The sequence below is a fragment of the Drosophila albomicans genome, chromosome 2R (genome assembly GCF_009650485.2).
Source record: "Drosophila albomicans strain 15112-1751.03 chromosome 2R, ASM965048v2, whole genome shotgun sequence".
Taxonomy (NCBI): Eukaryota; Metazoa; Arthropoda; class Insecta; order Diptera; family Drosophilidae; genus Drosophila; species Drosophila albomicans.
Window position 1 is genome coordinate 23,258,008 of NC_047631.2, and position 144,179 is coordinate 23,402,186.

Sequence of the window (144,179 nt, forward strand, 5' to 3'; positions counted from 1 at the left end):
TAAATAACATTTTTTTTTTTGAGCAAACACAATCACAGACCATGCATTTCAATGGCAATTGTAGCACGATTGCACACATATTTTTTGTATGTTTATTGAACTGTTGAGGACTCATACAAATTGTGTGTACTTGTATCCAATATCTGTGATGCTATTGCATTTGTTAGTCCGTGTTGGATGCATAGTTTAGTTTGCCAATTAACATGTGCAAAATGCATGTAAATATTGAAAAGTGCTAACATAATGAGCAGAACTTTGGAGGTTATTCTAACGATTTTCGAACTATGAATGCTTGTATTTATTCCATGCTTAAACCTTATAATGATGTCACTTGACTGAAAGCAATTGAGAACTTTAGACCCAGTCGCTATCTTCAGCCTCTTTGTAAATAGGTAAATTGAATTGAAATTCATTGTTTATTTAAATAAATCTTAAAATTCTCATCCTCTCAAATCGACTTGACATTGCCATCGTTTGAGTCATCCAAACACATTTCCTAGTTTTCTTGAATAAACTAGTCAAAGTCATTTTTTCCTGGTAGTCTTACAAGTTTTACTACATTTGTTTTGAACTTTATTTAAATTAAATAAAATTAGTCTTTTTTTTCAGATAAAATGGTGCTTTAGTTTGTCATTTATCATTTATTTTAATTTAGTTTTTGTGAAACGCCGCCCCTTCTTTTATTATATTTATTTTTGAAATTTGTATTCCGTTGCTATTTTTGTCTCGTGTTCACAAGTGTCAAATCGCAAAATGCTTAATCATCGCCTGTTATGAGTATATTATTGAGTAGACTATCACTTTTTTCAGACATTATCGAATGATCGGTGATCAGAAACATTCGTTTTTAATTGTTTAGCGCTTTTGAAATGAAATTAGCAACGTTTTGTCTCAGCTCTTTTGGAACTTTTATCAATTAGGACTATGAACTATGATCACTCAAGTTGTGAGCTTGAAAACGAGTATGTGCACTCGTTTCAAATCCAAACATCAGCCAATTTGACAGTTGCCAAGTCATGCGAAATGAATATGCATAAAATCTGTGCAAATACCAGTTATGGAAGTCTAAACAAAGGCAGAGCAGCCAGCAGTGGAGGCAAAATGCAATTTGTTTGGATTTTTAGCAATAAATCCCATAGGAAAACGAGCAACACAAAAAGAAGCAGAGATCGAAAATAAAATTTAACAAAATGTTGCGGCGCCGGTACTGAAGGTCGAATGCGCCAAAATGGTGATTATGAAAGTGGCAACAAAAACAGCTTAAAATTCGAAATCAAATGAAGAGTATCTTTACTGCTGCTGCTGCTGTTGTTGTTGTTGCTGTTGTTTTATGGCTCTCTATGTGGCCATTTATGAATTGGGCCTTAATGTGGTTCGTATGCAAATTATAACGTCAGAGCTACAAAATTTGTAATCGTTGTAACATGAAGTCATCATTAAGCGCCTAGATACAAGCAATCAGATAAAAGATACGCAGCGACACTAAGTATCTTTGAGATTGATGTAAAGCGCAGCGTTGCATGACATTGAACTTGAACAATCATCGACAACAAGATAAATATAAATAATCGTACAATGCATGGCGGAAGCAACCAGAGATCATAGTTTTATTTGTTCGCATCTATTTGTTAATCGAACAGCACTAAATTTTGGATTAACACATGCTTGACATATCAGCAACATTATGGTGGACATAAAACGGGTGCTAATTAAATTTCCAATGAAAATATGTATGCAAAAATTTTCGATTGTGACTAAACCCAGCACACTTTGCCGCCTGGCGAATCGGGGCAAAATCAAGATGCCGAAAATAGTTTTACACAAAAAAATGTAAATAAACTCGCATGAAATTTGCAAGTTCAGATGATGAACTTGAAATGAGACAATCGCGCTTCGCGCCAAAGCCTGCTCAACTGTTTATCTGTTTCGTATCTCTGGACCAAGGTCCGTCGTCTGCTTGGGGCTGCGTGTTGTCCCAAACGTAGCGCCAAAAGCTGACCGACTTAACCGGCAGCTACCTGTCTTGACTTGTCCGGCATAGGCTTCAACGTTGCATGCGTCGCCAGCCGCGTTTCATTTGGCGAGTGGACAGCAACGTGCGCGCATGCGCAGTAGCAAAATCGAGTTTCGAATAAAAACTGCAAAGTATCTCACACATATAAGTAGATACATAAATATCAATCGAAGGAGAGCAACACGTAACTTGCGTAAGTGCATTCTAACTGCAGGCGGATAAACGTGTTTGGAATATCCAAAACCTATTTAAACTGCTCTACATTTATGGGACGTATCTTGTGTATTTGTGTGGCATTTGACGTAATTTGTGATCGTCGCAAAAGTAATTATTCAAAGAAAAAAATAAAAGACTTTAGAACTGTGTACAAAAAAGTCAACAAGATGTGTTAATTGGTTTGCTGTGAGAAATGGCGATGATTTAATTGGATAATTGTGAAATAAGTGATACCTGTGGCTTTTAAAAATAAATTATGGCCAAATATAACAATATAAAATAGTAGTAAAGTAAAAGCTTTCTACAGATTTGAATCTTCAATTTATTAAATAATAATTCTTGCAAGATCTGATAACATGGCCCCAAGCAATTTAAACTTTACTTTCAATCGCTGATAACTCTAAACCCTTTAGACATTCGTCGCGCCAGCTATTAAAACTTTGCTAATTGGACACAGTTAATAAACTTAAATGTCTGCCGTGGCATAAACTCAATTAGGGCAACTGGCAAGTGGCTGCTATCGCTGATTGAAAAATGTTCGTTATAAATAACAATAAATAACAAATTTTACTAAAAATTATATTTTTTATGTCAGCCACTTGCTACAAATGTCAGCCACTTGCTACAAATGACGAATTAACGAGCACATTGCCCTTCGGTCGCTAATAACCCTTGAAACCCTTGACGTAGGTCAGTTCTGTGCGGGAGACCGTTGACCGGTTATTGATGTGCTTCTCAGCAAATTGTTGTGACAAAAGAAGTTAACCTGGCCCAGAGACAATTTCGATGTGTATCACTCGGTCTCGGTTATGTATGTGCGTGTCGAAAGCATATTGAAGGCTGTACACGTAAAAGAACTTAAGTACAGACAAAGGCTGAAGATGTATCTGTATCTTTATATTGTTACTTGTCGTATCTGTAACTCGAAGCGAGTTGCCTTGTTGTCTGCCAACGTATTGGGGTTAATTGAAAACCTTCTTTTTTCTCTTTGTTTTGCTATTTATTGTTCGTGCAATTTTTTTTTGCCTCTAATGGACTTAAATGTTAAAAATCCCCAAAAACCAAACAAAAATTCGAACATTTAATTTGCATATAAAGCAATTTATTTTTTTTTTTTTGGAAACGCAGCACACCCACCACTTTGAGCAATTTCATTTAGTTTATGGCACAACAATTGTGTCGATAGGTTAGTCAATTTATTTGAGAAGTTGAAATTGGAGCTGTTAATTTATATGAAATTTTAACTACCATAAAATTTCCATTTACTTACATTTTCAAATGAATTCCAATAAATTTGTAATTTTTAATTACAACTTCAAGATTATAAATTAGTCGCTTCATGTTTATATTGCGCCTTTTATCGGCTTTTATGTATTTTGTTTATATTTCTTATATTGGTTTTGACTGTGTTTGTGCGTCTTTTATGAACATCCGCGTGCGTTTTATGGGTCAACGTCAACGGGTAAATATTTTTGCTTCGATTGCGCTCGAATTATTTTTGCGAATTTTGCTTTGGTAACTTCTTCAATGTTTCTGTTTTGATCACGAACCGGTTAACGATCTTTCGTCTGCACAAATGTTTTGTTATTGTTTTTCTTTCTTTTTCGCCTCTGCAAATATATTATTATTTTTATTGGCGGTATTGACGATGTAACCTGAAACTTGTTGAACTTGAGCTAAAAAAGAAAATCAATAACATGATATCACTTGTGATAGCCAACGGGGTGTGAAATGTGCTTTGGTCAGAACTAAACTGCAACAAACAAAAAAGTGAAATCCAAGGTCAATGCAATTAACAAGTCATTGTTAATATGCAACCAGAACGTTTCAGAAATTAACATTCGTTTGCGTATACTTAATATATCTATGCTTCTTACAGATACAACTAATAAAGATGCGATTAGCGTACATTTTGATATTCTGGATGTGCTGTGGGAGCAGTCACAGCCAGCTGTTGGTGGATCTAGTGAGGGATTTCGAGACTACATTGTTGAACACTCGCATACCCGACACCAACGACTTTCTGCCCGAGTATGACTTCATCATTGTGGGCGCCGGTTCGGCGGGTTGTGTGCTGGCCAATCGATTGAGTGAGATTAAAACGGCACGAGTGCTGCTGCTGGAGGCGGGCGATCAGGAGACGTTCATCAGTGATGTGCCCCTAACGGCCGCATTGACGCAAACGACACGCTACAATTGGGGCTATAAGGCGGAGGCAACGCCCAATGCCTGCCAAGGGCTGCGTAATGGCGTCTGCAATTGGCCCAAGGGACGTGGCGTTGGTGGCACAAGTCTCATCAATTTTATGCTCTACACACGTGGACATCGTCAGGACTACGATGGCTGGGCGGCTGCGAACAACACGGGTTGGTCTTATGCCGAGGTGCTGCCATATTTCAAGAAATCGGAACGCATTGGCATCAGCGATCTGTACAAGTCACCGTATCATGGCCGCAATGGGCCACTCGATGTTCAGTACACGGATTACAAGTCGCGACAGCTGAAGGCTTTCCTCAAGGCCAGTCGAGAGATGGGCTACGACATAACCGACACCAATGGCGAACAGTTGATGGGCTTTTCACGTGCTCAGGCCACCATTCGCCAAGGAAGACGTTGCAGCACTAGCAAAGCATTCATACAGCCGGTGTTGCATCGCCGCAATTTGCACATATCCATGAAGAGTTGGGTCACCAAGCTGCTCATCGATCCCAACACCAAAGTGGCCATTGGCGTTGAGTTCACCAAGCAGCGCCAACGCTTTGTGGTGCGAGCCAGCAAGGAGGTTATTCTCTCTGCCGGTTCTATAGCCAGTCCACAGCTGCTGATGTTGTCGGGTGTGGGACCAAGTGCCCATCTGGCGGAGCATAATATTCCCGTGGTACAGGATCTGCAAGTTGGCTACAATTTGCAGGATCACATTACCCTTAACGGTCTCGTATTTATGGTCAATGATTCTACGGTGAATGACGCACGTCTGCTCAATCCCCAGGACATCATACGCTACTTATTCGCTGGCCAAGGACCCTACACGATTCCTGGCGGTGCTGAGGCATTCGCCTTTGTGCGCACGCCTAGTTCAAGTTTTGGTGAGTCTGTGTATCAACATAGTTTCTAGCCAATTATATTGACAACAGCTTTTCAATTACTTAGCCTCGGACTACGCAGACATGGAGCTCGTCATGGGAGCTGGCTCCCTGAGCGGAGATCGCTTTGGCACGCTGCGCGATTTGCTTGGCATCACAGATGAGTTTTATCAGAAAATGTATGGCGACTTGCAGCAGGAAGAAACGTTTGGCATGGTGCCAGTGCTACTGCGACCCAAGAGCACTGGACGTATCTCATTGCGCAGTCGTAATCCCTTCCACTGGCCACGGATGGAGCCCAATTTTATGCAGCATCCCGACGATGTGCGTGCTATGATTGAGGGCATAGAAATGGTAAGAAATTTGATTGAATTTTTTAAATAGTTCTTAGCATTGGTTGCTTACAGATCTTGAGGTTGGCACGCACCAAGTCCATGCAGAAGATTGGCACACGCTTTCATGCTCGACCCTTTCCGGGGTGTGATCATTTGAAATTCGCCAGCCAAGACTATTGGCGCTGTTGCCTGCGCCTTTATGGCTCCAGTTTGCAACATCAGTCGGGCACTTGCAAAATGGGGCCATCTACAGATGCCGCAGCTGTGGTAGATCCTGAGCTTAGGGTCCATGGCATACAGCATCTGCGTGTAGTTGATGCTTCGATTATGCCACATGTGCCGGCTGGGCATACGAATGCAATCACCATCATGATTGCGGAGAAGGCTGCTGATATGATCAAGAATGCGTGGCGCATGAAGATTGCTCCACTGGACAAGTAGGCTTGGTCAGTTATTCTTTAGTAATTTATATTTATTGTATACGAGTCATTAGATTAAGTGGTTCAAAGTTTTTATATTGTGATAGGCCCTTAATATGCTATTATAGTCGGCTACAATTGTTCAGCCGTATTGCTTATTATCAGATAAGTATATTATCATTTTACATCTTATTTTAAGCTTGCCCCAAAAAGTATTTTGCATCTAAAATAATAAAATATTCCCATAAGTATAAAATCAATGAATTTCAAATATTTGAATTGGTCCGCCAAGCTTCAATGGTAGCCCTGCGTACAGTGTTGCGTATATAGTTGTCACTTTCGCTCTGCTTACTGCGCAAGGCTGTGCGATTGTGAGCTAGTTCCGAGTGTCATAGCACTGAGCTTGTAGTTGTGCACATTTCGCAGTTCGAATTGCGTACAATAGATGGCGGTTTATTTCAAAATGGGCGATTCAAATAAAACGGCGTAACGGAAATAAAATTTGTTTTGCCCTGCAACAGAAGATTTATATCAGACGAATACAAATAAGTAACAGGATTTATATCGCACAGAAAACCTGCACGTGCTACCATTAGACCGAACCGTGCGAAATATTTCCAATTTTCAATTGAAGTTTGAATTTGATGTTTAATAGAAGCTATAAAATTGCTTGAGATTTCAGCAAATAAATTGAACAACTTATCTGTTAAATAGTTACCACCGAAGTGTTAAATTTGTTTTCGTTTTTACGGCGCGTTCTTTGCGCAGACGCCCCAACTGTCAATTGCGGCTGCTGTTGCGTCGCTGCCGATGTCTCTGCCGACGCAGACGTGGCGTCAAGCAAAAAGTACCGTTAGTTGAATTCAGTATATTGGCGGCTTTCAAATGCGTCGCTTCGTTACGCCAACGGAAAGTTGAAAACGGAACGTAAGAAGACGTTAAAGCGGCGTAAACTACGTGAAAGACGCAAGGAATAAAAACGAAAACAACAAAAAGTTGAAGTATGTGAATTATAGCAAAAATTAACGAATATCGAAGTGAAGTGAATGCCGGTTAAAACAAAGGTGAATTCAAATGAATAATAAATAATATAATAACATAAGTACAAGCACAACTAATGCCGACACGTATCGTCAAAGTGTGTGTTTGTGTGTGCATTAGTGCTAGTGAGTTGTGTGCGTGTGTCAAGAAATAGAACAACACAAAAAACTTTATTACATTTGTCGCCCGCCTCCACCTCCACCTCCAACACCCAACACCCAACTCCACCTCCTCCCCCACCCCTTTAGAGTGGGCGTTTGAACCAAGTAAAAGTAAAAGCAATTTTGTTTCAGACTGTAACGTTATTGTTTTTGTTTTAGTGAAATTAACTATTTTTATGAAGCCATACACACAAAATACACACACTAAGGAGCACATTGCATGGCATATATAGTGTATACTGTACATTGGAACACATCCAGACGGCTTTGCGTGCTTTTGTTGAGGATTTTTTTTATAGCTCTTGCTTGGTTGTAATTGCCGCTCAGGAAATGGCCAGCCCAAGGCCTTGTCTGGCAGCAGTCGCGCTTTTACAGGTTTTTTAACCCAGAATAACGTATGAGAATAAATGTAACCTACTTTGCCTCTCGGCCACGTGGCGTATGAGCAATATTTTAATTAAATGTTAAAACAACTGACATAGAAACAGCCGCAGTCACATTCACACACACACACACACAACTTATAGTTATGTTCAACTCAAGGAATTGGATTTCTTTTTTTGCATGAAATCCTCAAGTTTGTTTTTTTTTTGTGGCATCGTCAGCAAAACTTTGTATTCGTGCAGCAGAGACTCGGATTTGAATCGTTAAGTGCTCTTTGTACGCACCAGTAAGCGACGTCAAGTGGCTAAGATTAAAACGTGGCACATCAATTATTTGATTTAATCGCCATTAACAAAAACGGAGACAAGTAAGTATCTTTTGTGTTGAAGACTATAAATCAAAGAGGGCTTTGAATAATGGGCTTAGTTTTCGTATTTCTCAATTATGCGTAAGCAAGGAAATCGTCTTAAATTTAGTAAAAGGAAAATGAAAATTTAATGAAGATGTTCTTCGAGTATTTCTAATCGTTAAATAAATGCATAATTTCTAGCAATTAACTTAACAATCCATTGTTGACTCAAGTATTCAATATCGATTTATTCTCAATAATAATTTAGTAGAATTTTCTTCAAAGAGTTTTGCTATGATTGCAAAGTGTTGCAAATTTCCATTGAAATCAACTCATTTGCAAGCAATTGGCGTTTAAATCTAAATGCTAATTTCGCATTCGCATATTTAAGCTTCATTTTGGGGCTGTCTGTTAAGCTGTCATGCTGTCTTGCTGTCATTCTGTCAACCTGTCCTGCTCTCCCTGCTCTCCCGTTCACTTTTTGTGCAACAGCCACAGAGCCACGTACATTTGGCATATTTAATTATTTGGCAATTCATCAGCGAGTTTTGTGTGTGTGCGAGCGTGTTTTGTCTTTAATTTGCAGCTCCCAGAGCTGAAATAATGGCACCCGCATAAAGGCTGGGTGAAAAGCAAACAAAAACGCACAGTTGCGATAATAATAAAAGAGTAATAAACAATAAAAAAACCAAGAGAGAGAGAGAGAGGGAGGGAGAGAGAGAATGGCAACAGTGAACTGAAAGGCACGAAGCATTACCAAGTGAGGCGGCAGTCGCATAAATGGAATGACAATGAAAGCAGACACAGTTGTTGCCTTTTGCCACACACATGTGAGCAAGGTGAAGCAAACACACACACACACACACGCGCACACAGCCTGCGGCTGCTTCTGCAGCACCCCGAAAACCAAAAACAAAAACAGTGAACACAAAAAAATAAAAAAGGCCAAGGCAACTGAGGCGGTCACAAATGTCAGGCGCTCGCATTGCAACTACGCTAAGTAGTGGCTGAGTTTTGAAGCACGTCACATTACGTATACGCCCCATATTATGTTAACCCCATGCCGCCTCGCATACACACATTGCGTATACGCAAAGTTGCCACAAGAATATTACCGACAGTCACGTAGCAAAGCAAATTCAGACTCGCTGTTTTAGTGTGTGTGCGTGACTTGCCGTGTGTGTATATGTGTGTGTGTGTGTATTGTTGTGTATGTGAGCGAGTCCCTTATCAGCCATCATAATAATTGTTGGGGCAATTCTCTGGCACTAAACTCACGCTATCCGCATGTAACATAAAAGTACGCACACACACACATGCACATTCACGTACACACACACATACATAGATGCATGTATGCGGACCAGTAAACACGCAACCATTTGGTCAGCCAGTCTCATTCATTGTGGCCGGTTGGAATGTTGCCCAAGGCGCTCGGTTCGGGGCATAATTACACACGCATTTGGTGGTCATAAAAAGAACATTTGTGCAGATGTATAATGCATAACTGTGAACACACAGTGCAAAAAGAACCGAAAACAAAAAGAAAAACCCAATGAAAAAGGCAAAAGACATGCGGGCTAATGAAAGCTCAACAGTTATACAACCATCAAACGCATTTAATGTGTACGCTCAGTATCTTTAAATTACATTACCGGACATGGCCAGGGCACATGCTTTTGCCTGGCTGTTGCTTTTAGCATTTATTTATTATTAAAAGCAATTTTTAAAGCAGCTACTTCGAAAAATGGGCACTGAAATAAATATTGATCAAATCGTTGCGAAACCATTTTGAGTTCGTTGTTGCTTATCCTGTTGTGCAAATTATGACAAATGAATGTTACTTAAGCTCTGCAGCTTACATAACATTGAGCACATCGTTTATGAGGTTCAGAGACCAAAGCAGACTCTTATGAGAATTGAGAGATCTGCTTTGCAACAACCATGTGGTAATCAATAATGATTTATGTTGAAAAACATTTTCGTTAGTCATTTTGCATTTTACGCATAGCTTAGCTTTAAAATGAAATTATTTGCATGCCTTTTCCCAAAATGCCAATGCCGATGTCGCTGTTGCTGTCTAGAAGTGAAGCTTGCCCAATGTAGTCCAGAGAGAAAGTGGAAATCCCTTTTGGCAAATGTCGCCATTGCGTTATTTGCTGCTTCCCTTTTTATGCACACACAAAACCGGAGAACGGTTACGTTTTATGCCAAAACCGAGCAAAGGCAACATCCTTTGACAGTCGACTGTCGGCATGATTCTTGGCTTTCGCTTCTGCTTGGCTATTTGAGCAGGCAACGAGCCCCCTGGCGACCAAGCAATATCAGAATGAACGCGAAATCATCAGAGAATTTCAGTTTAAATGTGGACAGGCCTTGAGGCCATTTGCTGGCAACTGGTTTAAAGCGTTGTAAAATCGTATGGCGAAAAGTCTTAAATTACATCAGACAACACAATATGGATTGAAAGATGAGAATAACTTTGCAAAAGGCACTGAAAAATGATTATTACTTTTCATCCGGACAATAAACAATTCCATTAAACGAGAATGTCTGACTGCCAGAGAGAAAGAGAGCGACAGCCCACGCATTGCTCAAACTTGCCAATCAAATTGCAACGCCTGCCATGATATATGACAAGTAAACACGATCCATGTCACTGTGATACCCACGAAGCCTGCGTAGGTTATGGTGAGGCAGGAGCGGAGGCGGGGGAGGGGGTTATGAAAACAAACGGCACAGCAGTAGCTATAACATTTGCAAAGGGCAAAATCAAATATGTATAAAGCAAACACGCTGCAGGCCTTGAGCGAACCATTGACCATATGGAAGCTTATAGTTGGGGTCACTCAGTCATTTTACTCATGAATATGTTTTCATGACGATTGCCATAACTTTAATACCTCAACTGATTTCAATTTTACTGTCAATAATGCCTGCAAACTCTCTGCATAGCTCACCATCGCTCCTACTATATACCATATTTATATTCATTATTCATTGGCAAATTGAATGCCCAATGCAATTTGAAACATGCAAATCACTCGGCATATTGGTCGTATGCTTGATATTTTGCCACATTGGCCACAATTGCTTGCATTAATTATACGCCTTGTGATTCTGACCATATTGTCTAGTTGGTTTTGTTTCACCATGCGATGTTATGCAGGCGTGCTTGAGGATGTGTGGTAAACAAGCAAAACCTCTTCAATAAACTCAATGTATATATGTTGACCTCTTGGCATTTTGCCATCTCTACTATAATTGAGGTAAATGCCACTCACAGGTTATTTCACTTAGATGCCATTAGACGGATCGAATGTTCTCCCAATGTTTTCACCTTCGCAAGCAGAAGGAAAGGCAACAAATTGTAATTAAATTGCAAAAGCTTGTCCCCTCTTTAGCATGTTGGTCCCTTCTCGATTCTATTTGCAAATTAGCCACAAAGCAGACTAACGGGCTGACCGCCGTTTGGCAGGAAGCAGCATTCAACGCCAGTGTTGACGGAAACGGAAGTCAGCCATTCCACACCTTCTCTTTGTCTCGTTTTCTCCGTTCGCTTTCACTCTTACTGTTGCTATTGCTTTTTCTTCATTCTTTCATTCTTTGACCAAATGACGTTACCTTTTCTGCATTGTATTGTATTGTTGTATTCCTGTCTGTGGCTCATAAATATATAAAACGTTGTGCGGTGATGTTGCTGTGTTGTGGCTGTCCCTCGCATCCTGGCAACAGTCAACTCAGCAGACGTCCATTGTCATTGTCCTCTTTTAACGACTGTCAATGTGCTTGTTAGTTGCAGCCTCAGTGGAGCCTTGTCCTCATTGTGTATGGAGCAGGACTTATTTAATTTCGAGGCTACCTTTATGGTCAACAACTGGGCTGTCGAGTCAACGCTTATGACTAGGCAAAATGAGAGTTTGCCTCATTTCCTGCACAATCTCAAAGCCATGCTGAAGAAGGCAACTCAATTAGATGCTTTCTTCGACTTTTGTTCGTCGCAACATCTGAAATCTTTAATGCTTTTAGATTTCCTTTTCTTCTTTTGCTTTGTTTGGGCGTGGCTAATCTGGTTTATGTGGGTGGCTCTTTGACTGCCCCGTGGCGCGCATTAAAAATGAAAAATGACAAAGCGCTCGAAACCAAAAGTCAGCCAAAGAAACCTCTTCCCGAATTTCCTTAACAACGAAGCTGATTCAATGGTAGGCCATTAATTTCTTAATCTGCTTGTAAATGATGGCAGATGGAGGGAGAGATTCTGGATTTAATGCCAGGCACGAGGCTATATATTTCATGCGGATTCTAATTGCGGGTGCTCATTAGGTTTAGGGTCAGCGTAGGTAAGGAGGCTTTTACTTTCCTACAAGGAAAAGTGTGTCAGGTTGTTAGGCCACGAAAGGGAAATGCCATTAAATGGATTTGTAAGTTGCCAAAGGATTTCAAGTGCACGTTCCTTTAAAACTCGTGCAGACGACAAGGAATTTTGCTTGTCTGCTGAGCAAGCCAAATGATTTATTATGATTTCAGCTTTGACAATGATAATCTGCACATAAGAAGGCCTGGGCAAGAATTCGTTCTAGCTGTCCTCTGCAGTCGGTAAGGCTTTGGCCTCTGTTTGAGTCCCATGATTAAGCACACTGCAAATTCAATATTATCGGCCAACTCATCACTAACACCGCCCCAATCCCTCCCTCGATGAGCTGACAAGGGTTCAGAGAAGTGTCAGAGGCGACAAAAAAGCCAATCCAAGGGCAGGCAAGCAAACTCAGGCCCAAAGTTTAGACAAAGGTCTTCTTCCTCTAACTCCTAACTTATCTCTCCCGCCCTTTTCTCATCCCATTTTAACAGCCGCGTGTGTCATTGTGCCTTAATGGCCTGGAAGTAAATGCCACAGAGCGTCATCCATTTTGTTGCTCAGCTTTGAATTTCAATCAAAGTTAACAAAGTTTTTGTCTTCTCTTTTTTTGTTTACACTTTTTATATTGTACTTGGCCATTCGACTGGCTGAATTTCAATTTCTGTCAAATTAACTTTATATAAATTAGAGCTAAACATAACCGAAAAGAACAGCTATTCATTGCTTAATGGAAACTGCTTTTGGAAATGACCGATTATTAAATTAGCTTTTTCTTTTGTCTAGAAAAGTTTCGGGTCCTCTTTGAAACTGTCGCCAAATTGGCAAATGACATTGTTATTTAATTTCCATCAGTTTTCGTTTTCCAATTTGCGGAGCATGCTTTTCAGCTCCCTCTTTTATTTGCCGTTCAGGTTATATCTCCCCAGTGAGGGGAAATTCGCTTCGCACATGTGTGTGAAATGCATTTGCATAACTGCAACGTACGGAATAACTTTTATTGTCGCTTTTGCATATGTATGAGTTGATGTGTCAGTGTGTTAGACATGAGTTAAAAGCTGCTCAGTCAGTTATTTAGTTATTCACTCGCATAATTTCATTAAAAATAGTGCAACGCTTGTTTAATTATTTTTCATATTCATTTTATCACAAAGTCAACAAAAAAAAAAACCAATAAATATGCAAACGAAATTCAGTTGCATGAATTTAATTTTATTATGACTACAACATTACTACATATAATATTGAATCTAGAAAATCCCTCTTAAAATTCGATTAGTTCCATATCTACTAATCGACTGCTCCCAAATTTCATTTCCTACTCGTAAATAGGTTCTTCTTGTGCTCGCTGTGAAAGCCAATTAACTGCGTCCTGTTTACTACTTACTCCCAATCTGTTCGGTTCTCTGTTGTCTCCACTATTTATGGGCCATGCTCTGTGGGCTTTTAACGGAAAACGTTTAATGGACGCACACTCCAAAAATGTTAGCAGCTCACGCAAGCAACATCTTCGTGGGAATCGTTCACCCAACTGGCATGAGACTTATGTCAGGGTCAAGTTGGAGTAGGAATGGGAAAGGGGGGATGTTTGTGGATCGGCTTATTGCCATGCTTACCATTAGTTAAGCACTTAAGCCAATTTTTTCAATGATTGTGGCCTTCGCAATTGGCTCTCGAACTGTCAGCTGACAGTTTGAATGTTCCATTATAGTATGATTGTGGAGCTGAAGCGAAGCCCTTAAAAGAGCATTTAATCCCCATTTATTGCGATATTTCTGCGGGTGTTAAATCGAATGCAGGTGACAGACAGACCCATACAAAACAACATCCAAAAACCACAAATGCACCACTGCAGAACACATGGGTTGTATTTGTGGTTGTCCTGAGGCACGCACTTGCCAATGGTCAGACTATCTGTCTGTCTCTATGGGGGTCTACTGTGGCCATAAATCAACAATGCGACATGTGGATTGTTGGCAATTTCACGCTGCAACCTCAAAACATTCCAATTACGAACAATCCGCGCACACTGCGATAATCAAATTTTGTTGCCGGTTGCGCTAATTGCTGTGGCAAATGATGGAGGCGCAGTTCCAATATTCCATTACACGACAGTTATTTGGGAGAGAACTTACACGTGTTTTTTAATGGAATGTATTATCAGTCGTCGTAAAACTTTATTTAATTCCATATAATGCTCTTCCTCAGCTTAAGCTGTAATGCAAATGGATGGAAAATGCATTGAACCTTGGCCATCTTACGGCTTAAGCAGAGCAACGGTCATTTGCACTTGAGAGACGCTTAAGAGTCCTGCTCTGATCCTGATCCAGTGCCACTCAAATGGAAGGAGACAAGATAAGAAAGGCTAAGACTGCACTCAATAGTTGCTGGGTGGAAAAGCAGCTTAAGAAATTTCCCTGCTGCTGTTTCAACTGCATGCAAAGCAGCTTTTCTCTTGACGCCTTTTCCCCCCTTTTCCATCATGCTAAGTGCACTCCAAAAATGGCAGCTGCTGGCTGAGCTAATTAAGAACTTAATGATGTGGCAAACTGGCTGCAAAAGGCTTCACGTTCTGCCACCTAATCTTCCTCTATTGACACCAATAGCATTGTGAGTGTATTAGTGCCAGCTGTGTGTGTGTGTGAGTCAGCTGTCCGTCTGGTTGTTGGGATGTGCCCGATGACACTCGACCGCAATTGGACAACCACAAAAGCAAGACCCTCCTCTTCTCTGCCTGATAGCTGAGTGCTGAATGTGTTTGCCACTCAATAAGTGGCACTCGGTGCCATCTAGTGGATGGCTCGACTAGAATTCTCGTTTCTTTTCGCTCATTCTCCCTGCTCACACGGTTCAGTGGCCAAACGAGGTTGTTCACTTGCTGTTGGCTGAACTACAAAGAGACTTCTTCTGATGATGTCAATTCCATGACAGCAAAGCAAAACAAAGGTGATTCAGTCAGCAAAGCAAATGAAAAGTTGACCAATGTTTGGATATTCTTTTCGTTTGAGAATTCATCTAATTGTGTGGTTATCCTGTTGCTTCAGTTCGTTGGCTGTGTAAATTAATGAATTGGCTTCACTTTACAGTTTTATCGCGTTGCTAACGCCGAAAGTAGGCGAAGTGGGGAGAAAGAGAGAGGAGGACGTGACTGGCACGCAAAAGATGTCCTAAATGAATTTCTCTACTTCAGGTTTCATTTACAAAGTCCCAGCTGCGGTTCTTAACTAATTGACATAATACACAATAAGATATAGGGAGGGACTAAGGAAAGGATGGGGCTTCTTTCGAATTAATTAAATTATGCTTGCAAATACTTTTGTTGTTCTTTTGTTCATTTTTACGTGGAATTTTAAGAGGCTTTTTTCATTAACTTGAAGTGTGTGAGTGCCGTAGAAGAAGAGGAAAGGAATCCTTACTTACACTATCTAATGGCTTAAGGAATTGATATCGAATTAAATATTAAAGAACCTCGAGGAAAACACAAATAAAAAACTAGAATATTAATTAAACTAATAGATAGCATATTAAGTTCTTAAATTAGGTTTACATTATGGAGTTTTTAATATGAAATTAACTGAAATGGGATGATTAAGTGACAGTCTCTTTAATCTTTAATCTGATTTCTTCGACAAGGAGCGTGCCACTTGATAAAACAACAAGGACAATAGGGGCAAATGTCATTTGCAAGTTTCTTAGCAATCTAAATTTTTAAACAATTCCATGAATAACAAAACAGCAATCAGCCCATTCATACAGGGTGCCATGCCCAGAAGGAAAGTTATCTATTACATTGTATAGTCAGCTCACAGCTCACTCACAGCTTCGAAAGTTCTCCAAGGAAAACTCAATTTAAAGTTGAGTTCCTGAGACTCCAGTCACATGACTCAATGACAGATTGAGGAACTAAGCAGCTGCAGCTACAATATGAAGTTCGAGTTGCTTATACATATATGTGAGTGTGTGTGTGTGTGTGTGTGACTAAGGGTCGTATAAAGGTGAGAAACGAAGTGGGCGTGTGGCCCATGGGGAAGGTGTCTCCTCTTATTTGTTGCCTTGGGCAAAGCTGAAACTCAAATGAAAATGAAAAGTTTTCCCTGGCAGAGCCGCTAAGGTGAATTCCAAGACGGGATAATACATGTTTATACAAGACACACACACACATACATATATACAGTATATTGTATGCACACAAAAGAAGAGGCTAACCGAGAAGGCAATTAATTTGATGTAGTCACCTCATCAGGGACCACACAAGGACTCACAGGGAATGCGAAATGGCGACATGAAAACTTAAGCTAATTAAAGCGCTTATCAAAAATGTTTCCATTGTGTGTGTGTGTGTTTGCGTGAGAAAATTAAAATTTCACACAGAATTTTAGGAAATTATGTTCAAGCACTTAAGTGTGTGTTAAAGACTCAACAAAAGGTGTTCCTCGATAAGGATTCGTTTATGTAAGCGGGTTCTTGTTGATGATTATCCTTCTGTCTCCTGTTTTTACCACACTTACCAAACAAATATTTAAGCATTATGCGAATCTCAGCTTCATCTTCATCTTCCCTTCTTGATTCTGTCGCTTATCTGTCATGCTTAGAAGGAGCTTTGTCTTTGGCCTGTCGAGTGTTGGATTTGCTCATCTAATTAAGTTAATCGTCTCACGTACACTTCACAGCATGCGTGTTAAACTTTAAAATTACTGCGAGGCATTTGAAGTGGAAGTGTGATAATTTGATATTTGATAGTCAGTCTCAAAAGCGAGGAAAATAAATGAAAGATAGAAATGGAACACAATACCTTTAAAGGGTTTATTCGACATTCATTCTACATGACCTAGTTGAATGAAGGATTCTTGCATCAATATTCTCATTGCACAACATGAATTTCAATATGAGAACCGAGTTTTGCATTGTGCTGCCAGAGACTTTAAGCTGCATAAATTCCCATAAGTCACACAGGCTAGCACATATTTTCAATTTATGTTCAGGCTGTAAATTTAAGCAGCTCTTTTCAGTATGCTTCAGCCACAATGTTGCACAAGCTCGATGAACTGGAAAGCGGCTGCTCACATCGAGATTTTGTTGCTCATACCAACAGAGTTTGGTATTGAGGGTAATAAATAAGGAACTCTACATTCTTCTCTCATCTACTCTTTTTTAGAAATATAAGAAATATGCAAATATCCAGCAATATATTCTTAATGTGCAGTTTATAGAATCTTAATTGAATGTCTGAGTGAAATAAAGCATCTCCTGTAAAATGCTTTAAGTGAAGAGTCAATTAAATTCTTAATTCGATTCAACAACCTGTCGTTGCAAACGTGACATATACTTAATATCGTCTGTCCACAATCAATCATTTCATTCAAGATGTTGCAACGAAGAACTACTACGACAGTCGTTCGTCTCGAGGCGCACTGCGCCAATAATTTCTCATTATTTTTTCAGGATTTACAGCATTTGGAGAAGTGGCAAAAGGAAATGAATGAAATGCTGGCTGTCAGTTGGCATTATCCCTGTCTGTGGCCCGCTTTAAAGCTGTCTGCTTCGGGCTCTGTTTATATCTGTTTGCACGTTCTTATTGGCACATGCTAGCGCCAGTTGGCCAAGGGTTTCTCAGTGCTGCTCATCAAACAAAGTGCATTTTGTCGTTATGCAGCAAACAAGCTGCAACTAACTGAAAACAAGAACAACAAGAGCGAAGGGAAAGCAAACTTCAATAGTTCATTTTTCTAGTTGGAAGTTGCTTTACTCATAGTTTATTTTGTGTGCTGCAACTTTTTGCTGAACTCAATGCTTCTTTTAATTTCAAGCAGCAAAGCAGCGCACACCAATTCTTACTCATTTCTCTCCAAATTCTTTTACTTGCGAGTATCCACAAAGTGTGCGAAGCGCCGCAATGTATGCAATGCAGAAATAAACTGTTAAGAGTTGTAAACTCCATGCTGAACTTTAAGTTCTCTAGGGAAAATAGAAGTGAGAAGAAGTGAGTAGAGGCAATACAACAGAGAACAACTAAATGGAAAGCGTCTTTTGCCTAGCCAATACTTGTAGTGGAAACTTTTCCCTTTTCTTTTGCTTATTTGGCACATACAAGCAACAACGTTTACTCCTATTTTTGTACAACTTTGTTGAGAGAAAGAGAAACACGAGGACGGACAAAGTTTCTGTGCCTTTGTGCAAATATTTTGCACGGAAATTGCATTTGCGGTGCTGCTTGCAACAATTACAAAACAATGATGAGGTTGATGACGATGGCGTGATAATTAAAATTGTGCAAAATGTCAGAGTAGAGAGAAGGGTGAAGGGAGTGAAGGGTAAGTTGTACGTATAATAGAGACGCGAATGCAATGCGGCGTGTTAAATGTGGCAAGCACAACAGGGAGCTGTGCCAAATTGCAATGAATGAGTAATGAAAGGCAACTAGTAAAGAGAACAAAGGGGCGGAGAGGGAGGAGGAAAGTATTCAACAAACATGCCAGAAATTTGTATAAACTCGAGTGGATTGATTAATGATGGAATAGTCGAAATCATTGGAGTGAACTCGTATTCCAATTGCAATGTTCATTTGGCAAAATAAATCCAAATTTACTCCGCAAAGTAAATCAAGTTGAAAGGAATCCAACCCACAATCCCGAATGCAGTCTTTGCAGAGCTCTTAATATCCTGTCATTTGCATAAAACTTAACAAAATGAAAGTGAATTCCAAGCAGAACGAGTAAAGTCTCCCGCTTAAGTAATTCAGAATAACAAACAAAACAACTGCGAGAACACTAAAAGGACAATTCAATTTGTCTTAGTGGCAAATGCAGAAATAATTAAGGCGCACTTGGCACGAATAATGAACTCGATAAAGTTTTACCAGCTAAATAAAATATGGAAGCAATGCCATGAAATTATAAAATGCTGCAAGAATAAGGAAAAGTTGTTGCAGGTTTAACTGAAAGTTTTACTCAAGAAGATGAAGAAGGAATCCAAGTCAAAGTTTTTCAATAAGCGGCAATGCCAAAAACAAGGCTCAACATGTGTTCCAGCTCCATCAGGAGGGGAAAACTACACAACTGTGAAAATGCTTTGAGGCAAGTGAAAGTTAAATGGAATATAGAGAAAAGTGGCAAGCGAGAAAAGTGGCAGGCACGAAAAATATGGAACCCAAGGCCAGAGGGCATTATAATTTATGATAAGCCAATAAAAATAATTGAAATACATTAAAGGCAGGCAGCATAACAGCACAGCAGCGAGGCAGCCACACATCAGCTTCTCAATGTGTTCAACGAACTCACAACTTGCCATTCGTAGCTGCTTCATCGATTGCTTTTAACGGAGGGAGAAATGTATCGAAATGGAGGCACGAGAATACTAAAGTAATGGCACGCAATAAAAGGCGAGGAATAAAAAATGACACGGGAATGTCAAAGTTGATTCGCAGACGGAGGCCTCAAGGCATTGTGATTGTGATTGCGGCTGCTGTTGTGTGTCGTGTGAAAGGTTTGTAATAAATAAAACATTGCGGAATGTAAAAACAGTCGAGTTCGACTGTTGCAAGGGGTTAATACGAGTGTTTTTGAAAGTGAAGAATCAACTAAGTGATTGCTGGTTTATGATTTGTTCACTTTCTTTTGTTTGCCGCAGATGCTAAGCTGAAATGACAAAAGACTTTGATTTGCGTTTGATTTCTCATATGGTTTACCTTTACTGTGTGTTGGAGCTGATGCTGCGTATACGTGATGTGCGAACATGGCAATAAAATGACACACGTAATTCACATTACTTTTCGTTGTTTGTGACACGCACAAATTACGAATATAATAACGTTTTTAATGTGTCGATTTGGAGTTGATGTTCCTTAAAAGGATACTTTTAAATGAGTACAACTTATTTGAAGAGAATTTTATCTTTAACAACGATATAACCCTTATCTAAGCTCTGAAGAAAACTAAGTTTTGTTAAACATCTTGAGCTTCCTCATAAACTTTTCTTCAGCGACTTGTCGGGTATTTATCTTCTATGTAGTTTGAGGCAGCAACAACTCAACCACTTAAGCATCATCCTCCTGGCCACAAAAAGTTTTACGCGTTAAATTTCACAGCTTTGGCTTTATCTTTGGCTTGTTAGGTTTCCTTTTCGGTTTAACTCGGTTATCTTGGCGACTCGCCGTTGATGCTTAGCGCTTGAGAACGCTTCTTAATTTTATTTAACACGCATTTGAACTTAAAATTCTCAAATATTTAATTACAAATTAATGCCGTGAAATGTTTATAAAACCTTTACAAATTTATGTGAATTTGCTATTGATTTTTTAACAAAAGCCACGCATAATGTAATCCGCTATGCGATCAATTTGAAGCCGAATACAAAATATTTCTGCCACATCATCAAAAATGCATGAAATTAATAAATTTCATTAAATTTCAATTTGCTGCTCTTTTGTGGTTTTCAACGCATGACAACAACAACAACGACAACAATAGCAACCACAACAAAAAACGACAACAAAACCTGTCGAGTTATTTTCATTATTATTTTTATTATGTGCCTGCTTTACATAACAACAGCAAAAACATTAACAAGTAAGAAAGCTACAGTCGAGTGTACTCGACTGTGAGATACCCGCAACCCATTTTGAATAAAAGAAATATATTTTGCGGTATTTTCTCAAAATATACCAAATATACTGCAAAAAATACTAAAAATATACCGAATGGTATATTTGGTATATCGACATAGTACCGTATTCAAAATATACCATGGACGGCACAATGTACCAGATTGTCGGCCAAAGTAACTAAGAGCCCTAGTAAGTAGGCGTTTTTGCCATACAAAAGTATTTCTTTAATAACTTTGACAATTTTTATCTGATCGCAACCAAATTTTCAGAAATCATAAATACTATAGTTATTATTGTATATACCAAAATTCGTAACTCTAGCTTGAAAATTACGCTTGTTATTCGATTTTTTTGATTTGCGGGGGCGGAAGTGGGCGTGGTAAAAATTTGAAACAAACTTGATCTGCGTGCAAACATAACAAATGCTGTCGAAAAAAAATTATAGCTCTATCTCTTATAGTCTCTGAGATCCAGTGTTTCATACGGACAGACGGACAGACGGACAGACACACAGACGGACAGACGGACAGACACACAGACGGACAGACGGACATGGCTATATCGTCTCGGCTGTTGACGCTGATCAAGAATATATATACTTTATATGGTCGGAGATGCCTCCTTCTACCTGTTACATACATTTCCTGTCGGCACAAAGTTATAATACCCTTCTACCCTATGGGTAGCGGGTTTAAAAATGCCAGCGACAGCAACAACAAATGTAACAACATGGCAATATTTTCTTTTCATTATGTTAGATGGTAAGAGGAAAATGCGAAAAGCGTTAGCAAAGGGACAACAATAACGATAATCATAATGACACCAACAATGGCTCGCAACATCGTTAGCTGACACTTTGTCTGAAACCACGGGACGTATGATTGACACTCTTTCACGCGACTTCGCTGGTCAGTATCCTAGGGCAGAAATTACATACGTTTGAACAGCTCGTTTGCTCTGGACGAGTAGTTTGCATATTTCACCAAAACCACAACTTTTGATGGCTTTGCCAATCTGTTGGGTCATCACTGTGACTGCAGTTCAACTCACTAGCTCCTGTCATAAAGGGGCAGCTGTTCTACCTCATTCCATCCCTAAAGGCAGAGGTGAGTCAGGAGTCACCTGGACAGAAGCTGCAATAAGAGCCTGACATTTTTAGCTGACTCTGCGCTGTGGAGCGTGTCTCGTGGGCATCCCGGAGGGAGAAAAACAACAACTAGTACGACAGCAGGATGCGGTTTTATTTGCCAGCCAAAACAGCAGTTGGAAAATGTGAAGCGAGAGAAAGAGGATAAGAGAGTGCGACCGAATGAGGAGGACCCAATTGCAAGCATGTGTTGTGTGGCAAAAAGTTTGCGCCCGAGTTGGACTAAGTTTGATTAAAAGGCCATTCTACAGACTTGGTTCGTCTGAAATCGGAAATCGAATGAAATTCTTGGCAATGGAGCACATGTGATGTCAAAACATGAACCTTGAAAATGACATTCAGATGGATTTAGAGTTGGAGTGCAATTATCTTAAAAGAAATATACATCCACAAACTTTGTGTAGAGTGCTTGAACAGTGAATTTCACAATTCACAATTTAAAGTTATCTTGTTACTTTTAAAAGCAATGTTGCTTGAGTAAAAATATATAGAAAGTTGAGAACCTAATGAAAAATTTCTCGACCACAAGCCAACGAAAGCAAACCAGCAGAGAACCCCAAAGCCATTTGCTGATTAAAATATAATAAAAAGGCAAACAAACTGTGGCTAATTTATTTATTACGCTCTCATAAATGCAATGCAAAATAATCCTTTTATTTTGTACTTCGTTTGTTTGCTGCTAGCTGGTGGCTGTTGCTTGTTTGGATGTTGCTGATTCGCTTAATGCGCCTCCCCAGCAAACACACCCAAATTGGCTTTTAAAATATCACGTATACGCACCACATGCTGATAGCGGCATCTGAGGCTGACACATAAATCAAAACGCATAAATTTTATTATCCTCCTTTTTTATTATGCTTGTCGGAGGGGCGTTTAAGAGGAGAGTAGAGCAATGAACTCTCCAGCTGGGAAATGATTCCCCAGCGAGGATGAGAGATGAGAAAAATCGCATACTTGAAATGCTTTTAACAGCGCATTTTATTAACTCTGTTGAATTATGTGATTAGGCTCTGTATCCTGCAACGCTGTGAGTTGGAATTTTGAAATATTAATATGTGGGAATGCTCAAAATTATTAGGTGGAAATCAACAGATGCTAAGAATAATGTCAGTTTGGGAATTGCAGATCCCAGAATAAATTTGGCACAGGAAGCCTCTCTCACCCAGCCAATTAGCAGCAACATCAGCCAAGTGAGCAATTTAATGAATTGATGGTCGAGTTCGCCTGCGGGACGAAACTTGCATTGACCAGGACACCATCGACCCCTGCGGATATGCAACACTTTTTGGGGGACGCAGAGGAAATGTTGCGGCTGTTGGCTTTCGGCTGCTTGTTTGTTGCCTGCTGTTGCATGTTGTCGGTTTTCCTTTTCCCGTTGGCAGTTTTTGCTGCTAGTGTAAATTTAATGCAATTTAAATTGAAAATTCCTGCTTTCATTTATTGAATACGCACTCCACTAGTTACAGACAGAATACAGTTGGGAAATTTCATATTTGTCTGACAAGACATTCATCTGCCAGCATCAGCAGCAGATGTTTCGAATTGTATCAAAGTTTAATTGAATAATGTGGAAGGGATGCAAGTATTGCTGAGTTGATAGTTTCCAAAGGACATCCTCCACTTGCTGTGCCAAAGTTATGAATGCATCCTGTTGTTGACAGGCTGAAATGTGTATACCAAACAAGCATATCGTAAGTCTCTGTCCTCTGCTACACTTGACTCTTTACATCGTTGTCATCACCACAACAGACACCTCCACACATTGGTAAATAACATTATGGATAATTCATTCGCTGTGCTCTGTTTGCTGTTTGCAATGTTTACCCTCCACAGATAAGCACTTCTTACATCCCCGTTAATAATTTGCCAAATTATATTTACCAAGTCCTTCGCCTTGCTCGTCTAATGCATTATCCCAGAGGTGCCTGCAAAGAGAAAGCAAAGGAAAGGAAAGTCAAATACTTGTACAGCAAGGAGAATACGAGCCTCTCTTTTCGGGAAATCGAGGTTGCCAGAATGTTTAAGAGGAAAAACTGATTGTCGTGTGGTTTTTTGTTTGTATACTAAAAAATATTTTATGGAGGGTTCATAAACATCACACCAAGTGGGTCACAGGGTGGCCACAGGAGAAACACAAACTGATGGCAGGTCACATTGGTTTCTGCTCTTTGTTTGCTAGTAATAAGAAGATACGCAAATTGCTTTGGGAAAGAGGGAGAAATGGGTCACTCTTCGAATGTAATTAAAATGTTGATAAAAAAAAACTTCCTCCACCTATCACAAAAGCTATTTTCACGCCATTTTCTTTGCTTTATTTTATCTTCTTACTGAAATTAAAATTTTCCCCTGCTATTTGGGTTGTTGCTTGTTTTGTTGCTAAATAAATATTTACCTGGCGAGTTTTTAATTTAGGACTTTTTTGTGTGTGAACTGGGACCACATCAAACGCACACTCCACCGCCTCCCTTGGTAAATAAAACTAAGTAATGGCGAACCCCTGTTCAGGGTTAAGGTTTCCTAAACCACTTCAGAGTCTGGTTTCACAGTTTAGTGTTTACTTTTCGCCTTTTATTAATTTTCACGTGACAGACGCAGACAAAAAAGTGTTTACATTAAATCCTTTCATTACCCACAAAGATCTGTTGGAAAGAAAGATTTGCGGATTCAACAAATTCACCTTTAATATAAAAATGCATTTGAGCAGATTTTTAAAAAGTCTTTCCACTCAGGTATTCGTTTGCTTAAGAGCATTGTGGAAATCGGATTATGTGTTAATGGCTACAATGGCTGCTGATATTGCTGTTGACACTGTGCTCCAATTGCATTCATATATACAACGCATCCTACTCCGAGTGAAAGGCAGGTCAGAGAGGTTCGTCAATGTGAATTCATTGCCACGTAAACAGACTGAAAAGAAATTTCCAATAGCGCGGAAATTTGATTTCCTCAAGCTGAGGCACTCAACTGCGTCAAAGTTGGGCAGCTTCCATTACCTAATGCCCCCGTTACGCCCCCATTACCTCTCAGTTGGCGTAAACAATCTGAAACAGCTACAATTTAATTGAGAATTAATGCCACATTTTCGCCAGCTGCTTTTCGTATTAAGTGAAGAACTTTGCGGCCTCTCGTAAAGTAAATAATTAGTTGGCCATTGACTGAGTCAAGTTGAGGAAGCTTATTGCTCACATAGAACTCTGCAAAGAACTCTCAGCATGAGGGACCAAATACTTAAAATATTAATTATAAATGAGTTTTCTTATAGTCACGGCATGTTATTTAAATGAAACTTAGTCACAATGTATAGATACGTACATATGTATATCTTTAATTTACTTTATTTGTTTACAAAGTTCAGCAGAAAATATTCAGAATCTAAACAAAAATATAAACAGAAGGCGAGTCAAATTTAAAATATATGCCGTCGCAGGAAATCAACAATTACACGTGCTGCCAAATAAAACAAAGAATGGCAAAAACAATGGAAGCATTGGCGCAGTAATAAAACACACAAAATATAAATAATTATTCAGTCCAAAAATTCATTTACTGAGTTCTAGGTCCGATGGTCCGACACTTATTTTGAATGGCAATGCGGAGAATGTTTAATAAATTGTATTATTAGAATTTCTCTCAGTGTATATTCCCTTGCCTTTTCTTGGCATAATTCAAGATTCACCTCATCTCCTTTGCTTGGCTGGAAAAACATGAAACAACAACGGAAGCAATTCACACAATGCAAATTTGTGAGTCAAGTTGAGCACTTCCTGCAGCTGCTATCCCTTTCAGACTTCCTTTCATCTACAGACAACAGAGAATATGAGGAGGCATTTGGTAATTTCTCATCTGGCCTCACTCTACCCCTTCAAACTTTGCATACACAGAAGCAAAGTCTATTAAATATGATTTATATGGGGCATACATACGAATACCTTGCGCTTCTCAGGATAAACTTTTGCAAAGGCAACAAATAAATTCGAAGAAACAGAATACAAATCACCGCAAACTTTTCAAGCAGCCAACAAATTCATTTAATCAAAACCTCAAGGAATTTCACTTGTTTTTTTGTTTTTCTTTTCACGACTTTATAATATCATTTGAACTGTTTTACATAGTATTCCATTCTCAGCAGGGATTCAACACCTGTGCTAAGTGGTTCATCCAGCTAAGTCCGCCTCCTCCATGAGATCTTCATTTGTCCATTTCTCGTTCTAATTTTTCACTTTTAATGAGCTCGTTCCAAGCTAACTTCCTCTTTTCATCTCTGTGTGTCTCTTTCTACTCACAACAGGCTGTTGGGTGATTATCCTTATCATTGCCATCCGCTTCTCAGTGGCACGTAGTCAATGTCAAACAGTTTATCAAAATGGAACAGGGCTTTAAACTGGCCAACACTGTTTGTCGCCTTATTAATGACCGTAATTTAGGTGCACATTATTCTTTGTGCCCCTCAAAGCATTTCACACTGTGGCACCTCCTCTTTCAATTCCTTTACCACGCCCGCAGGAAATGATGTTGTCACCAAGTCAAATCGTTTTATATCCGCTGCGGGGGAAATGATTCGGACATGGACTCACCTTTCAGTTAACTGCTTTGCTTTGCCCTCCGCTTTGCTATAGTTTTGTTCTTCTATTCTCTCTACCCTTTTCCTATTCACCTTCATCCTGCTCTGCTCTTGGCAAGTTTCAATTATAAACACTCTGAAATTGGCTTAGTGCGCTGCGCTTTATGACCAGAACGTGCGTGGGATTGCCAACAAAAACGGAAGTGGCTGCAATCAACCAGAACAGAGTTGAAACGGGAGGGGAGCAACGGATAACTGAAGAAGGATGCTGGCTTGCATGGGGTGTTGAATGTTGTAAACCCTTTTCATTGCAGTATGTGAAATTCTATGTACAATTTATATAAGTGCATATATTAATAATAAGCAATAGCAAAATTATGCTACGATTCCTTAAATTTGACAATATTTTTTCAGTGATATAATAAAGAAGCAACCACATCATTGAAATAGTTGTTTTACGCCTAATTAAGTTTCCTCTCTTGGCTTAGGGGCAAATTGAAGGCATAAAAGTTTATTGAAAACTAACTTGGGTCACTTTATGAGCTTGAAACAAAAAGTGAAGACAGGTCATGCTGCAAATGATAGACGAAACTTTAATAAAATGAAAATTGAGCACGTGAGGAAATGAGGAGAAAAGAGAATCTACGAATTTGAATGGCAAGATGCAGACTCATATCCCTAGTTGACCGTAAAAAGTTTAAATGGGCTAAAGCAGCAGAAAAGTGAAACACAAAAAAACAAAGCAATAAAGAAAAAGAAAAAACAATGTTAAATGCAGCAAGGGGCATAAACAAACAATACCGAAACTGTAGCACAACAAATTGTTAAAAGGCAGCAAACTTTTGCAATTGGCCAGTGTGAGAAAACTAAAAACAAACAGTGAGTAACAAGGGGAGGATGTAAAAAATAGTTGCAGTTTGTTTGTTTTTGGTTTCATGCAACATGAGCGGGAAAAAATATTTGTGCTTAGTAGCTACAACAGCAATGAAAAAGAAACAGTAGACACATAAAATAGCTAGACAAATAAATAGTTAGACAAAATCCTTTCAAAATTGCACTTTCAGCTTGTTGCAGTTTTAAATGTTGATTTTTGGCTTCATCTCAAACGAATTTAATGCTTACTTGTGGGTTTATATTTCTACTTTCTCTCCAACTTTCTTTCTGCCTCTCGGGTTACCATATCATCAGTCATCTCTTCCTGAGTACAATTAATGAGCTCGTCTGGGACAGAGCAAACTGGTCTTGTGGTCTGTTTGAAGTGGTCTGGCAAATGAACTTGTTAGTAAAAGAACTGTTCGTTCACTATGCAAACGTAAACTAGGACAACTAGAACGTAGATAGAACGTAGAGAGATTCATTTGGAATTGGAAGTTGGAATTCTGAGGAAAAATATGCTAAGGAAATAAGAGATGGGAAAGAAAACACTCCTAGATATAACAAACAATCAATGGCAGCTAAACAGAGTGAGAATGACTCGTCCATTTGTGTTGCCCTCTTTCCGAGTGCACAACAAGGATATAAAAGGGTCAATTGGGTCGCACTTGTTTTCAATGATTGTGTGAAAATCGATAAACAGAAATGAAATTGGGTCACAAATGAACCACAAACAGAAGCAAGTGGGAATCGGTTTGCTTAAAGAAGACTTTGAGTTAAAACATTTTAATAGAAGACGTGGGAATGGTTTTCAATTATATCCACAAAACAAAATCCTGTCTGCATTTTTTTCAAAAAGCGGAATTCAATCAGAGAGGCTTTTAGAGAGCTCTTAAATGTAAAGCCTACACGATTGAAATTCAACGTGCCATACCAGGAACAGAAAATGTTTGGCAATTGCAATGCAATTGTATGAAATGCATGCATAGCTAGAAAAAAGAACTCAGTGCGTGAAGTGTGTAGAGTGAAGTGCACGTAACTGAAGTGCCTGAAGAGCAACGGATCAGTTGTGGGTTCCACTGTTCTTTTGACTGACGGTTTTGATTGCTATGCGGGAGGAGGGTTAAAAGGGTTGCTGTGTTGTCGCTAGCACGCACAATTAGGCGCCTGAAAAACACAGTAAACAAAGCGAGGAACTCTGCTCGAAAACGGAAAATTGCAATAGACCAGCGAATGAGTACGTATACGTAATTTTCGATGTGTGCTTTAGCTTGCAGCCCTTCAGCTGTATCTCCCGCATATACGACAGAGAGTACACGTCTTTTTGAATTACTGGTACGTGAAAAAGTATTTGTGTGGGTGAATAGAAATCAAAAATGAACAGCGCTTTTCTGCAGGTCGTCGAATAATCCACAGCGTGGCTTTTGCCTCCACTTAAGCCACAGTAAAGATTGAATTCATATTCACTCGGTGTTGGGGAAAACCCACATTTGATGAAGTGCATCACATGCCAATCCTTCTTCTGTCATGTTGTATATGAGCATTCACTGAGTGTAGAGTGAGTACACTCACTCACACTCACACTTCAAAATAAAAACCCACATTGTGGAGCACCCCCAAATTAGATTCACTTGCAGCAAGCACATCCAAGCAAGCCATTTCGCACGCCATCTACTTTTTATGGCGAGACACGAGATGGGGGAAAGGAGAGCGGAAGAGGGGGAAACAACACATTTGGAGGAGCTGTCTAATGCGCGAGTAGCAGCTGCTTATCGGGACACATCATGCACACGTTATGTTCTTCCTTCCTTCCTCTTTCCCGCTTCTTTTTCATTCTACTCTTTTTTACTTTATTCGTGTACCAGCAGAAAAGAGTCTTCCATTTGTTTGAGTCGCTTTTCCCCTTTGTTTGTTCTGCAGCTTTGCTTGTTGACATTGCAACAGATACAGCAACAACAAGACGACAACTGAAACACAACATCTCGAGCATTTCCCCATGTTGTTTCACTCTGCTTTCCAAGTGAAAAGCTAACATCTCTTGTTGTTCCAAATTGCAATAGCTCTGTCACCATTGCCATTTACTCAAAAGAGTAATACAAAAATTTGTGAAGTGTTAAGCAAGCTCTTCTCATTCTCAATTAAAATGAATTCAAATATTTTGTCATTGCAACTAAAAATTTCAAATTCTGAATATTACTCAATCTCTTGTAATACTTTATTTACATTTTTTTGCTTTCCCTGATTTTCTCATTTTTAAAATCTTAGACTTTAGCAACTTAACTCCTTTGACAATTTAATAAAATTCCCTTGATGCAAATATCTAATTATTTTATACTTTACTTTTAAACTGAAGCTCAACATACTGTGTCCTATGAAAAGATTAATTTTATACAGTAATCTGTACTTTATCTGAGCAAGATTTTATTCAATTAGTATATGCAAGAAAAATAAAATGCCTTTTCATTCTATTAATTGGCTCTCTTAGTACAGTTACTGTTATTTTATTGGAAATTTCTTTAGTGTATCTATCAGGTCAATATATTATATAACTCACTTAATTAGATGAGAACAAGAATATTTGTAGACTTGTTGACTTGAAACCATTGCCAAATAAAATCTACATCAACTATGAGAAAGCGAACGCAAAGACGTCGATTAACTTAAGCAACACGTACTAAATTTTTATTGAATTGGTCGCGGGGGAACAAAGTCAATGGAAGAGTAGGACAAGAGCTAAAGACAGCAGAGAAGAAAAAACTATTAACAAAGCAAGCGAAACAAACAAAGTAAAACAAAAGTCTACAGAAATTGTGGCATGCCAACAGGCGCAGCACACACATAGAGACAGACACTTGACTGCGAGTGGAGACAATGTAAGAAGACAAGAGAATGCATAAACAAAAAAAATTGTTGAAAACAACGACAAGTGAAAATAGAAGGCAACAGTTGAGAATACTCGAATAACAGACGCCCTGCTATCTAAACAAATTTGGAGGTCATCTCCTTTAAGTCACATCTGAACTTAATCAAAGCTTTAGAATTCCTTGTAGGGAATAACAACAGCAACTGAAATACGCCCACGTACAAGAGACTGCAAATCTGCTACATTATGTTGAAATCTTGTTGAGTCGTTGCTCCTTCCCATTTCCATTTCCATTCCCATCTCTATCTGCGGCAGCCTCAATCTAATGCCATATTTCTTCTTATGCTGCCTGCGACTCCACTCTGAGCATGTCATTTGCATCATTAATAATGGCATTGGGCATTTGCCAGGGGCAAAACAGCTGCCAGGCCATACATTAGGATACGTGCCCAAGTATGTATCCTGGCCGTTGACTAATGGCTCGCACATACGCCGAGAGGTTTACAGACAATGAACTCCAAACAGCCACAGCCAAGGAATCGACTAAGCACAACTCGAACAAAGCAGTCCGAATGAAGCAACTTTGCTTCCCTACTCCGATGCGCAAAAGTGAGAACGTGATCTGCATTTAAAATCAGCTACACAACTTGCATTTCTCTTCAAGTTATACTTTAAGTACTTGGCCCTCATACCACACTGCGTATACGCAATTTTTCAATTAACTCAAGTTTAATTGATTTACCAGATTTGCTGCCGCATCATAAACACTTCTCATTTTTAATGCACAATTTAACAAATTAGCAAGTCCACATTGACTACTGAAAGTATTCCCCTGCTGTCTGCTTTACTTTTCAGGGAACAACAAGAATAAGATTTATGTCTCGACACTCGAGCGTACTATATCCTGCCGTTAATAACAGAAAAAATTACGCATTATGCTGCCAGAACCACATGTCTCCTCCTCTCTCTCTCCCCTTCACTACCATGCTGCCCACACCTCGAGTGCCTCAGTTAGGGATCCTGTTCGGAACAAGCAAGGGCCATAAATATGTTGATGTTTGTTACGGTTAAGAGCCGCCCATAGCTGATAGGTGTGTGTTGTGTACGCGTTTATATGTGTGTGTGTGAGAGTTACACAGCCTAATTACATTTTAATGCCATGGCATTTGGCACTTTTTATGTCTGGCATTAAAGATGTGCTCCAACAGCTTTATCGATAATGCCTTAACTCATATGCGTGCATATGCTTTCAACAGCATATTAAGTTAAGTTGCTATATTGCAATTGGATAAAAATATTAAATAACGTGCAGCGGAATCTTGATGTGAATAGTTAAATACTGCATAAATTATTGTACATTAGCTTAAGCATTGAATGAACTGGACTAAAATATTCTGAAAGTTTGAATAAGTTTAAATAATTAAGTTTATCTCCTTAGACTCAAGGGCTTATCTTGACACTTTTAACAATATAATTGAACATCTTATTCACAAATAAGTTGAATAATCCACAGAATATGCAAAGGAACCATAATAATGAACTGTCTCAATCAACAGTTGAGGAAAGTCCTCGTTATAGCGTATATTCTATTTGGGAATTGATTTAAATCTCTACACCGCACGACTTGCTCCCAAATTGCGTCTAGTGAGCGCAAGTGCCAGGGGCAAGAAAAGATGCGAAAACGGCAACAACAGCCACAGACAGCAACAGGAACAACAACGATGATCAAAGCAGCAGGCTGTAAAATTAGAAAACTTCTCCTTGGCATACAAATGAAGCGTTTAAATTGTTCCCCTTGCCTTCCCTTTCCTTCTTCTTCTTCTTCTCTAGACTCATCTGTGGCACAACCAGTTGTGAGGCAACAATTGTCCTCTTAGCAGCCAATAAGCCGCACCCGAAATCATTGTGAGAAAGTGTGCACCAAGGATCTGATGCTCCAATTGAATGACAGTCTGGCCCAGACTTTTATTGTGGCCCGAGATTGCCGCAACAGCCGGTGAGGAGCAATGGGAACAATGGGAACGTAATTGTAGCGGAAATAGTTGGACTGGAATCAAGAAATGCGATGGCTCTTGGCGCCTTTCCAAATGGGCTCCACAGCTGGTGCACGCTACTGTAATAGTTGTAGAGGAGTTCCCTGTCCTCTGTACTCTATTCTCGCTGTCTCCATTAACGTCGAACCATTTTAATATTTAAAATATCATTCAGAAAGCGAAAATAGCGCAGCCCAGAATTTTACGGCAAGCTAAATAATTCAGCAGGCGACAATAATAATAGTTTGGATATGTCTTATGCCTTCGCCTGAACTAGCAGCGGAGCCATATCAGGCCACAGACCCGTTGGCTTAAGTGCTGTGTGCTTTGCATGTGAAAATCCCTTGAAAACACACACACAAGCACACGCGCACATACATTGTGACAAGCGGAGTCGACATGATACTCGTCTTGGATTGAGCCTTGTAGGGATTTCGTTGAGGCGGCAGCTCAAAGTCTAGTCGGGAAGAAGGGATCGCTGCAAGGCGGCATTAAATATGCAAATTAAAGTGCAGCCAGGTGAGCAGTTGGCATCGGACTGAGACAGAGACTGAGACAGAGACTAAAAGAGATAGAGAATCGGAGAGAGAGAGAGACAGAAACAGAGACTAAGCTGAGCAGCCCACGAATGTTAATGTTGTACCCTAAGTTTAAGGCGAGCTGAGGAATTCAAATGCTTTTATCAAGCCGAAACTTTAATTCACCTCGACGTTGCGCATACGCCACGTGCGCCCAAGGACAACATAAGCCGTATTTTGTCGTGTGAGTGTGTGTAAACGAAAGTCATAAATTTTCCTGGCTGAAGCACGTCGAAATTCAAATTTTGTTTGTTGGCATAGAAATCATTCGTATGACTTTCGCCAGCTGGCAAAGGATATACGAGTATAGTAGAAACAGAAGAGACCACAAACAGTCCCCGTCCGGCTGTTGCTATTGCGGTTGTTATTGTTACTGAATTTCTTTAGATGAAATGCAAAAAAATATACTGAATGAGCAAAACAGAAACTTGGAAACATTATAATAAATATGACAAAAGCCATTGGGAGAAAGAACAAATGATATGCATGAGTTTTTTAAGAGATATTTTCTAAAAATGGAGAAAAGTTAACCCATATTCGATTGGTGAACATCAACATGAATTTAATTTTTAGCACAGACTGAAAACTCAATTTTATCTGAATAGTTTCAAATTTATATTGTTCCTGTAGTTTCTATTTAGTAGTCCTTTAATATTTAACGGCTTATCTGAGTATTGAGCTTTTCTTTAAAAAAGCAAAAAAACACAAAGTAACAAACTCGTGAATGTGCCAGACTAACTTGGGTCTTTGACCCGAGGGACAAACAACAAGCCTGTTAGTGAGGATGTTTACAATCTCCGAGGGGAATGAAATCTGATGACAATGGGTCTGGCGAACAATGTTATAAAAACCAAATTCAACGTTCTTAGACAGCTCTAAATTTACTTTCATTATTGCAATAAAAATGGTAATGTGTTTGCTTTCTAAAATTACGAAAGTTAAAGCAAAGCTTATTAATTATGATTAATCCTCAAACTTTGAGATAGCAACAAGCCTTGGAAAAAGTATTCAACAATAATATGCGAATCTGTTGTGCCTCTTTACCAATAATCTGGCAAATCCGTTTATTGTGAGCTCCTCTCAATCCAATTGTCAGAGCCCATGTCAATTCTCAGCAGGAAAGAATAAATTGAATAAAAGACTTCCCCACAATGAGCATTATAGCAATACAATCTGTTATGTGAATGAGAAGTATAAGCGAAAGCGAAAGATTTTCATATTCAATCTGACACTGAACGACGATGTCAATTTTTCGCTTATCTTCTTTACCTCTATTTCTCTTCTTTTTCTCCCGTGACTTCCTCTCCTTCCTACAATTTTTACGCAGAAAACATGAAATTTTAATTGATGCTGAACTGACTCACAGAATGATTCAAGAAAATGAAAACTCAGGCGACGACTTCAGCATGAAAATCCTTTTCACAGCCTTCACATTTCCCTCTCTCATTCCATTATTTCCCAGTCTCTGATGCTTACCTGCCAGTCACCTTTCGAGTGGGATAGGTCGAGGGATTCTTTTCCTTCGGCCTTCAGCCATCTGCCTTGCACGTTTTTCATTTTTCGTCAGCTACTGAGAGAGAATTCTATTTTTCGTTTCAAATTCACATCAATTCCCAAATCTGGTTTTTCGTTTCCTCTGCTGTTGCTGTTGCTTTTGCGGAGGCTCTCTTGGGGTGGCGCAAGTGCTGACTGTTGAATGACTGACTGAAGTGAGGCAATGGAAATAACATGTTTGGCTACTGTTTTTCGTGAAAGAATGTGGAAGGTGGCCAGCAAATTGTTTTGCAGTTTAAATCGCTTGCAATCAATCTCTAAATTGCCGGCTGTTAAAATGATAAACGCTCCGTTGGGCCAATGGACTTTCAGTCTATTCAGGCAGCAACACCTGCGAGGTTGCAGAGGGCAAAAGGCTTGGAAGTTGGAAACCAATGCAATGCTTTTGCGGTTGTCAGAGCATTTTAGGATCACATTCTCTTGTAATGGCTTCTCGGACTTGCTGCAGATGATTTTTTAATTAAATTGTGGTTTCCGCTTAAAATCGGAGACTTTATATTTTATTGCATTTCCATTTAGTTATATCGAACTGGCACAAAACAAAGAACAGACTAACTGCGAAGTAAGCGAAATTGGAAAAGTAAAAATACTAAAATAGTTTATTTAATAAAATCATGTGCATTTTTGTTTATCTCTGATTCCATGTTCCATGTGAATAAAACTGAATGCGATTCAGGCGAAATTAAAATCAAATGTTTATACAAAATTCGATTGTTTATATTTCTTGTCGAACATATAGGTGGAAGATGGGGGAATGTTATTTTTGGAATGCAATTGAGTACACAGAGTACAGCACAGTATTCACTTAGGGAGATTATTTGCTTAATTTACTTTGATACGACTCAACAAATATTTCAATGTCACTTTGCAGATGTGAATTTGTGTTTGCATCAACAAATTGATTATACGCCCTGTTGACCCTATTCACATTCGCTCTCTCTTTCCCTCAATCTCTTTCTCATTTTCTTTGGTCTCTCGTTTTGTTTGTTTGGCAATTTGTGTTGCCAGCAGCAACAAAGCGAGTCAAAATGTCATTCATGTAAATGTTTATCATCAACTTCTGCGGGCTATTTACTCTAATGTAAACTTGTTTCGGGAATTTGTTCAACATCAACGACTACGACAATGACAACAGCAGCTAATGGCTAATTGATGTGTGCATTTGTGTGGCTGCAACAATTTCCTTCACAATGCTGAGCCTTAAGTCAAGTATTGCTAAGGCATCTTCTAGATTTCAAAGCATGTCCCACATAAAATGGCACTCACTGACACAATGACAGAATGACAAACTGAAGCTATGACAGTGGCAGAAGAAACAAATGTTCCATTCTTTCAACTTCTGCAGCTCCATCCCGAGGCTGACACTGAGCAATGTGCGCAAGTGTCGGCCCAACTTGACTTCTCTCCTCTGTTCTCTATCTTTTGTCTACTCCTCTGTTCTACTGCTCTGTATTCATGCTTGGGGTATGCAATATGAATGTGTCGCATGTGCTGTCTCCCTCTTTTGTGGTACAAACGGCGACATCATCATTACGCAGCAACTCCAGACACTTGGTATGCAGCACCCGCAACAAAAGTTGAAATACTACTAGAAGGAGGAGAAGCAACAGCAGCTGCGCTTGAGGCGCCCCCATTTGTTTCTTTTTCATCTGGCGGAAGCGATTGAACCGCAAAATGGCAAAACGACAGCCAACTATCAGCCAAATCACATTTAGCCAGGTTTCTTGTTAATGATGATGACAGCAAAAGGTGTTGCCACTTCTGCATCGGCTTCTGCTTGTTGGTATATGTGTTTCTGTTTGTGTTGTTGTTGATGTCTTCCACTTGACATTATCTGCACCCTGCTGCTGCCATATCAACATAGCATGTCTTTCCGAGCAACTCTTCTCTTGCCTGTCATACTCGTGAACTCGTCTGGCTGTCTGCGAATTTGCACCACATGTGGGAGCAACACGATTCAGATAACCATAGAATGTGACATGTGTTGTCATCATGTCAAGCGGTCGAGTTCACATCAGGAGTGCAAAATATATACGTAATATCTTATGTAGAATACGCTGAACATATAAGAGTATGAATTGAAATGTGTTACGAAATTGTCACAGACACGTTAGTTTGTGTCTTCATGTAAGACAGGCGCCTTACAATGCAACATATGTTGCAACATCTGATATAGTTTGAATAAATTATAAGATAAGATTAGGATGAACATGAGTGAGATTGATTTGCCGCATATGAATAATACAACAGACTCATAAATATTTTGAGTGTCAGTTCATGCGGTGAATGTTTTTGGCAGAATGATTGATATTACATGGAAACAAAAAAATCGAAAAAAAAGATTTGCACAACTAACTGACGCATCAAATCATTTTATTTCCGCATGAAATTCTAAAATGTTCAACTGTCATATTTTGACGTTTATTCCATATATTAGAAATGATTGTTTTTTTTTCCTAAGTCAGTTGAGTATTTATACATGTATGTTGTATTCAGTACAACAAAAAATGTGCAATAAAAAGCCATTCAAGTGCGAATGACCGCAAATGAATATAAGCGCAATGTGAGTGGCAACGAAATGTCGCAACAATTGTTGTGATGATGGAAAATATGACATATACATACACAAGTACACGATATGGGAATAGTCACGCAATAACACTGAAACAGAAAGTCAGAAAACGTGACTGTCCCGCTACACGAGCATGTTTATGCACACATTGCGTATACATAATGTTGGCTTAATGGCAAGGCGCATTGCGTTCCAAACTAAACTCAACATTTGTTTGCTTCAAATGATATTTCCGACTACCGCCTACCTTTCCGACCCAGTTTCCACAAGTCCTTGTCAGCATGTATGTTTTCATTGTCACCTCATATGGTAATTCTACAGAATTCTTTAGACCAGTTCACTTTTTGCAAAAAAAAAAAAAATACGAAAAGGGTTTATTAAGCTTATCGAGGTCAAAATATATATATAACTTATGTATGAAATTTTAAATTCATATTTTTTGAAAACTGAACCAACGCAGTATCTATTTTAAGATAGAGCTCAAGCTTCATAGATAAACTTAGCTTTCATTGAAGACTTGAGCAGGTCTCTTTCAGTCAGCACTTGATGTACATACATAGGTATTCATACGTTACTTGTGATTTAATTGCTTATAACGCTTTCATTATTATAACTGCAGCTGCTGTAGATTATTCTTTTGATTCCATTGTTCGACATTTCATTGTGGCCAATGCAAACACCGTACACAAACACAACGCGCTGATGAATTGACAGATAATTAAATACACCCAAAATGCCAACTGAAGACAGAAGACAAAACGTGCCGCATGTGGGTGGCAATGGTTTTAAGGTTGAATGTGGCTGGCGACTACGCTGGCAGCCAGACAGTTCAACTGACACACAAATAGAGAGAAAGAGAGTCGAGCCGAGGAGCTGAAGAACAGCAAACGGAAGCAGACCAAGAGATTGGGTAAATGGAACGTCGGAAGAGGGAAGAGGGAAGGTAAAGCGGACAAATTGGGACTTGTGTACATAGTGAAGATTTGCATATTGATTCATATGGCAATTGCTTGCAAATGAATTGCTTTCAATACAAATTGCGACAGCTGCAAAATGTTGATTGATTTCAAGGATTCAAGTTAGAAGTTCTGTGAGCTCATCAGACTTAATCACTTCCATTTCGTTGATACAAATCCTCCATTCAATTGAAAATCTATTCAAATATATAAAATGTTTACCATGTGGCTGAGTGCACACTTATGTTGCCATAAGCAATAAATATTTATTTATGATATTACTAATGTATGCTTTGTTTAGGTTTTTAATTTATGAGTTTGTTTTATCTCAAGGCAAAAGAAATCACCCATAAATAAAATGCATATAAATAAATAGCTACTCTTAATTTTGCTATTTTTTTGTTTTGTTTTTAATTCCAGCTGTGTGAACAATAAATTTAATCGAAATATTTGCTAGTTCCCTAGTGTATGACTAATTGCGTTGTAAATACGCACATAATGTGGATAGTTTAATTGTAAAGTACAAAATACTCACTTGGTCCTTTATTTATAGTACAGAAAATAAATTTATATAATTAATGTGGATGTTTTTTCTTTATCCGTAGTCGGTGAACTATTTTCGCAATAGCGTTGTTTGTTATTTTGTTGATGTTGATTTCGCGCTATTTTGTTTATTAGCTTTCACTTTAAGCGGAATTCGCACACGCACTCACTGTTTAACACTCAACATTTAATCATAATAGACTGCAATGAAAAATATACATTTGAATTATATTATTTCACTCACACACGGAATAATTAGTAGCCCAAGCTGCGGCTTTGCAAGTTTTGCAGCCCTTCGTGAATGAGTTATTTTAGCATTTAATTAAAAAATTGCTTATACGCCATGTGTGCTGTGTACCGTGTGCCGCAAAGTAGGTTAAATCCGTATGCGCATAATTGTAGGCTAAAATCCTTAAATTGTGCGACGCGTCGTGACCGTTGCAAGCCGTTGGACACCAATTACGAATTCAGAATGCCAAATGCGAGGGAGACGAAACAAAAAAAACATGAAATATACTAGCAACAAAAAAGGTAACCATAAGGCACAACGCAAACATAAAACTCTCGAACAAAGCACGCAAAGTTATTATTTCTGTGTGTGTGTGTAGAGTTGATTGTGTATGTGTGTATTGCTGTATGCAAATAGTTAATTTCACTAAAACAAAGACGACAAAAGCACAGAAAAGCTTGAATAAAATTATATTCACATTTGTCCTCAACCGGACAAATTATGAGTGTGTTCGTAAACTTTTTGATATGATACTCAGTTAAAAGCAAGCAAAAGTTGAGAATTTATAATTTAGATAGTAAAATAAATTTAAATTTCTCATTAATTTCGTTTACTAGCACTTAATATTTAAATGTGAGCATTATTATTTCATTCCACCACAAGTTGTTTATGCTAGTTCTCTCCCATTCTTCTTCAAATGAAACACACAAATACAAAACAATGTGATTGTGTTCATTGTTATTTTTGTTGTTGTTTGTTATTGCTATACGCACAGCACACACGCACTCAACACACTCAGCCATGCACAGTTCATTGGTTCACTTCGATTTTTGCTATTTTTACGCGTCTTTGACACACGGCAAACATTTCTTACAAATGCCGGATGGTTGTCTATTTGTTATTGCTAGTTGTTGTCGTTGTTGTTGTAGTTGTTGTTGCTACGCCTACGATTTACACGCCTGTCGTTGTGTCGGACCGTTCGTTAGCACTTCGTTGCGTTTCGTTGCGCAGAGTTCAAATGCCGCAAAATAACTGAAGTCTCGTACACATCGGCCAGCAGCGAAATACTTGTGTCAAACGCCAGCAGAGGCAGAGGCAGCGACCGAGACTGAAGCAGCGCTGCCAGCAATCAGCGTTTGACGTTAGTGGAGTCTGCGCAGTTCAATCAAAACAAATTTAACACTTAGATGGTGCACGGTCTTTCAACTTGGACATTTACTGAAAGTAGACAAATAAAAAAATTTAAAAAATTGATTTACAAACTTTGTCAGATGTGGGGTTCGAACCCACGCTCTCTCTCGAGAACCAGAGCTTAAATCTGGCGCCTTAGACCGCTCGGCCAATCTGACTTATTGAGTTCCCCTGAGCTCAACAATCCTGATATACTAAATTAGTATGAAATGAAAGTGCGTAATATTCAAATTGTTTTTGTTGTAATTTATTTAAATTTATTACCAAAATTAATTGTAAAATTAAGAAAATTCAGTATTTTCACTGTTCTCCAATAAAAAGTTGCCAATAATTATTCATTATATTCTAATAAATTTATTTTTTTCTTCATATATACAGAAATATATAAATATGAATATATTTTCTTGATCTCATATTAAATTGAATTACATTTTCAGATTTGCTTTATGTTGTACAAATAGTTGCAACTAATCTTTCTCCCCAATTGAATAATAATGTGTTCTGAATCGCATGCAATGGAATAGTTATTCTTCTTTTCAAGAATTTATGTACATCAATAAATATTCATCACATTATTTACTATTTATTATTTACAGCTTTATTAGCTTAAACCCTACAATGAGAACCACAGGCAATTGAGTCTTTTCGTTTCAACTACTTCTTTGTGTGTGACACGTGGCGTGCCTCATATAAATGCTATGCCACATTGAGCCAACAAAGCTCAAACTCGAACTATCTCCGACAATTTGTTAACATATTTCACATCACATCAGTGAAATTCTACATTCCACATTATACATTTGCACATTTAGTTGTATATATATTTTTGCACTCATGTTGTGCTCTCGACCGCTTGACACGCTGACAAACACGTGTCGCCTCCTGCGGTTGCCTTTCACCACATGCGGCAACAGAAGTGCGACTGAGTGGGAGCGACACTCGGAGTGACATATGTCAGCGTTGATATGGCTGCAGAAGAGTGCTAAAAATGTCAAGTAGAAGACATCAACAACAACACAAACACAAATTCCAGCACAGACTGAAGCAGAAGCAGAAGTGGCAACACCTTTTGCTGTCATCATCATTAACAAGAAACCTGGCTAAATGTGATTTGGCTGATAGTTGGCTGTCGTTTTGCCATTTTGCGGTTCAATCGCTTCCGCCAGATGAAAAAGAAACAAATGGGGGCGCCTCAAGCGCAGCTGCTGTTGCTTCTCCTCCTTCTAGTAGTAATTCAACTTCTGTTGCGGGGTCTGCATACCAAGTGTCTGGAGTTGCTGCGTAATGATGATGTCGCCGTTTGTACCACAAAAGAGGGAGACAGCACATGCGACACATTCATATTGCATACCCCAAGCATGAATACAGAGCAGTAGAACAGAGGAGTAGACAACAGATAGAGAACAGAGGAGAGAAGTCAAGTTGGACCGACACTTGCGCACATTGCTCAGTGTCAGCCTCGGGATGGAGCTGCAGAAGTTGAAAGAATGGAACATTTGTTTCTTCTGCCACTGTCATAGCTTCAGTTTGTCATTCTGTCTTGTGTCAGTGAGTGCCATTTTATATGGGACATGCTTTGAAATCTACGAAATGCCTTAGCAATACTTGATTTAAGGCTCAGCATTGTGAAGGAAATTGTTGCAGCCACACAAATGCACACATCAATTAGCCATTAGCTGCTGTTGTCATTGTCGTAGTCGTTGATGTTGAACAAATTTTGTTCAACATCAACGACTACGACAATGACAACAGCAGCTAATGGCTAATTGATGTGTGCATTTGTGTGGCTGCAACAATTTCCTTCACAATGCTGAGCCTTAAATCAAGTATTGCTAAGGCATTTCGTAGATTTCAAAGCATGTCCCATATAAAATGGCACTCACTGACACAAGACAGAATGACAAACTGAAGCTATGACAGTGGCAGAAGAAACAAATGTTCCATTCTTTCAACTTCTGCAGCTCCATCCCGAGGCTGACACTGAGCAATGTGCGCAAGTGTCGGTCCAACTTGACTTCTCTCCTCTGTTCTCTATCTGTTGTCTACTCCTCTGTTCTACTGCTCTGTATTCATGCTTGGGGTATGCAATATGAATGTGTCGCATGTGCTGTCTCCCTCTTTTGTGGTACAAACGGCGACATCATCATTACGCAGCAACTCCAGACACTTGGTATGCAGACCCCGCAACAGAAGTTGAATTACTACTAGAAGGAGGAGAAGCAACAGCAGCTGCGCTTGAGGCGCCCCCATTTGTTTCTTTTTCATCTGGCGGAAGCGATTGAACCGCAAAATGGCAAAACGACAGCCAACTATCAGCCAAATCACATTTAGCCAGGTTTCTTGTTAATGATGATGACAGCAAAAGGTGTTGCCACTTCTGCTTCTGCTTCAGTCTGTGCTGGAATTTGTGTTTGTGTTGTTGTTGATGTCTTCTACTTGACATTTTTAGCACTCTTCTGCAGCCATATCAACGCTGACATATGTCACTCCGAGTGTCGCTCCCACTCAGTCGCACTTCTGTTGCCGCATGTGGTGAAAGGCAACCGCAGGAGGCGACACGTGTTTGTCAGCGTGTCAAGCGGTCGAGAGCACAACATGAGTGCAAAAATATATATACAACTAAATGTGCAAATGTATAATGTGGAATGTAGAATTTCACTGATGTGATGTGAAATATGTTAACAAATTGTCGGAGATAGTTCGAGTTTGAGCTTTGTTGGCTCAATGTGGCATAGCATTTATATGAGGCACGCCACGTGTCACACACAAAGAAGTAGTTGAAACGAAAAGACTCAATTGCCTGTGGTTCTCATTGTAGGGTTTAAGCTAATAAAGCTGTAAATAATAAATAGTAAATAATGTGATGAATATTTATTGATGTACATAAATTCTTGAAAAGAAGAATAACTATTCCATTGCATGCGATTCAGAACACATTATTATTCAATTGGGGAGAAAGATTAGTTGCAACTATTTGTACAACATAAAGCAAATCTGAAAATGTAATTCAATTTAATATGAGATCAAGAAAATATATTCATATTTATATATTTCTGTATATATGAAGAAAAAAATAAATTTATTAGAATATAATGAATAATTATTGGCAACTTTTTATTGGAGAACAGTGAAAATACTGAATTTTCTTAATTTTACAATTAATTTTGGTAATAAATTTAAATAAATTACAACAAAAACAATTTGAATATTACGCACTTTCATTTCATACTAATTTAGTATATCAGGATTGTTGAGCTCAGGGGAACTCAATAAGTCAGATTGGCCGAGCGGTCTAAGGCGCCAGATTTAAGCTCTGGTTCTCGAGAGAGAGCGTGGGTTCGAACCCCACATCTGACAAAGTTTGTAAATCAATTTTTTAAATTTTTTTATTTGTCTACTTTCAGTAAATGTCCAAGTTGAAAGACCGTGCACCATCTAAGTGTTAAATTTGTTTTGATTGAACTGCGCAGACTCCACTAACGTCAAACGCTGATTGCTGGCAGCGCTGCTTCAGTCTCGGTCGCTGCCTCTGCCTCTGCTGGCGTTTGACACAAGTATTTCGCTGCTGGCCGATGTGTACGAGACTTCAGTTATTTTGCGGCATTTGAACTCTGCGCAACGAAACGCAACGAAGTGCTAACGAACGGTCCGACACAACGACAGGCGTGTAAATCGTAGGCGTAGCAACAACAACTACAACAACAACGACAACAACTAGCAATAACAAATAGACAACCATCCGGCATTTGTAAGAAATGTTTGCCGTGTGTCAAAGACGCGTAAAAATAGCAAAAATCGAAGTGAACCAATGAACTGTGCATGGCTGAGTGTGTTGAGTGCGTGTGTGCTGTGCGTATAGCAATAACAAACAACAACAAAAATAACAATGAACACAATCACATTGTTTTGTATTTGTGTGTTTCATTTGAAGAAGAATGGGAGAGAACTAGCATAAACAACTTGTGGTGGAATGAAATAATAATGCTCACATTTAAATATTAAGTGCTAGTAAACGAAATTAATGAGAAATTTAAATTTATTTTACTATCTAAATTATAAATTCTCAACTTTTGCTTGCTTTTAACTGAGTATCATATCAAAAAGTTTACGAACACACTCATAATTTGTCCGGTTGAGGACAAATGTGAATATAATTTTATTCAAGCTTTTCTGTGCTTTTGTCGTCTTTGTTTTAGTGAAATTAACTATTTGCATACAGCAATACACACATACACAATCAACTCTACACACACACACAGAAATAATAACTTTGCGTGCTTTGTTCGAGAGTTTTATGTTTGCGTTGTGCCTTATGGTTACCTTTTTTGTTGCTAGTATATTTCATGTTTTTTTTGTTTCGTCTCCCTCGCATTTGGCATTCTGAATTCGTAATTGGTGTCCAACGGCTTGCAACGGTCACGACGCGTCGCACAATTTAAGGATTTTAGCCTACAATTATGCGCATACGGATTTAACCTACTTTGCGGCACACGGTACACAGCACACATGGCGTATAAGCAATTTTTTAATTAAATGCTAAAATAACTCATTCACGAAGGGCTGCAAAACTTGCAAAGCCGCAGCTTGGGCTACTAATTATTCCGTGTGTGAGTGAAATAATATAATTCAAATGTATATTTTTCATTGCAGTCTATTATGATTAAATGTTGAGTGTTAAACAGTGAGTGCGTGTGCGAATTCCGCTTAAAGTGAAAGCTAATAAACAAAATAGCGCGAAATCAACATCAACAAAATAACAAACAACGCTATTGCGAAAATAGTTCACCGACTACGGATAAAGAAAAAACATCCACATTAATTATATAAATTTATTTTCTGTACTATAAATAAAGGACCAAGTGAGTATTTTGTACTTTACAATTAAACTATCCACATTATGTGCGTATTTACAACGCAATTAGTCATACACTAGGGAACTAGCAAATATTTCGATTAAATTTATTGTTCACACAGCTGGAATTAAAAACAAAACAAAAAAATAGCAAAATTAAGAGTAGCTATTTATTTATATGCATTTTATTTATGGGTGATTTCTTTTGCCTTGAGATAAAACAAACTCATAAATTAAAAACCTAAACAAAGCATACATTAGTAATATCATAAATAAATATTTATTGCTTATGGCAACATAAGTGTGCACTCAGCCACATGGTAAACATTTTATATATTTGAATAGATTTTCAATTGAATGGAGGATTTGTATCAACGAAATGGAAGTGATTAAGTCTGATGAGCTCACAGAACTTCTAACTTGAATCCTTGAAATCAATCAACATTTTGCAGCTGTCGCAATTTGTATTGAAAGCAATTCATTTGCAAGCAATTGCCATATGAATCAATATGCAAATCTTCACTATGTACACAAGTCCCAATTTGTCCGCTTTACCTTCCCTCTTCCCTCTTCCGACGTTCCATTTACCCAATCTCTTGGTCTGCTTCCGTTTGCTGTTCTTCAGCTCCTCGGCTCGACTCTCTTTCTCTCTATTTGTGTGTCAGTTGAACTGTCTGGCTGCCAGCGTAGTCGCCAGCCACATTCAACCTTAAAACCATTGCCACCCACATGCGGCACGTTTTGTCTTCTGTCTTCAGTTGGCATTTTGGGTGTATTTAATTATCTGTCAATTCATCAGCGCGTTGTGTTTGTGTACGGTGTTTGCATTGGCCACAATGAAATGTCGAACAATGGAATCAAAAGAATAATCTACAGCAGCTGCAGTTATAATAATGAAAGCGTTATAAGCAATTAAATCACAAGTAACGTATGAATACCTATGTATGTACATCAAGTGCTGACTGAAAGAGACCTGCTCAAGTCTTCAATGAAAGCTAAGTTTATCTATGAAGCTTGAGCTCTATCTTAAAATAGATACTGCGTTGGTTCAGTTTTCAAAAAATATGAATTTAAAATTTCATACATAAGTTATATATATATTTTGACCTCGATAAGCTTAATAAACCCTTTTCGTATTTTTTTTTTTTTGCAAAAAGTGAACTGGTCTAAAGAATTCTGTAGAATTACCATATGAGGTGACAATGAAAACATACATGCTGACAAGGACTTGTGGAAACTGGGTCGGAAAGGTAGGCGGTAGTCGGAAATATCATTTGAAGCAAACAAATGTTGAGTTTAGTTTGGAACGCAATGCGCCTTGCCATTAAGCCAACATTATGTATACGCAATGTGTGCATAAACATGCTCGTGTAGCGGGACAGTCACGTTTTCTGACTTTCTGTTTCAGTGTTATTGCGTGACTATTCCCATATCGTGTACTTGTGTATGTATATGTCATATTTTCCATCATCACAACAATTGTTGCGACATTTCGTTGCCACTCACATTGCGCTTATATTCATTTGCGGTCATTCGCACTTGAATGGCTTTTTATTGCACATTTTTTGTTGTACTGAATACAACATACATGTATAAATACTCAACTGACTTAGGAAAAAAAAACAATCATTTCTAATATATGGAATAAACGTCAAAATATGACAGTTGAACATTTTAGAATTTCATGCGGAAATAAAATGATTTGATGCGTCAGTTAGTTGTGCAAATCTTTTTTTTCGATTTTTTTGTTTCCATGTAATATCAATCATTCTGCCAAAAACATTCACCGCATGAACTGACACTCAAAATATTTGAGTCTGTTGTATTATTCATATGCGGCAAATCAATCTCACTCATGTTCATCCTAATCTTATCTTATAATTTATTCAAACTATATCAGATGTTGCAACATATGTTGCATTGTAAGGCGCCTGTCTTACATGAAGACACAAACTAACGTGTCTGTGACAATTTCGTAACACATTTCAATTCATACTCTTATATGTTCAGCGTATTCTACATAAGATATTACGTATATATTTTGCACTCCTGATGTGAACTCGACCGCTTGACATGATGACAACACATGTCACATTCTATGGTTATCTGAATCGTGTTGCTCCCACATGTGGTGCAAATTCGCAGACAGCCAGACGAGTTCACGAGTATGACAGGCAAGAGAAGAGTTGCTCGGAAAGACATGCTATGTTGATATGGCAGCAGCAGGGTGCAGATAATGTCAAGTGGAAGACATCAACAACAACACAAACAGAAACACATATACCAACAAGCAGAAGCCGATGCAGAAGTGGCAACACCTTTTGCTGTCATCATCATTAACAAGAAACCTGGCTAAATGTGATTTGGCTGATAGTTGGCTGTCGTTTTGCCATTTTGCGGTTCAATCGCTTCCGCCAGATGAAAAAGAAACAAATGGGGGCGCCTCAAGCGCAGCTGCTGTTGCTTCTCCTCCTTCTAGTAGTATTTCAACTTTTGTTGCGGGTGCTGCATACCAAGTGTCTGGAGTTGCTGCGTAATGATGATGTCGCCGTTTGTACCACAAAAGAGGGAGACAGCACATGCGACACATTCATATTGCATACCCCAAGCATGAATACAGAGCAGTAGAACAGAGGAGTAGACAAAAGATAGAGAACAGAGGAGAGAAGTCAAGTTGGGCCGACACTTGCGCACATTGCTCAGTGTCAGCCTCGGGATGGAGCTGCAGAAGTTGAAAGAATGGAACATTTGTTTCTTCTGCCACTGTCATAGCTTCAGTTTGTCATTCTGTCATTGTGTCAGTGAGTGCCATTTTATGTGGGACATGCTTTGAAATCTAGAAGATGCCTTAGCAATACTTGACTTAAGGCTCAGCATTGTGAAGGAAATTGTTGCAGCCACACAAATGCACACATCAATTAGCCATTAGCTGCTGTTGTCATTGTCGTAGTCGTTGATGTTGAACAAATTCCCGAAACAAGTTTACATTAGAGTAAATAGCCCGCAGAAGTTGATGATAAACATTTACATGAATGACATTTTGACTCGCTTTGTTGCTGCTGGCAACACAAATTGCCAAACAAACAAAACGAGAGACCAAAGAAAATGAGAAAGAGATTGAGGGAAAGAGAGAGCGAATGTGAATAGGGTCAACAGGGCGTATAATCAATTTGTTGATGCAAACACAAATTCACATCTGCAAAGTGACATTGAAATATTTGTTGAGTCGTATCAAAGTAAATTAAGCAAATAATCTCCCTAAGTGAATACTGTGCTGTACTCTGTGTACTCAATTGCATTCCAAAAATAACATTCCCCCATCTTCCACCTATATGTTCGACAAGAAATATAAACAATCGAATTTTGTATAAACATTTGATTTTAATTTCGCCTGAATCGCATTCAGTTTTATTCACATGGAACATGGAATCAGAGATAAACAAAAATGCACATGATTTTATTAAATAAACTATTTTAGTATTTTTACTTTTCCAATTTCGCTTACTTCGCAGTTAGTCTGTTCTTTGTTTTGTGCCAGTTCGATATAACTAAATGGAAATGCAATAAAATATAAAGTCTCCGATTTTAAGCGGAAACCACAATTTAATTAAAAAATCATCTGCAGCAAGTCCGAGAAGCCATTACAAGAGAATGTGATCCTAAAATGCTCTGACAACCGCAAAAGCATTGCATTGGTTTCCAACTTCCAAGCCTTTTGCCCTCTGCAACCTCGCAGGTGTTGCTGCCTGAATAGACTGAAAGTCCATTGGCCCAACGGAGCGTTTATCATTTTAACAGCCGGCAATTTAGAGATTGATTGCAAGCGATTTAAACTGCAAAACAATTTGCTGGCCACCTTCCACATTCTTTCACGAAAAACAGTAGCCAAACATGTTATTTCCATTGCCTCACTTCAGTCAGTCATTCAACAGTCAGCACTTGCGCCACCCCAAGAGAGCCTCCGCAAAAGCAACAGCAACAGCAGAGGAAACGAAAAACCAGATTTGGGAATTGATGTGAATTTGAAACGAAAAATAGAATTCTCTCTCAGTAGCTGACGAAAAATGAAAAACGTGCAAGGCAGATGGCTGAAGGCCGAAGGAAAAGAATCCCTCGACCTATCCCACTCGAAAGGTGACTGGCAGGTAAGCATCAGAGACTGGGAAATAATGGAATGAGAGAGGGAAATGTGAAGGCTGTGAAAAGGATTTTCATGCTGAAGTCGTCGCCTGAGTTTTCATTTTCTTGAATCATTCTGTGAGTCAGTTCAGCATCAATTAAAATTTCATGTTTTCTGCGTAAAAATTGTAGGAAGGAGAGGAAGTCACGGGAGAAAAAGAAGAGAAATAGAGGTAAAGAAGATAAGCGAAAAATTGACATCGTCGTTCAGTGTCAGATTGAATATGAAAATCTTTCGCTTTCGCTTATACTTCTCATTCACATAACAGATTGTATTGCTATAATGCTCATTGTGGGGAAGTCTTTTATTCAATTTATTCTTTCCTGCTGAGAATTGACATGGGCTCTGACAATTGGATTGAGAGGAGCTCACAATAAACGGATTTGCCAGATTATTGGTAAAGAGGCACAACAGATTCGCATATTATTGTTGAATACTTTTTCCAAGGCTTGTTGCTATCTCAAAGTTTGAGGATTAATCATAATTAATAAGCTTTGCTTTAACTTTCGTAATTTTAGAAAGCAAACACATTACCATTTTTATTGCAATAATGAAAGTAAATTTAGAGCTGTCTAAGAACGTTGAATTTGGTTTTATAACATTGTTCGCCAGACCCATTGTCATCAGATTTCATTCCCCTCGGAGATTGTAAACATCCTCACTAACAGGCTTGTTGTTTGTCCCTCGGGTCAAAGACCCAAGTTAGTCTGGCACATTCACGAGTTTGTTACTTTGTGTTTTTTTGCTTTTTTAAAGAAAAGCTCAATACTCAGATAAGCCGTTAAATATTAAAGGACTACTAAATAGAAACTACAGGAACAATATAAATTTGAAACTATTCAGATAAAATTGAGTTTTCAGTCTGTGCTAAAAATTAAATTCATGTTGATGTTCACCAATCGAATATGGGTTAACTTTTCTCCATTTTTAGAAAATATCTCTTAAAAAACTCATGCATATCATTTGTTCTTTCTCCCAATGGCTTTTGTCATATTTATTATAATGTTTCCAAGTTTCTGTTTTGCTCATTCAGTATATTTTTTTGCATTTCATCTAAAGAAATTCAGTAACAATAACAACCGCAATAGCAACAGCCGGACGGGGACTGTTTGTGGTCTCTTCTGTTTCTACTATACTCGTATATCCTTTGCCAGCTGGCGAAAGTCATACGAATGATTTCTATGCCAACAAACAAAATTTGAATTTCGACGTGCTTCAGCCAGGAAAATTTATGACTTTCGTTTACACACACACTCACACGACAAAATACGGCTTATGTTGTCCTTGGGCGCACGTGGCGTATGCGCAACGTCGAGGTGAATTAAAGTTTCGGCTTGATAAAAGCATTTGAATTCCTCAGCTCGCCTTAAACTTAGGGTACAACATTAACATTCGTGGGCTGCTCAGCTTAGTCTCTGTTTCTGTCTCTCTCTCTCTCCGATTCTCTATCTCTTTTAGTCTCTGTCTCAGTCTCTGTCTCAGTCCGATGCCAACTGCTCACCTGGCTGCACTTTAATTTGCATATTTAATGCCGCCTTGCAGCGATCCCTTCTTCCCGACTAGACTTTGAGCTGCCGCCTCAACGAAATCCCTACAAGGCTCAATCCAAGACGAGTATCATGTCGACTCCGCTTGTCACAATGTATGTGCGCGTGTGCTTGTGTGTGTGTTTTCAAGGGATTTTCACATGCAAAGCACACAGCACTTAAGCCAACGGGTCTGTGGCCTGATATGGCTCCGCTGCTAGTTCAGGCGAAGGCATAAGACATATCCAAACTATTATTATTGTCGCCTGCTGAATTATTCAGCTTGCCGTAAAATTCTGGGCTGCGCTATTTTCGCTTTCTGAATGATATTTTAAATATTAAAATGGTTCGACGTTAATGGAGACAGCGAGAATAGAGTACAGAGGACAGGGAACTCCTCTACAACTATTACAGTAGCGTGCACCAGCTGTGGAGCCCATTTGGAAAGGCGCCAAGAGCCATCGCATTTCTTGATTCCAGTCCAACTATTTCCGCTACAATTACGTTCCCATTGTTCCCATTGCTCCTCACCGGCTGTTGCGGCAATCTCGGGCCACAATAAAAGTCTGGGCCAGACTGTCATTCAATTGGAGCATCAGATCCTTGGTGCACACTTTCTCACAATGATTTTGGGTGCGGCTTATTGGCTGCTAAGAGGACAATTGTTGCCCCACAACTGGTTGTGCCACAGATGAGTCTAGAGAAGAAGAAGAAGAAGGAGAAGGGAAGGGAAGGGGAACAATTTAAACGCTTCATTTGTATGCCAAGGAGAAGTTTTCTAATTTTACAGCCTGCTGCTTTGATCGTCGTTGTTGTTCCTGTTGCTGTCTGTGGCTGTTGTTGCCGTTTTCGTATATTTTCTTGCCCCTGGCACTTGCGCTCACTTGACGCAATTTGGGAGCAAGTCGTGCGGTGTAGAGATTTAAATCAATTCCCAAATAGAATACTCGCTATAACAAGGACTTTCCTCAACTGTTGATTGAGACAGTTCATTATTATGGTTCCTTTGCATATTCTGTGGATTATTCAACTTACTTGTGAATAAGATGTTCAATTATATTGTTAAAAGTGTCAAGATAAGCCCTTGAGTCTTAAGAGATAAACTTAATTATTTAAACTTATTCAAACTTTCAGAATATTTTAGTCCAGTTCATTCAATGCTTAAGCTAATGTACAATAATTTATGCAGTATTTAACTATTCACATCAAGATTCCGCTGCACGTTATTTAATATTTTTATCCAATTGCAATATAGCAACTTAACTTAATATGCTGTTGAAAGCATATGCACGCATATGAGTTAAGGCATTATCGATAAAGCTGTTGGAGCACATCTTTAATGCCAGACATAAAAAGTGCCAAATGCCATGGCATTAAAATGTAATTAGGTTGTGTAACTCTCACACACACATATAAACGCGTACACAACACACACCTATCAGCTATGGGCGGCTCTTAACCGTAACAAACATCAACATATTTATGGCCCTTGCCTGTTCCGAACAGGATCCCTAAGTGAGGCACTCGAGGTGTGGGCAGCATGGTAGTGAAGGGGAGTGGAGAGAAGAGAAGAGGAGGAGATATGTGGTTCTGGCAACATAATGCGTAATTTTTTTGTTATTAACGGCAGAATATAGTACGCTCGAGTGTCGACACATAAATCTTATTCTTGTTGTTCTTGTTGTACCTGAAAAGTAAAGCAGATAGCAGGGGAATACTTTCAGTAGTCAATGTGGACTTGCTAATTTGTTAAATTGTGCATTAAAAATGAGAAGTGTTTATGATGCGGCAGCAAATCTGGTAAATCAATTAAACTTGAGTTAATTGAAAAATTGCGTATACGCAGTGTGGTATGAGGGCCAAGTACTTAAAGTTTAACTTGAAGAGAAATGCAAGTTGTGTAGCTGATTTGAAATGCAGATCACGTTCTCACTTTTGCGCATCGGAGTTGGGAAGCAAAGTTGCTTCATTCGGACTGCTTTGTTTGAGTTGTGCTTAGTCGATTCCTTGGCTCTGGCTGTTTGGAGTTCATTGTCTGTAAACCTCTCGGCGTATGTGCGAGCCATTAGTCAACGGCCAGGATACATACTTGGGCACGTATCCTAATGTATGGCCTGGCAGCTGTTTTGCCCCTGGCAAATGCCCAATGCCATTATTAATGATGCAATTGACATGCTCAGAGTGGAGTCGCAGGCAGCATAAGAAGAAATATGGCATTAGATTGAGGCTGCCGCAGATAGAGATGGGAATGGAAATGGGGATAGGGATGGAAGCAGCCACGACTCAACAAGATTTCAACATAATGTTGCAGATTTGCAGTCCCTTGTACGTGGGCGTATTCCAGTTGCTGTTGTTATTCCCTACAAGGAATTCTAAAGCTTTGATTAAGTTCAGCTGTGACTTAAAGGAGATGACTTCCAAATTTGTTTAGATAGCAGGGCGTCTGTTAGTCGAGTATTCACAACTGTTGGCTTCTATTTTCACTTGTCGTTGTTTTCAACATTTTTTTTGTTTATGTATTCTCTTGTCTTCTTACATTGTCTCCACTCGCAGTCAAGTGTCTGTCTTTATGTGTGTGCTGCGCCTGTTGGCATGCCACAATTTCTGTAGACTTTTGTTTTACTTTGTTTGTTTCGTTTGCTTTGTTAATAGTTTTTTCTTCTCTGTTGTCGTCGGCTCTTGTCCTACTCTTGCATTGACTTTGTTCCCCCGCGACCAATTCAATAAAAATTTAGTACGTGTTGCTTAAGTTAATCGAGGTCGTCTTCGCTTTCTGGTTGTTGACGTGGTTTTTGCTTGTCCCACAAACTTTATCCTACAAATGGTTTCAACCAAGGCTGCGCTTATTTTTTGTTCGTATCTAATTATCTTTGGTAATGTGTGTTATACAATCTATTTACCTGATGGACATGGTCCAGAGATTGCCAATAAAATGAAAGTTACCTTAACAAGAGAGCCAATTAATGCAGCAAAAGGTCGAGCAAGAAAAACATTTAGTTCTATTATCTTAGCTTTTGCTATTTGGGCTGAATTAAATTATTTTTCCTCTTAAATTTGTTCATTTGACATTTGTAGTCAGTATTTTTCCTTCGTATTCGTGCAACAGCCAAGGGCAGATTGCCACAGAATTTTGATGTTTCTGTATGTCAGAAGACGTTGACAACAACACACCAGAGAATAGAAAAAGTAAAAATTTGCATAGAGGCCAATTTATCAAATTGCTTGTGAGAATGAGAATTGATTGAAAGAATCAGCAAAGCTTTACACAATGATCAAGACACAAATAAAAAATAGCAAGGAATAGAAATATGAAATCGTATTCGATGGTTGCAGATGCAATACCAAAATTTGGTGTTGAGCATAATTTTTGATAGGAATAAGCTATATTTGATGAGAGTGCTAAGCAACGATCTAAAATCCTGCATTGCACATTTTAACATATTTTTTCATGAATTAAAATGGTGTCAGAGCTATTGCAATTTGGCACAACAAGAGATGTTAGCTTTTCACTTGGAAAGCAGAGTAAAACAACATGGGGAAGTGCTCGAGATGTTGTGTTTCAGTTGTTGTCTTTTTGTATCTGTTGCAATGTCAACAAGCAAAGCTGCAGAACAAACAGAGGGGAAAAGCGACTCAAAAAAATGGAAGACTCTTTTCTGCTGGTACACGAATAAAGTAAAAAAGAGTACAATGAAAAAGAAGAGCGTAGGAGAGGAAGGAAGGAAGAACATAACGTGTGCATGATGTGTCCCGATAAGCAGCTGCTACTCGCGCATTAGTCAGCTCCTCCAAATGTTTTGTTTCCCCCTCTTCCGCTCTCCATTATCCCATCTCATGCCTCGCCATAAAAAGTAGATGGCGTGCGAAATAGCGTGCTTGAATGTGCTTGCTGCAAGTGAATCTAATTTGGGGGTGCTCCACAATGTGGGTTTTTATTTTGAAGTGTGAGTGTGAGTGAGTGTACTCACTACACTCAGTGAATGCTCATATACAACATGACAGAAGAAGGATTGGCATGTGATGCACTTCATCAAATGTGGGTTTTTCCCAACACGCGAGTGAATATGAATTCAATCTTTACAGTGGTTTCAGTGGAGGCAAAAGACACGCTGTGGATTATTCGACGACCTGCAGAAAAGCGCCGTTCATTTTTGATTTCTATTCACCCACTCAAATACTTCTTCACTTACCAGCAATTCATAAAGAAGTGTTCTCTCCGTTGTGTATGCGGGAGATACAGCTGAAAGAACTGAAAGGCTGCAAACTAAAGCACACATCGAAAATTGCGTATAAGTACTCATTCGCTGGTCTATTGCAATTTTCCGTTTTCGAGCAGAGTTCCTCGCTTTGTTTACTGTGTTTTTCAGGCGCCTAATTGTGCGTGCCAGCGACAACACAGCAACCCTTTTAACCCTCCTCCCGAATAGCAATCAAAACCGTCAGTCAAAAGAACAGTGGAACCCACAACTGATCCATTGCTCTTCAGGCACTTCAGTTACGTGCACTTCACTCTATGTTACACACATCACGCACTGAGTTCTTTTATCTTGCTATGCATGCATTCCGTACAATTGCTTTTCAATTGCCTAGCATTTTCAGTCGATGGCACAGAGCATGCATAGGTTTTGCATAGCAGCAAGGCTGAAAGCCTCTGTGATTGAATTATGTCTATGCAAAATAAACTCTCTTTTTGTATGCTTCTAATTTTATAAATTTTCTTTTTAAATGTTCAAGCCAGAGTCTTCATTGCATAAACTGATTCCTTCTGGTTGCTTGTGTTGCTCATTTGTGACCCAATTTCACTGTCATTTATCGATTTTCACACAATCATTGAAAACAAGTGCGACCCAATTGAATTCATTCGACCCTTTTATATCCCATTTGTGTATTCGCCCCTCACTAATGTGTCGGAAAGAGGGAAATAAAAGTTTCACTCTGTTTAGCTGCTATTGATTGTTTGTTACGTCTTGCTTTATTCCTTTTTGTAGCAAGAACATCATTCTTATGTGTTTTTAGTTTACGAATGCATTACTCCGCACAATTTCAGACAAATTATTCCTAATCCACAAAAATCTATGTCCCATTTGTCATAGTTTAAGTTTACCAAGTCAGCTAACCGGACAATCCCAAGCAAGTTCATTTGCCAGACCACTTCAAACAGACCACAAGAGCAGCTGGCTCTGTCCCAGCCGAGCTCATTAATTGTGCTCAGCCAGAGATGAATAATGATATGGTAACCCGAGAGACGGAGGGCAAAGTAAGAAGAGAAATCCACAAGTAAGCATTAAATTCGTGTGTGATGAAGCCAAAAATCTACATTTAAAACTGCAACAAGCTGCACACATTTAGTTGCAAGTACTTAGGGGGTTTTGACAGGACATTTATCTGGTTGTTTTATGAGTTTCTGCCTTCGTGTTGATATAACTAAGTTCTCACGTTGCACAAGCTGAAACACAAGCCAGCTGCAACAGTTTTTCATTTCAGTATTTCATTGCTCTGCCGGTTCGCTTTCCCTTCACTTGTGCCTTTTCTCATCATGTGCTTTCGGTTTTTTCCTTCTACCCAATAACAAAAGTTTGCAGCTTTTTTACCCGGTACTCGAAGTGCAAACGGGTAGAAACTGTTTGTCTTACTCATAAATATTTGTATCAGACGCAGGAGCGCATCTCTCTCCCAATAATATTTTATCATAGTAGTCGCACACTTAATTTTTATGAATATTTGAATGCCCTGTAAGAGGAATTTTGACGTCGAGTACACTCGTCTGTTGCTTTCTTACTTGTTTACAATTTGTTTGTGCTACAGTTTTGGTATTGTTTGTTTATGCCCCTTGCTGCATTTTATATTTTTTTCGTTTTTTATTTCCTTTCTCTATGTTTCAGTTTTCAGTTGCCACTTCAGCGCATTTAAACTTTTTACGGTCAACTTGGGATATGAGCATGTTTTGTGCTGCCTGTGTGAGGGTTCCTTTGCCTTCTTGTTTCGCTCTTTTATTTTTATACCCGTACCCATAAGGGAAAAGGGTACTTTTATGGTCATCTTAAACCACAGTCACTCTGTAGGTCACTTGAGATTGTTTACTTCGTAAAAAAAAAATAAGTAGCGGGTATCTCTCAGCAGAGCTCACTCGTCAGTCTGACTTGTTTTCGTTTTTCCTGAGTTTCGTTTGCCATTTGCCACAAGAGTTGCCTTTCTTTTGGTTTTGCTGGAGATATTCAGAGTCCAACCCTTTTTAAATGGAACCATAAACTGACCCAAGTTATTTTTCAATGAACTTTTATGACTTATCTAGGATTTGCTGATAACTTTAGGTTAGACAATCTTAATTAGCAATAAAGTGACTACTTTAATTGTGTGGTTACTTATGTGGCTAAAAATTTTCGTAGTAAGAGAAATGCTTACAAAGTTGATACTCCTTTGTCAAAATAAGCAGAAACTTTAAAATGTTTACTCAAATATCCAATCAACTCGGATATCACTCATGTATCACTGAATAAATAAAACTTGACTTGAAAACACTTTTAAGTTTCAGCAGCTCGACAAGAGCAAATCGCTCTGCAGATGAACATTTTCTCCCTGATACCCTTTTCTCTCTGCACCAGATTGCCACTTCCGTTTTTGTTGGCAATCCCACGCACGTTCTGGTCATAAAGCGCAGCGCACTAAGCCAATTTCAGAGTGTTTATAATTGAAACTTGCCAAGAGCAGAGCAGGATGAAGGTGAATAGGAAATGGGTAGAGAGAGCAGAACAAAACTATAGCAAAGCAGAGAGCAAAGCAAAGCAGTTAACTAAAAGGTGAGTCCATGTCCGAATCATTTCCCCCGCAGCGGATATAAAACGATTTGACTTGGTGACAACATCATTTCCTGCGGGCGTGGTAAAGGAATTGAAAGAGGAGGTGCCACAGTGTGAAATGCTTTTGAGGGGCACAAAGAATAATGTGCACCTAAATTACGGTCATTAATAAGGCGACAAACAGTGTTGGCCAGTTTAAAGCCCTGTTCCATTTTGATAAACTGTTTGACATTGACTACGTGCCACTGAGAAGCGGATGGCAACGATAAGGATAATCACCCAACAGCCTGTTGTGAGTAGAAATAGACACACAGAGATGAAAAGAGGAAGGCAGCTTGGAACGAGCTCATTAAAAGTGAAAAATTAGAACGAGAAATGGACAAATGAAGATCTCATGGAGGAGGCGGACTTAGCTGGATGAACCACTTAGCACAGGTGTTGAATCCCTGCTGAGAATGGAATACTATGTAAAACAGTTCAAATGATATTATAAAGTCGTGAAAAGAAAAACAAAAAAACAAGTGAAATTCCTTGAGGTTTTGATTAAACGAATTTGTTGGCTGCTTGAAAAGTTTGCGGTGATTTGTATTCTGTTTCTTCGAATTTATTTGTTGCCTTTGCAAAAGTTTATCCTGAGAAGCGCAAGGTATTCGTATGTATGCCCCATATAAATCATATTTAATAGACTTTGCTTCTGTGTATGCAAAGTTTGAAGGGGTAGAGTGAGGCCAGATGAGAAATTACCAAATGCCTCCTCATATTCTCTGTTGTCTGTAGATGAAAGGAAGTCTGAAAGGGATAGCAGCTGCAGGAAGTGCTCAACTTGACTCACAAATTTGCATTGTGTGAATTGCTTCCGTTGTTGTTTCATGTTTTTCCAGCCAAGCAAAGGAGATGAGGTGAATCTTGAATTATGCCAAGAAAAGGCAACGAAATATACACTGAGAGAAATTGCAAAAATTTAAAAAACATTACATTGGCTTGTGAATCAAAGTGTCGCACAATCGGACATAGAACTCAGTAAATGAATTTTTGTACTGAATAATTATTTATATTTTGTGTGTTTTATTACTGCGCCAATGTTTCCATTGTATTGCCATTCTTTGTTTTATTTGGCAGCTCGTGTAATTGTTGATTTCCTGCGACGGCATATGTTTTAAATTTGACTCGCCTTCTGTTTATATTTTTGTTTAGATTCTGCATATTTTCTGCTGAACTTTGTAAACAAATAAAGTAAATTAAAAATATTCATATGTACGTATCTATACATTGTGACTAAGTTTCATTTAAAGAACATGCCGTGACTCGTAGAAAACTCATTTATAATTAATATTTTAAGTATTTGGCAGAGAGTTCTTTGGAGAGTTCTATGTGAGCAATAAGCTTCCTCAACCTGACTCAGTCAATGGCCAACTAATTATTTACTTTACGAGAGGCCGCAAAGTTCTTCACTTAATACGAAAAGCAGCTGGCGAAAATGTGGCATTAATTCTCAATTAAATTGTAGCTGTTTCAGATTGTTTACGCCAACTTAGGGGTAATGGGGGGCGTAACGGGAGCATTAGGTAATGGAAGCTGCCCAACTTTGACGCAGTTGAGTGCCTCAGCCTGAGGAAATCAAATTTCCGCGCTATTGGAAATTTCTTTTCAGTCTGTTTACGTGGCAATGAATTCACCTTGACGAACCTCTCTGACCTGCCTTTCACTCGGAGTGGGATGCGTTGTATATTTGAATGCAAATTGGAGCCCAGCATCAACAGCAACCTCAGCAGCCATTGTAGCCATTAACACATAATCCGATTTCCACAATGCTCTTAAGCAAACGAATATCTGAGTGGAAAGACTTTTTAAAAATCTGTTCAAATGCATTTTTATATTAAAGGTGAATCTGCTGAATCCACAAATGTCAACAGATCTTTCTGGGTGGTGAAAGGATTTAATGTAAACACTCTTTTTGTCTGCGCCTGTCACGTGAAAATTAATAAAAGGCGAAAAGTAAACACTAAACTGTGAAACCAGACTCAGAAGTGGTTTAGGAAACCTTAACCCTGAATCGGGGTTCGCCTTTATTTAGTTTTATTTGCCAAGGGAGGCGGTGGAGTGTGCGTTTGATGTGGTCCCAGTTCACACACAAAAATGTCCTAAATTAAAAATTCGCCAGGTAAATATTTATTTAGCAACAAAACAAGCAACAGTACCCAAATAGCAGGGGAAAATTTTAATTTTAGTAAGAAGATAAAATAGAGGAAAGAAAATGGCGTGAAAATGTCTTTTGTGATAGGTGGAGGAAGTTTTTTTTATCAATATTTTAATTACATTCGAAGAGTGACCCATTTCTCCCTCTTTCCCAAAACAATTTGCGTATCTTCTTATTACTAGCAAACAAAGAGCAGAAACCAATGTGACCTGCCATCAGTTTGTGTTTCTCCTGTGGCCACCCTGTGACCCACTTGGTTTGATGTTTATGAACCCTCCATAAAATATTTTTTAGTATACAAACAAAAAACCACACGACAATCAGTTTTTCCTCTTAAACATTCTGGGAGTTTATGGGCAACCTCGATTTCCCGAAAAGAGAGACTCGTATTCTCCTTGCTGTACAAGTATTTGACTTTCCTTTCCTTTGCTTTCTCTTTGCAGGCACCTCTGGGATAATGCATTAGACGAGCAAGGCGAAGGACTTGGTAAATATAATTTGGCAAATTATTAACGGGGATGTAAGAAGTGCTTATCTGTGGAGGGTAAACATTGCAAACAGCAAACAGAGCACAGCGAACGAATTATCCATAATGTTATTTACCAATGTGTGGAGGTGTCTATTGTGGTGATGACAACGATGTAAAGAGTCAAGTGTAGCAGAGGACAGAGACTTACGATATGCTTGTTTGGTATACACATTTCAGCCTGTCAACAACAGGATGCATTCATAACTTTGGCACAGCAAGTGGAGGATGTCCTTTGGAAACTATCAACTCAGCAATACTTGCATCCCTTCCACATTATTCAATTAAACTTTGATACAATTCGAAACATCTGCTGCTGATGCTGGCAGATGAATGTCTTGTCAGACAAATATGAAATTTCCCAGCTGTATTCTGTCTGTACCTAGTGGAGTGCGTATTCAATAAATGAAAGCAGGAATTTTCAATTTAAATTGCATTAAATTTACACTAGCAGCAAAAACTGCCAACGGGAAAAGGAAAACCGACAACATGCAACAGCAGGCAACAAACAAGCAGCCGAGAGCCAACAGCCGCAACATTTCCTCTGCGTCCCCCAAAAAGTGTTGCATATCCGCAGGGGTCGATGGTGTCCTGGTCAATGCAAGTTTCATCCCGCAGGCGAACTCGACCATCAATTCATTAAATTGCTCACTTGGCTGATGTTGCTGCTAATTGGCTTGGTGAGAGAAGCTTCCTCTGTTGTGCCAAATTTATTCTGGGATCTGCAATTCCCAAACTGACATTATTCTTAGCATCTGTTGATTTCCAACTAATAATTTCGAAAATTCCCACATATTAATATTTAAAAATACCAACTCACAGCCTTGTAGGATACGGAGCCTAATCACATAATTCAACAGAGTTAATAAAATGCGCTGTTAAAAGCATTTCAAGTATGCGATTTTTCTCATCTCTCATCCTCGCTGGGGAATCATTTCCCAGCTGGAGAGTTCATTGCTCTACTCTCCGCTTAAAGCGCCCCTCAGACAAGCATAATAAAAAAGGAGGATAATAAAATTTATGCGTTTTGATTTATGTGTCAGCCTCAGATGCCGCTATCAGCATGTGGTGCGTATACGTGATATTTTAAAAGCCAATTTGGCTGTGTTTGCTGGGGAGGCGCATTAAGCGAATCAGCAACATCCAAACAAGCAACAGCCACCAGCGAGCAGCAAACAAACGAAGTACAAAATAAAAGGATTATTTTGCATTGAATTTATGAGAGCGTAATAAATAAATTAGCCACAGTTTGTTTTCCTTTTTATTATATTTTAATCAGCAAATGGCTTTGGGGTTCTGTGCTGGTTTGCTTTCGTTGGCTTGCGGTCGAGAAATTTTTCATTAAGTTCTCAACTTTTTATATATTTTTACTCAAGAAACATTGCTTTTAAAAGTAACAAGGTAACTTTAAATTGTGAATTGTGAAATTCACTGTTCAAGCACTCTACGCAAAGTTTGTGGATGGTGATTTCATTATATTTCTTTTAAGATAATTGCACTCCAACTCGAAATCCATGTGATTGTCATTTTCAATGCTCATGTCCTGACATCACATGTGCTCCATTGCCAAGGATTTCATTCGATTTCCGATTTCAGACGAACCAAGTTTAGTCTGTAGAATGTTGGCTTGGCCTTTTAATCAAACTTAGTCCAACTCGGGCGCAAACTTTTTGCCACACAACACATGCTTGCAATTTGGTCCTCCTCATTCGGCGCACTCTCTTATCCTCTTTCTCTCGCTTCACATTTTCCAACTGCTGTTTTGGCTGGCAAATAAAACCGCATCCTGCTGTCGTACTAGTTGTTGTTTTTCTCCCTCCGGGATGCCCACGAGACACGCTCCACAGCGCAGAGTCAGCTAAAAATGTCAGGCTCTTATTGCAGCTTCTGTACAGGTGACTCCTGACTCACCTCTTCCTTCAGGGATGGAATGAGGTGGAACAGCTGCCGCTTTATGACAGGAGTTAGTGAGTTGAACTGCAGTCACAGTGATGACCCAACAGATTGGCAAAGCCATCAAAAGTTGTGGTTTTGGTGAAATATGCAAACTACTCGTCCAGAGCAAACGAGCTGTTCAAACGTATGTAATTTCTGCCCTAGGATACTGACCAGCGAAGTCGCGTGAAAGAGTGTCAATCATACGTCCCGTGGTTTCAGACAAAGTGTCAGCTAACGATGTTGCGAGCCATTGTTGGTGTCATTATGATTATCGTTATTGTTGTCCCTTTGCTAACGCTTTTCGCATTTTCCTCTTACCATCTAACATAATGAAAAGAAAATATTGCCATGTTGTTACATTTGTTGTTGCTGTCGCTGGCATTTTTACTGTTTTTGCTGTTGTTATGTAAAGCAGGCACATAATAAAAATAATAATGAAAATAACTCGACAGGTTTTTGTTGTCGTTTTTTGTTGTGGCTGCTATTGTTGTCGTTGTTGTTGTTGTCATGCGCTGAAAACCACAAAAGAGCAGCAAATTGAAATTTAATGAAATTTATTAATTTTATGCATTTTTGATGATGTGGCAGAAATATTTTGTATTCGGCTTCAAATTGATCGCATAGCGGATTACATTATGCGTGGCTTTTGTTAAAAAATCAATAGCAAATTCACATAAATTTGTAAAGGTTTCATAAACATTTCACGAAATTAAGTTTAATTAGATATTTGAGAATTTTAAGTTGAAATGCGTGTTAAATAAAACTAAGAAGCGTTCTCAAGCGGTAAACATCAACGGCGAGTCGCCAAGATAACCGAGTTAAACCAAAAAGGAAACCTAACAAGCCAAAGATAAAGCCAAAGCTGTGAAATTTAACGCGTAAAACTTTTTGTGGCCAGGAGGATGATGCTTAAGTGGTTGAGTTGTTGCTGCCTCAAACTACATAGAAGATAAATACCCGACAAGTCGCTGAACAAAAGTTTATGAGGAAGCTCAAGATGTTTAACAAAACTTAGTTTCCTTCAGAGCTTAGATAAGGGTTATATCGTTGTTAAAGATAAAATTCTCTTCAAATAAGTTGTACTCATTTAAAAGTATCCTTTTAAGGAACATCAACTCCAAATCGACACATTAAAAACGTTATTATATTCGTAATTTGTGCGTGTCACAAACAACGAAAAGTAATGTGAATTACGTGTGTCATTTTATTGCCATGTTCGCACATCACGTATACGCAGCATCAGCTCCAACACACAGTAAAGGTAAACCATATGAGAAATCAAACGCAAATCAAAGTCTTTTGTCATTTCAGCTTAGCATTTGCGGCAAACAAAAGAAAGTGAACAAATCATAAACCAGCAATCACTTAGTTGATTCTTCACTTTCAAAAACACTCGTATTAACCCCTTACAGCAGTCGAACTCGACTGTTTTTACATTCCGCAATGTTTTATTTATTACAAACCTTTCACACGACACACAACAGCAGCCGCAATCACAATCACAATGCCTTGAGGCCTCCGTCTGCGAATCAACTTTGACATTCCCGTGTCATTTTTTATTCCTCGCCTTTTATTGCGTGCCATTACTTTAGTATTCTCGTGCCTCCATTTCGATACATTTCTCCCTCCGTCAAAAGCAATCGATGAAGCAGCTACGAATGGCAAGTTGTGAGTTCGTTGTACACATTGAGAAGCTGATGTGTGGCTGCCTCGCTGCTGTGCTGTTATGCTGCCTGCCTTTAATGTATTTCAATTATTTTTATTGGCTTATCATAAATTATAATGCCCTCTGGCCTTGGGTTCCATATTTTTCGTGCCTGATACTTTTCTCGCTTGCCACTTTTCTCTGTATTCCATTTAACTTTCACTTGCCTCAAAGCATTTTCACAGTTGTGTAGTTTTCTCCTCCTGATGGGGCTGGAACACATGTTGAGCCTTGTTTTTGGCATTGCCGCTTATTGAAAAACTTTGACTTGGATTCCTTCTTCATCTTCTTGAGTAAAACTTTCAGTTAAACCTGCAACAACTTTTCCTTATTCTTGCAGCATTTTATAATTTCATGGCGTTTCTTCCATATTTTATTTAGCTGGTAAAACTTTATCGAGTTCATTATTCGTGCCAAGTGCGCCTTAATTATTTCTGCATTTGCCACTAAGACAAATTGAATTGTCCTTTTAGTGTTCTCGCAGTTGTTTTGTTTGTTATTTTGAATTACTTAAGCGGCAGACTTTACTCGTTCTGCTTGAAATTCACTTTCATTTTGTTAAGTTTTATGCAAATGACAGGATATTAAGAGCTCTGCAAAGATTGCATTCGGGATTGTGGGTTGGATTCCTTTCAACTTGATTTACTTTGCTGAGTAAATTTGGATTTATTTTGCCAAATGAACATTGCAATTGGAATACGAGTTCACTCCAATGATTTCGACTATTCCATCATCATTAATCAATCCACTCGAGTTTATACAAATTTCTGGCATGTTTGTTGAATACTTTCCTCCTCCCTCTCCGCCCCTTTGTTCTCTTTACTAGTTGCCTTTCATTACTCATTCATTGCAATTTGGCACAGCTCCCTGTTGTGCTTGCCACATTTAACACGCCGCATTGCATTCGCGTCTCTATTATACGTACAAGTTACCCTTCTCTCCCTTCCCTCTACTCTGACATTTTGCACAATTTTAATTATCACGCCATCGTCATCAACCTCATCATTGTTTTTGTAATTGTTGCAAGCGGCACCGCAAATGCAATTTCCGTGCAAAATATTTGCACAAAGGCACAGAAACTTTCTCCGTCCTCGTGTTTCTCTTTCTCTCAACAAAGTTGTACAAAAATAGGAGTAAACGTTGTTGGTTGTATGTGCCAAATAAGCAAAAGAAAAGGGAAAAGTTTCCACTACAAGTATTGGCTAGGTAAAAGACGCTTTCCATTTAGTTGTTCTCTGCTGTATTGCCTTTGCTCACTTCTTCTCACTTCTATTTTCCCTAGAGAACTTAAAGTTCAGCATGGAGTTTACAACTCTTAACAGTTTATTTCTGCATTGCATACTTTGCGGCGCTTCGCACACTTTGTGGATACTCGAAAGTAAAAGAATTTGGAGAGAAATGAGTAAGAATTGGTGTGCGCTGCTTTGCTGCTTTAAATTAAAAGAAGCATTCAGTTCAGCAAAAAGTTGCAGCACACAAAATAAACTATGAGCAAAGCCACTTCCAACTAGAAAAATGAACTATTGAAGTTTGCTTTCCCTTCGCTTTTGTTGTTATTGTTTTCAGTTAGTTGCAGCTTGTTTGCTGCATAACGACAAAATGCACTTTGTTTGATGAGCAGCACTGAGAAACCCTTGGCCAACTGGCGCCAGGGCTAGCATGTGCCAATAGGAACGTGCAAACAGATATAAACAGAGCCCGAAGCAGACAGCTTTAAAGCAGGCCACAGACAGGGATAATGCCAACTGACAGCCAGCATTTCATTCATTTCCTTTTACCACTTTTCCAAATGCTGTAAATCAGCTTCCTGAAAAAATAATGAGAAATTATTGGCGCAGTGCGCCTCGAGACGAACGACTGTCGCAGTCCTTCTTCGTTGTGTTGCAACGTTCAAGATGTTTCTTGAATGAAATGATTGATTGTGGACAGACGATATTAAGTATATGTCACGTATGCAACGACAGGTTGTTGAATCGAATTAAGAATTTAATTGACTTTATACTTAAAGCATTGTACAGGAGATGCTTTATTTCACTCAGACATTCAATTAAGATTCTATAAACTGCACATTAAGAATATATTGCTGGACATTTGCATATTTCTTATATTGCTAAAAAAGAGTAGATGAGAGAAGAATGTAGAGTTCCTTATTTATTACCCTCAATACCAAACTCTGTTGGTATGAGCAACAAAATCTGGATGTGAGCAGCCGCTTTCCAGTTCATCGAGCTTGTGCAACATTGTGGCTGAAGCAAACTGAAAAGAGCTGCTTAAATTTACAGCCTGAACATAAATTGAAAATATTTGCTAGCCTGTGTGACTTATGGGAATTTATGCAGCTTAAAGTCTCGAACAGCACAATGCAAAACTCGGTTCTCATATTGAAATTCATGTTGTGCAATGAGAATATTGATGCAAGAATCCTTCACGTCGCAACCTGGTTTCCATTTGCTATGCATTCAACTAGGTCATGTAGAATGAATGTCGAATAAATCCTTTAAAGGTATTGTGTTCCATTTCTATCTTTCATTTATTTTCCTCGCTTTTGAGGTTGACTATCAAATTATCACACTTCCACTTCAAATGCCTCGCAGTAATTTTAAAGTTTAACACGCATGCTTCGAAGTGTACGTGAGACGATTAACCTAATTAGATGAGCAAATCCAACACTCGACAGACCAAAGACAAAGCTCCTTCTAAGCATGACAGATAAGCGACAGAATCAAGAAGGGAAGATGAAGCTGAAGCTGAGATTCGCATAATGCTTAAATATTTGCTTGGCAAGTGTGGTAAAAACAGGAGACAGAAGGATAAGCATCAACAAGAACGCGCTTACATAAACGAATCCTTATCGAGGAACACCTTTTGTTGAGCCTTTAACACACACTTAAGTGCTTGAATATAATTTCCTAAAATTCTGTGTGAAATTTTAATTTTCTCACGCAAACACACACACACACAATGGAAACATTTTTGATAAGCGCTTTAATTAGCTTAAGTTTTCATGTCGCCATTTCGCATTCCCTGTGAGTCCTTGTGTGGTCCCTGATGAGGTGACTACATCAAATTAATTGCCTTCTCGGTTAGCCTCTTCTTTTGTGTGCATACAATATACTGTATATATGTATGTGTGTGTGTGTCTTGTATAATATAAACATGTATTATCCCGTCTTGGAATTCACCTTAGCGGCTCTGCCAGGGAAAACTTTTCATTTTCATTTGAGTTTCAGCTTTGCTCAAGGCAACAAATAAGAGGAGACACCTTCCCCATGGGCACCACGCCCACTTCGTTTCTCACCTTTATACGACCCTTAGTCACACACACACACACTCACATATATGTATAAGCAACTCGAACTTCATATTGTAGCTGCAGCTGCTCAGTTCCTCAATCTGTCATTGAGTCATGTGACTGGAGCCTCAGGAACTCAACTTTAAATTGAGTTTTCCTTGGAGAACTTTCGAAGCTGTGAGTGAGCTGTGAGCTGACTATACAATGTAATAGATAACTTTCCTTCTGGGCATGGCACCCTGTATGAATGGGCTGATTGCTGTTTTGTTATTCATGGAATTGTTTAAAAATTTAGATTGCTACGAAACTTGCAAATGACATTTGCCCCTATTGTTCTTGTTGCTTTATCAAGTGGCACGCACCTTGTCGAAGAAATCAGATTAAAGATTAAAGAGACTGTCACTTAATCATCGTATTTTAGTTAATTTCATATTATAAACTCCATAATGTAAACCTAATTTAAGTACTTAATATGCTATCTATTAGTTTAATTAATATTCTAACTTTTTATTTGCGTTTTCCTTGAGATTCTTTAATATTTAATTCCATATCAATTCCTTAAGCCATTAGATAGTGTAAGTAAGGATTCCTTTCCTCTTCTTCTATGGCACTCACACACTTCAAGTTAATGAAAAAAGCCTCTTAAAATTCCACGTAAAAATGAGAGCAACAAAAGAACAACAAAAGTATTTGCAAGCATAATTTAATTAATTAGAAAGAAGCCCCTTCCTTTCCTTAGTCCCTCCCTATATCTTATTGTGTATTATGTCAATTAGTTGAGAACCGCAGCTGGGACTTTGTAAATGAAACCTGAAGTAGAGAAATTCATTTCGGACATCTTTTGCGTGCCAGTCACGTCCTCCTCTCTCTTTCTCCCCACTTCGCCTACTTTCGGCGTTAGCAACGCGATAAAACTGTAAAGTGAAGCCAATTCATTAATTTACACAGCCAACGAACTGAAGCAACAGGATAACCACACAATTAGATGAATTCTCAAACGAAAAGAATATCCAAACATTGGTCAACTTTTCATTTGCCTCGCTGACTGAATCACCTTTGTTTTGCTTTGCTGTCATGGAATTGACATCATCAGAAGAAGTCTCTTTGTAGTTCAGCCAACAGCAAGTGAACAACCTCGTTTGGCCACTGAACCGTGTGAGCAGGGAGAATGAGCGAAAAGAGACGAGAATTCTAGTCGAGCCATCCACTAGATGGCACCGAGTGCCACTTATTGAGTGGCAAACACATTCAGCACTCAGCTATCAGGCAGAGAAGAGAAGGGTCTTGCTTTTGTGGTTGTCCAATTGCGGTCGAGTGTCATCGGGCACATCCCAACAACCAGACGGACAGCTGACTCACACACACACACAGCTGGCACTAATACACTCACAATGCTATTGGTGTCAATAGAGGAAGATTAGGTGGCAGAACGTGAAGCCTTTTGCAGCCAGTTTGCCACATCATTAAGTTCTTAATTAGCTCAGCCAGCAGCTGCCATTTTTGGAGTGCACTTAGCATGATGGAAAAGGGGGGAAAAGGCGTCAAGAGAAAAGCTGCTTTGCATGCAGTTGAAACAGCAGCAGGGAAATTTCTTAAGCTGCTTTTCCACCCAGCAACTATTGAGTGCAGTCTTAGCCTTTCTTATCTTGTCTCCTTCCATTTGAGTGGCACTGGATCAGGATCAGAGCAGGACTCTTAAGCGTCTCTCAAGTGCAAATGACCGTTGCTCTGCTTAAGCCGTAAGATGGCCAAGGTTCAATGCATTTTCCATCCATTTGCATTACAGCTTAAGCTGAGGAAGAGCATTATATGGAATTAAATAAAGTTTTACGACGACTGATAATACATTCCATTAAAAAACACGTGTAAGTTCTCTCCCAAATAACTGTCGTGTAATGGAATATTGGAACTGCGCCTCCATCATTTGCCACAGCAATTAGCGCAACCGGCAACAAAATTTGATTATCGCAGTGTGCGCGGATTGTTCGTAATTGGAATGTTTTGAGGTTGCAGCGTGAAATTGCCAACAATCCACATGTCGCATTGTTGATTTATGGCCACAGTAGGCCCCCATAGAGACAGACAGATAGGCAGGCCTATGGCAAGTGCGTGTCTCAGGGCAACCACAAATACAACCCATGTGTTCTGCAGTGGTGCATTTGTGGTTTTTGGATGTTGTTTTGTATGGGTCTGTCTGTCACCTGCATTCGATTTAACACCCGCAGAAATATCGCAATAAATGGGGATTAAATGCTCTTTTAAGGGTTTCGCTTCAGTTCCACAATCATACTATAATGGAACATTCAAACTGTCAGCTGACAGTTCGAGAGCCAATTGCGAAGGCCACAATCATTGAAAAAATTGGCTTAAGTGCTTAACTAATGGTAAGCATGGCAATAAGCCGATCCACAAACATCCCCCCTTTCCCATTCCTACTCCAACTTGACCCTGACATAAGTCTCATGCCAGTTGGGTGAACGATTCCCACGAAGAGGTTGCTTGCGTGAGCTGCTAACATTTTTGGAGTGTGCATCCATTAAACGTTTTCCGTTAAAAGCCCACAGAGCATGGCCCATAAATAGTGGAGACAACAGAGAACAGAACAGGTTGGGAGTAAGTAGTAAACAGGACGCAGTTAATTGGCTTTCAAAGCGAGCACAAGAAGAACCTATTTATGAGTAGGAACTGAACTTTTAATTTTAAGAGTGATTCTCTAGATTCAATATTTTATGTAATAATTTTGTAGTCAATTAAATTAAATTCATGCAACTGAATTTCGTTTGCATATTTATTGGATTTTTTGTTGACTTTGTGATAAAATGAATATGAAAAGTAATTAAACAAGCGTTGCACTATTTTTAATGAAATTATGCGAGTGAATAACTAAATAACTGACTGAGCAGCTTTTAACTCATGTCTAACACACTGACACATCAACTCATACATATGCAAAAGCTAACTGCAAATTGCGAATATGATTTTCGCCATTTGCCAGCGACAATAAAAGTTATTCCGTACGCTGCAGTTATGCAAATGCATTTCACACACATGTGCGAAGCGAATTTCCCCTCACTGGGGAGATATAACCTGAACGGCAAATAAAAGAGGGAGCTGAAAAGCATGCTCCGCAAATTGGAAAACGAAAACTGATGGAAATTAAATAACAATGTCATTTGCCAATTTGGCGCAAGTTTCAAAGAGGACCTAAAACTTTTCTAGACAAAAGAAAAAGCTAATTTAATAATCGGTCATTTCCAAAAGCAGTTTCCATTAAGCAATGAATAGCTGTTCTTTTCGGTTATGTTTAGCTCTAATTTATATAAAGTTAATTTGACAGAAATTGAAATTCAGCCAGTCGAATGGCCAAGTACAATATAAAAAGTGTAAACAAAAAAAGAGAAGACAAAAACTTTGTTAACTTTGATTGAAATTCAAAGCTGAGCAACAAAATGGATGACGCTCTGTGGCATTTACTTCCAGGCCATTAAGGCACAATGACACACGCGGCTGTTAAAATGGGATGAGGAAAGGGCGGGAGAGACAAGTTAGGAGTTAGAGGAAGAAGACCTTTGTCTAAACTTTGGGCCTGAATTTGCTTGCCTGCCCTTGGATTGGCTTTTTTGTCGCCTCTGACACTTCTCTGAACCCTTGTCAGCTCATCGAGGGAGGGATTGGGGCGGTGTTAGTGATGAGTTGGCCGATAATATTGAATTTGCAGTGTGCTTAATCATGGGACTCAAACAGAGGCCAAAGCCTTACCGACTGCAGAGGACAGCTAGAACGAATTCTTGCCCAGGCCTTCTTATGTGCAGATTATCATTGTCAAAGCTGAAATCATAATAAATCATTTGGCTTGCTCAGCAGACAAGCAAAATTCCTTGTCGTCTGCACGAGTTTTAAAGGAACGTGCACTTGAAATCCTTTGGCAACTTACAAATCCATTTAATGGCATTTCCCTAACAACCTGGCCTAACAACCTGACACACTTTTCCTTGTAGGAAAGTAAAAGCCTCCTTGTTGGAGGCATTTACCTACGCTGACCCTGAACCTAATGAGCACCCGCAATTAGAATCCGCATGAAATATATAGCCTCGTGCCTGGCATTAAATCCAGAATCTTCTCCCTCCATCTGCCATCATTTACAAGCAGATTAAGAAATTAATGGCCTACCATTGAATCAGCTTCGTTGTTAAGGAAATTCGGGAAGAGGTTTCTTTGGCTGACTTTTGGTTTCGAGCGCTTTGTCATTTTTCATTTTTAATGCGCGCCACGGGGCAGTCCAAGAGCCTCCCACATAAACCAGATTAGCCACGCCCAAACAAAGCAAAAGAAGAAAAGGAAATCTAAAAGCATTAAAGATTTCAGATGTTGCGACGAACAAAAGTGGAAGAAAGCATCTAATTGAGTTGCTTTCTTCAGCATGGCTGTGAGATTGTGCAGGAAATGAGGCAAACTCTCATTTTGCCTAGTCATAAGCGTTGACTCGACAGCCCAGTTGTTGACCATAAAGGTAGCCACGAAATTAAATAAGTCCTGCTCCATACACAATGAGGACAAGGCTCCACTGAGGCTGCAACTAACAAGCACATTGACAGTCGTTAAAAGAGGACAATGACAATGGACGTCTGCTGAGTTGACTGTTGCCAGGATGCGAGGGACAGCCACAGCACAACAACATCACCGCACAACGTTTTATATATTTATGAGCCACAGACAGGAATACAACAATATAATACAATGCAGAAAAGGTAACGTCATTTGGTCAAAGAATGGAAGAATGAAGAAAAAGCAATAGCAACAGTAAAAGCAAAAGCGAACGGAGAAAACGAGACAAAGAGAAAGGTGTGGAATGGCTGACTTCCGTTTCCGTCAACACTGGCGTTGAATGCTGCTTCCTGCCAAACGGCAGTCAGTCAGCCCGTTAGTCTGCTTTGTGGCTAATTTGCAAATAGAATCGAGAGGGGACTAACAAGCTACCAGCTTATGCAATTTAATTACAATTTGTTGCCTTTCCTTCTGCTAGCAAAGGTGAAAACATTAAGAGAGTATTCGATCCGTCTAATGGCATCTAAGTGAAATAACCTGTGAATGGCATCTACTCTAATTATAATATAGATGGCAAAATGCCAAGAGGTCATCAGACTTATTAAGTTCACTAAATGAGTTTGCCAACATAAACCACATACGCAACAAGGCAATATGATTAGAATCACAAGGCGCATAATTAATTGGGGCAAATGTGCAAATATCAAGCATACGACTAATATGCTGAAATGATTTGCGTGTTTTGAATTGAATTGACATGCATTTGGGCTATGAATATTGAATATAAAAAGTAAAATACATTTTGCTGTAAAAATTAAATCAGATGAGATATTAAGTCTATTAAAACCTGATTTCTCTTTATGAATGGAATAAACACTGCTTTTTCATGGTCAAATGGCCAGTAATGTGCCTGAAGCGTGTTTGCTTTATACATATTTGATTTTGCCCTTTGCAAATGTTATTTCTGCCGCGTCAAAATACAGTGCTCTTCCCTTTTCACTCTTCTGTTGGTCATTCAAGCCTATGTTGCCGTCCCCAGACTCATTTCACATCGACATGAATCGTGTTTGCTTGTCATATATCATGGCAGGCATTGCAATTTGATTGGCAAGTGAGAGGAATGGGATGGAATTATTTATTGGCAGAATCGCAATGAAAAGTAATTATTATGTTTATGCGTGAGAGAGGCGAAACACAGTCCACTGTCCACCATTCTCTGTATACTTCTCACTTTTGTTAAGAGAGAAACTCATTTCTGACTCATATTTAATCCACACGCGTGGCTCTCATAAATTATGTGCTCGCAGCTAAAGTACAACTCGTGGCAGGTTTTTTGCTCGCAAGTCAAAACCATTTGTCATAATTTGCGCAGAGCAAAAGTGGGAATGAGATATTGAGAAAAATAAAGCGAAACTCCCAAACCAATCGCCTTGGACCATTAAACTGTCAATAACAACAAAAACATCAACATCAACAACAACAACTATAAAGAACAACAACAACAACAATAAAAAAAATACTTCGCGTATTCGACACGAAAATCGACTGAAAAGCAATTATTTACACTCCTGCAATAAAAATATGCCGCACGCTGCGTTCACAAGGAATAACTGCTCCTTCTTCTCCTCTTTCTTCCCTCTTGCCGCTTGCCTCTTCCTTTTTTCCACCGAGAAAAGTTGTGTCAAAAATTGGCGTTGTGAAATTTATTACCTCTCCTTTTGGCTGGCTGCGCGGCTTCTTCCTTGGAATTGCATTTCGCGTGTCCTGACCAGATTTTTATGGCCTCCTCCCAGAAGATTGCGCTGCTGGCGAGAAGGAAAAAGCGAATCATGGGGCTGTGAAGTTTTTGATTTTTACGAGTCTGACGTTTTCCACCATTGAGTCGACAAATCTGAAATCTGAATTGGCTTTTTCCCATGAATAGACGTGGGATTTGCACAAAAGCCAATTATGAAAATGAAAAAAAAATAGAAGAATGAAATCTTCACATATCCAATACTCAGCATATGCCAAGCTCGAAGCTCCTGACTTGGCATTTTCAATCTGTTCGCCACCAACAGAAGCCACATAATCAATCAGTTATTCACATGTGTATGTGTGTTCTTTACTTTTCTTACAGGACAAAAATGTTGCAGCGCCCCAATTGGCAGTGGGCCACATAACGTCGCCCCTTCCTCCACCACACACACACACACATAAACACATTCAGCATCCTGTGAGTCAAATTCAAAGCATGGCGACGCCCACGTCAATAGAAGTCTTCAGTTGCCTGGCACTTTTGCTCGGCGCTTTCATCAGCAGCGGTAAGCAGACATCAAAGATTTACATAAATTTCGATTATTTAAGCTCTTATTATTGCTTATTGTAAACTTCGATTTTTATAGTTTAATTTCCTTATTTAAGTTTGCCTTTCAAATTGTAAGTGTGAATGAAAAACAAGTTTTCAATGAATTTATATATTTTACTTTTATTTATTACTCGTTACATTTTAATTTAATTCAACAGTTCATAGTAGTAAAGAAATATATCCCAATGAAAGCTCGATAATCCAATGCTAATGTGTATTTCATTCTATTTACATTGTGCTTAACAGGCTACTGCATAGACTGTTTCAAGTGCGTCTCATATAATGGCGCCAATAAGGCGTGCGATGATCCATTTCACAATAATTATTCCACCGCCATTCTGGAGTCGCCCTGCATGGGCGGTCGCAAAGGACGCGATGGCCTCTTTCCGGCAACGGCATGCATTAAAATCGCCGGATATTATGGTGAGTGATGAGATCAGATATGAATAATGGGATTACAATGTGCCATGATTGAATCGAATTGAATTGAATTGAATTGAATTGAATTCATTGCCACAGATGACACCGGCGAGACGATAACTGTGCGAGGCTGCGCCTTGGACAGCGGGACACTGACAACAGACACAGAGATTATAAGAATGTCGCATTGTGGTAAATTCTACTATGATAACAGGTGCGTCTAGCATTTCATTTTATCACACACAAATACATAATATTATATGACACCATATCAACGAGCTCTAATTTGGCAATAAAAAGAAGGAACAACCTTCACAATTCACATAACATTTTATGCACAGATCCAATTACATGATATAGACAGCTATAAAATGTATGTCAAGCACCTAAAAGAAATCAAAGTTATTGGGTTACACCTACGTCTAATGAGCTTGTTATTATGATGTGCTTTAAATTGACTATTTAAATCTCTTTCGAGCTTACGTATTTCTCAAACAGTTCTCTGTATAATTAAATGGTATTAAGATAGCATTCATTTCATAGAAATCCATTTAATGAAGTACAATTGAAATTGCACAGATTGTTAGAGAGCTTAGTTGAAAGTAAATTATTTACAGAATTAATTGCGCAATTCGCATAATTCATGCCAGATGCGCAGCTTAATAAACAAATGTGAATAAGCGCATGCAATTTATTTATCGCACACCCATTTCATAAATACTCGCAGGTTTTAGCCCGTTGCTTTCCACTTTGTTGACGTACGTTGCGTTACGTATACGTAAAGAACACTAACGCAATTCATATGTTAGCTTTGTGTGTAACATGCTGACATTAATATATTCCCATTGTCGCAGCCATAACTTAACATTATCTCTCTCTCTCTTTTCCTCCCCTCCGCTCCCCCGCTCTTTAGATACGTGCATGGCTGCCTTCAGAGCTGCAGTGACGCGGATGCTTGCAATGGCAGCCACCCAAAGGACGCCGTCGAGTCCTTATTACTTAGCGTTGCGCTTCTCCTTCTGCTTGCAAGGTAGCAGTGACAACAACAACCAATGCAACAACAACAACAACAAAAAGAAGGAGAAGAACACGAAGAAAAGGAGGTGAAGCTTGCAGCATCCTATGGAAGTTAAAGGGATTTAGCTAAAGTGAACGTGAAAAAGCATTTAATATAATTCAGCTGCGCGAATATTTTTACACAACTCATACGCTATCCCTTCCCCATCTCTCTCACATTGGCTATCCCTTTCTCTCTCTCTTTCTCTCAGTGTCTACAATTGCACCTTACCGTAAGTGCACACACACTCTAACACTAACTGAAACACATAAACACAGACGTGGATGACACAGGATTACAAAATAAACGAAAGAAATGCATAAATATTTATATGGAATTCATCAAGCAATTATGTGATTTATAAATGAATATTTAACAACTATTTAACAATAATTGATGAAAAGCAAAAGCGAAATGAGAAATTTCTAACTAAACTAAATTAAAAGAAAACCAAAAACAAAAAACGAAAACTATGTATTAACGCTAAGCGCTGCTAGGCAAATATCGAGTCTAAAATCAAAGCTAGTCAAAACGAGAATTCAAATTCAATTACAATTATAATTATTTTTAGCTAATATGTAATATTAAGTATTTACATTTATGTACCAACAAACAAAAACTCACCTGTGTACTATTGTTCGACTATTGTAAATAGATTGATTTATTCGTTAGATGGATGCTGAATTTTAGGCAAATTAATAAACAATTATGAATAATTAATTAATATTTAGTGGCCACATAGATAGAGTTAACAAATGTACTATAAACTGCGAAAACAATTCATTCTCTATCTCATCTCTTACTATACCCTAACTTTGGCAGGGAAACTTAATTTATTTATTCGATTCAGAACTTGCACTTTCCCTTCTAATATTTAACACACCCTAAATCATGTCGTAAAGTTTCGTTACTATCGTGACTATATAATCTGATATTGGCTTGTTCAACGGGCTTGACTCATCAGCTGAGTGCAGACGGATCTTATCAATATTTAAACTTATCAATAGTCACTTATCGCCACTTAAGAACCTCCAAAATATATGTGTCGTATCAAATTCTCAGTATTCACACGAAAGTCAAAGAACATGGACGGTAAGCACCGAAGGCACTCAACAATATCCGGTGGGGTTAACATTGTAATCGATCCTTGTAGGAAACCATTGGTTGCACTATAGCCACGGCGCCTTGCCCCAAGAAGCTGTTGTCGCTGGCCACGATGCCGATGGCGATACCATCTTTGTTGGACGCGCCTTCTACAACAATGATCTGCTGCCAGCCAAGATCATTCCCAACAAGGGCAAGGCCTATGTGACGTTCGCCCGCCAAGAGATTGAGCTGGAGAACTACGAAGTGCTCAACGGCCAGAACTATGTGTGGCTGCCCGGAGCAAATGGAGAGGTGCCACCTGGTGCTGTACGTGTGGGACGCAATGTGGATGGCGAGGATCTGTATGCCGGACGTGGTTATCATGCCGGCAGCTTGACTGTGGGCAAGGTGCATCCATCCCACGGTTGCCTCTACATTCCCTTCGATTCCGATGAGGTCAAGATCTTTGAGTACGAGGTGCTGTCTCGCTTGATTGAGATGCGATAAGCGAAGTGTATTTTCTGTTAAAACAATGGCCTCAAAAAACTAGGTAGATTTTGTACAATAAAGCTCAATCTTTTATAAAACTTTCTAATCTAATCTTTAGTTTCGTTCGTCATAAAGTTTCATTGGTAAAATATAGTTCTTGCTTACTGTTCTATTTGTGAGCAATGCAATTAGCTCATAGCCGCTTTTGATGTCACTTTATGATTGGCTTCCTCTGTTTCGCAGTTCGTTTTCTTTGTGAGTTAACTCAGTTTTTGGCCCGATTATGCAGGAATTTAGTACGACAAGCAGTTCTAAGTTAACAAATTGAAGGTAAATAATGGAATAGCAATTAAAAAACGAATACGAAAATGAAAACGAAATTAAGTTCTTAACTTCGAAAGTTACATTAAGCCTAAAAGTTTAATTATAAAGTCTAACTACATTTTACACACTCATATGATAATGAAAAACCAATAGGACCAAGCTAAATCTATGTGCAAAGCTTAGAAGAACAAAAAACACAATAGCGTTTTATAAATGAAAAATGTTAATAATAATCATATCAAGAGATAATTATTATAACAAATAGTACATTTTATATCTGCCTTTCTGTTCTTAATTATGGTTATCATTTCTCACAGAAGAAGATGAAGCGAGCTTGCAATGGTTTCTGCATTCAAATTAAAATTAACCATGTAAAAAATAGAAGAAAAGAAAACCAAATACAAAAAAGTGAACCATGTTTGCACACGTTTTTGATAAGATAACAAAATTTTGCTGAAATCGCTTGCTTGCAATGCAAAACAAAAAGAAAAATTAATAATTAAACAACAAAAGTATTTAATCAAAAGCAACCGTTAAAAGTTTAAATAAACATACATACTAAAGCACCTGATTGGCTAGCAACCGATTTATACAGAATTCAAATTCTCCAACATACACACATTCACACAGTTCACTTACTCGTAAGTATACAATTAAATAAGTACTACATACAATGAACGACCAAGCAAAAATAAAAAGTGTATAAAACATTGAAAGTTTCATGGCAATTGCAATTGCTAAACATTTGTATTTAGCACTTAAGAAGTTTATATTTACAATTAAGCGCAAAATGGATAACTGAATAACTAGATAAACGAAGCTACTAAAACTAATCGAATTGAATTAAAAACTCTTTCTTTTGCATTTAAATGCGTGCGTACATTCTTTTTTTAGTGCTAAACAAACACAACCACTCACAAAACTATAAACATTTCTGAATAAAAACTGCATACATATACTGAATATCGATGTTGTTTACTCTGGTCATCTTAAACTACATATATTTACAGTCCGGAGATGATGGGATTTTTAATCTAAAAGTGTCTTAACATAGGCGGCATCCTCCTGGATAAACTTTTCAGTGTGCTCAGTTGGCACCTCGACACTTTTATAGTTGTCCAAGCCAATTTCCTCCTCCTTTCTGTAAGACAAAAGTATTTAGCTAGCGATTGGCAAACAATGCACAATTTAAACTCACTTAATTAAAATATCCACCACATTCTCGCAGGCCAATACACAATCGCTTTCACGTCCCACCTTGGCTTCCCATTTGTGATATTCCCGCAGTATTTCATAGACTCCTTTAGCGCGCAGCACTTCGCGACAACGACGTGTGGCACACAGTTGCAGCAGACACTCTAACAGCATTTTACGCAGATCCGGATCCGTTTCTCTCGTCTTAGTTTCGGGCAAGTACTGAAACAGACAGAGTTCAATGTCGTATAACAAATTCAGATCATACTTGACCCTCACTCACCTGTAGTTCAATGGGTAATTTCTCATTCTCTTCATCACTGAACTCCTCCGGCCCACAAAGCGGTTGCAGTAAGGCCACCAATATGTCATCCTGATCATTCAATATCACATCATGGTATACAGCATCAAAGCATATGTTCTTTATGATGCCGATGGTGCCGCCACGTCGCACAACACTCTCCTCAAAGGATGCAAATGGAAGCAGCTTCTCAAGCAGTCGATACTTTGGCTGGCAACACAACTCGCGGCCACGCTGTACTTGTGTTAGATTACAGAAGATGGGTGCCAAATAGTGCAGTTTTGACTTTTTCTTGTTGTAGTCGAGTTGGGCAAAGGCTTTGGCCAGCTGTTGCAGCGTCGGCTCTAAAGTATCCAATATACCATGCACCAGAGACTCGACGCGCGTCAAATTGCTCAGCACCATGCTCCAGGCATCGGCCAAATCTGCTTGCTCGTCGATAATCTTCTTGGCGGCAACCTCCGCAATGACGAAGCTCTAAAAATGGTAATGAATTGTGGGTTCAAATATATGACAGCTTGAACAACAGTTTATGCTATAGCTTACCGGTTGCACTTCTTTTGCTAATTCGTAGACTTTGATAGCGCCTGCTTCCTCAGCCGTGAGATTTATCAGACAGAGCACAGCATCCTTTGCAATTGTGGCGTTCGCATCGAGTGTCAACCCAAAAATCGCCATCAGCAAGTCATCAAGCGAGAGTATTGCATCTTTGCCTTCGGCACTGCCGGTCAGACCTATGAAATAGCACTTATTATACAAATTTCTTATTTGCAAAGAACACCGCTGAGCACGTGTTGCACTTGAGCACCTAGACATCGTTGTACAGGTGTTTGTGTGTAATAACTTACTTAGTACATGCGTTAGGGCGACAGCCTTTAAGTCCAGACGTTGATTGGGCTGTAAAAACTGTATTAGTTCTCTTACGCTGTCCATTGTTTTCTGTGTTCTGTTAATTAAACGCGATATTCAACAAATAGAGCTCGTTGCTCGTTGTTTATGTTGTTGTCGGGGAGTGACCATAAGTAAAAATTTCTTAAATGCCACCTATTATGAACATTCACAGATATACCATATAAAGTGTGAACAGCTGATATATTTTTCCATTAGTAATTTTAACAGAGGAGCAGTTATGTTAAGAAGTACTGTTAACTCATCCAGAAAGTATGCAACGAGCATACTCCAGTCCTTCTAAAACTGTCAACAGAAATTGTATTCTTAATTGAATAATCCTATTTTTAGATTTTTTGGTGTTTAGCGAAAAAATATTTAAATATCTCAATTTATTAAAAAAAATATGAATTGATATGTTTTTGGCACAAAAACATTACTAGTTTTCTGCCTACACTTACTTTATTTTATAAAAATTCTGTTAGCCGGTGGAGTAATGAGTAAGTTTTTGACCATATCACATTGCCATTCACGTGTTCACGTAATATGAGCGCGAAAATCAAGGCCCGACATATAATAACATTTGATTGCAAAATTTCTAAACAGCTTTTGTAATATACCGTCTAACAAGTCCACAACATTTTGTCTTATAGCAGTTTGTTTTTAAATCATAAAAAATATGAAAAGATCAATCTAATAAATGATTAAATGCAGATAAATGAATTCTTTGCTTGGTGAACCTCCTTTTTTTTGCCATTCTATGATTGATGTCAACATTGTGACATTAAGCTCTATGCTACAGATTTATAGCAGTCAGTTTTTTTCCAACAGCATTGGCGCGTATTTTAAATTCGTTAGTTAAGAATTACTAACTTATAATTAATAATCGTTCAAATATTTTATTGAAAACAAATTTAAATATTGGAAATGTTTAGATGGCTTTATTCCCAAGCACATGTGTTCGTTGTAACTTAAATGTATAGGAAAGGTGGAAATTACTTTCGCTCCCACGTGTTCAAAGGAATGTGCGTTTAAGAAAGATACATTTGAGTCTCGAGATAACAAATTTGACGATGCAAATTGAAGAAATGTTTGGAGTACTTGAATTAGGTTTAAACTTTGGCGATTTGATTGCAAACTGCGAAGTGTGAGAACGATACAAACGGAATACCTCACAGTGGCAAAAGGATCAACAATTGCAATTGAGAAAGGATTCGGCAAAAGAGTTTTGCTCGCCTTTTGGATTCGTTGAATGAATCCCCGAAGCGGCTTTATGCGCAAAACTTTTGCTTGTTATTTTTAATGACCGGCAATAATCGTTAAATGTGTCGACTGTGTCCTTGTCGTTGTTGTTGCTCCCGCTGATGCTGCTGCTGCCAATGCGAACGTTCTACAGTTTCTGCTTGGATGCCAACTTTCGTGTTGCACTAGCAACGGCAAGTCAGCAGTTTGCCCCACACCAACCACACCCCAGCCCATGCAAAGGGGGGACCAAGGAGACATGCGATGCTGGCAACTCAACTGAAAATTTCATTTCGTTTGGCATCAGCTCCGCACCGTCGCTCGGCACCGGGGATACCGAAAAACTTTTTAGACTTTTTGTCGACTTTTCGCATTTTTAGTTGCGGCCAACTGGCAACTGCTGGCTCAGCACGCTCAGGGATATATAGGAAGGAGAGAAAGAGAAAGAGAGAGAAGGGGGGAGAGAGAGAGAGACGGACGTCTGTCAGTTGTAGCCTTAGCTTAAATTGAACCCTGCTCGGGCTCCAAATGTTAATTTCATAACCCGATTCGTGCACGGCTAACTGTTGTTTCATTTATTTGCGTTCTATGTAAATTTCATACGCCCACAGGCGGATCTCATTTGGGCGTGCCGCTGCACAAAAGCAACAGGAAAGAGATGGGAAGCTGGAGGAAGTGGGGATGCAGGGAATGGGACCAAAAGTAGTTCGGATGCTAGCTGGGAATGCGAATGCGACTCCGACTGTGAATCTACCTGTTTGCTTTTGTTGTGCCCAATGGGCCATGCCGTTGTTGTTTTTATAAATATTTAAGAATTCTAATCAAGATCCAGTCGGTTGGTTGCCTCTGCGAGAAGGACACTCGCTAGTTTGGCAAACACACCAGACACACACACACACTTGCTATCATATCGTGGAAATGTCGTGTTGATTCTTTTTTGGTGGCATTTTAATGTCCTGGCAAATGTGCAATTCCAAAACGAATTAAAGCCTCAAATAGTCCACAACTGAATTCACTTTCTAAAAAGGCTTGGTTAATTATGATATGATGGAACATTTTTTAACTGCACATAAGAAAAATAAGTAATAGGAAATTTAATATGTTTGCACTTTAAGTAAAAATTGATTGCTAATAAATATGATAATTGGTTGGTTCAACGATAAATTTGATTGTATTCATATTTCACTGGCATCTTAGATACATATGTTATCACGATCTTTGGTAAGTAATCAGTAATAATAATAATAAACAAATACTTTCCTTTAGATATTCGTCATCATCTTTGGCAAATTAAGAATGCCGTATTTTTCATATAACCAAAAATGTAATAGATAAATAAAAAATAGTTTTATTTTAGTACTCACAGTAAATAAGGTAAATAATTCATTTACATTGTATAGTTTAATGAATTTTTAACAAATCAATCAACACTTATTTCTTAATAGAATCTATTATTTCTACCAGAGTCTACCCCATAGTACACTAACATGAATATGATATTTGACTCACGTGTGGTCCGTCGCTCAATTAAGATAAAAACAACATTAATAGCAGCAGCAACCGCAAAACGAAGAACAGAGCAAAAAAAAAAAAACAACAGAAGAAGAAATGAAATGGTTTCATGAAGAAAAACGCCATTAAAAGGAACGTTGATTGGATTTATGACTTTTTGTTGGCTCGATGGGGAGTGCTGCGGAGACGGAGACAGAGACAAAGACAAAGAAACTCGTTTTGGGCCACTCCTCCGCCTTTGTTGGCCATGTTTGCTTGGGTTTTGAACCCGTCATGGACCAATACCAATGCTGAATTCGGCCATAACTTCTATTTGTTGTCGTCCACGTCGTCGTCGTCGTCGTCATCATCGTCGCCAACAGTCGCGGCACACTCAGAGGCGAAAAAGGTCATAATTAACTGGTAACATGCCAACCAATCCGCAGCGTAATTAATTTTCAACATTGCAACTTGTCAGCGTTGTTTTTGTTGCCTGTGTTCATTAGTGTGCAGCGAACAGGTAACACCGGTAAGTGGACTGCTACACGAACAACTCCAGCGATGCGATTGTTATGAAGTTGACATTTAAATTAATTAACTACAGTAGCACAATATATTATATGTCATATCTACTGTAAGTATTGAAAAAACACTTTCAGCCCAATTATATTATGCATTGTCATTTACTTATACCATACCTATATAAGTTATCAGAAGCTTCACATTTTATAAGCAACACTAGATTTAAAAATTGTTTAATAATTAAACATTAATGTTTAATTTCAGATAGTTAGCATAGGAGAACATAGAACAGAAAAAGACATCGACTTAGTATGTAATTCAGTTTGACATTCAAAAAGAATAAACAATGTCATATGGATAATTCTCTTTCTTTGTAAACTGAAAACAACTTTAAAAATATGTATAGGTTATTCCTATAGATCTGTGTTAAAACGTTATTTAGAGCTAAGATTGATTTTATACTTTTTTTGTGTTTTACTATGAAATATAAAACAGAAAAATAACTCCAACATAGTTGTAATTAAGCAAGATTTCCCCATGAGGATCCTCCCATTAAAAATGTTCTTAAAAACTAATTTCTATGTTAATGTTATTTATTTTTATAATCTTGATAATTAATGTTTAAGTGTTAAATTATTATTGTTGTTCTCTTTATCGTATACATTGTTAAACTGACAAAAGAAATAAAAGTGATACTAATAAAAATAATTATGAAATTCTTTTATATCTTGAGGATACTTATAATCCTTCATAGAAGCAATTGTGAAATGTAAATTATTTTGCGACTTTTAAGAAACCTTAATTTCAGATTACTCAAATTCCCCAAGATGATTTTGTAATATTCTTCCTGTTACTGCAAACATATTCGATTTACTGATGGAATAAAATTCCTCAGTTGCTTTTAATAAAACATTAATTGAACGCATTTTTCAGAATAAACAAATACATAAATTGTCTGATTGAATGCATAATAAAAGTTGTTGCTTTAAGCCCAGCAGAACTCCTTTTAATATCGCGCATGTTAAGGATTGGAGGAGGGTCCTTGAATATTTTGCATGTTCTGCAAATATTAAACATATAAATGAGAATTTTTGAAGACAAAGCGTGCGTCTTAACGATCCCAAATGGCAATCCCGCGCACGTTTGCTACTTGGAACACAATACGTCGGATATATGGAATACGGCTGTAAAGGTCGAACCCGTAAGAACACGACAAGCAAGCCAATTGAATGAGTTTGAGGAGGAAGAAGGAAGACATGTAAGGCGACGAAAAAGGGGTTCAATTCGCCATTTCTGCTCGTAGTCATTCATATTTATGCATTGTTCGGAGGATACGAGGACATAAGGACACTCGTCCTGCGTTGCGATGCGCTGCGATGCTACACATGTGTACGTGTTAATATCTTGCCTGGCACATGCACAGCATAGAGTGAGAAAGAGAGAGCTTTGTGCGATGTCGTTGTAAAAATAAAATGCCGCTGCAGTTGTTGTGCGAACACATCTCTCCGGTTGGGGAATTGATACAAGGCAACAGCAACGTGCATCCAACACAATATTGCCATCGATGTGGAGTTTCACGATGGAGTTGGGGTTGGGGTTGGGGTTGATGTGTTGCGTATTCATTAAAACTTTATAATCACCAAACATGAACGATACGTGTTTCGATTGCAAAGTGCGTTATATACACTTCCAATTCCATTCAGAAGACAACCATTTGCTGTACGTTCACTTTATTGAAGAAACGCATGGAGGGGCGGGGTGCACTGCAGCATATGTGAATATAATATGAGTGTACTCATATGAGTATGTTATAATGTCATCATAAATTGTAAGTTTTGTATAAAAAACATTATACGAGCAATTTCAACTTGAATTTCTTTGTTAAACTGCTATCTGACTATTAAAATGATTATATCTAGCATAATATTTTATTAAAGACATTTTTAGTTGTAGAATTTAACTCATTAAAGAAAAGTTTAATAATGAATATTTGTTGATTTATTATTAAAATATGCAAAATCATAAAAAAAAACATTGAATCATGTCGAAATGATATTATAATCCAACCGAAAATGTATGATAGTCATAATTCAATTAAAAACAAATTCATAAATCAAGATCAAAATACAATACAATAATTCTAAATAATAAATAAAGACAAATCGTTCCTGAGTGTGTAATAAAATCTTGAATCATGATTATATGATGTTAAAATTAAACCAATGAGGTTTATTCTTAAAACAAAATCAAAGTTATACACAAATTCTAGATTTCCTAATCTTTAAATTCAATATTATAATCTTGTTTCAAGAATGGAAAAATCTCTAAGTTAATTTAAATATATTTAATAGAGTTAGACTAAATTATGTAAGGATTATATTTACACGGAAGATCTTTAAAATTTCCTTTTGTTAATAAGTAGAACACTATTCATAAGAACTCTTTATTGAAAATGAATAAAAATATAAGAAAATATCTAGACCAGACAAAATAAGTATATAATATTATAGTTTGTTTCTAAATATGTAAGGAAAGTTTAAACATATGCAATATTAAGTTAAGCAAGATACAGAAAATAAAGTTGACTGAATTCAATTATTGTTCTTTCTTTTAAAAATGCGATAAGCAAGCACAATTTAATACATTAACTAAAAGGGTATAAATGCTCATTACAATATATTAAATGATTGAAGACGAGAAGCTGCAACTCTGTTTTGTAGCTCTGCAATGAATTTCAATAAGAACATTTCGCGTCGGGAGTACTATAACATATATGTATGGATGTATGTATGTTTGAGTTCTGGGGTCTTTAGCATAATAATTTCAATTTCCACATGAATATGACTGCTTCAGCTTCAGTTTATTTTTTTTGTGAATGCAATTTTAAATTTTCCGTTTCATAATTATATTTATGCAAATGTGCATTGCACACACACACACACACACATACACGGAGGGTGAGTTGCCATGAATATGTATGTATATGTGTGTGTGTATGTGTGTGCGGGGCTGACTGCCTTCTGGGTAGAATATAATTTTCGTTTTTAATATTCTCTCGCATGCCCGGAGTTTGTACATTAAATTTATTTATTGGCGCAAATATTGGATCGGATGCTGTTGGCTCGACTCTTCTTCGCCATTTGCATTATGTGTGCTCTTTCCTCGTTGCCCACTGAAATACATAAGTAGACATAAGTGTGGGAGATGCAGTTGCTGTGGGTGTTTAATGTCAAGTGACAACTTGGTGCATGTTCACATGGCAGCCAGAAGTTATATGACAATTGTGAATGCATCCTCGACTGCCCAGATATAGAGTATTCAGTGGAAACGTGTAGAGCACAACTTGTTCGAGGTACAAACGATGCCAAATCCAACTCAAACTTTTGCGTTTAACTTGAGTGGAGAAAGGGCAGAAGGAGGAAGGGGAGAGAGAAAGGGAGGTGTTGCCTGTTGTTTGCTCAAATGGAATTTCCAAAGTCGTTTAGCTCCTTATTTTTCTCGTTTCGCTTTTCTTAAATGCCATTTTTTTCCATTTCGTGCGTCCGCATTCAGACAGCTGCCGCAAGGCGACGGCAAAGGCAAAGGCAGCCGGAAGGAAGCTGTTCCGGGGGTGGAAGACGCTGTGCGGAATTCCTGAGTGGAATAACAGCAAATGCGAGCGACGAGAGCAGAGAGACGAGAGCAACATGGCTGACTGCTCAGCTCAGATCTGTTCACATAACCCACCCCTAAAGCAGCCAAGCTATGGCCACTGCCATTTGTTTGCTTTGCCGCATTTCTTTGGCTGCGCTCAGCTCCTTGGGCTGCCAACTGTTTCTTCTTCATCATCAGCAGCAGCAGCAGCCAGAGAAGGAGCAACACTGCCAGCAATAGCATCTTCGGTTCTTCCTCTGCCCCGAAATGCCATTCGAATAGTTTGCTTAGGTTCATTTTCCCCTTCCCAGAACTTGGCATTGGGTGGTCTGGGTGAAGCTGACGCTGCTGCGAATGTTGAGGCCAGCAGCAGCAGCAGGATGAGGATGAGGATGAGGGTGAGCACGGCCATTGTTGCCAGAGTGTGCGCTCGTAAAGAAGATTTATTGCGAAGACGCGCGCGTTTCTTGGTCTTATGCCAGAGTTGAGTTGGGGTTGGGGGCGAGTGTTTTTGGGTGGGTTGGTGGTGGTGGGTTGCACGTAGCAAGTGGCAAGCAGCAAGTAGCATGCCTCAGCAGCAGATTCCATTTGGCCGGGCTGGCTCCCAAGGAAGGAAATTGGGTTTGCTTTTCCATTTCCCGTGCCGCCACTTGGCCTCAGTCTCAGCCTCTGCCTCTGCCTCAGACTTGGCAGGCTACAGCTTACTAAATTGCTTTCGTATGCCAGCGGTTGGGGGGTTGTCAAGGGGTCGGGGTAGGGGAGCTCAAGAAAAATTACTTTGCTCACAAAAACAAAGATTGTATCTGTGGGTGTCGGTGTGTGTGTGTGTCAGTGTTGGTAGATAGGAATACTCTTATTCCTATATCACATTTCTCACATCTGAGACTAATGCGATTGTATTTTTTGAGAGTTTTTCTAATTTGCATTTAATTTTTTGCAGCTGTTACTTTCTGCTTCTACCGGCTGCTTTCGCCTAATTTTAGCCGCCTTTAAGTCGTTAAAAATTCTGAAAACGTTTCGCTTAAGCTTAATGATGCCTCACATTGAAAGATAAACATTTGAATGCTCTCGGATTAAGCACACCAAGCCACTTTGTATGCAACAGGATGTCGCTAGGTAACCTGCACGTGTTCTCTATCCGGTGTGCCAAATTATCCGACTCCTCTATTAGAGGTGCCCCCACTTTATATTAAAGTTTCATAATATCTAAAGCAAATTAAAAATTATTATTATGTTCACTAATGAAAACAGAAAGTGTATTCATTATGAATTATATATTTTCAATTCTTTCATTTTTAATATTTGTATTTAAAACATTAATGTTTGTTTTTTTAAATCAATTCAATTCTACTCTATTTGTCAAGAACAACCATTTGTCGTAATTATTTCTTAAACTTTAGTCATATAATAATCCATTTTCATTAGAGGAATTTTAATGTTGTTAATTTTAGTTTGTTTCCTACTTTATTTCGTTCTCTAAACTTAATATTATAGAAAATTATTATTTTAATTCAAAAAGAAAAATTTAGAATTCAATTTTTATATTGTATAAAAAATGTTCCTCATTAAATAATGAATTTTTTGATAATGTTCGAATTCAAATGTTTAACCCTCTATTTGTCATGAACATTAATGTGAGTAAATAGTTCTTATTATAATTATTATTCATATTATTATATTATTCAAATAACAAATACAGTTCGTTATTCCAATTTGATGAGGCAAAGCGATTAAGGTTTTCAGGCTAATTTAAATACTCATACTCATCTTTTCATAATGAAATATTGAAATAAATATTTCAAGGACAATTTTTATGGGATACTTTTTCAGCAGTTATTATATAAAATGAGTCTAGTGAAATTGCGACCAAGGTTAATTGTGCAAGCAATAAAAAACACAAAGCAACTCATAGAATATCATAATTCACGGCAATTTACTTCACCTGCGAACCTTGCACATCAATTTGTAGGCAAGTAAAAAATGCCAAAAACAGGTAAAAGATTGAAATGCATGTGCCGCCTGTGACCTTCTTATCCCGAGCACAGGACGCAGCACGAAGTCCAATATATCTATTCTAAGTACCATTTGCGAAGAGTAAAAAAGTAAGCAAAAAAATGAGACGCAAAAAAGAAGAAGAAGACGAAAACTAAATATTAAAACATGAGCAAGCTACATTCTTGAAATTTCCCACAAGACCTATAGAGGAAAATCGAATCCGAATCCGAGTCACGAACCAGCAGCTTCAACTACCTGGTCCGGCCCCACTTCGCCTGCCCCTGCGCATATCGTTACGGTATTTGCGCAGTCTCAGCCTGGTTCTCAATCTTCTATATTCCGCCAAGGATTGGGGGGCGGAGCAGGGCGGGGTTAAAGGGTCTTGCGGCGGCGCCGGTGAAGCGGCCATTATAATAAACAACCAGGCAGCGGAGGCTCCACATCGCGTATCGCTCGCGTTCGTATCTTCGGATGTGCTTTTGCCATCGTTTTGGTGTGGAGGAAAAAGTCAAACGTTTTTCTTCCACTTTTTGTGTATTGCCTTTTTCGTTTCGTTTCGTTTCTTTTTTACTTTTATTTTTTTTTGGCGCATCACTCGCCGCCTTATCCCTTTGGGATTTTTGCGCCATTAACGTGAATTGCTTTTTGGGGAAATTATGTGTACCCCGCACACAGAAGCTTTAATGTTTTGTAAATTCACATAAGGAAACCATTATCACCTGAAATATGAAAGCAATTTTCCTGCATCCTTTTCACTTGCAAGTTATTCTTGTTGTTGTTGTTGCACGTCCCTTGGCTCGCTTATCTTCGTGTTTTTACTTGGTCCCTTCATCTGCGAGGTTGTCATTGCAAATTCTCCTTATTATTGTGTTAGCTCATTGTAGTCAAAGGTTTGCCATGGCGGCTCTACCATAATCGATTTAGGTAACACCATTTTTGCTCAGAAAACAACTTTAAGGAAACATCAGCTGACTTGAAGGCATAGAGATGGAAATCTATTTAACGTAGTTGATTGAACTTGTGTTATATTAAACTACCAACTATATTTTGTGGAATGATTCATTCGATTATATTTTAAAATTTATATAAATATTACCAACCTTATATATTTTTTTAGAATTTGCAAACGGAAATCAAGCTCTTAAAGACTCCTTACCTATTAACCGTACTTGAAGGTATAGCTTATTAATAAATTGAAATGAATACAAGTGTTAAAATACCATTTTTTTTATGGGTATCAAATATATTTGTTGGAGTAGCTCTCATATACTATTAAAATTAATGCAGGAATTAATAGAATTATTGACAATCAATATTGTTCATTATATTTAGAGAATTCAGAGAACTTTTCTAAGATAATTTTTGTTAATTTAGTAGTTGGTTTCAATTTAGATAACTTTACTAAGATAGATAGATTGAGTAGTTGTCTCAATTTAGCTTAAGATCTGATCTCTCTTAACGAATGTAATATAATGATGGGATTATTGGATTTATTTTCAAGTTGACCTTTCGATAAATGCCGACGATGCTTTGATGTCAATTTCCAGAAGCAACAACTTGAAATGCAGTTTTAAGGGGCCAGCGATTGTCTGTGGCACTTCTTGGCCAACAACAAATAGCAGCAGCAGCAGAAAGCTAGAAGGAGCAGCAACACTCGAAGACGAAACAGAAGAAGTTGCAAACAGCAGCAGGGAGGAGCAAAGAACATCGTGGTATCGTGTCGTTGGCGCTATTTCGGTGGCCATAACAATTCTCGTAATACTTCGGGCATCGCCGACTAAACGATAATCGCGCGTAAATGCCCCACTAAAATCAATACAACGACTGCGACGACAATAGAGGCAAGAACGACGACGATGGTGAGGACGAGGACGAGTACGAGGATAAGGCGAGGTCCTTGGATGCTACCAGCGAACAGCAGCGAGTGGCATTGAAGTTTCACCTTCAGCGAAGACGTCTTGCCATCCTTTTCACTGGCTGCTGGCAGCTGGTTATGCACATGCGCTGCAAAAGTGCGACTTCGTTTCGCTCTGCCGTTTTCTTGGAACTGATTTTTCTCATTTTCCTTTTTTTTGCTTTTTTACTTCTCTGGCATTGGACATGACCATCTTATGGCAGTTGAGTATATTTGGAGTGTATCAGCCATGGATTTATTTGAGCACACTTATACCAAAGTTTTTATCATGTGATTGCATTCATGATTCAACAAATATAAGTTTTAGTCTCTAAAAATAAATGCACAAACAATATTTACATCGCTAACATTGAGCACATTTTAATTAAACGTTTTAATTTAAGACTCTGAAGTTATTTTCAAATTTTGTTGCTTGGCTTAATTACAAATTATCGCAGATAGAAAAAAAATCGCATATGGAATGTGGCACATTTATGAATTTATGCATCTCTCAAATTGCAACCGCAGCAACTGGATGTTCAACTGCAGCAGCCACAGCGACAACATCAACAACAACTATCAAGTCACATAAATATTAATTTGCATTTTGTAAAATGATTTAGTTGCAGATTAATTTCAATTAATGACGATTTCATCAGTGTGTTTCATTGAGATATATGTGGAGAAAGGCTTTGTGGGGAACAACAAGCATTGACAATCATTAATTCGCAGAATGCATGATTTGCTATTTAAACAATTCCGTTTATAATAAAATATTAATGATTCTGCTTAATAATAAAATAAATATACAATATATTTACAAAATAGAATAGTTATTGAGAATTCGGTAATAATTTTAAATATGCATATTTAAACTTATATATATTTAATAGTCCCAGCATCTTATGTTTTGGCAAATATTTTTGCAGCAACATTTCGCTCTACTTCTTTAGCTAAAGGTTCGTAATCGGCTTATGTAATTAATAAAACCTATTGCCTAGAATCACCTGCTGTTGAATAATTGAATTTCCCATTACGATTACCTGACTCAGCTTCCCACGAGCATCGCTCGCAGTTGAAGTCGCAGTCGCTGGCAACGCATGCAAATCGGACCAGGGACAAACAGTTGACATTTTGTGGCCGCAGCTGAGCGACAAATATACGAGTAACCATAAAAATAGTTTATGACTTTTAATTACGGGCTCAGCATGAGGTCGCCGAGTGAATCGTCGCCGTTGCCTTCGATGTTGAAGTCGCTTCTGAGCAGCAGCAACAACAGCAGCAGCCGCCAACCGCGGCCAACTGCTATTGGTAGAGAGAAGAACGCGTCGGGAATTAACAGAATTTGCTGTGTTTGTTGTTGCCCGGAGGAGCTGGAGTGTCCAGAGAGGACGTAGAGAGGATGGCTGCTTTTGTTTCTGCGTAGTTATTTATTGGTTTTTTAAGCCACCATTTTTTGTGTGTGTGCCTGCGCCGCTGCGCCGTCTTTGTAATTTCTTTGAATTATATCTCAATTCATTCCCGGCAATAAATTTGATAAATTTCTCATTTTGTTTACCTGCCCGCTGGGTTCTTCTTCGAATGGATCGCCATGTTGCATGGCAAGAGGTGGGGCCCAAGGGCAGGAGTAAGGGCATAAATTAATGGAAGACATCGCCATGTGCGATGCAACCTGGCACCGAGAGGCAACCCGGCAGGGTTGTCGCTGTTGATTAAAATGTTCGGGTCGAGTTCCTTGATCGTTAATTACAAATGCGGCTCGATTGCCGTCGATGCAAGCGATAAACGAAACAAAAATTTAAATGTATAATTCAATTCGAATTGAAAATTAATTACAAAGTACGAATGCAGTGAGTATATTCGAATTCGTATGAATATGCAGCGACACAAATGAATGAGTAAACAGTCATGAAATTAATTTGTTACTTCAATCGATCGCTAATTGAGTCGCATTCTTTAACATTGCGAATAAGTTAATGTTAAAAATGGCAATTAAAACGCACATTATTCAGGCTGCGTTTAATTGAAATGAAATGAAATGAAATATATACATTTTATCCTTATATAGTAAATATTTGACTTTGATACACCACAGAGAGAGAAATTCTAGATTTTAAGGTAGAAACCAAATATTGATTTTAATAAAAATCTTGAGACAAGAATTCCAAATGTTGTTTTATTTGAAGCAATCTGAATTTAAGAACGTTGCCATTATGGGTTAAGGATTAACGACTTTGCTTTCTTGAATTAGAACTTATAATCAATCTAGAATTATTGTTTTGATCTCCGACCCTATAAAGTATATATATTCTTGATCAGCGTCAACAGCCGAGACGATCTAGCCATGTCCGTCTGTCCGTCTGTGTGTCTGTGTGTCTGTGTGTCCGTCCGTCTGTCCGTATGAACACCTAGATCTCAGAGACTACGAGAGATAGAGCTATAATTTTTTTTCGAGTTTTTAGAGTTGCAAATTTTGGTACATATAATAACAACTATAGTAGTTATGATTCCTGAAAATTTGGTTGCGATCAGATAAAAATTGTCGAAGTTATAAAAGAAATACTTTTGTATGGGCAAAAACGCCTACTTATAAGGGTCTTAGTTACTTTGGCTGACAATCTGGTATATTGAGCCGTCTATGGTATATTTTGAATGCGGTACTATATTGATATACCAAACATACCATTTGGTATATTTTTAGTATTTTTTAAGTATTTTCGGTATATTTTCAAAATGATACCGCAATATTTTGCCTTTATTAAAAATGGGTAGCGGGTATCTCACAGTCGAGCACACTCGACTGTAACTTTCTTACTTGTTTTCTGTGTGAGCATTCCATTGAGTTTCTTTCAAAAAATTATTGTTTGTTTTTAATTATGTATTTTTATTCTCAGAGTTATGTCGGTGCCCGCTTTGAGGGCAGTTGTTCGACGTACCAGCAGATATCCCCGAAGTCATGAAATTCCAGCTCAAACTAGAAATCTCTATCTGGCCATAATCATAAGCAATTATTGTGCATTTTGTTTTGGCATCTGTGTGGGCTGGAGTAATCCAGCCGAGTGGCGAATCTTAAAGCATAATATCTACAAGTTTAAGCCAACCAGAGAGCAATGGGAATTAATCTCCTCCTTCCTGCCAGTTGGAGTTCTTGTTTGCTGTCTACCGATGGGAGCTTTAATGAAATATCAAGGCTGCAAGTCTCTGATGTACATCCAAGTAGTGCCCTACACATGCTCCTGGATTCTGTTTATATTCGCTAACAGTGTTTATATGCTCTATGTGGCACGCTTTTTACAGGGTATATGTGGTGCGGCTGTTTGTCAGGCGGTGCCTATTTATCTCAACGAGATCTGCCAGCGGAAATATCGTGGTTTGGTTGGCAGTTTATATTATGGAGCCATTCTCTATGGCATCATCTACAATCACGTATTGATGGAGCACATTCGAATGCAGACCGTGCACATTGTTAATCTTGTATTGGCTCTTCTATTTGGATTCCTCTGGATTATACCCGATTCGCCTTTTTACTATGCAAGTGTTCACAAATCAAAGAAAGCTCGTTCAGCCTTGATCTGGCTGCGTGGCAAGCAGCATAATGTTGATGATGAGCTAAAGACCATGGTTGTCCTGGTAGATAATGAGTTGGATCCCACTAAAGATTGGTGGCAAAGCTTCAAGTATTCAGTTCGAGTATCAATTATCATTCGAAGCACCGTGTTGATGATAATACACTATTTGGGTGGCGGGCTGAACGTCTTAATGTACATGGACAATTTGCTAAAAGAACTTGCCGACAAGAAGTACTATCTAACTTGTCTATGGGTGCTATGCTGCTCCATGGTGCTTGGCCATTTGATTTGTCTCCTCTTAGTCGATCGCATTGGCCGACGTCCGCTTCTGATGGTATCAACGCTGATTTTAATCGTCTGCTCTTTGTATCTCTGCTGTTGGTTCCGATTGGCTGGCAACAATTTTCAAACCAAGTTTGTAATCTATTTGTTCGTTGTGGCTTATACTATGGGCCTTGGACCATTGGCTTGCCTTCTCAATGTGGAACTCATTCTGCCCACTGTTCGTCCTTATGGCTGTGCTATGTCGAATCTGTTCGGTTGGCTCTCGGTTTTCTTTGTCATCCAATGGATTTTCTATCGCAACTATGAGTGCATCATCTTTGAGTTTCTGGTCGTCATCTTATTGCTGTCAATACTTTTCATACTCATCTTTCTGCCGGAAACAAAGCGTCTGTCAGCCACGGAGATTCAAAGTAAAATACACGCTAGCTGGATGTCATACAATTCCAGTGATGAATCGTAACAAACTTTGAATAGAAATTTAAGCAATTTTATGTATTGCATCGTAGTAATTATTCTTATTTCTGTAATGCTCGACAAAGTTGCAAAGCCAGAGCTAAAGTATATTTGATGCTGGAGCAATAAATTGGAGTTTGTAAATAATTGAAGTGCGCCCAGAGTCCCTCGACTAATACACACGGACTCAGGGTTAGCTGCAAGTGCACATATGTATCTCTGTATCTCACCGACTGTCTGTCTGTTTGTCTGCCTGAACTTCTGGCAAGTGCAAATATTTATGCGTATTTGATAGCACTAATGGCCCATTAAATGCGTACGCAAATTCCCACACGTTGCGGGTACGGGTACGGGTATGCGTGTGAGTGTGTGGGTGTATGGGTGTGTGGGTGTGTGTGTGGGAAGGATGAAAATGTACCTAAGCGAATCTAAATGGCATCAGGGGCACAGAACATGCAAAATCATGTACTCGTAAATCTCTTTAATGCCAACAGCCTCCGGCCAAAGCTGTGTGTGAGGGGGATGAGGAACGAGGGGGTTTCGTGGGCCCATCCCGGACTTTGGGAGTCCCTGCTGACGGTTCCCGGGTCCGACTACAAATACACGCCCACATGCAATCACATGGTTGCTGCTTGTTTACCCCTCGGGCGAAAAGAAGAGCTTCTGTATGTGGTTGCGTAATGAAACTGGGATACGGTTGTGTGTATGTGTGTGTGTGTGTCCGGATGCCATAGAGGGTGTGTGTATGTGTGTGTGTGTTGAAGGTGCTTTCGAATACGTATTACGTAACTAACGAAAATTAACGTTAATAGCCTTGAGTATCAAAATAATGGCAAGCAGCTTCGCTGCCAGTTAGCTGCCTGTTGGTTGTCCTCTCAGCTCGGCCGTGTTTCGTATTGGATGGGTCGACATTGGATGGGGAGAGGAGAGTGAGGGGCAGAAGATGCGGCAGGAACGGTAGTCGGGGCTGTCAGCCATATAAATTGCAAGAACTCATTCCGGACTTAGGCAAAACGTGAAAATATTGTTACGACCTCTTGTGTTGCTCCCCTTTCTGTCCCCCTCCCCCTCTCTCACGGATGTCTTGTATCTATGGCTGCAGCTTCGGCAGATTCCGGCCATTGAAATAAATTTGATTTTAGTCGCAAAATTACGATATTCGTGCACTTAATTGAGAAAAGTGAAGCAGCGATTTTTAATGATGTTGTGATTGCAAACAACGAACTCAAGTATATGGGAGATTTTCATGCAACGGACACATTTTCGAGCAAAACGATAAAATCTAATGGGAACAATATTTAAGTAGGCTGATCGAACGTTAATAGATAAATATGAGGACTTTAGTGTATTTATTATAGTAGGTAATTAATTTTAATAATGATCAACTTAGAAATACTATTAAGGAGGAAAATGTTTATGTTAAAGAATAAGATGATCTCTGTACAAATTTAATACATTGAATGAACATTTTAATGATAAACCTATAAATAGTATTGTGATGGAAAGTTATTAAGTGAAAGAATATGTTAAGATATCTGAAATTTTAAAATACATAACAAAAATTTCAATTTAGCTTGCGTTTTTATTTATATATCGATAAATTTTTTCTGTTTGCAAATCTGTATTACAATTTTATTATTTCAATCAAAGCGACAATTATAATTTTGCTTGTGTTTTTCCGTTTTTATTTATTTTACAAACTTTTATTAAATTTGTATTACAAATTCTATAAAAACTTAAGTTATTTTAATGAAATTTTAATTTTGCTTGTGTTTTACGGAACTTTTAAAAGTTTATAGTGTTTTTTTTAAATACAATACTTAGGATGTATCCTCAGTTATTTAAAATATTTGAATTGTGTTGTATTTTAGAGCATGTGTTCAATTAGATTAAAGCGTTGCATTTTAAAACAGTGCAATTGCCTTTTCAACGAAATTAAAATTTCAATTTGGAATCCCAAAATGTGTAAATGTCGAACGGTCCTGCAGGACTCTCTCGCCCTCACATCCGGAGTCGCCGTCGCTGTCGCAGTCGCCGCAGTCGTCGTCGTCCAATATTTTGCGCACTTTGTGTGCGTACGGAACGAGTAGATCGTTAATTTTTATTGGACAGCTTTTGAGATCCTTTTCGCATTGAAATCGAATGAAATTCAGTTGGTTGTTGGTTGTTTGCTTGTTGCTGTGGCTGATATGGTCTCCCGGGATGGCTGGCTAAATGGAAATGGCGTGTGCTGTGGGATGCGCTGGATTCGAAGTTGATATTGTTCGTGTTGTTGTTATTGCTGTTGTTGTTGCTGGTTCGACGACGACGACGACCAAAACGCAATAAGCAGTTAAAAAATACTCGTAATTGCAACGGGAGCCATGCCACGTTGAAACTCCCATGGTTCATGCCCCATATGAGTTGTTATTGTTGTTGCTGATGTGGAACGTGCGCAGTGGCATCCCCTTCAATAACAACAACAACAGCAACAGCAGCAGCAACAAACGATACACTGTGGAATCGTTTCTCGGAAAATTCATTCATGTAAAAATGAAATTGCTTCGCGAGCTGCCTTCTGAAGATTCTATTCTATGCATATTATTGGCCAATCCAACAAACCATTTGACAAGTCTTTAAGTTCTTTCTTTAAAAGCGAAAAATCTTAAACTGTAAGATTGTTCCTATTTCGCAGGACCTCTTAGCGAGCTGAAGGCAAACACACGGACACAATTTCCGAGCTCTGTACTTCGTACTCTGTGTGTAAGAAAGTGTAGACAAATTATTATTATGGTTCGGTTAATGTGCTTTTTCTAAAATATCAGCGCCATTTCTGTAATTTACAAAAAGAAAGAAAAAAAGAAGAAACAACTAACAGCGAGTGGGAACAGCGAACACGTCTCATGCAATTTTCTTTTAAAAAATACACTATCTTCTCTGACTTTTTCTCACGATTTTGAGCTCAAACTAATTTATCTAGTATTGATGAAAAATCAAAGCCTGTAATTTGTGAATGAAATTTAATACTCTAATCAAAAGACATATTTTAAATTTAGTTAGTATTAAAATATTAATCAAATCTTATTTTTACATAATATAATATTTTTTAGAAAAATTATAAATAATCATCAGTCATAAAATACTTTTGAAATTTGATAATATATTTATAATTTAATTTTGAATTGTTGTTGATAGTAGAAAACATATTTTTATAATAATTTTATTTATCGGTTATTAAAATAATGGTTCTTATTAAAGATTGGAACCATAATTGATTTTTTTAATTGTTAATCAAATGGGATCTATATAAAATAATGAGTATGTAAGAAAATGCTTTAAGGTAATTATTATTAATTGTTCTTCAGTTACAAAATATATTAGTTTAAATTTAAAATTTGATTAATTTCTTAAGAATTTATACAATGTAACTCTTGCCTTGTCTGCAAACAGATAATGTTTGCAGTTGTGTATTACGATAGTGTATTTTGAATTCGCTGTCGCTTTTCTTCTCGTGCCTTTCCCGGTTTTAGTACGTTTGAGTTTTCTTTTTGTCCGTTCGTTATTGCCATAATATTGTTTGGCCGTGTGCGGACCTCACTGTAGCTCTTTTTGTTGTTGTTGCTGATGCTGCTGCCTTTTGTTGTTCTTGTTACTGTAGTTATAATGGGCTAGTGGCAGCAGAAGCAGCAGCAGCAATTCCTTGCCATGGCAGCGGGAGCGGGAGCGGCAAAGGCAGCGGCAAAATGTTGCCCAAATGGGTTCATATTTTGACGTTTAATGTAGCGAAAATGAAGCAAGGATTTATGAAATGCGCACGTTGCCCTTACAAAATAGGAACGTTGGCTAATATAAAAAAATATTCTCCCTCCGAGAAGTGCAAATCAAAAATCAATTGCATTATTAGAAGCGATTGGAAAATCACAGGGGCGTATGAAATAGACGTCGTGTAACTCAATTTCAATGTTTTGTCTAGACTTTCGAGCTGTGTTCACTCTGTGTTGTCTGCTGCAATTAGGGCTTTAAGAAGATTCCAAACTTTAGGCGGGTTTTCTTCGAGATATTCCCTTTTCGGAGGCTATCAGGTGGCACCGGTGGCTTTTATGGGCCGTAGGAAATGATGAAAATGCCACTAGAAGTTGGCTTAAATATGTCTAATCGACAATTTTGGGGCACTTGACGGCAGCAGTTACCAGTGTACTATTCCCAGCACACCACCCCGAGGGACTCCTCGCTCTCTTTTTCTCTCTGGTCGAACGCCGGCTGTCAGGGGATCAAGCAAATTGCGAAAACTATGTGCAAGATGGGCTGTTATTGCAGCAAAAACGCTTGTAATGATGACTCTAAGTGCCGTTTCCTTGAGTGTATTACCTATAAAAAATTTATACAAAGATGCTGCCAAATTACCCGTACACAAAACAGAGCGTATTCATCCCACCACCACCGTAGAGTTGAGTCGAGTCACGCCATCCCAAATAGATACCATACAGCTAAGGCAATGGCAGCCGTGCAATGGCAGCCACCTCATCAACTTCACCTTTGCCCCGAGCTGCGTCGGTCTGCGATAAGAAAACTGAAGGCAGCCTTGCCGCCCTTCCACTTGCCGCCTTCGCCCGGCGATAAAATGCAACATTAAATTGCTGATTTTTTTTTTTTCGTTGCTTGTGCCTCGAGCTAAAGTCACAAGCGGCGACCCTCAAGTGGCAGCACAGTTCATTAGGGTGGCTGTCTGGCATTTTTCTAGCCGGAGACAATCACAATCACAAGTGGCTCTATGCCACGATTCCTGCTCTGATTCCCAACTCCTGAATACAAATTGCAAATTATTATTATTTTTGTAATTACTAGATTGCATTCGTAATGCAGAAGTTCCCAGTGAAGTTGTTCAAATATTTATATGACAAAGATATAAGACATGCATTATTATTACTTTACTATATTATACTACTAAAAATAAAATAAAATAAGTAGCGTGACAAAAGTATTTTTGAACAATTTAAACTTTTTCTTCTCACATGTTTTTCGATGTTAGTATTGTTAATATACAAAATGAATAGATTTTTGAGTTTAAAAGCTATTGCCCCAAGTTACTATATAATTTCATTATTTATCATCAGTTTTTATATACTTTGGAGTAATTTAATTTTTAATTATATAATTCTATTCTTTCATAATATATTTTTCTTACAACAGGCATAAAAATAATCCTTTTTAATTAAAAAATATTTATTACACAACCGACCAGCTAAATTGGGTTTTCACGAAAGCGAACTTACATTAGTTCTTATTTGTAAGTCGGAAATTAGAAAGTTTGCAATGGAGAACGCGGAACATTCTCATGTTGGTATTCCGTATCCCGTGGGGTTATCCCTTGGCGCTCGTAGTTTATGTTTACGTAGAAATTAAAATAAACGCCATGAATGAGATTTATGCAATGTTTGTATTAAGCCGCTGTCCACGCGAACTGAACAGCAGCGCCATCAGAGAGCAACCCAAGGACAACAACAGCGACGAGGTCGGGGAGCAACAAGAGGCAAACTCAAACTCAAACCCACCACCATGATGGCTGAACACGGGCGGCCATCACGACGCTGTGGCAGCATAAAGCGCAATTCAAACCCATTTGGGGTGATATCCATAATGGTCGAACAACAACCAGCGACTGCGTCAACCGCCCGCTTTTTGCTTTGTGTTTGCTTACACGCGCCACCAACTTCAACTCCAACTCGATCCAGGGGGGTGGTGGTGGTGATTCGATGTCGCTGCCAACGGATTTAAATTCTAATCTAACAGGCCCAACAGAGAGCAGAGACCGAGGGATCTGAGCGCCGCTCACACTTATCCGGCATGGCGGTAATAGCTTTATCTGCCGACAGAATTATGGGAAGCCGCTTGATTCATGATCCAGTATTTGTGGACGTTGTTGCGCCTTTGTTGATGCTCGTTTCCGTGGACCCTTTACGGTTGTGCTGGTCTCCTTTTGGGGGTTGGCCACCCCCGTGGAGTCCAGGAAGCGCTGCTGCTAGTGTCATTATGATATTCAGTTGTGAATTTGAACGGATGCATTGGACACGGTGACAAAGGATGTGACGGCTTCACTACAATGCTTGACATCAGAATAACATCACTTGAAGAAGTGAGTATAGAAATATAGAAAGAAGTTTCGGAATATGGAAAGAATCAAAATTATAAATATACCCAATTCTATATAGAAATGAAGAAATGAAATTGGAAATATGAAATTTTGAAATATGAAAAGAAGTAAATATAGAAATGAAGAATACAAATACAGAAATTTGAGAATATAGAAATAAATAAAATTATAAATGAAAAATATGGAATCGAAATATACTTATACAAATAAAGAAGCGTGGAAATATAGAAAAACAAGTGCAGAAATAGAAGATACAGAATTGTAGAAATATTAGAAATTTCCATATATTCGAAAAAAGAAATAGAAATGTAGAAATAGAAGAAAAAAAAAAAATAAAATCATTAATATAAAATACAGAAAAATAGAAAATTAGATTTTCTAATAAATATAGACTTAATAATTAAAGATGGAAAAATGTAAAATATGAGAATGTGAAAATATAAATATGAGCAAATTTAGCAAATTTTCCATACATTTATGAACAGAACTGTGCTGTTCATAGAATAACACTGATCGACTGCAATTTTTGCTATCTGAACGCGCAACAGAGGATATCCTGTTTTGCCAGCCAGGACTTTGGCTCCAGAAAGGCTGCTCGAATGCACAATACAAACACACAAACACACACTTACACACACACCCACAACTAGACGCTGAGCCGTGATACGCGTACATGGAAAATCAATACTTACAACAACATGGCGGGGCAGGGAATGGCGACCCGTAGCCTGGAGTGGGGGATTGGAACTGGGGTTGTTTGTTTAATTTTCCGCAGTGCAAGTGATGAAAATCTATTGAATGTGTGGCCATGCTGGAGTTGCTGTCATTGTGAAAATATTTACTTAATGCAGTGGCAAGCAGCTCAGCTGCGGCGCGGATTGAAACGGAAGTCGGCTCAAGACCCAAGGCGATGACGACAATGATGACGATGAGCTGGGACTTGGTCTGTCGAATCCTGCTTGGAGTGATGGGGGATGGCGACGAGACGGGACTGGAGATGGCGAAGCAGAGAACAGGCCGTGAATGATACGCACTCGCTTAAATTGCCATTTAATGTCAAACCAATGGCAGTTATTTTAATTGTGTTTGGGTGTTGCAGCAATTTATGTTAAGGGTGTAATTGTTATGGCAACTGCGATGCGCTTGCCGAAAACATATGTTTAATAGCAACTTGTAAGATTTGAGACACGGATGCAGAGTGGAAGTGTGGGCAATAACTTTTGATTTGAAGCAAATTAAAATAATACAAATTCTAAAAAAAAACAATCGAAATATCTAATAAAAGAAGTTTACATAAATAAATTATAGAAATGTAAGAAGTAAACGAAATAGATGATATTTCGAAGCAACTTATAAAATTGTATAAAATTGTAAAACTGTATTTCTTTATATTTTCTCCACTTTTGAAGGGGCCCAAGTAACCGCAATGGCTTCAACTGCGCTCCCGTTGCCATTGCCAAAAACCAGTTTTGAGCCTCACAGCAGACATAGAGCAACACAGGACCGAACACGTATGTGTGTGTATGCTTAAGACGTTCTCCCTAGCTCCAATTGCGTTCCACAGGCATTCCATCAACATCCACAAGCTTATTCACCGACACACACATACAAGCGTGCTTTAAAGTTGTGAGTGAGTAAAAGAGAGAGAAGTGTGTGTTTGGGCCTGGGCTCCATGACCAGCGCTTAGTGCACTCGCATGCCGCTAGATGGCGCGCGGGTCAATTTAGTGGAATTAATGGAATTGGAATTCATGGCGCGGAAATTGAATTTATGCGCCTCGCTGAGCTGCGCCGCCAAGCCGCCAGACCGCCAGGCCAGGCCAACAGACGGGCCGACGACGGGCAATCGGATTTTAATGCGCCATTGAACGCTTCGAAATGGCTGCGATTTTCAACATTGGCAGTGGCAGCCGCAAATGCAACATTGTCGTGTCTCCCGCCCATCGATTGGGCCAACTACTCTACCTAGCGAGTGGGCCAACAACAAAAGTTTGTCGAACTGTATTCGGTGCCGTACTGCGGCTAAATGTCACAAATAACGAAAAAGGGGCGTCCTGTGAAAATGCCAGTGCGAGTAATTAAAAACACGTTTGTCCTTTTTCGGTTGGTGTCCCAGGAGCTGGGCCATTAGACAACACACAGGCAACAAAAGTTGCTCGCATTCCGTTGCTGTTGCATGGGAAAAGTTGAAAATAAACTTTGCGGCATAACAACAACGACAACAACATCTTCACATAACTTGGTGATGTCAACTCTGACGTTTGGTTTCGCCTTCTGCTTTTGCTTCCTCGTTTTGCTTTGTTTTGCTTTTTGTCCCGTTGCCATTGCTCACCTTTTTCCCGTTTTACCATTTGCCAGTTTTGTTGGTTGTTCGTTGTCGGTTGTCGCTTGATTAACGCCAAAAGGACACGACATGTTTTTTGTTTTATTTTCGGCACTTTTTTCAGTCCGAATCGTAAGAAAACATTTGAAATATGCGAAAAGTAAACGGCAATGAAAACGTGTAAGATCGATAATTAGGGTAAGAGTTGAGTTGAGAATTCTGATAGAGCTAATGAAGTAGAAGACTGAACACAAAAACAGCTGCACGTGTCGTAAAAGAAATATATCGAAATTTCAATAAATAGTGTGAATATTTCCTGAAACAAAGTTTCTTGGGAACTCAACTTAAATTCTCTTTCGAATTAAAGTAATTCGTTCGAATACATTAATAACTTGGCCTGCATAAAACACTCGAAAAGCTGAATTAATGCCAAGAATTTTGGCTAAGAAAAGACTTTTGGCAAAGTGCTGAATTGTCCTGTTAGAGACAGGACTTGCGTTTAGCCTTTGGCCCGTGGCCAAATTGTGCAAAGTTGCGAACTTCCTACGAATTAATTTGTTCAACTTTTCCTGATATATGATATGACTAAGTGAGGGGATGAGAGAGTGTGGAAGTTCGACCGCTAAGACCGCAATAAACCCACATGAGCCCTGGAAAATGATGCCGAGTGTCGGCCAGAAATCCAATCTCACAAATCACATCGATAAAGCGCCAAAAGGCACGCAACCCTTTCGACGCTTCAACTCACACATACACATCGAGAAAGAGAGCAATCTAAATACATATATGGCCGCTATAAGCTCGCCTTAATTACAGTTTACAGGACAACCCTTTGGGTCGCTGGAAGGTGCGATGCTGTAGAGACGCTCCGCCCACCCATCCGCAATTTTGGATGACAACCCGGAGTTGAATCCAGGGACGAGATGCGAGACAATTAAGCATTCATGGTCGAGCTCATGGTTGAGCTTAAATTTTGACATTTTGTTGTTTGTTTTGTTGGGTTCGAAGGGACACACGTTGATATGGTCCATAATCATACACACACACACATACACACACATGAACACGCGTCTCTTGATCCTGTCGACCATTTTATAATGTGTATATAGCAGCTTAGTGCACCCCAGGGATACATTGCCGTCGGCACTAAACAATTTTATCATTTTTAATCATCAAAGTGGATTTTGCCCCATTGCTGCTGCAGCTTCTCCTCTTCGCTGTTCGCTGACATAGAGTCGGATTAAAAAGTCATATTAAGTTATTATCAGACTGTATTAGAACGGGAGTTTTGCAAACAGCGACAAGGAGTTGAATATGAATTCATGGATTGCGTCTGACTTCAACACTGATGCCAAATAAAAATTCATTCTCCGCAGCAGAGCGAAAATATTTCAGCGTAGTCGCATGTATAAAACATGGTCTGTACTTTGGGCTTGGACTCGAGCACGACTCGGCACTTGGAACAAAGGATTGCTGCCAAATTGGTCTTAACCAGGCAACACAGAGAAGAGGGGGAATGTGGGAGCAGGGGTGCTAGCGCTCATGGTTAATGCATGATTTAATGTAATTTGGACGCTTGTACGCATTCGCCAGTCTCTGTCTCTCTCTCTTTCTCTCCTGTTGTTGGTCCAGCCAATTTGGCAGCGCATCAACACGCCATTTGGGAACCAGAACCACCATTGAAGCAGTTTTGCTGGAACTTGACGCAGGTGCGGCACAGAGGACGCGGAATGCTGGCATGTTGCTGGCAAAGGCGCAAGGCGAGGTGAGGCGAGGTCGGGGCCAAGTTTACTGGCTGTCTCAGCTGGGGCATTGCGCAAATTTCCATTAATGGTCACATCCTTGGTGGCAAATTGGAATCAGTTTCAGCCGCACATAACTCAGCCCCGACGGCTACTTAACTGCCGTTTATAGCGAGCTTCAACTGCTTCGCCTGCCTGCCTGGTACACTAGAGAGGCCTTCGCTGCGATTGTTCGTGTCCGTGCCTTGCCTCTGCCTCGCCCTGCACTTGCCTCTCTCCGACTGCCTTTGAGGCATCAATGATCCATTGTTTTGGCCATTGCGCGCTTAAGCTAATTTGTTAAGCTATTGCTTAAAGCTCAAAATTACCCAAACAATTGTTTTGAAAGGCTTTTTAAGAATTCTTCATTTATACCCTGCATTCAAATTAAACTGAGGTACTTTGGTCGTCGATCATGGCTCCCATTATTCCTTCATTTCCATTGGCCATTAAATGTTATGTTAAAATGAAGCTTAAGTTCAAGTTAAAACTTAAAATTTAAATTTGTGCTTTATTTATAGTTCTTTATAGAAATTTAGATACATGCTTTTATTTATTTACTTTAAAACTAAAATAAACAACATTTTTGCAAGTTTATTTATTACTTCAGCTCATTTATTTGTTTTTACAATTGAAAACAATTCTATTTAATTTTTATATAGTCAAACGCATCGAACTATTCAAAACTTAATTTTCATATTTCCATATAATAAAATGGTCAAAAATGTATTGACATTTATTCTAACTAAATTTTATGAAACTCTTTAAAACTCAAATTATTTTTCAGCTGAAAAAAATTTGGAATTTTTCGGATTATGAAATTTATGTTTATTATTCAGTTGTATAACATATTAAAATAAATAAAATCAACAATTAAGTTAATCGAAAATTTAATGTTGCATTTGATTCGAATATCCCTGTTTATTTCTTGACTTTAACCTTCAGGTTGAGACTCAACAATTGCCAGGACTTAGCCATACCCATAGTCTCCGACAAGACAAGGAAAACCAAATTGTTTTGCAGGAGAGCAAGGGGAAGTTTTGTGCATTTAATTGGCCATTTGCCTGGCCAAGTTGCACGTGGTAAGCAGAGCAAAAGTTTTAGATAGAAATGTCGTAATTGCAACACGTTCAACGTAGACCGTTAGGTCCATTAGGTGTACACTTCGAGTAGGAGTAACTATATCTGTATCTGTAGCCACAGCCACAGCCATCGCCATAGCCGTATCCGTATCTTCCTTTTGCCTGTTGTGACTCACAATTTTAGAATTAAAATTCCCAAATGCATAAATTGCCGTAAACCGCAAGAAACTTTGGCTTGCGCTTGGGGCTGTGTCTCGTTGGGTTCGTTCTCAGTTCTCCGTTGGCTCCTCCAACAACAACAACACCGCATCGCAAACAGATGGAGATGCTCTCAAAGACGCAGGCACACAAAAAGTTGCTTAATTTAATGTTATTTGCGTTTTAGCATATAAAGAATTTTGTGTCTTAATCTTTTGACTTTGCAGCAAGCAAGCAGCATTCGATGCCTCTCTGACGCTTTGAATATGCTAGCACTATTTATGCCCCAGACGTGAGAGAGAAAACCAAGCCAGCGAAGCCATGTAGACACTGTCGTGACTGGCTGCACTTTGAAGAGATCTCCCCATCTTGTGTCCTCTCTCCTCTGCTTTGGATGCTGTCTCAATACACTGTTTGTGCATCACACAAAAAGGGATGCAAATTTATTTCTTCATTTGCATATTTTAAGGAGCTCGATGCGATATATATTTTCGCCATCTTTTTGCCGACGCGTCGCCTCGATTTCCAATATTCATGGGCCTCCGCATCGGATGTGGCTCCTTTGTGCACCTAATCCTCAGTTCAATCTTTCACTCTCTCTCTCTCCGTCTCTCTATCTCTCGAACCCTTCCTTCTACCTACACTGCCAGCTTGATGAAACTTTATGAACTTTGGCTTTGCCGCGGCGAGTATCCTATAAATTTTGGGCTGTTCGCCTGATTGCCATTGCCATTGTCGTTGTCGTTGCGCATGTAAATTGTATCTGTATCTTTTCAATTGTGCGCAATCAGCGAAATTGTAACGCAGCTCGTTTTTCAGCCGTCTCATACAATGATCAGCCTCCCATTTCGGCATGCCGCAAACATTTATGGAATTTAAAAATGTTTTAATTAATTTAAGAATACATGAAATAAGTAATATTTGTTGTATCATAAATTTCTTAAATTTAAAAATGTTTTAATTAACTTAAAATAAAATAAATTCAATCTTTGTATTACAAAACCCTGGCAGTTTATGCTTTTAAAATAATTGCGTATGCCATTGAAATAAAAATGTGGCATAAAATTATGCGTGCCTCTGCCGCAATCACATTAGAATGCTGGGCATATCCTTATTGATTTATAATACGAATGGGAATCGACTCGGCGACACTCACTAATAACTCATTTAAGGCGAATGCCGTGCGAAGAATCAAAAGCGATTATGCAAATGCCCGGAGAGCGAGCATAGAAGCAACTAGACAGAGAGAGAGAGGGGGACAAAGAGAATGCGTCACGCGGCTCATAAATATCTGCGAATAATTCTAATAATAGCGCAATGGAGAAACTTGCAACTTGGGCAAATCTAATGAAGCATTCGCAATTGAGGAACCATTGCGTTTTTTTTTTAATGGCCGCCATTGGTGACGTTGTGTGGCATGGTTGCAAGGTTGCAGGTTGCGTTTTTTATTTAATTTTTAATCTGGCAAAATTTATTTCACACTCGTTGCATGCACAATTTCCCTTCGCTCCCCCCGTTTTGCAATTGCGTCAGCGGCTTCCGGGCGTATTTATGAGTTTTGGGCCCGGGACATTTGAGCCATGTTGATGTGGCCATGCTGATGTCCATGTCGCTGTTGCTGGCATGGCAAATTGAAATTCGGTTTTAATTTCAGTATGCTGCCTCGGTCCGTAAATAATGCAATTACTCATCCGCATTGCAATCTACTGATAAAAATATTTAATTGCCTTTTTACATACATATATTTTTTTGCGTCTCTGTTTGGTGGAAAAATCGAAATGCATTTTGCTACTGCGCATAAATCCTTGAATTCACATATATTTTCCGCTCGCCGATGCACAAAACCAGATAAATAATTTAATCGAAATTTTTCCATTACACAGCATAAAAAAAAATAAATTAATAAATAAAGCTACAACTGCAACAACAAAGAAGTGAAAAAAAAAAATAATATCACGCACTTCATTTAATTTTAATTTATAATGACGCCGCCGCCGCCGCTGTTGCGATTCAGTCGCAATTCATTCGACCAGCCCCAGTCATGTTTTATGGCTAGGATCGCCTTTGGCCACAGCCAACCTGACTCGCAGATTGGCAAACTTGCAGCCCGCCCCGCCCCATTGGCAGCGATCTCATCTTACAGCGCATTGCATGTTGCAGTTATTTTTATAACTAAATTATATACGCCCGTCTCTCAAGAAAAGGCTCTTGGCCAACTAGCTAGCCAGCCCAGCTCAGCCCAGTCAGATGCTGGGCTCTCTAGCCTCTATTTCCTGTTCGATTTATGGCGCACAAGGAGCGCGAAACCATAAACAGCTTTTATGGCGTTCTACTGGATTATGGGCCCAACAACGAGCCTGAGTCTCAGCCTCTGCCCTGCAATCCTTTTGATTTAACCATTTCGATAAATCTGCGGACCGCATGCAATTGTTTCTGCTGTTCGCCTTGCCCTTTGTTTCGCTTTCGCATTGAGTTTCAATTAAATATTCTAGTTGTTGGCTTGGCGCTTCTTACAGCAAATAATTGAAAGCTACAGTAGTTGAATTCAAGAAGGAAATTATTACTATTTAACTGAAAGCACAGTAGTTTTTTCCATTTAATTTCGTTTCTTATTTATGCTGTCATAAATGATGCAGAAAATCAATGTTGAAAACGCCGCCCAAAAATAAATATTCTGCTTTTATTTTGGCATAAAACAAATAGTTTTTTTTTGGTATATAAGCATAATGCATTTATTGGCATTTATATAATGAGAAAAGTGCGCGCAGCTTTCTTAGTTTACTTTATACTCTATATAGTATATGGTTTCCAGTTACGAGGAAAACTGTGTGTGTGTGTAAGCCCAAGCTGGCTTGTTGGCTGTCGTGTTGTTGCTGTTGTGCTTGTCCTCTTAGAGTCCCTGTTGCCCCCTTGGGTTTATTCATGACGCATAAATCTGGTCGGCAACACTTTATGCGAATACACAAACAACACGCCACCACTCGCCATGTACTCCTCGTAAATTTCGCAAGAGCAACTTTTTTACGAAATTAAATCTTGTTACAGCAACAACAGCAACAACAGCAACAGAGGCAACAACATGTAAGCGACTCCAAATACATGTATATACTCTTACATATATATATGTATGTGTGTGCATGTTTATTAGTATGTGAGTGTTGTTGCTGGCTGCTACGCAAGTCGCCGCGCTGTCGTCTAAGGCAAAGTTTTTGGAGCCAAATCTGTAAATCTGGTCAAGCCAGGAATATGGCGGGTGGCATGGAAGGAGGTTTGTTAGTGGGTGTGTTGACTTGGGCGTACGCGTGTTTATTGCGACGTTGCCGCCGCTAGAGGCAAAAGATTTAGCATTGTGGCAACCGAGCCACATAAATTTCGTCGCACCGTGCCCAGAAGGAAAAGGTGGGCGGACAAAGCACATAACAGCCTCTATATATATATGTATTTGTATGTGTAAGCTTTGCTCTAGGATCAGCTGAAGTAGGATCTATTGTGCAGCATTCGAAACGATGTTGCATGTGTGTGGCAAGGGCTTCTCAACAACAATAACAACAACGAGAGCATAATGAATGCGGTCAGCTAATTGTTAATGCACTCGCCATTATGACCACACAGCGGCAACTCGTAAATGTAAAATGCATTTTAATTAACCCTCATATATTTCACTTAAAGCATTTCAATGCAAATTGCAACACCTAACCGATCCATCGCCCCTCATCTCCCCCTCTTCTTCTCTCAGTCTCCATCATAAACTGGCCACATTAAATGTAATTATTTGGCACAAATTGCGTGTTTAGGATTAATTATGATATGGATAAGGCTAATAACGCGCTTTCAAAGTGCAAAAAACCACATTTCAAATTATGTGCCGCTTTAAATGCCCGCTGATTGGTGGATTTGCAGCGATACGAGACCGAGTACGAGAACGAATTATAGAAATTAACCACACGTTCAAATTGAGTCTGTTCTATGCGTGATCTGAATTTAATAAGCATTTTGCTTAAATGCAACAAACATTTGGTTGCTCTTGACGGCTTGTGATAAAAGTCAAAATGCATATGAAGAAGGAAATAAATATTAATAGAATGAACAAATAATATGAAAAATGCAAAATTTTATAAAACAATTTAAAATATTAAAGAGATAAACATATACAAACATACAAATATTTTATTATACAAAATTTAAGCCCACGCTTAAATTGTGTCCGCTATGAATTCAAATGAATAAGAAGTAAAACAATATAATTGTTAAATATTCGGTATATACAGAATAACACTAAGATTGCGTCGTTCATTCAATTAAAAACAAGTAAGAAAGCTAAGTTACAAATGAGTAAAAAATATGCCACAGAAATACTAAAATATACCGAACTACATTACAAATATACCACAGATTACAAAATATACCAGACTGTCAGCTAAAGTAACTAAGAGCCGATCTCTATACTCTCTGAGATCGAGAGTTTCCTACGGACAGACAGACAGACAGACGAATGGACAGACAGGCAAACGGACATGGCTATATCGTATAGTGGAGATAACTCCTTCAATTTTAAGTAAGTATTTAACAACTCACCTCTGCATTTTAATACGATTTCCTTCTATATTAAATGTCCACAGCAACTTTTAATTACGTAAATTCATGTTTATGTTCATGTAACGTCTGCACTCGTTTATCGCCAAGTGAAGCCTAACGCTAGATATTGGATATTGCGGAACAGTTGAAGTGAGTTGGAGGCACATGGAACGAAGGAGACTGCCAGACACAAACTGGTCACAGGTCAAGCTGTTGCAGCACAGATTGAATTTGCAGTGAACTTGCCACAAATGCAACACACGACCACGACGACTACGACGACGATAACAGCAACGACAACGAGATGGCCACAGGCTTTTTGGGAGGTTTCGAAATATGCACTTCATAAATTGAAACGATTTTGCTGGTGCTGGTGCTGGTGCGGAAAGCAACTGACTGTGTGAGGTTTATGGAAGGTCAATTGAGTGCAGCTGGAACCTTGGCAATAATCATTACGTGAATGCACGATTTTCATAGCCAAAAAAAATCTCTAAAAAGGCAGGTTGCATCATTTTCCACACCTAATAAAAAGATGTGTCCAAAAAATAAATCATAATTATGGCAAACGAGAGAAAAAAAAAACACCGTCAAGGTTAACCAGAAGGTGAGGTCAGGTCATGTACATTGCTCATTAAAAACGGCACAAGTGCAGCGACTCCTAACGATCCATCTATAGATGAGTTTGAGTATACCTCTCACTCTCTCTCTCTTTCTGTCTCACTCTGGCCAAGGTGAGTGTTAGTTGCACCTTTTTTTAATGGCCGACGATGTGAGCTGACCTTGATGCGAATTTTAAGCGGAAATTTTGAACAGACTTTTTTTTACGATCTTTTTATGGCAAAAAATATGTATTTAAAAAAGAGAAGATGAAAAAAAAAAACATTCCCGCCGCGTAGCAAACAGTTTTGGATGTGGTTTTTTAGCTGCAACCTCTGGAAATTTATGATTTATGATGATGTCCGTGACCCTTTAGCAAAACGCACAAGCCGAGATCGCCATCGGGTATAACATCGGTTCAGAGATCGGCGACTGCTGTTTTGTAAACACTCAGTATGAATCCCAGTACCTGGCTGCTAGGACGTCCGGCTACAACTCAAAAATAACTAAACACGCGACGCGACGGCAAAATGCATTTCCTTTGCAAGAAATGAGTTAAACAGCATTTTTAAAATATGTCAAAAATTAACAAAAAAAATGTGAAAACATATGACAAAGAAGTTGGCATATGGTAAAAAAGTGTTGTGACCAAAGTGAGTGTGAGAAAGTTAAGCAATGAAAATTTATCCAAAGACAAAGCATAGTTCTAACAAAGTATTAAAAACTACAAGCCACTACAATGCTAATAAAAGGATTATATAAAAAAGAAGCAACGTTATATAACTGTATAGGTAAGGAAGTATTTCATACTGAAAATATTTTAAGAGAAGATAAGAAACAATTTAGGATTACTAAAATAAATATAAAACTTGTTTAAATAATGTTATAATATCATTTAAGGGTAGTTGCATTCAATTAAAGCATTTAAAGCAATGTGTTGGCAGGAAACCACAAAGTAAATGAGAAAAAAAATCTGAAATGAAATGCAGAAATAAATCAGAGAGGTAGCAGATTCATCTGATGGGGCGACTCGCGTCTTTAGTTCTTCTCATGATTTTTCTGAGGCGTTCGCTTTGAGTTTTGAGTAATTCCGCGGAATACGCAACGCGGCAGCCATACATATTTGTATTTTATTTTGTTTTTTTTTTTTTGTTGTGCCAAGAAAGGGGAGAAAAATAAGGAACAAAAACAGAAACTGAAAACGGAGTCTGAAGAAAAATCTTAAGAGAGCAATAAACAACATGGTTGACAATCTTAAATCTTGCAACACAGAAAGACTGAGATACGAATGCGAATGAATGTCGCAGCCATTATGGTAGCTTGCTGTTGCTGTTGCTGTTGGTCTTTTCAACCAACACAATCACAAATTCCCAACAACAAACTGAATGTCTGCTGCGGTCATTGCTATGCTGGAATGCAGCAACAACAATAACAACAACAGCACAGCACTGCGACTACCAACCAGGCCAGTTTAAAGGCTTGGCCAGGCCATGCCCGGGCCAAGACCCAGACCCTGAGTCCATGTCTCTTGACTGTAGGTAGAAAAAAAGAAGCGCGTCTTGGGTTGCTGCTCCAACATTGTTTTAGCTCGAGCCTCGTCTTGGGCTTGGGTCTGTTTTTGTTTTTTTTTGTCTTTCGCTGCTTGGCCATTGCCTTTCTTGTTGTTTGTCTCCTTTATGGCTTCTTTTTGTACCCTTTTATCTATATCTGTGATTTCAGATTTTTCTTGGCGGCGTACAGTGGGTGAATTTATTAAGTATTCACGTAATATTAAAAGTTATTATTAAAACTTTCATATATTACATTTAAATTCCTTTTTTTTTTGTTAAATTAACAATAAAACATCACATATATTACAAATAATAAAAAACATTTTATTTAAGAATTATTTTTCTAAATTTAAATCCATAAAAATAATAAGTTGATTAACATTTATTTAGTTACTTTACCCATTATACTTTTCTTGTTTGTCTGTTATTTTTTCGGGTCACATTTTCGTGCTTCGCAGGTAGGAAAAAGAAATGAGTTTTTCCCTTGCATTTGCTGATATCGTGTGGCAGCGTCGCGTTTCGGCCCCATGGCTGATAAGCGGCACGCACACACTTGAGTTATGGCTGCCAAGTTAGCTGGCCATTAAACTAGCCAACCCGTTAAGCCGATCATAATTGGCAGATAGTACGGCAAAGCAACTGTACCTTTTTCTCTCCTGTTTAACGACATTTTAAACACTTGTACTCTGGGACATGCTACACAGAAAAAAAAGAATTCAATGAACGAACGAACACATATTATACAAAGCCCGACCATGACGATGACAGACACAAAAGCATTTGGCATTTGATGTTTATTTAATTTACCGCAATTCATAACAATTTCATTTACGACATTTTTACTACTGCAAACAGCCGTAAACAAAACTGCGGCCGTCGATTTGTTAGATGCCACGAGTGGCGTCTCCGTTGCGGTTTTATGAGCCACCTTGTAGAGTATTACAACGCTCTTGCCTTTCGCCCTTGCTCTTCCCTTGCCGTGCATTGACTCTTGGGCCACCGGCAATTAAACGCCAAGTGCAGCAGCTAGCTGCCGCCCCTTGTCTCTCTCCTTCACTCTTTCTCTCTCGTCAACAACCCGCACCCCGGCGATTTATGTGCGTTTTATAGATCGTAAAAGCAACACTAACAAACAAAACAAGGCCGTTGATTTTATGATGTGTTGAATGGCGCAAACCGAGTAAGGACGACTGCCGACAGTCACTTGTCCAAATCCAAATCCACATTCACTTTCACATCCTCGTGGCCTTCGGTGTCCCTTTGAACTGCGCTCCTGATTGGACTCAAGTGCAAGCGCCATCGTAAAACTCCATTTAATGTCGGAAAGAGCCATAAACTGACTATAAACAAAAGTGTCTAGAGAGACAAGCGCAACTGGAAAATATATTTATGTTGCTTGCATTTTGTTTGTGATTTGATAAGCATAATTAGGTGTTACACATGCCATAAAAAAGCCATAAAACCAACTAAACATATGGCTGAAAGCTCTATTGAGTCATTGAAATCAGCTATGATTTATGGCTGCTAAGTAGAAACATTATTATCTACTAATTTCCGATTATTCGCTATTTTAGGAGTATTGTTTAGACAATTTTCATTTCAAAATTTGTAGAATTTAAAAGCCATAAAATAATGATTTATATGCTTTAGATGTTATACCACAAATATTCATAAAATATAATTTATTAAGCTATGATTGTATAATATTATTCTCAACCGTTTCTAATAAACAAATTTAACGACTACGCTATTCACAAAAACTGGAATTGCATTTCTAGCAACATTTGCTTTTTCATTCATTCATTTTGAAATGGAAGTATCTTAACTATCTACTCTGTTAAGAAATCAGAATTTAAATTAAAAATAATGTTTTTTTTAAGCACCGCATCAATGTCTAATTCATTTCAAGACTATAATTGTTTTTTGCGCAATGAGCATTTAAAATCGTCTTGGGCAAACAAACTCGAGTGCATTTATGGCTAATTACATACGCAAGGGAAGTGCAAAAAACCAACAGCATACAATAGTATCTATATCGTGTATGGACTCCATTATTAAGCCAGTCGAAGACGTGTTGATAAGCAGTGCCCGACGCATACACAACATGCCCAGATCGAGATCCAGAGTCAGACCCACGTAAAACAGAGCCACGGCAGACAGAGAAACAATTGAACTAATGACGTGACTATGGACAGTCGGCATCGCTCTGTTGTTGTTGTTCATTCGTTCGCTCAGTCGTTCGACCATTCGACCACATTCAACAGACAGACAGCCCCAAGAGTCGGGTCTCTGAAGCAGTTGAACTGTGTATGTGCCTCATTGTTATCATTCGGAATTGGCAGACTTATGCATTGAAAGTGTTGTTAAATTACGCCAAATTGCTTAATTCCAATAATGAAACAGACCGACCCAGCGCCTGGTCCCGGACTCAATGAAATTATAAATTTTCGTTCAAGCTTTTTTTTATTTCTGTTTTTGGTTTCGTTTCAAGCCAAATGGATATGCAAAGCGCATGAAAATGAAACCCCATTTGCGAATTCAATTTTTTGTATCTGTTTCGGGTTTCCGTTTTCTGTTGTCTGTGCGGATCGTTTTCGCGGTGATCGCACCTCATTGCAAACGCCGCATCGCCCCCCTCGAGAGCTATCCCGATCCCTGTACTCGATCTCGTTCCCGATCCCGGCCAGACGGCGACGCGATGAGAGCCGTTTAATGGGCCCATCCAATTGGTCGTTAATGTTGCTTTTTATTTGCCTTTTATTATGTCTGTTTGTCTTTTGTTGTTGCTGCAGACTTACTCAATTTTATTATTGTTTATTTATGCGATTTTAAATAATGCGCCGCAATTCCAAAAGATAAGACGCGGCTCGTGAACTTTTTCATTGCTTCTTTTTCATTTTCATATTTGGTTTTTTTTTTTTTTTGGTTTTATTGTGTGTGGTGTACATTGATTTACTGCCAAATTATTTATTAGAAGCACGCGGGCGGTGCTGAACTTTTGCTTTGGTTTGTTCCAACTACTTTGGCAATATTTTATTGAGTAAAGTTTTTTTTTTCTCTGCTGCTCGCTCGTTTTGTTTGTTTATTCTGCCTCCGCAAACAAAACATTATGAGCTTTTTGTAAAGTTTTTTGTTTTGGCGTCAGATAAAAGCAAACAACAAATCCCAAAGTCTATCTGAAGTTGGTTTTTCTCGTGTTATTTATGTACGTTGTTATCGTTGGCGTATACGCAATATTTTATAAATTTATATTTGTGCCGCAGCATTTGTGGGTGGTTCGGTTGAACAATGGCAGAAAACTATGTCATATTTTAAACAGTTTACGCAGCAGTTTTTCTTGTGATTTGTGAGTCGTTTTGATAAGCTAAAAGAATGGAATTAAAGTGAAAGTGATAGCGAGAATGGGGAGAATAAATCTAGTTTTGTGGCAATTTGTAGAGTAAGAGAAGAAGATTAATTTTAAAGATACTCTTTTAAGATACTCTAGTTTAATTTATTACAAAATTCATTGAACAAAGAAATACAAAATACATCAAATTATAAAAAAAAGATTTCTTTTCGTAAATTAAATTAGAATACTGGAGAAGTCTCAATCAAAAGGTATATCTTTTGCTATTAATGATTAATTCATGAAAACTTGACTCAACTCTTTACTTATTTTATAATGTGTGTGGCGCCTTTTGATAGACCACTTCCCAGTGCCTAAGTGCAAAGCTGGCGACTCACGTCCTCATCGATGTGCAGTCCAGTCCAGCATAGTTAATGCCTTTTTGCGCTGGTCAAAAGCAAGACGTTGGACTGCGTGGGCGTAAAATATACATACGTCAACAACAATAACAACAAAAAGAAAAGAAAAAACAAGAAAAACAACAACGAGCAGCGCAATTGTGAGTTCTGGTGACGTTTGTTGCCACTTTATCATGGTCGCGAATCATAATTTAAGCGAATCGCATGCAAACAGACAGAGAGACATACAAGTCGTTACCTACACCCACACACACACTTTGGGCTGTTGTCACGCTAACAACAACAGCAACAACAACAACTGCCAACTGCAATGAATAAAATTCGTTGACATTCGTTGCGCTGAGTAAGCTGCCTGAATGGAGACCGTACAGTCAGAGAGGAGGACTAAAGGTGAGCAGGCAAAAGTGCTGAACGTGTGCAATCTTGGCTATGCTTAGATGCAGATGCTCGCCCCGTTGATGGACAAAGTGTCTGGCCACGCCCCCCATTCAGTCATTGGCTTCCTGTGACATGTTTTTGTGCTAAAGCCTCGTATTAAGTATTTAATGGTTTTGTTTTCATTATGCATGGCCCCCTACCACAAAAACAAAAAAGCAGCAACAAAAAACATGGTCAGTTTACTGGCTATTGATTAAATGACCCCTTGATTTAGTTGGCCAACAGCTTTTTTGGTCAAAACACTGAAATTAGTTGGCATTTTAACACGAACACCTGACGCTAACATCCTGGCCAAATGGGTTGGCCTGGTGCTAGTATCTCTTTAGTCAACTGGATTATATTACACACAAGAGAGAGAGGCAGAGAGATGGAAAGAGTAGCCATTGATGATGTTGCATGCAACAGCAGACACAACAACTGCAAGAACAACATCAGCAATGGGTTATTGAACGATAATTCCATTTAAGCAAATGTTCGCGTTGAGCACCAGAATTGTTCAAATTATACCCCGAGTGTCCCCCCACCTCGACTCCCCCCTTCCCCCTTGGGCCAATCAACAACTGTTGTTCATATAAATTAAGAATGAAAAAAATGTAAAAAGTTTTCTCAAAACTCAACGCGATTGCAACTCTTTTTGCTGAAATGCGCGTAATAACAGACGCAACCCAAAGAGTAAGAGAACAGTACGTACCTCTTTTGTCCGTCCCCCTTCTCCACACTCTTTCTTTGCCACATGTGTGCATTTTGTCGCTGGGGAGCACTCACAGCATGCAATCCGTCCAGAAGATGCATTTTCTCTTAAACGTTTTACCCGTCGTATAATGGCTTTAATGACTTTAATGGCATACGGATAATTTGGCCAACGGGCAGTCTGCAACCGCCCTCTCGTCACCCCTTCTGCTGCTCTTGCTCATCACAACTCTTCTCTGCCTTAATTGACGAAAGTTACGGACCGTCGCTGCACACACACTCACACACACATATGTACTCGTTACAGTTCCTCCCCCTTTGGCCAGGCGAAGATACCTGTAATTTGTTGCTGCTGCATTGCGTTTAAAATGCAGTTGATTGGCTAAGATACAGAGAGAGCCATGATCCAGTGCAAGTAGTTGGCATATTAAAATCTCCACTTCAAAGATCAATCAATGCAATCGATCATTTATTCTATGCCTATCGAGTTATTGATTGGCTAAAGCCTGTAAAATATAATTGATTTAATCATTTAGCTAGATTGCGTTATCGCTCGAAATTTTCTACACATTGGTTAATCAAGATATGGATTAATTTCTGTAGATAAAATTACGAAAATAGAGCATAGATTATAGTCTAAGTATAAAAAAGAATGGTTATTCCTCGAGAACAATTTTGAAGATTTACAATCTTTATTTTAATAAATAAATATATAAGATAACGTCTTTCTTCAAGGATATTTCAAACCACGAACAACCTTGAAACTCACAACTGTTCTTTAACAGCTACTATACCATTCTCTTTTAAATATGAACCATATCAAAAAGCAAACAAACAGGTATGAACTGTAGTCGACAACAAGTCCCGAAAAGAACAACGTGACAAGGTGACACAAATCAAAAGGTGCAACATAAAAAATGGCATTGAGAGAACAGACACAGAAAACAGATAATTAAGCAAAGTGGAAGTGGAAGAGGAAAAGTGCCAAATGGCCACCGTCACCGTCGCCGGGTGGAATGACATGAGACGACAACAAATGGACTGTGAGTTGGGGAATAGAGAGAAGAGAGAAATAAAGGAGGGGAATTTGTTGTTGAATGACAAGTCGCACATTTTCAAAGAAATTACGAATAAAAAAGAAAACATGAAAGAAAGAAAAACATTGGAAAATGCACATAAATTCTGGGAGACAGACAATTTGGGAAAAGTGGAGAGAAAAACTGGCAAACAGCTGCCACAGAGTACGGGTGCAATCCCATTGCTGATGGACTTGAGTGTGTGTGTGTGTGTATGTGTGTGTGTTGTTTGATGCTCTGGGGCGGGTCGAGTCCAATGCCAATGCATTCCCAAATTAGTCAGCAGAGAAGTCAATTAAAAAGAAATTGATATAGAGTATGTAGGGGCAGTACTTAAAAACGCATTATTTAAGAAATATTTTTAAGAATTATTTACAAAAACATTCCCGCTGACCATTGAGAATGTCGCCGGGCAGAATTTATAATATGGCCCAACGAAATGCGATTTTTTCATTAAAATTCCAGTGGCATCGAACGTAAAAACGACGACAAAAAATTGCTTTTATTATTTTAATTACCAATTTCGTGTGGACTGACAAACTCAGCTGGCACATTTGGCCAGTCAATATTAATTTCATAAAAATATCTTTGTTGTGCCGCCATTTTGCGCTCTTGCTTGCTTGCTGTTTTGTTTTTCTTCATTAATGTCCCTTACTGAAAACGTGTCTTTTGTTTTCTGTTTCTGTTTCTGTCTCTTGTCGCCCAGCTGCGCCCCAAACCGTGCTGAACCATTGGGATTTGTGGGGAGCATGTTATGCGGGGATCAGGCAACTGGCAACTGGCAATTGGGAGCTGGAGCTGGAGCAGCGGAATGCTTTCTTTATAAAAACTCCCAGCTGAGCGCGACAGACATGCCAAACATTCATAGATAGATGCGCATTTGTGGCCCCTTCGATAAACATTTATTGGGCAATCCAATCACGGAATTCACGTTCAGCGGTCGTGACAGTTTCGCTTAAATGCTTTTTGTTTAATTTTCTTTTCAACGTTATATTTTTTTTTCGCTTTTCGAACTAAAGAATTATGTTTGCTGTATGAAAAACAAATAAATAATCAAATGTGTGCATTGGAATGCTAAAGTCAAACCAAACTTGGCATGAAATGAAATCGAAACTGATTGTGTTGAGATTTCGCTAGACAAAAAAAAGTTTCTGAATATGGTTACTAACAAAGTGGTTTAAGGGATTATTACTTCAAGCATGTTTCCCATGCTGCACTTATTATTATATCATATCTGGCGGGTTTTAAAGTGCCTCAGACCACTTGAAACTTTAGTTGTAACTGCAGTTCATACGGAAAAACACATAAGAATTATTTACTTAACTAAGAGATAATTTCCCTTTTAAGATAATATCTGTTTCTTTCACTCTCAGCCACCTTTCTAGCTTATATGGTATTAAGAAATGTTTAATACGCATTTAGAAACCTAAAGGCCCATAAAAAAGTATTCGTGTATTTAACCCAAGAATATCTAAGCATAGCTCAAATACCCAGCACACATATTAAGCAGCAATTTCGTTGAGCACTAGAACAATATTTTAACGATTCATCAAGAATGAGGCTGAGACGCAACAAAACAAATTGCCATTTGATTCAATGAGCTCAAAGAAGTGACGCACACAAACAGAAAAGTCAGTTAGCTCCTTGATGGAGGCAAGTCGGTGATTAGGCGCATCATCTTGGGGCAATTTGTCACCACACAACGAGCGACGGCAGGCAAATGGCCACTAAAAATCATTTAAAGCGAAATAAAAATATTTTTTATAGCATTTTTATAGTTGTTGCAACAATCTAATAACAATCCAAATAATTATCCAAACAAACAATTTCACCGACGCCAAAGCGACGGCAAGCCAAAAACACTCACAGCAGAGCTCAGTTACAGTCACTGTTGCTCCGACGGACGACGAAAATGAGCCATAAAACGGACATAAAACCCCAGTGCGAAGCGCTACTGCTAGAGCATAGGCCACGCCTCCGCTGCAGCAGCGCTGTCGACGCAACGCGATGCGCATACGGAAGCCATAACGGCCATAACGATAAGTCAAAGCAAATGGCGTGTGCAAGCGAGACAGATAGAGCTACAAAGAGAGCGAGAGTGCGCTGGCAAAGAGAGCGAAACTGCGCACCCTAATGGCTGCGCATTAAGCGCTGACTGGTTTGTTGTTGTTTCTGTCTTATGTGTTGTGTACTCGCTCTCTCTCTCTCGCTCGCTCGCTCGCTCAGTACGAACCTGTGCCGGGGCCACGTGTCTCTCGCATTAAAACAAGTAAATCGCCAGTTGAGCATAATCGATACGCAGCTCGTTCTGATTTCATTCGTGAGAATTGCTTTTCTCACGCTCTTCGACTTTGGCAGCGCGCCGACGTCGCCGGCGAAGTGGCTGCTGTTGTTGTTGTTGTCGTTGTTGTAGCCATAACTGTCGTCGTTTATGGCCGTTTTAAGTGCGACTGAGATGGCCTCATAATCGTTTGCTGAATGTTGCTCAATTGTTTGCTGTTACCGACGCTCTTTTTGAGTTCCTTTCTTCTTCCCCCAGTTTGCAGTGTGCAGTGTGTGGCCCTGTGGGCATTTGCATGTTTGTTTGCCAATGCTGCCTAATGATGTTTGCGCGCATTAATTAGTATTGATTTAATTAGTGTGTGTTGTCCAGTGTCCGATTAAAAGTTTCACTCCACTCTCCAGCTCTCTCACTCTTGCACACACACTCACATGCTCGCATGCTCCGAAAGTCGTATGTGTCTCTCTCGCTCTCTTTTGGCGCTTCTTTTTTTCGGGGGCGCTTTTTGCTGTGCTCTGCTGCTCCAGCAACAACAACAAAAGCTCTCTCGCGCGCATCTGCCGACTTAGCACGGCTGCCAGAATGGGACATAAAATGTGCCAGGCAGTTAAAATGTAGATTTAAGTAAGTGGAAACGAGATCGTTACGTTGGCGCATAAAAATAAAAATCATTGTTGTTGTGCACTGATTGAAATAAGCAGCAGTAGCAGCGACAGCAGAATCGGCAGCAGCGACAGCAGCAAGAAAATCGCACGAACTTTTCCGCAGTCTCTGCTGGCGTTCATTTTTCGTTTGCGTTTTCACTCGGTTTTTCTTTGAGTGAAAAAGTATTGCGCGTTGAGTTCATTTCGTTTGCTGATGGGGCGAACATGTTGTGTGTGCTCGCTGTTGTTTTCCCCCCTCTCGGAGGCTCCTCTCTTCGTCTTTGTTGTTCTCACTCAAGATCAATCGGAGCTCGAGGCACGGTGGCACCTTAATAACACCTTAAACTTGTTTATTTCTAGTCTCTAGACTCTATGTAAGTTTATTCTTTATCAGAATTACGTCTGTGTTTTTTTTATTCTTACCTTAATAACACTCTTTCCCCTGGCGTCGCTCATTCACTCCCGCTTCCATTTTACTATTCATTAATTCTCGTTGGTTTTTAAGATTCTTTTCATTTTCATTTTCATTTTATGCTTTTTATGCGGGTCTTTATGACTTTTATGGGGTTTAGTGCGTGCCAAAAACGGGAGAGAGAACAAAAACAAAAAAAAAGCCAAACAACTTTTAATTGAATAATGCCCAAGCGGCCGGCGGCGTCGGCTTTTCGGTTATGTTATTGTTGTTGTTGATGTTGTGGTTGTTAGCCGTTGTCTGGGGCGTTGGCGTCGACGCCCGCCCGCAACGGTAATTAGGCAGATAAACATTTAATTGGCAAATTCAAAAAAAATTGAGAAACCGCCATATGCACTTTAATTGGGTCAAAGAACTGAAGGAACTCAGAGGCATCTTCACTGATTTCTTATAGAGATGTGCATTTTGTGGAGAATAGGAAACTATGAATATTAAAAAAGTGAAATTAAGAAATACAAAATAAATGTAAGCATTTTTGTAGTACTTGTAAAATTAGAATCAATTTATAAATTATTTATTATTGAATTGCATACAATTTATTTATGATATGATAAGCAACTTTGTTGCAAAGTTTTTAATGGCAAAGCGATAAAAATATTTTATGCTAGCTGATGATACTTGATCATTAATAAATCGCAATAATAATAATAAATTTCCTTGCGAAATGAGCATTAATTCATCGCCTGAATAATTTGCCCTGCAGTGTTGAGATGTTTATGGCAAAGTGCTGTAATTGCACTTAGAGCGCTCAGTTTATGGCCACGAATAATTAGCTGTAGTTAAATGCAGGAAAAGGTAAATTATTAAATTATGAAATAAAGTGAAACGAAGAAAACTTAATAATATAAATAATCAACAACTGCAACTTGTCGCACCAGGCACTGAGGTAGCAAACCGGGTCGCATTAATTGAAGTTTCATTTTTTTTTCATTTATTATTTTTAATAGGGTTGCCCTCTTTGCAGAGGAGAGTAGCCAACGCCCAAGCGGACAAAACGGACTTGGGATGGACCGGAAGTGAGTGTAAACACGACATGAAATGCTGCCATTGCCAGCTACTTACACGACTGCAACAGGAATTTGCGTGTGCAGCAGCAGCAGCAGCAAGCAGCACATGCTGCAATCAACATGCCACATGGCTCAAGCTTGGAACTCGCACTCTAGGACCCCCTGGCCGGGCAGTGCCAACTCCTTTGGCATGCCGCGCGTGAAAGGCTGCAAAGGATGCAATTTATGACAGGCACAACAGGCTCATGTAATTGCACGCAATGCCGTTGCCATTGCTGTTGCCACTGCTGTTGCAGCCAGCGAGGAGTCGCCGACCTGAAAGGGTCGAGAGTCTAGAGAGTCGGTGCCCGGTCACACAAGTTTCAATTTTTAAAAATTATGAAAACAGCAGAGCGCAAAATGAAAAATACAACGACAAAAAAATGGAAAAAAAAAGCATAGTAAGGAAAAACAAACAATGCAGCCAGGACGACACGTCCTCAATCCCGTTCTCGTTCTCGTTCCCATTCTCGAACTCGTCCTGGCCGCATGTGGCGCTGACTGTTGTTGCTTGCAGCGCGAGTCCATTTGCCACACCAAGTGCCACACGGATCGGTTACGTGGAATGTCCTTTTAATGGACTTTACACACTCACACTGCGCATCGCAGTCGCTGTCGCAGTCGAGTCGCATCGCATCGCATCCTTTTACAAACCTTTTAGAGGTTGCACTCGTGTTCCACGCCGTTTGATTGCCGTGAATTGCTGCCGCATGATTTTCATCCTTTTTCCGCCAGTTTTCGTTGCCCCTCTTTTGTTGCCGTCGGTCGTCACAGGCACGTCATAATTTGTAGTGTCCTGCCATCGTCCTGGCAATTACGGGACATTGTCCGTGAGGCTGGTGGAAGCTGCAGCACAGCAGATGACCAGTTGAATTGTTGTGAACAGTTGAGCCAGCTGACAGATTCTTTGCGGTCATTAGATGAATATAAAATGTAATATTTTCAATGGCGAAAGCGTTGTAAATTCGAGGTTTGTAGTTTAGAAAAAGGAAAGAGAATGAAAAGATAAACTTTTGTTTAACAATTTTAAAATATGATTCATATAAGAAAGGTAATATTATCAATATATAGGAAGTTGTTAGATCGAGGATTGTAGTTTAGAAAAAGGGAAGAAAATGAAATGATAAAATTATGTTTAAAAATTGTAAAATATGATTCATATAGGGAAGGTAATATTATCAATATGTAGGAAGGATTATAATTTAGAAAAAGCAAAAAGAATAAAAGAATAGAATAAATAATTTACACTAAGTACAAGTTCTGACTTTTATTTAAAATTTGAAATAATAATTCATATTTCTCTAGAGTCTAAAAGCCCTGCACTTCATGCATTTAGAGCCCTTGTTTGCTGATCGAGTTGACAGTCGAGTGGTCAAATGTCATGTGGAGTGTTAGTTTTTGTGCTTTGCAATGGCGTCAGAGTTGCCTGCGTCAGAGTTGTGACGCTGAATTTATTACTGTGGCATTATTTATGGGCTTATCGCGTTGCCAGTTGTTGGCCTTAGCACGTTGTCAAGTGTTTATCTTGGCCCGGACCGAGACCCAGACCCAGACCCAGACCGAGACCGAGACACGCAGCCAGTTTGAAGCGAGAGAGAACTCAAATGAAACGAAATGAAATACTGAAAAAGCTTAAAATTAAATTTATGACTGCAGCTAAATCATGCGACGAATAAAAAACGAGAAGAAGAAGCAGATGATAAAAGATGGAATAACAACAACAGCTACATATGCATCCAAAACATATCTGAATCTGCGGCTGTATCCGTATCTGTATCTGTATCTGTATCTTGTAGGAGTATTGTAGCGCTTGAATGAGCCTGTCGCATGATTTAGGTGCCATGCCAGATTCAAATTTAAATAATAAATATTTCATAGTTACAACAATGCGGCACGAAAAACCAAAAAAAAAACGAAAAGCGAGAAAATCGAAAGGCAAATGCGTAAAATATTCAAAGCGAAACTCACACACACACACACATACAAACACTCACACTCACACACTCACTACAAAAATGTGCGACTAAATCAAAATGTTGTCGAAATAAAACGTTTGAAAATTGAATTTCGGGTTTTTTTCTCTTGTGCTCCACCAAATTGAAAACATTTGTAACGGAAATGAAAACCATTTTTCTCTCCCTCTCTGTCTCTCTTCCCCGCTCCCATCCTTCACTATCTGTCTCCCTCGGACCCTCTGCATTTACGTTGTTATTCGGTTTTTGGAGCTGCGTCGGCAAAAACCCCAAAAACTCGACTCGTTGGCAAAGTCAACGTTGGGGTCTGAATTTAAATTAAGAAATTTATCTTTTGAATGCGTCTTTTTTCCATTTCGTGTTCCCTTTGTGGCTCTGCCTTTGTTTTGTAAGTTGTCTTTGTGTTTACACAAAAAAAGAAGAAAAGAAAAAAGATATAAAAAAAATCGCTCACCTTATGGCAATACAATTGAAATACGTTTGATTATTTTTGGTGGTTGATGCCCTAACATTGGGTACTGCTAAATTGTTAAAATATAACTTGAATACTGTAAAATAACTTCAAAATTCTCAATTTTTGTTAGCGTATTTTGTAGTCTGTGTAGAACAAAGATTTTGGATTAATTTTATTCGGCTACAGCAATCTCATGATTTACACGATAAATATTTTTTAAGATTTAATCAACAATATGTGGTTAAATAAATTCAAATCTTAGACCCTGTTTATTTGGCATGCGCGAAACGAGTTGATTCAACGAGTCGCTTAATTTAATTTCAAAGATTTATTTATACGTAGATTTTTGCACCTTTTGGATCTGTTTGATCTTCAATATTTATGAGAGAGACTTTGAACCAGAGTAGAAATGAAACTACATAAATTTTGAGCCTGAACTCCGATTAGCATACGAAATTACAAATCTTGAAGATAATTGCCTTAAATTAGTTAATATTTAGAATGCGATAAAATAAATCTGGAGAGTAAATAATGTCATTTGTCAATGGATTCTCTGATGCGGTTCTGCAATATTTTCACAGTTTTTATTGCCCTCAATTGGCTTTATGTTCGCTTTATGCTAAATTTTGTCAATAAAATTGCCAAATTATGTGCTAATGGCAAATCACTTAGGTTAGCTTCAGCTCCTCGGCCATAACAATTTGGAAACACGCATTTAGCATTTAGCATTTATCGATATCTATTTCTCAACTTACTCGATTCATTCACATGCCATTTGGAATTGTCTTGAATATTCGCAGCGAGTCACCAACTGAATAAATAATTCGTTTTTATTGTGTGAATAAATTCGTGAGAAGTTTAAAGACGACGAAACTTTAAACTTACAAAAGCCAAAACATCGGCTTAAACCAACAATACACGTGTTGTTGTTTTCACATTTTATAGGAAATAATATTATGATTTGGTAATCCAATTTGATAGCAATTCAAATGTGACACTTATAGTTATTGATGTGTCGAACATCTGGCAATAATCATTTAATATTTCATATTTCGAGAGTGCTAATTATATGAGGGCATTTATTTTCTATTAATTATTTTATGAGGGTATTGTTCGGGCATATTTTAATGATGGTGTATAAGAGCCAATTAAATTTGAGTTGAAGTTTTAGGAAGAGAATATATTTGTTTAGCGATGAGAATGAATAAAAAGTATATCATTTTATATCGGTTCTAATAACAGCCATTGCATATTTTAAATTACCTATAGAAATTAGTTTAATATGTAGTTTCTTAAGCGATTGCATATTTTAAATTTATTCAACTTTAGTTTCTTATGTGAAAACATATTTTAAATTTGTTTATTCAGCATTTCTTTTTGAAATTGAATATATTTGCTTGTGTAATGTAATTTTAATATCAGTTTGGAACCCTTGACAACATGAGATATCAACACTTTTTCATTTTCCAATTAGAGAAGAGCAAACAATTACACAACTAACTAACAGATGCAGTTAGATTTTTCACCCTGGGGTGGCCAAAAATTGTTGACCAGTGACACAAAAAGGGACTTTACAACATTTTGAACATTAAAAATTCCAAACGCATTTTTGGTGAGTGTTTGTCCACTCACATATGAATAAATGTGAATGTATTCTCCATATTTATGAGTCCTTAAATGTGAGCGTGTGTGCGTGTGTGTTTATAATGAAAGAGAACTTCGTGTTGTCGAGTGTGTTGATGATATGTGGAGGACATTGTAAGTGCTTGGATGTGTGTCAGTGTGCCTGTGGAGTAAGCGAAAAAGGATATTTGGGACACAGACGGTCAGAACAGGGAGCGGGTAGGAAACGGACGTGCGATCCAATTTGCGCCATGTGTGGCATGTGGCATGTGGCTCATATTCGTTGAGCCCAAAAAACAGGAACAGAACAGAATAAAAAACACAGAACAAAGCTCGAAAAAAAAACAAGATACAGATACAAAATGTAGGTGAAGTGCGGACTCTGGACGAAGCTCGTTGACCGCTGGGCGTTGACCGGGTCTCGTCGACGTCGGCGTTGTGCCTTTGGCCCAAAACCAAGACCAAAAACGAATACGAATCTCCGAGTCAAAGCGGGCGGCATAAAATACTCAAAGACTCATTTGCATATTGTGTGGCAAACGGTAAACTGTAACAGGGAAAGTGTGGCTCGAGTGTTTGTTGGCTGAGAAATTCATTTGGTGTGAGTTTCATTTTCAATTTCTGAGGCTGTTTGTTGGTTTTTTCGTAATTAACAAAAGAATTTCGTGCCATGCGTTCTGTTGTGTTCACATTCACATTTGCTTATTTACGGCCGCCATTTCTCGACCTTTTGACCTATCGCTATTGCCAGAGAGCGAGAGAAAGAGAGAGAAAGAGAGAGAGAGAGAGAAAGAGAGAGCGAGAGAGAGCTTCTGCTGGCGCATGAATTATATTCACTCGACTCGATGGCAATCTAATTAAATGATTTATGTTTTCGGGGATAATGTTGAACTATTTTAGTCCGAAATAAGCGACGCTGCATAATCCCCAAACAACCGCCCGCCGTCTCCCCTCTGCCTACTGGGCACTATATCCAACATGAATGAAAGATAAGCTGAGCGAGATAGATATGCGCTGCTCTAGCTGCATTTCTGAGCTGATTTATGAGCTCGCATTTTGCATAGTTTCAAATGTTGCTGTTGTACTCGTCGGACATCGCAAATTCAAGCCCAAAACACAATTCATTTTGGCCCCAGCTCAACTAACCAACCAAAGCGTCGCCCAACGGCATACAAATCGTCCGTTTTGCATTTGGCGGCCGTATTTCATTCCAGACCGGGTCAACACTGGACTCCCCCAAAATTCCAGAAGAGGCGACCCAGGGTACAATGGGATTGTAATAAGTTAAGCTTAACGTAACTTATAGTTGTAAAATTTAGGTTTAATTTCTTATATTATATTCTTGACTTTGCTGGAAATTTAATGAAATTATTTGACCACATATAATATTTAATTTTATTTATTTTTTTCGAAAATATTTGAAAGAATACAATTTTTAATTTAATTTTCTTTTTATTCTTAAATATTATTTACTTTGTTTACTCCCTTTGGGTATTTATATATTTGTTAGTTGTTCAAATTAATGTTTAAGATAAATACAGTTGAAATTGGTAAAATTACGCATACGTCATATGTTAGATTCTTATTTGGTATTGAACTTCATATTTAAATTATTGTCTGCTAGGAGTTAAGCCAAGAAAACTAAGAGTTTATTAATATTAAAACTTAGCCATAATTGAGTTATAATATTTGTGTACTGTTATAAACTTCAAATAATTGGAAGGATTTAAAAATTTTAAAATCAAATAATAATAATAATAATAATAATCATTTCTGTAATACTAAAAACATGTTGAAACAAATTTTTTTGCTTTCATTTAACAATTTTAAATACAACTATTTGAATTTAAACCATGGTATTTTACTGGGTGTACGTGTAGATCGAGTTTTAATCCTGGCTGCCAGCCGTTAAATGAGTCCATGGATCCACCATGAGCAACATGAGCGTACTTCCCGGTTTCGGTTAGCCGTTGAATGGCAACGAAAATTTATGCACATTTTATTGACCAACACTGAGAAAAACACAGTTGAGTTGTTGTATATGGATGTTGTTGGCACAACAACATGTCCAAAAGTGTTTTATGGTCGTTGTGGGTGCTCAAGTGGCCATTTTGGGCTGGACTCGAAGTGTAGAGAGAGAGAGGCAGGGAAATAGGGGAACAAGCTGCATATATGCACTCGCCCATCTTGTAGGACAAGCACTTCACGGAGCAATATGTGTAGAGCCCTGAATACAGATGAGCCGTACCCAGCTTAGTTGTGCCAACTAACTCGATGCGGCTATTTGCAACTGAGAATTGTGTGATTTATGTGGCTTGAGGTTGCTTTAACCTAATCGCAATTAAGGACAGTCGCCGACGCCGTCGCTGTTGCCATGTCAATGACCTGGTTCAATCAGCAAAGACCAAAGACTCATACGCAGACACTGAAACGGTTCAAAGTCAAAAACTCAATTAGCTACTTGATGAGGTATTGGGGGCCGAGGGCTTGAGAAGAGGTCGGAGCAGCTCTGACCGTGGGCAATGTCTAAAAATAAACATGGAAAAGCGCAATGGAGTCGACGGGCGGGCTGAAAGTGGAAATCTCGTTAAAAGTCAATAACAGACGCCATTAAACGCGCATGAAAATGAAATGAGAATCGCTCGATGATGAGGCAGTCTATGGACAAAGATTGGCGGGGGAGCTGAGCAACAGCAAAGGCGGTCTCTAAATGCCGCAGTAGCCACGCGACCACTTGAGCCGTTCATATCAATTCGTGTGGAGTCATTTGAACTGACCTCAGAGAGCAGAGCAGACAAGTTCAATGACACTACTGCATAATAAAACTATAGATAAATGGAATTTTTAAAAATACTTCTATTAAAACATCTGTCATCTAAGTAATCTTTGCAAATCACATCATACTTTAGCTAATCAGTATTTAGTTGAGTTTCATTCTATCTAGAATTTCACATAGAACACACAACAAGTTACATTCTAGATATTTTAAATATTTTCTTCTTGATCTAACACTATCCAAATTCAAATACAAATCGAAAATGAATCGTGTGCTTGAGGATGTAATCCATAAGAATGTCGCAAACACGGAGCGCATTACAGCTGAGAATACCGTGGGCTATGTGGTCTCTGATAATGCTAGCGGAAGTGTGGCAGCAACATCTTTTGATAATACTACAGCCCAGGGCATTGTGAAGCACATGAATGGTCTACTGGTTGGTCTGGTGCAGAGTGCTGTTCGGGATCTTGATCCGACCAATAAGTTGTGTTACTTGCGTGTGGCCTCGCGCAAATTTGAATATCTTGTGGCCCCGGAAGATATGTTCACCATAACCGTACTACAATAATGTTTTAGTTTCTCAAGTTTTAAACAAGTTAATAAGAGTACTTGGAATGTGTGTGGGCGTTGAGTAAAATATACAATGAATGGATTGCGAGTAACTTTCTGACTTCTTATTTGTTCAGTTATGTGTGTTAAGGGTAAGACGAATCGTGTGAGTGAGAGGAAGTAATGCTTGAATCAACAATGCGACTACAATAAATGGCAGACCGAAAATCCTTTTATAATACCCAAGTGACATTGGGCAATATTTACGACATGGCTTCATTGGGCATCGGACTTACGGTGGAAACTTATCCATGAGAATGCGGCAGAGTCTAATGCGATAATTCAAAAGATTTACTTCTGTCAACATGACCATTTTGTTAGACAAACTCGGGGTGGAAATGGCCTTTGACCTTTTTTTTCCATCTTGGATGCTGCCTGCTATTTTAATTTAAAATGGCAGAACTCGTAACTCATTTTAACGGCGCACCCTCCAGCGTGTGTGTGTGTGTGTGAGTCCGCTGTGTGTGTGTGTGTGCGTGAACTTGTCCTATTTTTACAGGCCTAGGCCCTTGCAGGGGTTGCTCGCTCGTTACAATAACTTATCTGCCCTTTTATTTTTTTACCCCTCGGCCTCGACAACGCCATAATCACCACGACGCAAGACGCTCCTGGGGTGCGCTTTGTACTCTACTATCGTATTCCCACTCTCAATCTCGATCTCATTCTCATTCGCATTCCTTTTTCTATTCCCTTTTTCTATTCTTTCATTTGCTATCTCTAAGCAGTTGGCCATTGTCTTGCATCGTTTTGTGGTACATACAAGATATAGAAATAAATAAAAATTTGTACAAAAATTTTAATTCATCCATTGCTAAAAATTCCTTGAATAAGAGGAACTCGATTTTCGTCTCGCTTCTCTTACTCTCTTCACACTATTGTGTGCACCAAGGTCGGGTTCATTCTGCCACTTCATTTTGATGTAGCGTGAAATCAAATTAATCCATGGACCATTGCTGATGACTTTATTTCAAGAACTCGTCTTTTCTCATCTCCCCAAAATGGTTTTTATAACTCATCTAGAAATTAGCAACACTCTTTGAATCATATTCAAATAAAACGTTTTCCTTTGCTTCTAAATTAAAATAGTAGCGAAAATTGTCACATGTCCTTTATGATACTTCTCTTCTGATGTCCCCCGGGGCGTGTCCATTCTGTTCATAGCTCTATGAATTTAATTAAGTTGTGCGACAAACCCAAAAGTGGCATTGCAACACGAAACAATAACAAACAAACATGAATCATATATGTTTGTGAGTACTCACATTCATATGCATAATTATTTCTGTTTGTAGACGGGTTGGTTTTAATCTATATAACAGCTGCTATATTTAAATTTTATGGTTTAAATACATTGAAGATTGACAATTATTGGTATTTCAAAATAAAAATGAGAGAATGAGATAAAAAATGAGATATTAAATAAAATCAACATTATTATCGTATTTATTTGATTCCGATAATATGATTTTGTTTAGTGTTCATTTCGATTGACTTTGGTTTATGAATACAATCTCAATTATTGATTTAGATCTAAATAAAGTTAGATAATGAAGCATTAAGCAAATCTTTAGCGCATTCAGCAGGCTGCAAGAAATCACTTAAGTTAATTCAAACGTCGAAAAGCTATAGCACAACGATTTAAGAGAGTGCCGCGAGAAGCAAAAACAACTTCTAAATATAGAAGAAAGAATAAGGAAAAAGAAGCAAGGCACACACAAAATGAGAGCAACAGAGATAGACATAGCAACTGAAACGGAACTAAATGAGCAGTAGAAATCCTCTCACTCAAACGCGCAGGCCAAGCCCATTTTGCTTGGTGCTGGCTCAGCCCTCTACATCACTACACTGTGAGAAAATGTGTGAGTAAAATAAATACAGATAGAAATAATTTACATTTTGTAGCAACTAAGTATATCAAAGTAATAATGCAAGATTATTTTAAATTAATAATTTATTCATTTTCGAAAATATTTATTCTTACACCTCTTTTTTGTTCATCCAATTTCTTGCAGTGCAGCGCTGCACGAACCCGTTTTGATGAAATGCTGAATTTTTTCTGACTTGTTCAACCACCAAGCATTTTCAGTTGAGACTCGCTGCGGCGCAGACGTCGACTCCGAGCTACAGTGGAGACCGTAAAGACATTTTGTTGCTCAGCGGACAGCCGGACGGACGAGGCAGAGGAGGTAAAACAGAAGAAGCACCGAAATGAAAACTGAATAATACATAGGAAAAATATAGTCAACGACTAACACAAAATAAAATCAAGTACAATTTTTGAACATTACCAAAGTGAATCAAAAGAAAAATTAACATTGAAAAAAGAAAAACATGACAAGCTAACTAAATACATGCAATAAATTATGCAACAAATAAATAATTAATGAGCCACGCAATTTGAACAACACTCTTAACACAACAAGTAAAACTCATTCTTATGCAACATTTATTACAATTGGAAAAATTATAAATAATTTTCATTGTCTGTGCTTCTTCTTCGCCTTCCGCTGCTCTGTCTGCCACCATTTTGCTTACACTCAGCAGTTGCAGCAGTTATGCACTAGATGGCAGCAGCATATTGCATGCGCCATCTATTGGTCGATATGAACTGAAGTCAATATTGGTTTGAGAGTTACTGCGCATGTGGTTTGAAAGCCATTGTGACTCCTTTGAAGTTGTGCTGTTAACTAACAGCACTGCTGCAAAGTGTTGAAGTTATTTACATTTAAAATTGTAGAAGGCAGTTGATAGCTCAGAATTTAAACTGTACGTTGTGGCTAAATTTATTTATATTTTTAGCTTAAAAGCAAGGTGTTTGTGGGAATCTTCTTTGCCGTAAAATATGTTCAAAATGTACATAAATACATCTCAGAGAGTTTTGATGTCAAAATTAGCCAAGTTACAGAGGAATAAATTGTATGAATTTGGACAAAGTTTCCTATGTTCCATAATAATATTCACCAAAAGTTGTAACCACGAATACATTTTAAATTTTCTCATTTAATACTTCCGCATGACTCATTCCGATCAAAAGCAAAGCCACGAAAAACAAAATGCACTTAAATTTCAAATTGATTTGATGGTCGTTGGGTTCATAAAACGAAGCACAGTTAATCCATGCTGCTTGTTAAGCGTCCAGAGCATATTGCCAATCAAAGATTTCAATTCAATTTCGACCGCTTGTCACAATATTCGGAATGGGGGCATAAAACTGAAGAGCGGGTGATGCAACGCCAACCATTTCATTCAAAATCGGAGCAATTCAGGCATCAAGATGTCAGTAAACGCGGTTAAGACAACAAGATTGCATCGAGCGTCAAGCAACGGGCATCGTTAGGACCATGACTCCATTCCTGGCGAAACGGGCCAACGCAATGAGCATTGGCATGGAGATGGAGATGGAGCATGGGTTGAGGGCAGTTGCTGAGGAAAAACATGAAAATCATCTTTCAACGCGTTGCGCTTTGCAGTTGCTTTGATGCGAGTTGTGATGTGAAGGGAAAGCGAGAGGAGGCACTCACAACCAGGTGAAGTGGGCGATGGAGGGCCAATAAAGCTGGGCACTGTGGCACCAAGGGGCAGAGAGGAGCAATGTTCAATGCACATGTGCTGCCAACAAGTGCAAAAAGGCAAACCGAAAACTTTAAGTAAAACTGAGATGGAGATGGAGTCTGTAACTGGGTGGGGAACTGAATGTGGAAGTGGCACTGAGATTGGGTCTGAGGTTGGCACTAAGACCTCTTCGAGTTGCATTTCAGCTTTTCATTTTGCTGCCGGCGGCGCTGTCCACAAAATGCGCTGCACGCGACGCGTCGCTGCACAAGAAGCACGAGATGGCGATGCAACCAAAATCCAATGCAAAAGCCAACTGGTTTTCTGGACAATGTGACGCCCTCTCGCTCTTGCTCTTGCTGCTCCCTCTGCCTGTCTTTCTCTGGCCCTTTCATCGGACAGCATGGCTGGCAGCTTATAATACCAAATATAGTATAAATATTTAAGTATTTATTTATTCTTGTTTTTCTGTTTTTTGTTGTTGTGCGGAATTTATCAAGAAAGCAAATTTGAAATGCACATTGAGTTTATGTCTTCAACTTTGTTATGAACTATTTAGAAAAGTATTGCATATTTTTACAAGTGTTTTAAAGTTCTTAAGATCATAGGAATAAAGGAGATATTTCCACATAATAATATAACAAATGTAATATAGAACTTATCATTTAAAAGTACTATAGTTAGAATATTGGGATATGAAATATGGTAAAATTTCGTTGACCTTTTAGCTCTACTCCTTTTGCATTTGATTAGCTGTTCTCGAGGTCCTTAATTTCGAAGCGCATTTCGCTTGAAACTAACACCCACAGCCGGCAGCTCAACAAGGGAGCAACAGCATAACTATCATCGATACAAAAAAGAAAGATGCAGATACAGTTTCTAGAGCTTCTCCCTTTAGTAGAGCTAAGTGCTGAGTATCTCTCTCTCTCTCTTTTGCTCTGTTATATATACTATATTATTTGTTGTCTCTGTTTGTGTGTCAGTTCCGTGTCTCAGTTCGTTTTGGTTTTGTTCCGTAAATTACACTTTTGATTTTTAGTGGCCGTAAAATAATCGTAAATGTCGTGGTTATTGCGACCGAAAGTGCCCATTTTGAGTGGTGCTGCTGCTGTTGGCGGTTGCCAGTTGCCAGTTGCCAGTTGCCAGTTGCCAGTTGTTGTCGTTGGTCGTTGGTCGTTGCCTGATTCTCAGCTGGCATTAACTGATATTCTCGTTGCACTGCGACTGAGACTGAGACTGAGACGTGCTGCCACTGCACAAACAGCTTGTATCCCGCTAAGCACTGTTCCTTCACTTGTCCTCCCTCCCCTCTTCTCCCGCTCAGAAAAAGAGCTGCAAGCTCAAAGCAGAGCTGCACTTGTTGTTTTTAATAAGTTTATGCTTGGCCGTTGTTGTTGTTGCTTGGCTTTCTTCCTTTGATGTTTCGATTAAGTTCGGAGTTCGCGTTGTCGAACTGGTTGGTTGGGTCTGCCTCCAGCCAGCTTGCCTCTTGCCTCTTGCCACAGCAGCCATTTGGCTTAAGTTTATGGCCATTTCGTTTGCACTGTCTTTGCAGCGGTTGCCGCACTCGAATTGCTGTTGTTGCTCGTTGAGTTGATTTTCTTAAGCATTTCACCCATTTACCTTTATACTTTGCTCTTGCCTTGTGCAACACATTTTCTCACATTGCCTACTCCTTCTCGCTCTTGCTCTTGCTCTGTCTCTCTCTCTCTCTTTCTCTATCTGTGAGCTGATTCCATGGTTCATTCTCCTTTCGCCTGCTTTTTGGGCTGCTGCTCTGACGCAACTGGTTGTCGATTGCCCATTGCCAGTTTGCCAAGTTGCCAGTTTGCCAGTTTTGCGGTGGCCGATTCGCCTCTCGCCTTACTCGCAAATTTCGAATTTGATTTTATTTTTATGATTTCAATTGTTCTCGCTATGTAAACACTAGAGATTTTCCACAAAAAACACAGCGCTGCCATGTCGACAATCTCCACACAATAATTAGATAAAAGTTCAAGTTTTGCCAGCCAACTAAATTCAACTGTTACCTATATTCATAGTTTTTTTCGCCATCATAGCCTAATTACAATTTTCTCGAAAGTCACAGCAGAACGCCCATAAGAAACAATAATTTTTTATGATGTTCATAATGGTTAAACGGTGCTAAGATCAGAGGCCCTCCCAGCATCACTGAAGGTCGCATTCCCAATAAAAAAAAAAAAAATGAAAAGACAATGTTAATAATCGGGACGATCGGCGTTAAAGTGTCTCGAACTAGAAAACCAAACCAATTCATAAATCATAAAAATATGTCATAAAGTAAAAAAGCAAAATGGAAACAACATTAACAACGCGCTGCAGTATGAAGCAACCTTTCAACATGTCCTCGAAAAAAAAAGAAATGCTCAAGGCGAACGATTTTTTACTTTTCCACTGTTTGTCGATTTGTTTTGACTCGTAGCGGAGGCTTGTTATCTAAGGCTAAGGCAGACACACACACTCGCATATCTTTAGCATAAAGGACACACACATACATGCAAGCATTGTCCTTACCGCCTGTTCGATTATTGCCGGCGTGGTAATAAATCATAAAAATATGTTGCAGTTACCCAAAATCCGACCGACGGTCGCCTCGTTACACGGTGGAATTCTAAATGCTTGTAAAATTGCTGACGAGTTCGCTTGTGGTGGTGTTTCTCTCTAGGTAATTGGGACTCTGATCCTGTTATTGGGATTGGCTCTGTTGGCCGGATCGGAGCTGAGCGGAGCGGAGCAGAGCTGCTGTGGTGATCGCGCCCTCGTCCATCTGATAACAAAAACCACTGGCAAATGCCCAAAAACAAAAACAAAAGGCCCAACCAAAACTTTCTCTTTTTTGCCGCCTGATTTCTCGGCTGAAACTCTCTGGTTTTTGCATTGCCAAATATGAAGAAATTTTGATTTATTTTCGCAAAAATTTTTGGTATTTGTGTTTGAGTTTTTGGTTTTTGTGTCGCTGTCAGCAAAAGGCGCCTGAATTTGTTTGTGATTGTCTCTTCTCTCATTCATTGTGTAATTTTTGTTAAACAATAAGTTTGAAGTGGATAATTTTGTAATATTATATTTAGATTGGAATATTAACATTGGAAAAAAATTAACATTGAAATACTTTAATATAATGTTAATGTTCTTATTTATTATTAATATTTTTAATATATCTTAAAAAGTTATAATTTTTATATATTACTGAATTGAATTATGAAAAATTTTATCGTATTTCCGTTTTATTCAGTCAATTTTTGGTTGAATTAAAATGCATTTGTAAAATTTACAAATTCATAATATATCAATATAATTAAATCCTTTAAATATCAAGTCAAGATGTACTTACTCTTAGTCAGCTTATAATGATTTTGTAAAATATTTTGTACATAAAAATCTCATTGAAACTCAACAAACAAATGTTTGTTTTTAATAAAAATAATTTCTATTAAACTGCACATTTAAATTCTTGAAGATCTTCTTACTACATATAGTATATTAATTCTGCTCAATTTATCTCTGCAATAATGGAAAAGTTCAAGCTGCACAAATCTAAATTAAAATATGTTTGGCTGAGTTCATCGAGAGACAAATGCGCAGCTCATTTATGGTTCTCATTGGATGCTGATGGCAATGACGATGACTTCATTTTCAAGTAGCAGACACATATGAAATTCTGTGCATATGTGCATATATTTGTGTACTTAAATATGTAGTCGAGAATATATGTATTTGTCAGGCCTGTACTTGTGACACAGTGCCACCTCCTACTCTTTCTCCATTTCAAATGCTGACATGATATACTACAAGCAGATGATTTAATGTGACCGCATATTGCGCAGGCACTTAAGATGCAGCAGCAGACTTCTTCTTCTTCTTCTCGAACCCGAATCCGAATCCGAATCTGAGCTCATAACGGTCCCAAGTACAGGCGTTCCACATATGTTTCAATTCAAGCATTCAACGAAGAGAAGAGAAAAGTCGCGCTAGACTGGCGACCATCTTGAAAATTGAGCTCTCTAAGTATTGAGAATTTTTTTCTGAATAATTATTCTACAAAATGCACTTTGTTTATTGAAGAAATAGTTGAGAGAAGCAAGAGTTAATATTAAGCCTATTTTCTTTAATTTATTACTTTGATATATTTTAAAGAATACTTGAGAAAAGCTAGAGTTGTTGAGGTGTTCTGAATAACTATTTCAATTTCTATTTTTTGATGTAATATTTGAGAGAAGCAAGAGTTAATCTTAAGGCTATTTTCTTTAATTTATTACTTTGATATTCTTATTAACTATTTAAAAAAATACTTGAGAAAAGCTAGAGTTGTTGAGATGTTCTGAACAAACTATTGATTAAATATTTAAGAGAAGTAACAGTTAATCTCAAACTTATTTCCCTAAATTTGTTGCATTCTTAAATAACTGTTCAGAATGATTCTTTACTCGGCTGATATATCAAATATTTGAGTGCCACAAAAATGTTAAATACGTACTAGCTTCTGTCGATTAATCGAGTTAATCTCTAACGTATTTTGTTCATTTTATTACAGCTCGCATTGCCTGTTCTCAGGCTGTAAATTAGTGTGGCAACGAGCTGTGGCATCTCAAGCAATGCTCATCAACAAGCGATTGGCCAAATCCGCAGACAAAACAAATCGTTAAAATGATATAAAAAAATAGTCCATATGCAGTCCAGAAGTATGGAAGAGGAGGGAGTGAAAAAAAAACTGGAGGAAGGCAAATGCATTCGAATAAAATTTTACCACCGTTTCCTCAAACATCATCAACATGAAACTAACAGCGGCAACATCCGAGTCACCTCATAAAAGTAACGATGTCTATGAAAATGTATCTGATGGATACGATGGCAGCCTCCGTTGAGATGCTGCTGCTGTTGAGGGGTATCAACAACCAACAATAATTATGGCATACGTCACGGAACTTGGGTTTTATGTCTTTTATATTGATTGTCATCATGTCACACTAACAGATCGTAAAAATGTCGTAAAATCCATGGACACGGCACTCACTTGAGTGCAAAGCAAGCGCAAATGAATGCACTCAAATGCCAGGATCAGGCTCAGACTCAGGACACTCTCAAAGGACACAGCATGCTAGGGATCACGGAGTGAAATGATTGAGCGAACGTTGAGACGGATGTGTTGCAAGTTGCGTGTTGCGAGTGGATTGCGATGATGATGCCTCGTTGTGCGTTTGCTCAAGTGGCGTCAAGTCGTAAAAATGCTATAAAATTTTTGGGCTGCTGTTTGGTATTAACCGCAATTTGTTTATTTAGTTGTTAAAATGCCATTTTAGCTTGTTCTCTCTTCTGCTTGACATTTAATTGTCGGCTGCCGGTATTTGACTACGGTTCTCTTGTTTTTACGAGCACACACAAAGTGGGCAAATCTAATAAAATTTATTTTTACGACAATTTAAATGGTTTCATTTCGAGTACGACAATGCCTCACAATGCGGCTGTGGCACAAGACAACAACAGGTTGCGGATTAGATAAATTAGATATCTGGGATTAATGCCAAATGAGACGTTAGATGGCCATAAACAAATGTTGCATAATTCCAAATGATTTATGAGCAAACATCAGAGATTCAATTAGAAATTAGAAATAATCTTTTGACGTTTGCTTTTCTTAAAGAAAAATATTGTAAGAATATAACAAAGTAATAAAATAAATAAATGAAGACTTTTCTATGAATTTATGTGTTAATAAAGACCGATATTTTAATACACAAAATAAATCTTAGAATAACAATTTTATCTTTCTACATTTTATATTATTAAAGAGAAAAATTATAGAAACATGACAAAATAAATTAAACAAACATTTGTGTGTGATTTAGTTAAAAAAGATAATTCAGAATTTATGATAATTTTTAGAATGATAAATTTTAGAATTAAGAATTATATTTTGATTTATATGTGCTGTGAAAAAGTATAGAATAAAAACAAAAGAAAATTTTAGTTCTACATTTTTAATATAAAATTAATTAAATATTTCACATATCAGATATTGTGATACGTTTTACATCGAAAATAATTTCTACATTTTGAATATTTATTTATTAGATTTTGAATGCAGCCATTGAACATTAGATTCTTATTATTGTTTATTATTTGACTTCCGCATTATTGAGAAATATTATATTACGTTTATATTATTGACGTAATACTTGCCTTGTCTTCGCTTTATCATTTAAATGACTTAATTAGAAAGTTTTCAAGTGCCTTGCCAAAACCTCTGATGGCAAATGCTGAGACACTGAATTACCCTGGTGGGCGTCATCAACCCTCTGTACACTTCCCTGGTCTTGGTTGCAGGGTAAAGAGAGAGAGAGAGAGAGGGCGGTTCTGGGCTGCAGTCATCATTGCCGCCTTGGCGTGTTTGTGTGCAAAGCAGTCATAAAAATTACAATAAACAATCATCATCGCGATCCGTTTACACCCACTTTGCACGTTTTCGCAAGCAAAGCGTCCGTGGAAAGTGAAAAAGGATTTTCCCATTCGCTCAAGAAGCAAAGCAGCGACGACCAGGTAACTCAGTTTACTAGTAGGCGTTTATATAGTAGACTGCTAGCCAAGTAAATCCGCTAACAAGTAGGCAAAACCGTGAGGTAAAGCAGTCAACAAAAATGCTCAATTAGCTGTGGACTCGGCTAAAGGACTCGCTGCCATTTGGCTGGAAATTTGATGAGCCACAAAAGGCGTTCGAAATGCAAATGCTGCCAATTGTTTGATGAATGAAGTCAAGGGTTCAATGCCTGCGCCTCTAGGATTTGCATTATGTAGGTAAGTCTTTTAACCGAAACGAATGTCTTCATTGTGCCCGCCATCGTGTCCGGCTGTGCAGTTACCGCTACCGCTACCGCTTCCCTATCCCTTGCCCTTTTGTTTGGCCATTACGAATTTTGCATAAGGAGGCGGTTGGTTTTTGGTGTTTGGACTGCAATTGATTCTTGACCTCGTAATGAGCCGTTTGCGGCTGCGCTGCGCTGAGCAGAGCTAACTCAAACTACTTTTGTGGTTTTCTGAAATTAAGTCATCATCACGGCGGCGGGTTTTCGACGAGAGCAGCCGAGAAACCGCTTTTGTGTGCCGCGTCAAAGGTTGAGGCATTCAAACTGTATTTGCATTTTAAGCATCATCGATTCAAGTGAAGCAATCAAATTTGGAAATGACCAAGGCAGAGAGAGATGAGTGGGAATAACAAAGACAACAGAAAGCGAGAGGTAATAAAATGTAGAAATAATTATGTTACAAGTTAATAAAGAAACACAATATATATTTATGAATAATATAAGTTCATTATAGTAAAATAAAGATATACAATATATTTATTTAGAAATAAAATACTATGTTTTTATTGATTCGAGTTAAAAGTGAGAGACCTAAAAATAGACAGGGCATATTATTATTATTTAACAAATAAATTACAACATACACATGAAGTTATTATTATTTGATTTAATAGCTACCTACTAATAACTATTACTTGATCAATGTATAACATTAAACCATGTTTAGGTAAGTCATATTATTTATTTTGTATGATATTTCCAGCTTTAAATTAAACATAACCTTAACTATGAATGTAAATTATAACTTGTAACAATTTAAATACAATCTTGTAATTAATTCAATACAAAACTCACACAATTTGTGATAGACATGTTCTCAACTATTGTCAATATCAAATGCCAATTAATTTGCCATATTCAATCAAGTCTTAAGCGCTGCTGACTAATCGATCCATCAATCCAACTGGCAATCATCTCATATGTGCAACAACTGAATTGAAAAAATACGAGGCAAGTGGTGAATGCCACAAGAATAAGACTGCAACTACTAAGCGAATGTTACTAAGAGTCTAACACGCACCAATTAGCTGCTTTTCGATTGACTCTCTTTGCCTGGTACCAGTTCTTCTACTCAGTCTTCTTGTTGCACAGTTGTGTTTCTGGTTCTCGTTCTGTTTCTGGTTTGCTTTATGATGGCCAAGACGCGCTGATGGAGCTGTGGAACACCAGTTGAGAGCATAAATTATGGCAGCGTTTATGAAATGGCGCTGGGGGGCGTTTATGATGCATTTTTAATTGACGTTCATTTGAAGAAAACGCGCAGCGAACGCTTCAATTCAATTATGCGTTGCCCCCCTACCCCCTTCCTCCCTTTGCCACTTCACAGAGTTGCAAGCAACAAACAACAAACAACAGGCAGCTGCAACTTGGTGGCCATAAAAGGCGCTCGCAACGGTTTTTTTGGGGCCAAATTGCCACTTTGTGTGCAAATTTGAATTGTGGAAATGTTGGGCATAAAAATGAAAATAGCTCTCAACACAATTGTTTGTTGAATCCATCCAAAAACTGAGTACTACTCTGACTCTGGCGGTTATCTCTCGCAGGCAATCTCGCAAATATTTTAAACGACGCAAGAAATCAGTGAGTCGTCGAGCGGCAGCAAAATAGTGATGTGGCACAACTTGGGGGCAGCAACAGCAAGAGCGCGTGGCACTTACCTTGAGGGCAACAGGGAATCACTGTGTTGCTCCTGCAACACGCCCCGTTTTCGCCCACGCCCACGCTGATTCATGCCACTTGGCAATTACAGTGCCTCGAATGTGGTTGCCACCAACGTTGCAACTTGGCTCCTAACGAATGCACGCCCAATTGTTGCACATTGACAGTCGATCGCTTTGCAGTCAGTGGCATGTCAACTTATTCATTAATTCATCAAAATGAACGCTCACATTGCAGCTCTCCTTCCTCCCCTCAGTGTACTGACGATTTATTTGCAATTCAGAGTCGCATTCGCTGTTGAATCGTTGATAGTCTTAATTGGCTTCGTTTCTTCGTTTCGATTGCATAAAATAATCGTTAGAAAACGTGTTTGGCTTAATTGGAAAATTTGTATGTCTTGTCTGTCTTCGATTGCGTCTTTTCCATCTCTCTCCATCTCTTTTCTTTCGAACTCTCTTCCATTTCTTTCTATTCCTTGTCTTCGTGTTCGTCTTGGACTTGGACTTGGACTGATGTGCTTTGTTGGCCGTTCAGTTTATTGATTTTCCGCAGTTTTAATGAAGAAGAATGTTTTGGTCAACTCGTGAACAGCTCCATTAAACTAACAGCACCTTTAGAATTTGCAATTATTTGTGCCATTGATTTGGCAAACTATCAAACAAGAAAAGATTTCAGTGATTAATTCAAAGAAGCATTTTATTTACAATGTTTGATGCAGTCAATAAAATGAAAAGTCAACACGGAAATTTAAAATTTTCTGAATGAGTTGAAAAATATTACAATTATTTAATTAAGTTAAAGTTATTTTAACATAAATAATAAATAGATAAATTTGTAATGACTTTATTTGTAATGATCATATTGTCATGAATAAAAAGTTTTGTTCCCAGCTTGTTTAGATGTGAATTTAAATCTATATAAAAAAAACTAAAAAGATATTGTTAGTTACAAGTTATTTCAGTTTTAAATTTAAATACTTAATTAATCATAAGAAATACTTATAAATGCTGTAATATAAATATTGCTTTTATTCTTTTATTTAATTTCAGCACAAATTATTGTCATTGAAAAATATAAGGAAATGAAAATACAAGAAGGAAATTTAATACATTCTGAATATGTTAACATATTAAAAGTTTTCGAAGAATTCAAGCATGTACAATACAATATTTAATAAAAAAAGGACAAAAAACAAAAGATGTAGTTTTTAAAGCCTTTTA

At 38.6% G+C, this 144,179-nt stretch overlaps 6 protein-coding genes, 1 long non-coding RNA gene and 2 other non-coding genes across 11 annotated transcripts; 6 read left to right on the forward strand and 3 right to left on the reverse strand.

Moving 5' to 3' along the window:
* Window positions 1-4,118: 4,118 nt before the first annotated feature.
* Window positions 4,119-6,306, forward strand: LOC117574154 (glucose dehydrogenase [FAD, quinone]). The gene is made up of 3 exons (XM_034257835.2): window positions 4,119-5,316; window positions 5,381-5,667; window positions 5,721-6,306. The coding sequence occupies exons 1-3, from the start codon at window positions 4,125-4,127 to the stop codon at window positions 6,087-6,089; spliced, it is 1,848 nt and encodes a 615-aa protein (XP_034113726.1). The 5' UTR covers window positions 4,119-4,124; the 3' UTR covers window positions 6,090-6,306.
* A 16,862-nt stretch (window positions 6,307-23,168) lies between these two features.
* On the reverse strand, window positions 23,169-39,990 carry LOC127565887 (uncharacterized). Of its 2 annotated transcripts, XR_007955285.1 has the most exons (4): window positions 39,742-39,990; window positions 38,631-38,839; window positions 23,558-24,030; window positions 23,169-23,493 (listed from the first exon to the last, which is right to left on the reverse strand). It is a non-coding gene; the product is annotated as an uncharacterized LOC127565887 (long non-coding RNA). The 2 variants fall into 2 exon arrangements; XR_007955284.1 differs by having other exon boundaries at window positions 23,169-24,030; window positions 39,742-39,944.
* Window positions 39,991-40,132: 142 nt separating this feature from the next.
* Window positions 40,133-40,216, reverse strand: Trnal-uaa (transfer RNA leucine (anticodon UAA)). Its single transcript has one exon. It is a non-coding gene; the product is annotated as a tRNA-Leu (tRNA).
* Window positions 40,217-43,331: 3,115 nt separating this feature from the next.
* Trnal-uaa (transfer RNA leucine (anticodon UAA)) lies at window positions 43,332-43,415 on the forward strand. The gene has a single exon. It is a non-coding gene; the product is annotated as a tRNA-Leu (tRNA).
* Window positions 43,416-43,658: 243 nt separating this feature from the next.
* On the forward strand, window positions 43,659-75,910 carry LOC117574157 (uncharacterized). Of its 2 annotated transcripts, none has more exons than XM_034257839.2 (7): window positions 43,659-43,732; window positions 44,709-44,917; window positions 60,054-60,097; window positions 73,736-73,919; window positions 74,210-74,386; window positions 74,483-74,597; window positions 75,297-75,910. In XM_034257839.2, exons 4-7 carry the CDS (start codon window positions 73,850-73,852, stop codon window positions 75,415-75,417), a joined length of 483 nt encoding a protein of 160 aa, XP_034113730.1. In that variant the 5' UTR covers window positions 43,659-43,732; window positions 44,709-44,917; window positions 60,054-60,097; window positions 73,736-73,849; the 3' UTR covers window positions 75,418-75,910. The 2 variants fall into 2 exon arrangements, with proteins under 2 accessions (XP_034113730.1, XP_034113729.1); XM_034257838.2 differs by having other exon boundaries at window positions 43,661-43,806.
* Window positions 75,911-76,015: 105 nt separating this feature from the next.
* On the forward strand, window positions 76,016-77,126 carry LOC117574156 (natterin-3). Its single transcript, XM_034257837.2, has 2 exons — window positions 76,016-76,532; window positions 76,594-77,126. The coding sequence occupies exons 1-2, from the start codon at window positions 76,481-76,483 to the stop codon at window positions 77,031-77,033; spliced, it is 492 nt and encodes a 163-aa protein (XP_034113728.1). The 5' UTR covers window positions 76,016-76,480; the 3' UTR covers window positions 77,034-77,126.
* Window positions 77,127-78,297: 1,171 nt separating this feature from the next.
* Window positions 78,298-79,849, reverse strand: LOC117574155 (protein HGH1 homolog). Its single transcript, XM_034257836.2, has 5 exons — window positions 79,683-79,849; window positions 79,381-79,568; window positions 78,817-79,311; window positions 78,538-78,755; window positions 78,298-78,480 (listed from the first exon to the last, which is right to left on the reverse strand). The coding sequence occupies exons 1-5, from the start codon at window positions 79,765-79,767 to the stop codon at window positions 78,369-78,371; spliced, it is 1,098 nt and encodes a 365-aa protein (XP_034113727.1). The 5' UTR covers window positions 79,768-79,849; the 3' UTR covers window positions 78,298-78,368.
* Window positions 79,850-93,335: 13,486 nt separating this feature from the next.
* On the forward strand, window positions 93,336-94,950 carry LOC117576278 (glucose transporter type 3). The gene is made up of 2 exons (XM_034260924.2): window positions 93,336-93,715; window positions 93,797-94,950. The coding sequence occupies exons 1-2, from the start codon at window positions 93,398-93,400 to the stop codon at window positions 94,811-94,813; spliced, it is 1,335 nt and encodes a 444-aa protein (XP_034116815.1). The 5' UTR covers window positions 93,336-93,397; the 3' UTR covers window positions 94,814-94,950.
* A 35,468-nt stretch (window positions 94,951-130,418) lies between these two features.
* LOC117574661 (dynein light chain roadblock-type 2) lies at window positions 130,419-130,923 on the forward strand. Its single transcript, XM_034258565.2, has one exon. It carries the CDS (start codon window positions 130,524-130,526, stop codon window positions 130,827-130,829), a length of 306 nt encoding a protein of 101 aa, XP_034114456.1. The 5' UTR covers window positions 130,419-130,523; the 3' UTR covers window positions 130,830-130,923.
* The last annotated feature ends 13,256 nt before the right edge of the window (window positions 130,924-144,179 follow it).

What these genes read in the sequence shown, in the direction of transcription:
- LOC117574154 (XM_034257835.2), top strand. Translation starts at nt 4,125, where the DNA reads ATGCGATTAGCGTACATTTTGATATTCTGGATGTGCTGTGGGAGCAGT. An exon ending in CACGCCTAGTTCAAGTTTTG is followed by an intron (nt 5,317 to 5,380) that starts GTGAGTCTGTGT and finishes TCAATTACTTAG; the next exon opens with CCTCGGACTACGCAGACATG. An exon ending in TGATTGAGGGCATAGAAATG is followed by an intron (nt 5,668 to 5,720) that starts GTAAGAAATTTG and finishes GGTTGCTTACAG; the next exon opens with ATCTTGAGGTTGGCACGCAC.
- LOC117574157 (XM_034257839.2), top strand. Translation starts at nt 73,850, where the DNA reads ATGGCGACGCCCACGTCAATAGAAGTCTTCAGTTGCCTGGCACTTTTG. An exon ending in CGGCGCTTTCATCAGCAGCG is followed by an intron (nt 73,920 to 74,209) that starts GTAAGCAGACAT and finishes TGTGCTTAACAG; the next exon opens with GCTACTGCATAGACTGTTTC. An exon ending in TAAAATCGCCGGATATTATG is followed by an intron (nt 74,387 to 74,482) that starts GTGAGTGATGAG and finishes TCATTGCCACAG; the next exon opens with ATGACACCGGCGAGACGATA.
- LOC117574156 (XM_034257837.2), top strand. Translation starts at nt 76,481, where the DNA reads ATGTGTCGTATCAAATTCTCAGTATTCACACGAAAGTCAAAGAACATG. An exon ending in AAAGTCAAAGAACATGGACG is followed by an intron (nt 76,533 to 76,593) that starts GTAAGCACCGAA and finishes CGATCCTTGTAG; the next exon opens with GAAACCATTGGTTGCACTAT.
- LOC117574155 (XM_034257836.2), bottom strand. Translation starts at nt 79,767, where the DNA reads ATGGACAGCGTAAGAGAACTAATACAGTTTTTACAGCCCAATCAACGT. An exon ending in AATTACCCATTGAACTACAG is followed by an intron (nt 78,756 to 78,816) that starts GTGAGTGAGGGT and finishes TGTCTGTTTCAG; the next exon opens with TACTTGCCCGAAACTAAGAC. An exon ending in GTGGTGGATATTTTAATTAA is followed by an intron (nt 78,481 to 78,537) that starts GTGAGTTTAAAT and finishes TTTGTCTTACAG; the next exon opens with AAAGGAGGAGGAAATTGGCT.
- LOC117576278 (XM_034260924.2), top strand. Translation starts at nt 93,398, where the DNA reads ATGTCGGTGCCCGCTTTGAGGGCAGTTGTTCGACGTACCAGCAGATAT. An exon ending in AGTCTCTGATGTACATCCAA is followed by an intron (nt 93,716 to 93,796) that starts GTAGTGCCCTAC and finishes CGCTTTTTACAG; the next exon opens with GGTATATGTGGTGCGGCTGT.
- LOC117574661 (XM_034258565.2), top strand. Translation starts at nt 130,524, where the DNA reads ATGAATCGTGTGCTTGAGGATGTAATCCATAAGAATGTCGCAAACACG.